Source organism: Bidens hawaiensis, unplaced genomic scaffold (genome assembly GCF_021521415.1).
Source record: "Bidens hawaiensis isolate Kalapana, Puna unplaced genomic scaffold, B.hawaiensis_p1.1 tig00015906_1, whole genome shotgun sequence".
NCBI lineage: Eukaryota > Viridiplantae > Streptophyta > Magnoliopsida > Asterales > Asteraceae > Bidens > Bidens hawaiensis.
This window is the reverse complement of record NW_027492425.1, coordinates 152043-288076: the sequence shown is the minus strand read 5'-3', so window position 1 is coordinate 288076 and position 136034 is coordinate 152043. Positions and strand designations below refer to the sequence as shown.

At 36.7% G+C, this 136034-nt stretch overlaps 4 protein-coding genes, 3 long non-coding RNA genes and 2 pseudogenes across 8 annotated transcripts; 5 read left to right on the top strand and 4 right to left on the bottom strand.

Moving 5' to 3' along the window:
* Positions 1 to 7755: 7755 nt before the first annotated feature.
* On the bottom strand, positions 7756 to 9296 carry LOC143550026 (uncharacterized). Its single transcript, XM_077040765.1, has 2 exons — positions 8531 to 9296; positions 7756 to 8138 (listed from the first exon to the last, which is right to left on the bottom strand). The coding sequence occupies exons 1-2, from the start codon at positions 8913 to 8915 to the stop codon at positions 7756 to 7758; spliced, it is 768 nt and encodes a 255-aa protein (XP_076896880.1). The 5' UTR covers positions 8916 to 9296.
* Positions 9297 to 21278: 11982 nt separating this feature from the next.
* Positions 21279 to 28194, top strand: LOC143550025 (F-box/FBD/LRR-repeat protein At1g13570-like; annotated as a pseudogene).
* A 68-nt stretch (positions 28195 to 28262) lies between these two features.
* Positions 28263 to 29304, top strand: LOC143550014 (uncharacterized). Its single transcript, XR_013138255.1, has 3 exons — positions 28263 to 28358; positions 28441 to 28691; positions 28801 to 29304. It is a non-coding gene; the product is annotated as an uncharacterized LOC143550014 (long non-coding RNA).
* A 5979-nt stretch (positions 29305 to 35283) lies between these two features.
* LOC143550013 (uncharacterized) lies at positions 35284 to 74728 on the top strand. 2 transcript variants are annotated; one of them, XR_013138253.1, is made up of 3 exons: positions 35284 to 35336; positions 73865 to 74115; positions 74225 to 74728. It is a non-coding gene; the product is annotated as an uncharacterized LOC143550013 (long non-coding RNA). The 2 variants fall into 2 exon arrangements; XR_013138254.1 differs by lacking the exon at positions 35284 to 35336 and adding an exon at positions 73687 to 73782.
* Positions 43826 to 45366, bottom strand: LOC143550016 (uncharacterized). The gene is made up of 2 exons (XM_077040758.1): positions 44601 to 45366; positions 43826 to 44208 (listed from the first exon to the last, which is right to left on the bottom strand). The coding sequence occupies exons 1-2, from the start codon at positions 44983 to 44985 to the stop codon at positions 43826 to 43828; spliced, it is 768 nt and encodes a 255-aa protein (XP_076896873.1). The 5' UTR covers positions 44986 to 45366.
* LOC143550015 (F-box/FBD/LRR-repeat protein At1g13570-like) lies at positions 57363 to 73618 on the top strand (annotated as a pseudogene).
* A 14568-nt stretch (positions 74729 to 89296) lies between the features above and the next one.
* Positions 89297 to 90837, bottom strand: LOC143550024 (uncharacterized). The gene is made up of 2 exons (XM_077040764.1): positions 90072 to 90837; positions 89297 to 89679 (listed from the first exon to the last, which is right to left on the bottom strand). The coding sequence occupies exons 1-2, from the start codon at positions 90454 to 90456 to the stop codon at positions 89297 to 89299; spliced, it is 768 nt and encodes a 255-aa protein (XP_076896879.1). The 5' UTR covers positions 90457 to 90837.
* A 20939-nt stretch (positions 90838 to 111776) lies between these two features.
* LOC143550012 (uncharacterized) lies at positions 111777 to 112877 on the top strand. The gene is made up of 3 exons (XR_013138252.1): positions 111777 to 112436; positions 112511 to 112678; positions 112761 to 112877. It is a non-coding gene; the product is annotated as an uncharacterized LOC143550012 (long non-coding RNA).
* A 15412-nt stretch (positions 112878 to 128289) lies between these two features.
* LOC143550023 (uncharacterized) lies at positions 128290 to 129830 on the bottom strand. The gene is made up of 2 exons (XM_077040763.1): positions 129065 to 129830; positions 128290 to 128672 (listed from the first exon to the last, which is right to left on the bottom strand). Exons 1-2 carry the CDS (start codon positions 129447 to 129449, stop codon positions 128290 to 128292), a joined length of 768 nt encoding a protein of 255 aa, XP_076896878.1. The 5' UTR covers positions 129450 to 129830.
* Positions 129831 to 136034: the final 6204 nt, after the last annotated feature.

The following is a 136034-nucleotide window of genomic DNA, read 5'->3' as shown; positions in this document are numbered from 1 at the left end:
TTCATTGAAAAAACCAGTCGAGGTTTTGGATTGGGAAACCAAAAACGCTCAAACACAGCAAAATTCCAATCGTTAAGGTTCGTTGGAACTCGAGACGTGTACCGGAGTTCACGTGGGAACGCGAGGATCAAATGATGAAAAAGTATCCTCACCTTTTTGAAGGGCTAACCAAACACCGAAAACCGCGAAACCCGGCAAACCATCAAACATCACCGGAGGTATGAATTAAATTTCGGGACGAAATTTCTTTCTACTAGGGGATGATATGACAAACTGAAAAATTTTTTTTTACTCTTTCAGACTCTCATCACGACTTGACTCAAATTTTCGGGACGAAAATTCTTTAACATGGGAATGATGTGACAATCGTCAATTTCAGGTTAACTCCGTTAACTCAACTCCGTCAATTCAAACTTTAAGATCATTGAATCTATAACGCACACAGCATTACATTTAAACTAGGTTTTAAATGACGCTTAACACTTACTACATGTGTAGTCTTTCGGGATTTGCACCGAAACGCAAACGAGTTGACGCAAACGATTGATAAATAAACGAAAAACGTCAAAACAATAATTATGTGATAATTATGTGTTAGACTTATGTGTTATGTGATAACATGATTATAAACGTTAACTCAAGACGAAAACAAGCTAGTTAGGCTAGAAAACAACACTTGAAAGTAGAGGGACTAGAGTGTAACTTGTATATCTATAAATATAACCTTAACACTTAACCCTAACTTATTATTATAAACCTACAAGCTCCGATCGGCCCCTCCCTTGCTCCCTCTTGGCTGCCGTCCACAAGCACACACACATACAAGCCCTAATCAAGTGTTTATCCAAGAACTAGGTGCTAGGAAGGTATAATTGATCATCATTTACCTTCTTGTTGTTTAATTTTGATGTTTAATGGGGTTAATTAAGAACCCTAGGCAGCCGATTTTTATATGTATGTATGAGTTAACATGATGGTTGTTGAATTCATGATGATTGATAACTAGTATTGATGTTGTTGCTTGATTGATTGTTGTCTTTGATTTGAGTTTAAAACACAAACCCTAATCTTGTATGTATGGTGTAATTGATATGCATGGATAGTGGTTGTAGTGTCTAGCATGTTATATGATTGATTTATGGTCCATAGATAGTTAAATTGTTGAGTTTTGATGTGAACAGATTCTGGACAGAATGTGTATACGATGTTTAAGTGACTGTAACGAAGTGTAAACGTGAAAATTGGTTGAGATTGTGGGTACTGCAGTAAACTAGGTTGAGTCTAGTTTCTATAAAGTATAAGTTTGTAATTTTTGGACAAGTAGAAGTTTACTTTTATGATTTTACAAAAACGTTGTGCAAAGCTGAGCTGTTAGACCTGCTATTAGGTTATGTTGTAAATGTTATATCTCATGAACTACGAGACCAATTGGGTTGGTTCCACTTCTGGAAGTTGACTCATTGAGTTAGGAACCAAACCCAAGTGGTCTTGCATTTATTGGATTTTTCGTTTAACGGGAATTGCAAATAACATTCTGTTGCGCATGAATCTGACTGATATGAGTTTACTGTAGTGTTTTGATCATTATGAGAAATCTATATGGAATAAAAATAAGATAAAATATGTTCTGGAAACCTAAGACATGTATGTTTCAGTGGTGATTTTTGGTGAATTAATTTAGATGGTATGATCGGTGAAATAGTACAATCTTTCAAGTAGAAATTCTGTCACAGTGAAACTAGCTGCTGAGTTGTGTATAAATGCATGAAATATGATATTTCTTATATAATTGTTATGTTTTGACCAAAATACCCTTGCGGGGAATAGTTGCAAATTGATTGCCATGATTTGACCAAATTGCCCTTTTGGGGAATAATGGCTAGTAATTGTTATTTGTTGACCAAAATGCCCTTACGGGGATAATTGCTAGTAAAGTATGTTATTAATACATGACACAAAAGTAATTGTTCACTCACGTATCGTATCACAATTGTACTTGTTTAAGTCACACACGATTCACAAACGAAACACGAAACATGTTACGTGCATAGGTATTATGTGCCGAGTCTAGAGACTCGTTAAACATACCGATACTTAGAAAATCTCTTTGTTATTTAGAACGCCAGAGAGTTTCTACGACGCGCATCACTTGGTGATCTAATTCGGGATATTCTTCGCAAACAGTGAGTTCACTTACCCCACTCTTAAACTGTTTTCAAACGTTTTTCACTTGGGGGAGATAACATACTCCGATAAACGCATATTTAAGATTTTGTTATAAATTATATATCACTTGTAAAGACTAAGCGGCAAACGTAACATTTGAAGTCCCACACATCGAACCGGTTAATATTTAGAATAGCGAGTCACTGTTGAGTAGTACTACTGGGTTTGACAAACCCCACCCGACGCTAAGCTCAACTGGAGGTTGAGTGGGTGTAATTTTGGCTAACACTTACCATGGTCTGGATTGACCTGGTGACGGGCACTTGATAAACAGTCAGCTTCGGTGTCGAACCACTTAGTAATACTTGTTGTATAGATTAGCTACCTATCGATATATAATTTGACATAACATTATCTGGTAACGCAAAACGCCGTAACGTGGTTACGCAAAACGCAAAACGCCGTAACGTGGTTACGCAAAACGCTTAAACGCCGTAACGAGGTTACGCAAAACACTTAACGTAAACGCTGAATGCAAACGCTAAACGATTTATCTTATATAACTTGTGAACTCACCAACCTTGTGTTGACACCTTTAGTATGTTATTCTCAGGTAGCCGAGGCGGGCGCGCGGTTTAGGAGCATGCATTAAATGAAAACACTTTTATTCTGCAAACTTATTTTTAACAGTTATCTTTGGTTTTAAGTCGTCCTGCGTGACGCAACTTTTGAATTAAGGTTTCTACGCTTCCGCACTTATTTGCATTTAAACGTTTTTATGGTTTGATTATAACTGATGATTCCGATTCTGCCAGTTCACACCCTCTGACGGTAAAACTCCGTGAGTGGATTTTGAGGGTGTGACAGGAAATTACTACAAAATATTCTAGGTTTTTAGTTTTTATTGTTTTGTAGGTTATGGGAAAAGCAAAGCATAATTGATGCAATTATACCAAACATGAGATGGAGAGATCATAAACACAATCAACGAGTTAGAACTACAATCAAGTTATATTAATGGCTACACTAAAATGGTGGTAGTAAGTAGTAACAAAAGGAAATTGTGTGATTAAATACTCATGTGGATATGTGCTATGTATAAATCCATGAAGCATGAACGAGAGTATGTGGAAATTTTAATCAGGGTTATTGGATTTATATACTCGTAATTTTCATTATTTTGCTGAAAACACTCTCAACTAAAGAAATGTTACCTACTACTCTCAACTTTCACCTTCTTTTTTTAGGCACTCCCGAACTTAACAAGCACTAACCCCGTTAGTTAGCTTGCTAATGTGGTATCTTTTAGTTGAGAGTGGTGGGTAACATTTTTTCTTTAGTTGAGAGTGTTCCTGGCTAAAGAATAAAAATACAATCTTTCTAATATCATATGGGCGGGGAATAAATAATCACTCAATTATGTTTCTCATGCCCACATACATCTCAACAAAACGTTAAATACGAACGGATGATTCGCCGTCTAAACGAGATTATGTTTACATTATTAATTCATGCTTCACTCCCTTCCACGTTTTTGGGTTGAATCTCTTCACATGGCTTCTTATGTACATAATGCTCTTCCCACCCCACCTCTCCAAAATCGATTCCCAACATCCGCTCTATATCTTCGTGAACCAACTTATAAACACCTTCATGTGTTCGGTTGTGCTTGCTACCCAAACACTACGCGACCCATACCAACAAACTTGAACCTCGTACCTTCCTATGCATTTTCCTCGGGTACCCAACAAATTATTATGGCTATCAATGCTTAGAAATTGCCACGGGCAAAACAATATATTCTCGGCACGTCACGTTTGATGAAAAAATAGTTTCCATTTACACCCCACCCACCCCCGACATTCATTCATTGATCCATCTCCAACACTCTTCACCCAACCATTATCATTCTCCCAAAGCCCAGCTATAAATCCACAAACCGGCCCACCTAAACCGAATCTTAACAGCCCAAAAATGCAATCTTCTCAAAGCACACACTCTTCTACTTCACCAGCCCAGCTCTCTACCCCTATTCACACTTCTACACTGGCCGAACTCACTACACCAGCCCAGACCAATACCTTTCAGCCAACTTCCAACTCCACTGACAATCGAACAAAACCGCAATACACACCCACATCCGATTCCAATACCTTTCCTACACCCCATCCTCACCTTCGTCACCCCCACCACAACCTCTTCCCACTCACCATATGGTCACACGATCCCAAACTGGCTCCACCAAACCACGTGTCCCACTCAATCTAAATACCAATCACATCTCTCTGTTGCCCAAGTCCCACCTAGCCTCATTAAACGATCCAAACTGGAAAAATGCCATGTCTAACGAAAAAGCTATATTGGAAATTAATACATGGGAATTAATTTCGAGACCTGTCGATGCTCCGATTATCCGATGCATGTGGTTGTTTAAGCATAAATATAAATCAGATGGTACATTGGAGCGATATAAGGCTCGACTAGTTGTGAATGGTAAAAGTCAAACAGTAGGCATCGCTTGTGAGGATACGTTTAGTCTGGTTATCAAGCCCACAACAATTCGGGGGGTTTGCAGTTTGGTCATCTCTCGATCATAATCGATTCACCAATTAGACGTCGAAAACGCACTTCTACATGGAAATTTGAAGGAAACTATTTATATGTTTCAGGCACCAGGTTTTGTAAATGCCACTACGCCAAAATATGTTTGCAAATTGAAAAAATCACTCTACGCCTTGAAGCAAGCTCCAAGAGCATGGTACCACTGTTTTGTTGGTTTCCTTACAAAGTGTGGTTTCAAAAGTAGCGTTTGAGACACATCACTACTCATCTACAAACATGGGAACCAAATGGCGTATTTTTACTTTACGTAGATGACATATCAAGTTGTTATCCTCATAATTCAAGATGCGCGATCTAGGCTCGCTTCACCATTTCCTTGGCATCACTGTTGAAAGGAAGAACCACAATTTATTTTTGTCTCAAACCACATATGTTGTGGATATTTTATCAAGGGCAGACATGTCAAATTGCAAACCCATTACCACCCCTGTTGAAATTGGTTCCAAGCTAAGTGCCACCATTGGCCCCCCGGTCACCGATCCTTCTATGTATCAAAGTCTTGCAGGAGCTTTGCAACACCTCACATTGTAACACCTCACTTTTACTAGACCCGATCGTGCATACGCGGTACAATAAATATGCCTTTTTTATGCATGATCCAAGGGAGCCGCATCTTCAGTTTCTGAAACGTATCCTTCAATACGTTAAAGGTACGTTACACTGTGGCCTTCAAATTTCACCATCCAAGTCCTTGAAACTTACCGCTTATTCCAACACGGATTGGGGTGGTTGTCCCTACTTTAGCCGGTCAACGTCCGGATACTGTGTCTTTCTTGGCAGCAATCTAATTTCCTGGTCTTCCAAATGACAACTGACCATATAGGGGAGTCACAAACACAGTAGCTGAAACAAGTTGGGTCTGAAACCTTCTGCTTGAACTTCATATCCCTGTACGCGATGCCACTATTGTATATTGTGATAACATCTCCGCCGTATACCTCTCTGAGAACCTGATACAACACCAACGAACTAAGCACGTTGAGCTTGACATCCATTTTGTTCGCGACAAAGTTAGAATCAGAGACGTACGTGTGTTACATATTCCCGCTGACTATCAATATCCAGATATTTTTACTAAGGGCCTGCAGAAGCAATTATTCATCCATTTTCGATTATGGTTGTGCCTTAGGTCAACTACGGCTCACAGTGCGGGGGAGTGCTAACCAATAATATTTTGAGATATTATTGGTTTATTATAATTATATTAATTGTATTATCTTGTAGTTTGTATTTATCAGTTTGTTAGGTTTGTTAGGCACGTTTCCTATTTCACCTCTTGACTTTGTGCTATATTAAGGTTTACCAAGTAAATAACGGAGATCGAAATATTCCCTCATCTCACACAGTGGTGGAACACAAACATCAACGTCTTCTTGAAACAACTCATTCACCTATGTTTCGAAGATTCATAGGTGAATGTATACAGACTGCCACATATATCATAAATCGATTACCAATGATTTGGCAATATCTCTCTACATCTTGTTAGCTTAACATTCGTAGCAGATGTTAGGCTAATGTATTCATTACCATAAATGTCATTGAACCGACTGTCTTACAGTCTGCCTTATTGGTCTGGTCCAATGGTTGAATGGGTTTAAAAAGACAAATGACGAATGACGTATAAATAATTTAATAAATTAAAAGTATATGCATAGGTATAAGTGTATAACTAATAACGAACTATACGGATAAGTAGTTTTTTGTTATGTTCCCAATCTCTTACGTTATTTTCTGCATAGGCATACTATAAGTTCATTAGTTATAGCTAGTTCCAGAATGTTGTAACCTTCTCACAATAAAAAAAAAAACAATTTGTATTACAAATTTCAAGTTTGTAAGTCAACGTGTGGTTTTATCTAGATCCTAGTACATAGTGGATGTTCAAGAATAATGGTTAGTTTGTGTTACTCATAAATGTATGATATTTTGATGATATTCCGGCCGTTAATACACATTTAACATTGTGTTACTCGTCTTTGTATTTAATTTTGATCTCTGGTTGCCAATATTGTGTAGAGGAGCAGTCTAACATGTTGGGTAACTTGTCAAACAGGTTTGGCTTGTACATGTAGCCAAGTTGTCTGGAAAACACTTTTTTGTCCAATTCGTAAGATTTTTCATGTGTTCCATTTATGATTACAAAATGAAATCTTAATCTAAATCTGAAACTAATCAGGAGGCTAAAATAGACTTTGAACACTTTCAAATTTAACATAGTTTGACTTTTTCACCTCTAACTAAAGTTTTCAAATTGGCCTGAGAGCTTTATACAATTATAGAAATAGTGATAGGTCATAATTCATAACCAGCATCTAAATAAAACAATTTAGTTCACCAATATGGCGCTAAAAAGATACAAAAATCATAAATGAACGTTGTATAGGTCATAACCCTTCAAGTCATTTTACTTAGAAAAACATTGATCTTTTATTGTAATAATGGATTTTTTGTTCTTGATACCTACAATAATTTTGCATGGGGTCAATACATCCTATTTTGACCTGTAAAAAATCACCGGTTTTAAACTAACCAGCTCATTAACCCTCTCTGAGAATAATTATAAACTGTTATCTGTTGTTAGATTTGATGTTAATAGAACCATTAGACTTCTATCAGTGTAACAGTAAAAGGAAACTGATGCCTGTTTGACCTCAAAAAGTCAAATCAGCCCAGTTAACTAAAGGAAGAGAAATGTTACAATAGTGATCAAAATAGTAACCCACTTCTTACATATCTATTATATTCATCCATTAGTTAGTACACAAAAGGCCAGGACCCTAATAAGCCTCACAACTCACAAGATGAATTGAGGTCACTTGGATGCAACTTCTTACAAGCTAGTTAAGTCATAACTGATTCATTGTTTCTTAGATTTAAAACTAACATTAGCATATATATATATATATATATATATATATATATATATATATATATATATAGTTAGCAACCATATGCAAAAGTTATCTAGCGATACGTCCTGAACGCAAGCCTGTTAACATCAACATGGGGAAGAGTCACCTTATACAACCCATCTTGCATCTCCCTCTTAAAACCCTCTGGCACACGTATCCCCGCGATATAATGCTTGTTCTCCCGTTTTCCTTCAATGATCAAAGTATCATACTCAAAACCCGACTCCACATCCTCTATCTCAAACCCGGGCATGTTCAACGACACACACAAACCTTCCTTATTTACCACATTTTTCTCCACCCCCGGCAGATTCCCTTTTATGTATATGCTTTCCCCCGTATCCTTCTTATACGCAGTGAACGACTTACTCTTCACAACTGAGTGAGCTATTACTTCACACAGTTTCCTTCCTAGATCTGATCGATCAAACGCATCTGAAAGTAACCATTCACAATGTAAGTATATAACTGTATAGTTTCAATTCTAAAAGATCCTAAGATACTTAATAGGAGTGCAAACGAGCCGACCCGCATGGAATCCACTCGAGATTGGATCAATTAAAAGCTCTAAACGAGCCGAGCTCGAGCCTTGTACGTGAAGAATTGAAGTCCGTTCAAGCTCGTTGAGGTTCAACGAGCCTATTTTTAAATTTCAAAAATGTACAGTAACTTCAAAAGACAATTTTTTAAACCATCTCGTTTTAACCCAAACCCGTTGCCTATCGACCTGAACCAAATTAACCCTTTTTTGAGCTGACCCGTTCCAACCCAAACCAGCCCGACCCAATTACCAATTCTACCTAAGATATTATTGGGACAGTAATTACCACAATAAGGCGTAGGGCGAACGATTTTAACAGGTGTGTGAACAAAATCAGTGTTTTTCAGATACGGAAAGGTTAACTTCACCATTCCCTTGGAAATCAACCCATTCATTCTACCGACCGGGTCGACATTCTCGGGTAATTTGACAGCCGCAAGGTAGGTTTCTTTACTGGTTTTATAGGACATGAGCATAGTATCATCTTCAACAACCGTATTATGAGCAACCGCCTGATATTCGCCTTTCGGTACTGGTAAACCCGGCATTTGTAATATCACGCACGGGCCGTCATCAGTCTCCAACTTCTCCATTCCAGGGATGTGTACGGTCAACTCTTCATCGTTGACCAGAGTTAACAGCATTGATGGAACTCCTGACATTATGTCCATTTGATACGCTAGAAATGGTAGATCAAATTCAAATGTGGCTGAAATTGAAAATTAAAGCATTTAAATAACAAGCATTGAAATATTATTGGAGGTTAAGAAGAGAATTAGTACGTTTTGGTGGTGTGTTGTCCGACGGAGATGAAAAGGGTCTTGTTTGACTTGTGTTGACCGAATGCTGACGTGTGGTGTGAATGGTGGGTAGACGTATGGGTGACGGTGGACGGAATGGGATGACGGACCTTGTGAGGCGGAGCAGGGTGGATGCCATGGTCTCCGATTACGCAATTCTGAAAACCAGTGCAAAGTTTCTTGGAGACCAAGGGTTATATGCTTATTGTTGGGTGTAAACGAGCTCAGCCGAGGTCGAGCTCGAGTCTGAGTCGTTTTAATTTATGAGGCTTGAGCTTGAGCTTGAGCTTGAGCTTGAGCTTGAGCTTGAGCTTGACTTGTTTAAAGCTCTTTTTTTGCGCGCGAGTTTTTTTTAATTTAAGTTTGACTCGTTTATTGTTGATTAGTTAATTTATATACATTTAAAATATATATATACATTTTGAGAAAAACTTAGTTGAGCATGATATATAGAAACCCGAAAGAACTAAAATTTAAAAATGCATTAGGTTCATTAAGGCTCGACAAGCCTAAACAAGTTTCTCACACAAGGCTCAAGCTTAGGCTTCAAAGCAAAACATGCTTTATTTGAGGCTCTAACTCGGCTTAAAGTCATTAAAGTTTGGCTTATTTCGATCTTTTTGTCAATCCGAGATCAAGTAGCTCACCTGCAACTCGTTTGTTTGCACACCTTATACAAGAGTATTATAAAAATACATTTTTTTATTATGTTCATTATATTGAATCTTATCCATCTTAAAATGATTTGGGAGTGTTTTTTTAAATACTTGACAATTAGCTAAAGCTTTATGTTAGATCTAATTTTATTAAAATAAGGAAAATTGGTTTTAAACAATCTAAACTATGGCCTATTGGTAAATATACATCCCAACTTTACACTTGCCTGCTGGCAGTACCAACTACTTGTGCATCTGTTTTTAACGGGCCACGACTAACGGATCTTAACTCCGTTAGTCTTTGTCTGACGTGGCCATCCCAGCTGTCAAATATCATATTACGTGGAACGTCTACGTGGCGGCTGACTGTGTATAAGGTGTATGTTATCATCACCATCTTCAACCTAATACTCTTTACAACCCAAACCCAAACGGGTTGGTTCCACTTCTGGAACTTAGTATTATGAGTTTAAAAGATAACCCAATTGGTCTAACATAATTTGGTTTAATGAGTTGATATAACCATTAAACTAGTTTTTGTTGCGCAATCTGTTGAACTCTTAGTACCTATCTGTAATGGTTGAATTATTGTGAGTTTTCTATGCTTGAGAAAAATATAATAAAAATTGTCTGAGAAACCTGATTCATATATCATACTGTGATAAATTTAGTAGAATTTATCCTTAATCTTTTCTTTGTGAATAAAATCAGTTTGTACATGTCAGAATCTGTCTCGTGAACTGAATGATCATAAGTTAAGTTGTATGATGAATATTTGGTTGCTTTGCCATGATATGATGCGTGGATACATGTTAGGACTTTCGGTACTGTTGACATTACTTATTATCACCAATGATTAGTAGGGTCAAGTTTGTGTGTGAGTTCATACGTGGGTCTTAGAGTCATGTGTTGTTGAACATACTCTCATAACTTAAAACACTTGTACTAGGTAACAGTTAACGAGTCAAATGCATTCATTTGGTTTTGAGAAAACTTTGTTACACGTGACACGAGGTTTTGGATTGAAAACACGGACATACTTGCATACTAGTTTTGAAAACACTAAACGTTTGCCTATACTTGTTTTCTGTATTAAAAACACAAAACGTTTTGAAGTATTGGTTATGTAACCTGCTGAAACAGGCAAAAACGAGCTGAACTATTGATTTTTATTGCTGAATTGCTGTAAAATTGGTCAAAACATGCTGAAATTAGCTGTTAAGTGCTGAAACAGACTGAAAAATCGATGAAACGAGCTGTTTAACATGATGTTTGCTGTAAAAACAAGCTGTTACGTGCATAAACGAACTGAAAACTTGCTGAAACAAGCTGTTTAACATGCTGTTTGCTGTTAAGTGCTGAAACGGACTGAAAAATCGCTGAAACGAGCTGTTTAGCATGTTGTTTGCTGTAAAAGCGAGTTGTTAAGTGCTGAAACGGACTGAAAAATCGATGAAACGAGCTGTTTAACATGATGTTTGCTGTAAAAACAAGCTGTTACGTGCAGAAACGAACTGAAACTTGCTGAAACGAGCTATTTAACATGTTAGTTGCTGTTAAAACGAGCTGTTAAGTGCTGAAACGGACTGAAAAATCGCTGAAACGAGCTGTTTAGCATGTTGTTTGCTGTAAAAACGAGCTGTTAAGTGCTGAAACGAGCTGTTAAGTGCTGAAACGGACTGAAAAATCAATGAAACGAGCTGTTTAACATGATGTTTGCTGTAAAAACGAGCTGTTACGTGCTGAAACAAACTGAAAAACTTGTTGAAACGAGCTGTTTAACATGCTGTTTACTGTTAAAACGAGCTGTTAAGTGCTGAAACGGAATGAAAAGTCGCTGAAACGAGCCGTTTAGCATGTTGTTTGCTGTAAAAACGAGCTGTTAATTGCTGAAATAAGCTGTTAAGTGCTGAAACGGACTGAAAAATCACTTAAACGAGCTGTTTAACATGATGTTTGCAGTAAAAACAAGTTGTTACGTGCTGAAACGAACTGAAAACTTGCTGAAACGAGTTATTTAACATGTTGTTTGCTGTTAAAACGAGCTGTTAAGGGCTGAAACAGAATGAAAAATCGCTGAAACGAGCTGTTTAGCATGTTGTTTGCTTTAAAATGAGTTGTTAAGTGCTGAAATGAACTGGACTGGAACATGAATTTTAATGATAAAACTAAACATTTCCTCCGTTGTCCTTGTTCAAAATAAAAAGACTCGAGACCCGTTTTGACCCGTTACGACCTTGACCCATTTTGACCCGGACCCGTTATGACCCGAACCTTTTTACCCTGACCCGTTCCGACCCGAACCATAACAACCTTTTTTTAGTTGACCCGTTCCAACCCTGACACGTTTCGACCCTAACCCGTTCCGACCCATAACCCGTTCCGACCCAACCCAACCCATTTGCCACCCCTATGTTTATTGTATTTCGATGGGTTAGGCGAGTTGTACCTCTTTAGACACAATTTAAAATTATATGTATAATGGGCCATTAGAGATTTCAAGGCCCAATATAGCCCATTAGGACATGTATGACTTGTATTTGTTTATTACGGTCTAATATGACTCCCTATAACACGATATAACCCTTAAATATCTAATGTTACATATCACATGCCATAATAGGCCACTAAGAGATTACAAGCACTAATATGGCCCGTTAGAGCGACTATGACATGAAAAAAACTATAATGGGCCACTAACACCAACAAGGCCCAATAAGACCTATTGATGAAAGTATCACATGTTATCGGCCATTAACATCTAACTATGACTAATGACATTCCTATACAACATTCTTAGAGCAACTATGATGTGATAAAGGCTATAATGGGCCACAAACACCAGTTAAGATCCAATAAGGCCCATTGATGAAAGTATGACATGTTATTGGGCTTTAACTAAACTATGACTCACTAAACTCATATTCAACCCTTTTAGAGCAACTATAAATATCACTTGTATTTATTTTATATGTTTTTATATTTAAAATACAATTTTTTTATATTATATAAGTTTTAATTAGTTGTTTTATATATATATACACACAGACACACTAACAACTCTTTATTTTAATTATTAAAATAAATTAAATTCATATTTAGTTCATATTAATTTCACTTCTCTCAAAATTTCAAATTAAATTCAACCCCTCTTTTCTTCAAAAAATTTTGAATTACCCTCCTATTCTTAAATTTAATTTGACCATATATTTAACCTACCTTTTTTTTCTTTATCTTCATTCCTTCTTATTATTCTTCTTCTTCATCTCTTTACACCCACCATAATCCTCAATAATTAATTCTCTAACTCACTCAATTCTTAACCAAATCCTTTGATTCTGGGCTCTAATCTAATTATTTTTGCAAGAGGAATTCACGTGTGGTGTCGGTTTTCATCAATTCTATCTCGTTTTTTGCCGGATTCGTGTTGAGTGTGAAGAACCCTAAGAACCAAGTTTGGGGATTTTCAATTTTAAGTGTTATTTCTTGTAATTGAAGCTTAGTACATCTTCTTTCATCGCTAAAAAGGTATGTATTTCAATTGTTTGATAACAACAGTTTGCTGACAGATTCGTTTTTGTTTATTTAATGGTATGTAACTTGATGTTAAACGATGATTACTAAACATTTTTTATTCTAGGATATAGCACTATGAGTCTAGTTTCCAGAAAGGTAAAGTTTGTAATTTTTGGACACGTTTTGAATAGTTTTTATGATTTTACAAAAACACTGGTCAAAGCTGATTCGGGGAGTTATATTTTGTCATGTCTTTCCGACACCATAACTCCCTAATGTCAAAACCAAACGGGTTGTTTCCAGTTCTGAAAGTTAGTATTATTAATTTTGAAGACAACTCAATTGGTCTTACACAATTTAGATTAATGAGTCGATAGAACCATTAAACAAGTGTTTGTTGTGCAACCTGTTGAACTGTTGGTACATATCTTTAATGGTTGAATTATTGTGAGTTTTGTATGTATGAAAAAAATATTATAAATTTCTTTTTGAGTAACCTAATTCATATATTCTACTGTGGTAAATTTTGTAGAATTTATACTTAATCTTTTCTTAGTGAATAAAATCAGTTTGTACAAGCTATAATCTGTCTCGTGAACTAAGTGATCATAAGTTAAGTCGTATGATGAATGTTTGGTTGATTTGCCATGATACAATGTGTGAATACATGTTAGGACTTTTTAGTACAGTTGACATTGATTATTATCACCAACAAGTCTTCGATTCAAGTTTTTGTTTGTGTATACATTATGTCTAATGTGATTGTGCGTGATAGTCGTCGTGCTTTGAGGTTTCGCCTCACATTAACCCTTTACTAGTTATGATTCTAATATTTTAACAATTTTAGGTTCAAAAAGTTAGAGCCAAAATGGAAAAAGATGAAAAGAAGTCAAGAAACGAGTTGGAAGAACGAGCGCAACGAATGGAATAAATGGAAAAAGAACTTAAGGAAAACGAAGAAAGGAGTCAAAAACAATTTGATTAGTTTATGAGAAAGTTTGAGGTCGGTAGTAATTAGTAGTAGTTTCAAATATTTTGAATTCATAACTTATTAGTGAAGGTTTGTTAATGTAAACTTGTTTTGAATTTATGTTATTGTGTTTGTTAAACTTATGAAATAGCCACATTTATCTATGTGTGAACAAAAGTATGATAATAGCCACACTTTATATTACAAAAGCATTATGTGTGACAAACGGTAAGACAATGGCCACACCACAAACTACAAAAGAGTGTTTGACTGGCAAGTTCACATTTTTAGCCACATTGACAATAACCTCCAGTGTCTATATGATATGATTAGCCACACAATACCTCACTATGTGTGACGAAAAGTTTGACAATAGCCACACTTTAAATTACAAAAAGCATTATGTGTGACAAACGGTAAGACAATAGCCACACTATAATCTACAAAGGAGTGTTTGGGTGGCAAGCAAACATTTTTAGCCACTTTTAATGTAATTTCTAGTGTCTGTATGATATAATTAGCCACTCTATTTTTTATTTAAGTGGCCATTTCTTTGCTATATCCACACGGTATAGGTCACAATGCAAGCTTAATACAACCCTATTGGCCACATTATTATAAAATTCATGTGGCTGAAACATGAATTCATGTGGTTGTATACGTGCAATGGTCACTCATAGTAAATAGTCATGTGACCATTTTCTACCGTTTAGCCACACTTATTGGAGAGGATTCTTGATGGCCAGCAACTAATGCTTGTACCCTTTAGCCACACTTATTACCACATAAGGCCACTAAAAACTGTGTGTGGCCATATCATACCCACGGTGTCGCGACCTTTGGCCATATATGACTTGAACCAAATGTGTGTGGCCAAAGGCCTACGGCCACACTTTTTTCGTGTGGCCGAAGGTCAATTTTCACGTAGTGTGGTATGGAGTCCTCGGGCTGGATAACACCGCTACACACTCCCGAAAGAAAATAGTCGATGGTCAACTCGACTGGTATGGAGTCCTAGGGCTGGATAACACCGCTACACTTGAGCAAAGTAGTGTTATTAATTGGTATAGAAGGAGCCCTTAACATTTTATTAGAAGCTTTTAGCAAGTTAACAGAAGAAATTTTGCCGCATGTTCCAGGTGTCAGTTTAAGTGTGTGTTTTTAGATGAAATCATCTATAAAAGGGGATTAAAAGTAGATGTATACTCTTTCGGTAATTCGAGTCAATCCTTTATTAATGTAAACATTCATTTGATTATACATTTTCTATCTTTTGTTTGTTTTTCAGTTTTACACTGAAAATAATTGTCATCTTTATTTTCTTCATATACTATGTAACGAATTGGAATGCTGATAGTTTATTTTGAGTTTTTAATCATCACACTTGATTATTTATCTATGCACAAACAAATTCTAGTTTGAACAATATCTAAAAATGGAAAATTAAAAGCCAGCAAGAGTTCAAGCTCCCATGATGTTGATTTTTAACTGTCCGAAAAGATATATTTGTGATGTTCTTGAATGGGTTTTTAAAATCTAATTCGAATCTAACTTCAAAATTAAAATAGCTTGATGATCACGACACCTAATTTTTCTAACTTCACAACGAATTGATACTAAAACAAGCATTAAAGTCCAGAAAACAGTATTTTGTCCGATTTTATATGTGTTCCATTTATGATTACAAAATAAAAATCCTATTCTACATCTCTAAATCGAAACGATTCATGAGGTTAAAATAGACTTTGATAAGACTTTTAACCCAGTTTGAGTTTTTCACCTTTAGCTAAAGTTTTTAAATTGACTTGTTACCAAAAGCCATATTAATCCATTAATGAGTAATTGGTGCTGCATACGCCATAATCAGCAGCTAAATAAAGAAATTTAATCCACCAAAATCACGCTAAAAATGACGTAATAATTACATGAATGTTGTATAAGGCTGCTGGTTTACTTCTTAGAAATCAAGCGGATCAAAACTTACATTAAGATATATATAGCTAGCTTCCGTATCTCTTGATTATATAGCGATACGCACTGAACGCGAGCCTGTTAACATTAGCATGGGGAAGAGTTGCCTTAAACAGTCCATCTTGCATCTCTCTCTTGATCATATCACGCTCCCTCTTAAAACCCTCTGGTACACGTATCCCTGCGATATAATGCTCGTTCTCTCGTTTTCCTTCAATAATGAGCGTGTCATATTCAAAACCCGACTCCACATCCTCTAACTCGAAACCGGGCATGTTTAGCGACACACACAAACCTTCTTTATTTACCACAATCTTCTCCACTCCAGGCATATTCCCTTTTATGTACATGCTTTCATCTGTATCCTTCTTATACAATGTGAACGACTTACTCTTCACCCCCGAGTTAGCTATTATTTCACAAAGTTTCTTTCCTAGAAACGATCGATCAAATGCAACTGAAAGCAACCATTCACAAAATAAGTAAACGGTTGTAGAATTTCAATTTTTCATATCATAAGATACCTAATAATTTATAAGTTTTTTCTCAAATTTATAAATATAACTATAAATGTGTATAAAATAATAAAACAGCTGAACTCAAGCTTGAAAAAACAACTCGTGAGCCTTTGCACCGCTAATAAGATACTGATCATTGGGATAGTAATTACCACAGTAAGGTGTAGGACGATGAATAACAAAGGGGTCAAGGAAATTAGTGTTTTCCAGTCCTAAAAAGGTTATATCCGTCCTTCCATTTGAAAATCCCTGCATTCTAAACATGTGTTGAACGTTCTCCGGGAATTTGATGGCTGCAAGGTGGGTTTCTTTACTGGTTTTGAAGACGAGGAGCAAATTGTCGTCTTCAAAAAAATAGTTAGGAAAAACTTCCTGATCATATTCCCCTAACTTTGGCATTTGTAACGTTACACGCGGGCCCAGATTAGTAGCCATCTTCTCCATTCCGGGGATGCTTACGGTCACCTCTTCATCGTTAACTAGAGTTAATAGCATTGAAGGAACTCCGGACATTATTTGCATTTGAGACGCTAGGAACCATAGATCAAATCTAACTGAAGTTGAAAAAGATATTAAGGCATTCATTCAACTTATAAAATAGATAGGTTGAAAACCATGTTTTATAAACAAGCTGTACCAGGTGGTTCAACCATGTTAACCAGTTAAAACTAAATTCTATAAAATATAATTTCAACTCAAAAAATAATCAGGTACAATATTAAATAAAAATAAAAATAAAGTTTAGCTAAGTTAAAAAAATTGGTAAAAACTAAATGGGGCTTTAAAAAACTGGTATGACGGTCCAAACCGGTTTAACCATTTTTTATCGGGGGTTTTGTTGGGTTTTAACAGGATTATCAAAGTGATAAAATCCCTATTTTACCAAAAACGCAGCGGATATAAAAGTTTTAAATCTTGTTAATATGATATGTATAAAACCAATTTTAAACATGCAAAACCCAAACCCGGATCCAAATACGAATTACACACTATCAAATACATGCATGTCACTATAAGTCCATGCATGTTACTACTACCTTTCAATATGACAAAACCGGGTGAAAGAGATGATGATTGAAAGGTAAGAACTTGAATATGGAAGCTCCTCAAGCTAGCATACCCCAAGCTTCAACAACACACCACTTCTAGCTAGGATTTGCACTTGAAATTTTCTTCTTCTTTTCTTATGTTGGATGAAAATACCCAAGAGAGGAAGAGAGAAAAGTTTACTTGGAAATTATGTGTGTTATGAAAGAATGAAAGAGAAAGACTTGGTTTTATTTAAAGGCATCTTTCTCTCCACCAATAATAACCATTGCATGTCTCCACTCACCTTGCATGTCTCCACTCAAACATATAATAATATTACATTTGAAAGAGTTATTATCTTTTTTCTTTTATAAAACTTTAAACATATATATATATATATATATATATATATATCCATACATATATACTTTTATAAGTTTATAACTTATAACTTATAAAACCTATTATATGTTAAGAGACATGCTTGGTTATTATTATTCACATATTGTTATTTAACCAACTTAAATAACACTATGTAATGTTCTTTCATAAAACATAAATCATCCATATGATTTGTTTATTACACAAGTACATTTTATTTAGAAACCCCTTTCCAAATAACTCAAGTGTTAATATTCATTTGTTATGATCACATCATATATGAACGAATATTATCGGTGTTTGTCTAGCTTGTTATTGGGTATGACCCGACTTGGATCATAACGTACTAGCCACATCAATTTAATATGTCTCTTGGGCAGACCGAGTCCAACAAGTTTAAACTTCAAGTCAAGTCGATAGAACTATTTCTATTTACCTACAGGGAATGGTTGAACCGGCCTGTATTTATCGGTTTTTAAAACACTAGTTAAAAAGCAAACCAGTACGTGGTGGCGCGTCCTCTGACGGTGACGAAAACTGCCTTGTTTGAGTGGTGTTCGTTGAATGCTGACGTATGCTGTGAATGTTGAGTTGACGATGTGCAGAAACAGCTAGGGCCGCTGGACGGAACGGGATGAAGGACCTTGTGAGGCGCAGTAGGGAGGAAGCCATCATCAGCGTAATTTTGGTTTTCTTAAAAAGAAAATAAAAAAAATCTTTTATATAGAAGGTATGGTCTATCAAAGGAAGATTCCAAATAGTTATTTTCAAAACAAATCGACTCATTAATTCTTGAAAATCATTCCTAAAGTCATCTTATGTGAATTTATTGAGTTTGAGGTTTAATTCGAGTTTATCGCTTTTTTGGGTACGACGTTTGGGTAGAGAATAGAGGGAAATTGATGGGAATATATTAGGAGGCGTGGTGTAATTTTTCGTTTTAAGATAACGTAGGGTAATTGGGTGGGTTTGTTGTAACTGGGTGTCTTTTTAAGTCTAGTCACTTGCTAGTCTTATTTTATTAATATACTTAAGAAAAACAATCTCCTCTTTATTTAGTGTTAAACCAGGAGAGTTTCACAAGTACTGTCACAAACCCAAATTAGAAATCAACCTCTCTTGTTGTTACCCTAAGTCAAACAAAGATAACATAGGACCACATTAGGACTTGGAAGGAATTTTGATTGCACACCTTTAATTACCACTTTGCGGTACAAACATAAAGTAAACAAAATACTTGTATTGCAATCAACTAAATTGAACACGCAAATATTAATTGACAAACAAAAACCTTCGATCCCAGGACAAACTAAAAAGTTAATTAACTTACATCATATACCAAAGGCTTATATAGATGTCATTTGGCCTAGTCCTACTCGAAATCAAATACACATTTGATACCAACACAAATAGAATGTATGGTAAGACTAACTCATTAATAAATAAAAAGTAATGATTACTTGAAATCTTCACCAAGCCACCTCCATAAAATTTACAGAACCGCCCTAAATATTGTCTCGTTTAACTTTTATTTCCTTTTTATATTTATGTATTTTGTTTAGAGATAGGTCTGTGTAGTTTTTGATCGGTATTCTACTATTGTCCCTCGAAAAATATAATGATTTATGTACTTGAGTTTGAAGTTTATGGTAGGTAAGTTACAACAGCATGACAAGTGGATTATAGACTCTAGATCAAGCGAGTATATAGTCCACACACTTAACCTACTCGAAAATTACACCGAGTGCACAAATGAAGCACCAGTTATGATTCCTAACTATGTCAATATCTTTTAAAGCTATGGGTGAAAGCATCTTAACAAACTAGACAATAATTACAAACTTATATATACTTGATTTCAATTGTAATTTGCTTTGGTTGGTCGATTAGCAAATGATCCTTAGTGCGTTGAGAGCTTCTTCCCTGATTTTTGTTGTATGTAAGCCTTACATTTAAAGAAGATAACTGGAGTGGGTAAACATGTGAATGGTATGTATCGCATGGGCATGGTAGTCAAAGAAAGAAACGCTAAGATGTCAAAGACAGACGCATAAGTTTGGGCACAAAAGATTGGGTCATGCCTCATACGCTATAAGTTATATCAAATTGATTTTTTAAGAATACATATTTTAACCTTAGAGACAATGTTGATGATGCTTGCAGTAATAAAGCTAAATTTACTCGTTTGTCTTTTCCAAAAAGTTGTATTAAAACTAATGCCAATTTTGATTTAATACAGCCACATGGGAATATATCGCAAACCTATTACCTCAAATGCTAGTTTCTTTTTGACAATTCTTGATGATTTTAGTAGGCGGTGTGGACTTATCTCATTAAACACAAAAGCGATACAAGTGAGTGTTTATTGAATTTCATCATAGGATGGGTGCTAACACAATTTGGGAAGCAAATTAAGAAGATACAACGTGATAACAGTGGAGAATTCACCTCAAACCGAATGATGTTCTTTTTTTTCCTCAAGAGAGAGTTTTGTTGGAAATAATATGTGCACACGATCCCCAACAAAACACAGTGCGCTAACTGATAATATCTTGAGATATTATTGGTTTATTATAATTATATTAATTGTATTATCTTGTAAACTTTATTTATCAGTTTGTTAGGTTTGTTAGACACATTTCCTATTTCACCTCTTGACTTTGTATTATATTAAGGGTTTTACCAAGTGAATAACGGATATTGAAATATTCCCACATCTCTCATGGTATCATCCTTTGCAGTTTGAAACTTTCATTCTGTCGCTATCCCTAATCCTACCATTAGACCTCTCAATTTTCCAGTCATGGCAGACCCAAAATCACAAGCCTTACACCCCATTTACACCATCATTAACATCCAAAATATGGTCCGCGTTCTTGATGGAGTGAAGGTCTCTTACTCCTAGGTAAAACTTTTCCAGCTCCTTTCCAGAGGCTACGATGTGTTGAGTCACATCAACGGTACGCCCCTGCCAAGACACATGCAGACTACCCCTCATGGATGAAGATCGATGTGGTGGTCCTCCAATAGATTTATGGGACCCTCTTTGATGACCTGCTTGTTCGGGTCCTTGACATGAGTCCACTTCTCTGGAGACTTGGAATCATGTCAATGGAATTTTCCTCAACAACAAGGGGTCACGAGCCGCTACTTTGGAACACGAGTTTACGAACTTATCTCTCAAAGCCAAGCCATGCCCTTACTTGAAGTTTACTGCCAAAGTCTCAAGGAACTCGCGGATCAATTTGTTGATGTTGATTCGCTAGTTACTGAACAACGACTAGTTCTTCAACTCGTATGTGGTCTTCCACCGGAGTATGATATTGTGGCCTCGTTTCTTAACCAAACTCTCCCATCATGGGAGAATATGTGTAGCATGTTGCAACCGGAGATGCTACGTTAGCATACTCGTGAGACACAAGTTCCAACACCCATTGTAGCAGCTGCAGTCAGTAACCGCCACCCAGCCATTGTTCCACGGGAAACCAATAACCGTGGGCCTACCCCTCCCCAACGTCGGCCCAATAACAAATCTGGTAAGCGTGAACACCCAAGAACGGGTAAACCCAACAATACACGTGGTTCAGGACCACTAACTCAGTCTCCTACGACCAACCCTATTGTCCAACCACCTCCATATCTGTATTGGCCCATTGCTCCTTATTAGTAGGGATGGTAAAGAAACCCGAACCCAATTGGAAAACCCGAAATCCGGCGTAAAAGGGACGGGTAATACCCGACCCATTAGGGTTTGGGATTAGTTTTAAAAATTTTTCACGGGTTTGGGATTTTTAATATACCCGATTACTTCGACCCGATTACCGATAGAATAAACCCATTTACCCGATTATATACCCGATGTACCCGATATAGATTATTATATTATAAATATACTATATTCCAAATAAATTATTTGTCAAAACTTGGTTATGTTAATTATTTGAGATATTTTATCTTTATGGTAACCATATTTGTAATCGATTAGTTATATTTTGTCAAAACCCGACGGATTTTGGGCCGGGTATACCCGACGGATATTTTATCAAAACCCGATTGAAAATCCGAAACCCGATGGGAAAACCTGAAACCCGGCGGGTTTGGGATGGACTTTAATAACCGGGTATGGGTTTGGGAATACCTAAACACGACCCAAACCCGACCCATTGCCATCCCTACTTATTAGCCCCGCCTTCGTGTTCGTTTCCAACTCAAGGATGGGCCCAACCATGGAAGCCCAAACAAGCTCATCGAAATAGTGGTAAACAGATCCGGCTCCTCTACAACTCAAGTGAACCTGGCCGAGTATGACCCAATGGAGCCCACTCAGAGTGCTGCTGCGTTTCAAACTATGACTATGGAACAACCAAATGACCTATGATCCAAGTAAACTCGATACTTTTTCCTCGTATTCACCAATATCGTCAATATTTGTAGGAAATGGCAACAAAATTACAATACTTGGATCGGGTACCGCCAATATCCAAACCGTATACTTTAAAATTTGTTCTTTTTAAACCCAATTTTAAAGAACCTTATTTATGTCTGACAATCTAATATTAACAATTGGAATCTTTTTAATTTGACCCATTTGGATTTTCTGTGAAGGATTTCAAGGATGGGACGATCCTGAGTCGTCAAAATAGTTCGGGTCACCTCTACCCGTTCACCAACAATAGTTCCATCACTACTGCTTGTTTTGCTTCCGCTTAAGAGTCTCCTTCATGGCACAACCGATTTGAAAACCCAGGTCAACCCGTCATGGGGTTTCTACATTTAAATAAATTTATTGCTTGAAATAAATAGTCATTTCCTTTTGTTTGTCATTCATGTCAATTGTCGAAACATATACAATTACCGTTTTCGGATTCAGTTTCTAATACTTTGGTGCCATTTGCTATTTTACAGAGTTTCTAATACTTTGGTGCCATTTGCTATTTTACAGGACCTCTCCTATTTCAAGTCATGCAGGATATACATATTATATGGTTTTGGTGAATGCTTTCACTTAATAGACATGGGTTTATCCTCTAATAATAAGTCTGAAACACTCACTAAATTTGCCCATTTTCATGCTTTTGTTCAAACCCAATTCAAAATGAAAATACAATCTTTCTAATATCATATGGGCGGGGAATAAATAATCACTCAATTATGTTTCTCATGCCCACGTACATCTCAACAAAACGGCAAATACGAACGGATGATTCACCGTCTAAACGAGATTACGTTTACATTATTAATTCATGCTTCACTCCCTTACACGTTTTGGGTTGAATCTCTTCACATGGCTTCTTATCTACATACTGTTCTTCCCACCCCACCTCTCCAAAATTGATCCCCAACATCCGCTCTATATCTTCGTGAACCAACTTATGAACACCCTCATGTGTTTGGTTGTGCGTGCTACCCAAACACTACGCGACCCATACCAACAAACTTGAACCTCGTACCTTCCTATGCATTTTCATCGGGTACCCAACAAGTTATTGTGGCTATCAATGCTTAGAAATTTCCACAGCAAAAATAATATATTCTCGGCACGTCACGTTTGATGAAAAAAAAGTTTCCATTTACAACCCCCTCCCATCATTCATTCATTGATCCATCTCCAACAGTCTTCACCCAACCATTATCATTCTCCCAAAGTCCAGCTATAAATCCACAAGCCAGCCCACCTAAACGGAACCTTAACAGCCCAAACATGCAATCTTCTCAAACCACACACCCTTCTACTTCACCAGCCCAGCTCTAAGGATGAGCAAAATCGGTACCGGTAACGATTGGTACCGGTACCGGTACCGGTACCGAAATCGGTACCGTCGGTACCAAATCGGTATCAAAATTTTAAGTTTCGGGATCGGTACAGTACCGATACGGTACGGTTCCGGTATTTCCCGATTTTTTATCTTCGGTACCGGTATAATCCCGGTACCGTCCCGGTACCGAACCGAATATTTCGGTACCGGTACCAAAGATTTGAGATTTTCGGGATCGGTATTTTCGGTACCGGTACCGTGCTCATCCCTAGTCAAGTATGTTTATAATGTGATTTCAAATTATATATGCCACCCATGTTAGAAATATTGAACCTATACACTATGGTAAAAAAATGTTTATTTTCATATTTGCTAACGATTAAAAAAAATAACTCCTATTGAATTTATTAGATTTGATGTGTTCGTGTTAACAATGACTCGGTTTGGGTTTAAATGGGGATATATGTAATTGTTGCTCATAAGAAGGGGATATATGTAAAAAGTTCTTTAATTAGTTCATTAAGGGTAAAATAGTCTTTCTATATGCTAATTTTAATGAAATGGGAAGATATGTAATATATGTGGTTTAGGAAGGAGAAATTTGTAATTGATTTTTAAGGGACAAGTAAATATGTAATAAATGAACTTAGGAAAGGGATATATGTAAATGCCAATGACTTTCAAAATGCAAATCCTTAATACATAGTAAACTTTCATGTAGTGCAATGGCTATTGATGTCGCCGCCGTGACCGCAAGTCCAATGAAGAAACGAGTTGTTAACTTAGGATCCAAAAGCTATAACTTTTTGTTGAAACTCCATGAACAAACCTACAAAAATACATATATACCCTTGTTAAGCTAAATTACAAAAATACTTAAAGTCCTTAAGTTCGATTATAATAATTGTATTAATTATGGTGTTGGTTACATATAGCCAATGCGTTACAATTTATACCTGATAAAGGGATCTCAAGTAGTTGATAAAACTTAGAAAACAAGAACCCGTGATCGTGTGGGCCTCACAATTTTCAAGCCCCGGAGGCGAATGCAGGGAACAATCACAATATGGCTTATATGATCATACAAGGTAACAATCATAAAAAGAAACGATCACAAAAGGTATCATCTCCTAAGTTCATGCGAGCCTTTTTACGATCCCATTAGTCTAAATATGCATCTTTACATAGAACTCCATACCCATTTAGGTAAACGGGTCGTGTGCGGGCCATGGTTTGGGTTTTATTGAGACGTTATATTAATTGTATAAAATAATAAATAGAAAGGGTTGTCAAAGCATAAAACAAGTTATGAAAAAATAAGCTATCAAAGTAGTATAAAATAAGATGTTGCTTGCTCTGCACTCATATTAACATTTGTAGCTCATGTTTCCATCATAACATAAATTGTATAAAAATGATGAAAACCAAATTGGGAACAAAAAGCAGTTTTATAATTTATCAAAACTAATACAAAAATAATTGCAATATAAAATATTTAAGAACATTAAAATATACTAAAAATTTTATGGCCTGGTCCAGTTTTAACATGGTTTGAAATTTATGAAGCCGACTGACCGAAAGAGAATACAAAAAACTGACCGCTAAACCAGAACCAACGACCGGTTTAGGTGGTTTCATCGTTTTAAACCGAACCATGAACATCGCGAATATGAATAAACATATAATTTTAAAATCGCTGTCACTGTATTGAAAAACACGTGGACTCATTTTGGTGGTCAACTTGATCAATAGCACAATATGATTTGAGATCATGCAGATTAGTGCAAAGCGAATTTAGCATTTTTATGGGGATTATTTGCAAGGGCAATATGGGCATTTGATATTCAAGTTTGACTAACTGTTGCAAATGGTTTAGTTGAAACTTCAAGTTTCGATGGTTCATTGAGTTTAGTTGAAACTTCAAGTTTGACTAACTGTTAGTTAAATAGTCAAAATTGGACTCTACCTTATCTAATTTGTTTTATACCAGGGGTAGTTTTGGAAATATAAAACATATTTTGGATTACAGAGTAGAACAAAATTGTTCAAGTAAACGGGTCGAAGCTCAAGATAAGAGTTGATTTGAGTTTCAAATTTCTATCATTCTTGGCTCAAAGTGCCATCATGGCTGTTTTCGGATATCGTGACAAAGTGATTTCGGGTAATTCTTGTGAAGAGTAATATTGTATTGGTTATTATGTTTCAAGGGGCAACTAGCTTATGTTTTGTTTGAATGTAATGTAGGCGTGATGGAACTAAAAAAGCTTTTGTGCGGTTGACTTCGGATTATGTGGCGTTGGATGTTGCTAACAAAATTGGAATCATCTAACCTAAAACTGCTTCAGCAAAAGATGTATTTTGATTTTTGACATTTATGTTACTTTTGTTGTCTTGAGTATTTTTCAAACTTTCTTATGTTTGATTAAAAGTTTTTATTGGATTATATTTTTTTATAGTTGTAGCTTTTGTATTGAAATTACATTTGTTTGTTACTTGAAGAGTTATGTTTGCATATTAGTGATATACTTAATAAACAAATAGCCGTACATATTACTTACATGTTGGATATTGATATGATGATTAATAAACAAACAACAATACTTGTTACATGTTTGTGAACTCAACTCTAAACATAATCCCAAATTAAATTTGTGATTATGATATGAACCCAATATTGACAAAATAATAGTTGTTATTTACTCCAAGTCACAAATTGATTTAACCAAAACACTAAAACCATCACTTTACCATTAATACCTAAACATATATCTACATGTTGAGTTCATATTTAAATTACATCAACGAACATTCGTGTCTTAGTTTACTTCGATAATATAACTCAAACGCGTATTAGTGCATTCTAGGAAAACACTTGAATGACCTTGTTAGTTCTAGCTGCAATAGTTAGTTTTTAGACACCCGTCGCAACCGCGGGCTCTCCTACTAGTAAGTATTAAGTACTATGTAATTCTTAGATGATAACAACAAATACAGTTGAAACTACAATAAACCCAAAAGCTACATTTAAACTCCAACTTAACTACAAACCCATGTAAGTTCAAAACAGGCTCGCAACAACAAACTAAATCTCAATCCAAAGAGCTTAACTATAAACTTAAACTCCCAGCCAATTAGTTTTTCTTTCTCGTACTTGGCTTTTAAAATAAAAAAATACCCTAGGTTCAAACTGGCCCCTCTCATTCTCTCACCTTCAGCTTTTGACGGTGTAATTAGTTCTCACCGTAGCCCATTGCCGGATTCTTTTCGCCATGGATTGCTCGCTTCTTCACCGTCGGCCTCGAACCCCTCTCACTTCTACCCCTAATTTTCACCATTCTAACCCTAGTAAGCTCCTGTATATTAATAGTTTATATGTTAATTCAAGTTGTATGTTAAATTGTGAATAGCTTAATGTATGTTAATAGTTACAAATTGTTAATTGAAAAACCTTACTGTATGTTACTAGTTTATATATTACTTTCAAAATTTAGCAATAATCATGTGTTGTGGGAAGACTTGATATGCATATGTAATTAACCGGACAAATAAAGCACCCAAGCTTGCACATGAAGATTTCATTAGCAACATGCCAGATATTCTGAATTGGTTGCCATTACAAGATGCGGTAAGGACTGGTATCTTGTCGAGAAACTGGAGGTTTAAGTGGAATATGCTTAGCCAACTCGTTATTGATGAGAACTTCTTTAAATTTCTTTCAAAAGGAAATACAAATAGTTATGGGAGCGTTATAAGTATGATGCTTCTTCATCTTAATGGTTCCATAACAAAGTGTGTCCTCCACAACAACAAACTGACTGATGAATATATTTGTAACTGGATTTTGTTCTTGTCAAGAAAAGGAATTAAGGACCTCACTCTTGTGCAATACTTGGGTGCAAGACCATTAAATTTGCCTATCCATCTTTTTTCTTGTTTAAAGTTAGAACGTCTTAAACTTCATTTTTGTTGTTTCAATCCTCCACCTAGTTTAGTTTTTATGGTTTTCCAAATCTATTGAGCTTAGAGTTGTCTTTTGGTGGAGAAAAGAGTGAACTTGGGAAGTTTATTAGTATGTGCCCCTTGCTTGAGAATTTGAAATTGAATTATTCCGGCAAAGTAAAACTAGTTGAGATTGCAAACCTTAAAAATCTCAAAATATTATCTTTGTCCTTGCGTGAACGTGACATTACAACGACAATAAGTTCGAACAATATCTTTGAGCTTCTGGGTTCTCTTCCAAAACTTCAAGAGCTTTTTTTGAAACTTGATTTCAAGGTAATTAATGCTAAGCTGTGTCATATAAGTTTAATTTATAGCCTCATTATTTTTTTTCATTCCACGTTTTACAGCTGATAGAAGATGGTGCTAGAAAGAAGTTCTCCACCTCCTTTCTCTCCTTCAAGACTCTTCGATTATTTAGAATAGATTTAGGCAATCGCATAAATTTATCATTTGCTTTTGAGTTGATTTGGAGCTCGCCGAATCTACAAAACCTTGAGATCCATGTAATTCCATGTGTACGTTTCAATCTTACTGTTTGTTGTGTAATCTCATAGTTATATAGTTGCGCATTTGAACACTAGTTGGTTATTCTTGCAGGTTTCTAACACATTACCAATACCAGAGGTGGAATACAACAAAACGGCGCTTCAAAGCGTGGTGCTTGCAGGTTGTTTTGCAGGTTCAGAGAATGAAATGTGTTTGATAAAGTACTTACTCGCATGTTCTCCTTTCTTAAAAAGTATTCTTATTCGTCCCAGCGGGGCTCTAGCACCTTGTGCTCAGTTGATGATTACCATGAAGTTATTGAAGCTCCCTCGAGCCTCCACTGTAGCTCAAATTGATTTCGAGTATTAGTTCTTTTTAACTTATTTATTGTTGTTGCTGTTATGTGACTTTTTTTAGTACTAGTTAGTTTCTGTACTAACCCCCACAATTTTTTTAATATTTTTATTTCAGAGGTATACTTTAATACAATGGGGGCGGTTTGCAGCTTCAAAGTTCGGTGTTTAAAGATTTGAAAGGTTCAATGAATGAAGTATACTTGATTAGGGATTTACATGCATGCTCCTGTTTTCTGAAAAAAAACTTGTTATTCACTCCCTCTCGTCTGCAGAGTCTGACGAGAAGTTTTTGTTTGCTGTGAAGTTGTTGAAGCTCCAACGAACCTACCCGGATGTTGATATCAATCTATATTAGTTTTAGGTCTTTTAAACTTATCTTTTATGAATTTATGAGCTCATTGTGTAAGGAGAAATGAACACGTGTTTGTTAGTCTAGTATGAATTAAGGTGATGTTTGGTTTCTTAGTTTGGACATTTTGCAAATATTGGATTGCTTGTGTGGCACTGGATGTTTTTGATGTTTCGTGTCGTACTCGTGTTTGAAGTAGTCTTGCTGTGTTATTGATGATGTTTTTTTAATGTTGATGAAAGATGTCTGTTCTGCTTATACAGAGCACTAGATTGAGAGTTCGGGTTTAGGGTTTAGGTTTTCGGGTTTAAGGTTTATGTTTTCGGGTTTAGGGTTTGTTTTGTAAAAGATAAAGAGGTAAAATAAGGATATTATAAATATATATACTATTAAAATTAAAGAAAAGATATATTAAATATTTACAAAATTAATACTAAAAAAATAAATTAATATTAATACTTGATAGTTTTTAATTTGATATATGTAGTGGAGATTATTAAGTGAAAAAAATGTTATAGGGACTAATATGTATATAAAGAATGCTATGAGGTAATAGTAATTAATCTAATAACTTTAGGGGGTGTATATTTAGTAAAAATGTTATAAGAGGGGGTACGTTTAGCAACACCCTATCAATATATAACATGTCTTGTTTATTTCCAAAATTATGTTAAATTTTATGTTACAAGTTTTTAATCATTCTCACTTTACTCTAATAAGAAAGTGACGCACCGGACTAGCTGGCATAGCGTTAGCCGATTCTTTTGTGACACTTACAATAATGAAAGGTCACACACAATCTAATCAAACATGAGTTAATACAAAACACTTAATTAACGGTCTTCGTATAGGCTAAAAGAAGAGAAGTTAGCTTAGCTGACATATATACGACCTAGTAATGACTTGTTATATCTTCTAGCACGACTGAAACTGGTTAGTATTACAGCTTTGATCAGAACCACTTTGCTTCACATGTTCTTACTTAAGAACTTCCAACATTCGCTTAAACTCAGATTAAAAGTGTTTGGTATGGTAATATGATGATTTGTAATAAGTACTTGAGTAAGGAATAAATCCTTTTGGAGTTTTCTAGAATGCTAAAGCGAGCACTCTTTTTTTTCTCTTTATTATCCACTTTTGAAAAAAAAAAGAGTGGGTGGGATTGGGTTGGGAGGGGGGATAGGGTGTAAACAATTGGAGTCGAGATTGACTTGCTTTGATTTACGAGAGCTCGTGCTCAGGCTCGGATCGTTTCAAAATATTTTAGAAAACTCAAACTAGGCACTTGAGTTGTTTTTTAAAGCTGGAGCTCGGCCCACCTACTCTTTATTAATTATTGTATATACTTTTTTTATTTTTTTTTATATATTGAGATAAGCCTTAAACGAGCCTAAGATCATGTCGAGCTTAGTTGCAGTACTTTAAACGAGGAAAAGCTTGGCTCAAGCTCGGGAGTGCATTGTTAAATTAATCAACATAATTCCAAAATAAAAAGGCTCGTTAAGGCTTAACGATCCTACATAATATTTTCATACAAGGCTCAAGCTCGGGCTCGATAACTAAATAAGCTTTATTTAAGGAACAAACTGCATAAGCCTCAACTCGTTCAAGTTTTTTGTATCAATCTTATCTCGAGTAGCTCGCGAGTGGGTTTGCATATTCGCACTCCTAGAATACCTTAATTATTTTAGATTAGTTTGCAAGACTTAATCGAATTAACCAAAAAAACATAGAATTGAAATAACCTAGTTAAGGAGTTTTTTTTAACGACCAACAAACATAGAATGTTTAGGTACTCCGTACGAGATGACCCAATGAAAAAAGACAACTGTCAGCTGGTCAGCCAGCCGTACGAAGCCCTTAAGCGCCTCCAGTTGATCTCCAATTCCGGGAAAACCCCACCAGCCCGAAGGCCCACTGGTGGTAGAACCCGAACGCCCTCAGGATCGAACTGGAGATCACAAAGATCCTGATCTTTCTTCGTTAAGCCACCTATGTCCCCCAAAGTGTTGTAAGTGAGAATTGAACTTTGGTCTCCATTGAGAAACCCAAACTTCCTACCATTAAACCACATTGAAAATGACCGTTAAAGACTTAGGTTTTTGAGATTGAGTTTAGAAATGACCTATTAGTTTTTGAAAAAAAACAATAAATAAAGAAAATGGTTGACATTGATAAAAGTGTTTGGTATTTTGGCTTTTAAAAAGGTTAAAAAATTGTTTTTCATAAGCCACAAAAACTTGGCCTTTTAATAGGTTTTGGATTTTTTAGCATAACCCTGTTTACCTCACGTATTACCTTTTTAGTCATTTTACATTAATAACATAAGCCAAACAATTTTAAATAAACGACTTGACTTTTTCATCACATAAACTAATTCGGGTTTTTTTTATTCTGTTTGTTTATATTTGAAGTCTTGTAAAAAGTCAGACCCAGTTAAAATAAACCCATATATAACCCAACAAATTTTATACACAAAACCAAAATCAAACCAACCTGTCGGAACAGGGGATTTCAAATTCACCAAAAAATTCATTCCGCTAGAGCAAGGTTATAATTTCTTTTTTCTTATATCTTATATAGTTATTTACAGTGTGGTTTGGTTTCATAGGTGTGAGACATGTATGATATTTAATATAGGTAATACCTTATCCGATTTACTTAAAACATACATACTTGTATATCCAAACCACACTGTAAATAACTATATATGCATGATATAAGATATAAATTCAGTTAGTTGTTTATCTGTAAATAGAAAATCGTTTTAATGGATAGAAATTATTGTATTACATGATATAATAGAAAATTTGTTAACATGGTGCCTACTTGGACCCCATAGAAAGGGGCCAAGTGGTCATATAAAACTTATTTTAATAGTAGTATAGTAGATTATTTATTTGTTAAATGTACGAATATTACTACAAAACATTTCTATGTTTGTTAGTTTTTTTTATCATATTGTAGGTTGTGGAAAACCAAGCATAACCGATGCAGTTAAACCAAACATTAGATGGAGGGATAAAACATAACCAACGAGTCATAACTTCATGCCACTGTTATGAATTATTAATGTCAACAAGAATCAAGTTATATTCAAATGGTTGCACTAAAATGGTGGTGGCAACAAAAGTAAATTGTGTGTTTAAAATTAATATTCATGTGCTATAAATACATGAGCTATAAATACATGAAGCATGAACGTAGAGTATGTCGGCTAAAATATTAATATTGGTGAAAAACCTAATTGGGCTTCATGGTTTCTATAAAATATAATTATATCTTATATGATGCCTATATAGTTATTTACAGTGTGGTTTGGACATACGGGTATGTATGTTTTAAGTAAATCGAATAAGGTATTAGTTATATCAAATATCATACACACCTCACACCCACGAAACCTATTAAAACAAATCTCATACTCCATACCCCGCCCTATATATGAATATTGATCCATTTTGATATTTTTGATATATTCGTTTGTCATTCTACATTTATGTTTGCATTGGTTCTCTTCTAGATGGAGGTATGAACTTGTTAACTTTGATATTATTAAGGAGAATAAAAATTACAAACGCTACCGCTCTGTTCTCGAGATTAATAAACAAATAAAAAGAGAAGAAAGGAAACAAAGAAGAGAAAAAAAAGAGTAAAACTAAAGGTAAAGTTATTATTTAACTTCGTGTTCCAAGTGTGAAAGATGGGAAACGAAAGTAAAGAATTTAAAGGAAGTTTGGATGATATTTTTTAAAGTTTTCTCCAAATTTGTCTATTTTGGGAAAAAAATTGGAACGGAAAGGTATTAAAAGTTTTCCTTGTTTTTCTTACCATTTTCTTCCATTAGAAAACTCGTTTGATTACGCCCGGTCACACTCGTTTAATAAACGAGCTGTACATGTTTTGGTTAAGTGGTAAATATTTATGGATACTATCTGGTGAAATTCTGATCTTGTGAGTGAACTTATGTGAATTTTTGATTATTCCTTTTGAATTAATATGTAATTGTTTATGTTTGTTTGTTCGTTGGAGTCGTGTATGTTTAGTTGTCCATTAGTGTAATTTTGTCCATTAATGTCTGTTAGTTTTCCTTTATTCATTAGTGACTGGTAGCGGCTGTTTACAATACTAATGAACGGACACGGGCAAACTCAATTCCTTAATGAATGAACACGAACTTTTGTTCGGTAAAGTGTTTGTGAACCGCCCGTTTATCCGACAAAACCTTAATGGACGAACACAGACAAGGTCTCGTCCAGTTCGATTCAGTCCTCATAAAGTCCTAACCATGAGCACAAATTGCTTAAGCCCCGTGGTTAATCATTTAAACCAAATCGAGGGAATATATATTAGAATACTAATCATTACTATAATCATATATCCCACTATAAATAAAATATTATATTTCCTTAAAAACTAACACATGATATTTTGTATACTAAAGTTTTCCCTTATATATTAGGTTTTAACCTCCAAAACAAATATACCTAACCTTTTTTCTATCCTTCGACTGCGTGAAAGTTTTCGTTACTCGTCCGAAACGATTTCAAATTTTAAGGTCAGAAACTTAGAATATGATTACTCTTACTTAATCATTGTGACAGTATATTTTCCTCATCTTAAGGTTTATGAAACTAGGGTTTATGTGCCATATTTATTTGATAATTGGCTTATGTTTATAATATATGTGTCTTCTTGTTAGAATAATGGAACTGGTTAACTGGACAAATAAATCACCCAAGCTTGCACCGGAAGATTTCATTAGGAACATGTCAGATAACGTGATAACTAATATTCTGGATCGGTTGCCATTACAAGATGCTGTGAGGAATGTTATCTTGTCGAGAAACTAGAGGTTTAAGTGGAATATGCTTAGCCAACTCGTTATTGGTGAGAACTTCGTTAAATATTTATCAAAAACAAAAGGCAATACAAGTAGTTGAGTGCAAGTAGTTGGTGAGAGCATTACAAGGAGGCTTTTTCTTCATCTTAATGGTACCATAACAAAGTGTGTCCTTCGATGATGAATATGTTTGTCACTTGATTTTGTTCTTGTCAAGAAAAGGAATTAAGGACCTCACTCTTGTGCAATATTTGAGTGCAAGACCATTTAAGTTGCCCACCCATTTTTTTTCTTGTTTAAAGTTGGAGCATCTTAAACTTTATAATTGTTGTTTCAATCCTCCTCCGCTTACTTTTCATGGTTTTCCAAACCTTTTGAGCTTAGAGATCAGGGCCGGCCCATCCATTTTAGAGGCCCAAAGCGAAGTGAAAATACGGGGCTCTTTCCTATATTTTATTTTATCTTGCATTGGTGTGTATAATATTGTGAATTGAAGAGAACTTTGAATTGGAGTGAGACATAAGTACATAAAGAACTTTTAAAAAATGATAACAGTTAAAGAGTTCACATTCAATATTTCATATATATATTGAATATAATGTCGAGATAGAAATTATTATTATTTAATTCCATAAAAAGTTGGTTTTTGATTAATCTTTTGGGGTGAAAGAAACCATGTTGTAGAAAGAAGTAGAAACAAATGTACAATTGATGAATCAATGGAACAAGCTTAAATAAACCAAATTGTTAAAAAAAAAAACTTGAAAGAAGTAGAAACAAATATACAATTGATGAATCAATGGAACAAGCTTAAATAAACCAAAACGAGTCTCTAACCACCCAACCACAACAATAACATGTTTAAGTCATTAAATGTAATTAATATATACAAACTTTATTTTTTTAAAACAAATTGGGGGCCCAAAGCCCTAGCTTTGGTTACTAAAACTAACGGGCCGGCCCTGTTAGAGATGTCTTTTGGTGGAGTAAAGAGTGAGCTTGGAGAGTTTATTACCATGTGTCCCTTGTTTGAGAATTTGAAATTGAGTTGTCCCGGCAAAGTAAAATTAGTTGAGATTGCAAACCTTAAAAATCTCAAAATGTTATATTTATCCTTGAGTGAACGTGACATTACAACGACAATAAGTTCAAACATTATCTTTGAGCTTTTGGGTTCATTTTCAAAACTTCAAGAGCTTTTTTTGGAACTTGATTTCAAGGTACTTAATGCTAAGTTGTGTCATTTAAGTTTACTTTATAGTCTCATTATTTTTTTTATTCCACTTTTGTATAGTTGACAGAAGGCGGTGCTAAAAGGTTCTCCACCCCCTTTCTCTCCCTCAAGGCTCTTCAATTATTTAGAATAGATTTAGGCAATCGTATAAATTTATCATGTGCTTTTGAGTTGATTTGGAGCTCGCCGAATCTACAAACCCTTGAGATCCATGTAATTCAATGTGTAAGTTTCAATCTTATTGTTTGTTGTGTAATCTCATAGTTATATATATAGTTGCGCATTTGAACACTAGTTGGTTATTCTTGCACGATTCTAACCCATTACCAATACCATAGGTGGAATACAACAAAACGACGCTTCAGAGTGTGGCATTTACAGGTTTTCCGGTTCAGAGAATGAAATGTGTTTGATAAAGTACTTACACGCATGTTCTTCTTTCTTAAAAAATATTCGTATTCGTCCCAGTGGGGTTCTAGCACCTTGTGAGCAGTTGATGATTACCATGAAGTTATTGAAGCTCCCTCGAGCCTCCATTGTAGCTCAAATTGATTTCGAGTATTAGTTCTTTTTAACTTATTTATTGATGTTGCTGTTATGTGACTTTTTTAGTACTAGTTAGTTTATGGACTAACCCCCACAATTTTTTTTATTTATTTATTTTATTCCAGAGGTATACTTTAATACAATGGGGCGGTTTGCAGCTTCGAAGGGCAATGCTTATAGAGTTTAAAGGTTCACAGAATGAAGTATGCTTTAAAAGTCAATTACACATGTAGTCCAATAGTTTGCACAAAAGTAACATAATTTGGTTCCTGAAATTGATGAAAGTTAATTAATATGTTAAACGTTTTAATATTAATGATCATAAACAGTTACTAGCAATGTATTTACGGTTTGGCCTAGACCATGAACAAGCCATCATTTCACAATTGTTTATTTATAACTCGCCTCGATCTTATTTTACTCGAGTTCATTTAATATGTTACAGTCAAAGTAATGAAAAGAGTATAAATTTGGTATGGTCCAAGTTTCTGGTGGGAGTGTTCAAACGTGAGACATCGACGAATGAGGTCGTGGTATGTCGACAAAGGCGGTGCCTAGACTTTTGCTCCGGCTTTTATTGTGGATAGTAATAGAAACTTAATTGTGACCAAAAATGGTTGATTCATAGGGGAAAAGAGAGAGTAGAAAAAAAACCACTTGGCATGATTTTATATTCGTTATCGAAAATATTCATATTCGATATAACTGAAAATATATACCTAGTAGGCCTCGATCCACAGTTTGGACCAAGGCGGTTAGTAGATGGCACAAAACAAGGGTTTGGCCGACCCTAACGTTGTGGGCCCGGTTGTGCGTGCTTCTTATTGATTATCATACTGAGGGTCTAACCTTAATTAAATTTGTATATATAAACTCAACATGTACTACACTCAATAAAATACCAACCCTAGTTTCTGCCCGTGGACTTAGGTCATCGTACATTCGTACTGAAATACGTTAGATATCTGGTGCATGTTCTTTTTATATAGAGAAATCTGCAATTTGCCTCCCAGGGTTATATCGTCGCTGGATGGATTAACCACTGAAAACGAAATTGCGAAGGTTCTGCCACTGTGAAATTTGGGCGGGGCAGTTTGTGCCCTTGCGTCAGTTGACTGACCAAAAAACGTTGAAATGACCATTTAAGCCAATAATTAATTCTAAAACCAAATATCCAATATCGTGTAAAGGATGGGGTTCGAACCCCCGACCCATGGTTTAACAACATACAACACCAACCATTTGGACTGAACTAACATGTGATATATTTATACAATATGAATATATATTCACCATTTGAACTGAACCAAATATTTAACTGAAAGTTTTTTAGTAAATTTTCACCATTTTTTTAAACCATTTTTTTTGTAAAAAACTTTAACGAATTTGTTTTTTAGTAAACTTTTCGCTCAAAAACGACACGACTCGTTTTTTGGTAACTTTTCGTCCGAAAACAACGAAAATGGCCGTTTTTTATTAAAATTTTCGCCCGAAAACGACGAAACGAGCCGTTTTTTATTAAACTTTTCGCCCGAAAACAACTAAACGACTCGTTTTTTAGTAACTTTTCGTCCAAAAACAACGAAACGGGCCGTTTTTTAGTAAAATTTTCGTCCGAGAACAAAGAAAAGTGTCGGTTTTAGTAAACTTTTCGTCCGAAAACAACGAAACGACTCGTTTTTTAGTAAACTTTTCGCTCGAAAACGACGAAAAGTTTCGTTTTTTAGTAAACTTTTCGTCCGAAAACAACGAAATGACTCGTTTTTTAGTAAACTTTTCTCCCGAAAACAACGAAACGGGCCGTTTTTTAGTAAACTTTTCGCCCGAAAACAACGAAAAGTGTCGTTTTTTAGTAAACTTTTCGCCTGAAAACAACGAAACGACTCGTTTTTTAGTAAACTTTTCGCCCGAAAACAATGAAACGGCTCGTTTTTTATTGTAATTTTCGCTCAAAAACAACGAAACGGGTCGTTGTTAGTAAACTTTTTCCCCGAAAACAACGAAACGGCTCGTTTTTTATTGTAATTTTCACTCAAAAAACGAAACGGGTCGTTTTCTAGTAAACTTTACGCCCGAAAACGACAAATCGGGCCGTTTTTTAGTAAACCCCAAACCTGAGCCCGAACACAAACATTCTTTTATATATATTACACAAACACAATACATAAACACATATATCAAAACACCCGAATTATAAACTTCGAGATTTTACATGTTACGTGTCGACCCCGAACACTACGGAAGGAGAAGTGGGTCAAGATTCCACCTTCTACGGAAGGCCAACCGGGCTTCATCGGCGAACGTAACAACCAAACGAACGGAAATTCTCCGAATCTGAATCCGGATTCGGAGACTCAATCCTAGCGTGACTCCGAATAACCAATTGAACCTAATAACCAACACCAAAACCATTGTGAAGTGAAGGTGAAGGTACGGCGGTGGTGGCGTCAGTGATGTTGTCGGATGGCGAAGGTGATGGTGTCGGCGTCGGATGGAGGCGTCGGTGTCGGTGTCGGTGTCGAACGGGGTCGGTGTTGGTGATCGGTGATGGTGTTGTTGTCTAAGGAGGTGGAGGTATATATATATATATATATAAAGTGTGGAGGAAATTAAGATGGGTAAGGAAAGAAGGAAGGATGGGTGGAGAAGGGGGAAAGAGTATGAAGGAAGGAGGAAGAAGATAATACCCGGTGGTTGGACTGTCATTTTTCCCGGCAAGCTGGTTTTTCCAAGCTTTTAAAAAAAATAACAAATAGAATGGCACAGACTGTGACCCGCCGAAATTCTATTTGTAAAAAGTCTAAAACACCCTCCATCTCAACGGTCATTAACAAAAATATTTAACGGAAGGGCACATACTGCCCCGCCCAAATTTCACAGTGACAGAACCTTCGCAATTTCGTTTTCAGTGGTTAATCTATCCAGCGACGATATAACCCTGGGAGGCAAATTGCAGATTTCTCTTTTATTTATTGTGTTCGTTCTTTTTATTTATTGTTTTCTGTCCTCCTGTGAACAGATGACGTTTGCTAGGAAGTTATTGAAGCTGCATCGAGCCTCCCCCACAACTGAAATTGATTTCCACTAATTTCACCTTTCTTGCACTTCTCTTTTAAATCATCTTGTTTAGGTTTCTGGTCTTTTTAAGATCTACGATTGTTGAAGGATCTTGACCTTTATTTGTTTAACTTAAGAGCGTTTGAGTTATGTATCTATACCTTGAACTTATCTCGTTAGTTAATTTACAAATTTGATATTTATGTCTACTCGTTTATTGTTTACTTAGCAATTTTTTTTTATGTAACACGAAATTAACAAACTTAATTTAACTCTGATTTAATGTGTATAATAAGTGGCTTACTGATCACCAGATCACACTGCTACAAAACACAAGATGTGCCTTAGATATAACCCGATTTTTAAAGAAAATGGGGTTTAAAGTTGGATTTGAGTGCTTTCACGAAATAGAATCGTGATCGGTACACTGTATTGCAAATTATATGCTTGTTTAATGTAGGAAATTACTACAAAATATTCTAGGTTTTTAGTTTTTATTGTTTTGTAGGTTATGGGAAAAGCAAAGCATAATTGATGCAATTATACCAAACATGAGATGGAGAGATCATAAACACAATCAACGAGTTAGAACTACAATCAAGTTATATTAATGGCTACACTAAAATGGTGGTAGTAAGTAGTAACAAAAGGAAATTGTGTGATTAAATACTCATGTGGATATGTGCTATGTATAAATCCATGAAGCATGAACGAGAGTATGTGGAAATTTTAATCAGGGTTATTGGATTTATATACTCGTAATTTTCATTATTTTGCTGAAAACACTCTCAACTAAAGAAATGTTACCTACTACTCTCAACTTTCACCTTCTTTTTTTAGGCACTCCCGAACTTAACAAGCACTAACCCCGTTAGTTAGCTTGCTAATGTGGTATCTTTTAGTTGAGAGTGGTGGGTAACATTTTTTCTTTAGTTGAGAGTGTTCCTGGCTAAAGAATAAAAATACAATCTTTCTAATATCATATGGGCGGGGAATAAATAATCACTCAATTATGTTTCTCATGCCCACATACATCTCAACAAAACGTTAAATACGAACGGATGATTCGCCGTCTAAACGAGATTATGTTTACATTATTAATTCATGCTTCACACCCTTCCACGTTTTTGGGTTGAATCTCTTCACATGGCTTCTTATGTACATAATGCTCTTCCCACCCCACCTCTCCAAAATCGATTCCCAACATCCGCTCTATATCTTCGTGAACCAACTTATAAACACCTTCATGTGTTCGGTTGTGCTTGCTACCCAAACACTACGCGACCCATACCAACAAACTTGAACCTCGTACCTTCCTATGCATTTTCCTCGGGTACCAAACAAATTATTATGGCTATCAATGCTTAGAAATTGCCCCGGGCAAAACAATATATTCTCGGCACGTCACGTTTGATGAAAAAATAGTTTCCATTTACACCCCACCCACCCCCGACATTCATTCATTGATCCATCTCCAACACTCTTCACCCAACCATTATCATTCTCCCAAAGCCCAGCTATAAATCCACAAACCGGCCCACCTAAACCGAATCTTAACAGCCCAAAAATGCAATCTTCTCAAACCACACACTCTTCTACTTCACCAGCCCAGCTCTCTACCCCTATTCACACTTCTACACTGGCCGAACTCACTACACCAGCCCAGACCAATACCTTTCAGCCAACTTCCAACTCCACTGACAATCGAACAAAACCGCAATACACACCCACATCCGATTCCAATACCTTTCCTACACCCCATCCTCACCTTCGTCACCCCCACCACAACCTCTTCCCACTCACCATATGGTCACACGATCCCAAACTGGCTCCACCAAACCACGTGTCCCACTCAATCTAAATACCAATCACATCTCTCTGTTGCCCAAGTCCCACCTAGCCTCATTAAACGATCCAAACTGGAAAAATGCCATGTCTAACGAAAAAGCTATATTGGAAATTAATACATGGGAATTAATTTCGAGACCTGTCGATGCTCCGATTATCCAATGCATGTGGTTGTTTAAGCATAAATATAAATCAGATGGTACATTGGAGCGATATAAGGCTCGACTAGTTGTGAATGGTAAAAGTCAAACAGTAGGCATCGCTTGTGAGGATACGTTTAGTCTGGTTATCAAGCCCACAACAATTCGGGGGGTTTGCAGTTTGGTCGTCTCTCGATCATGATCGATTCACCAATTAGACGTCGAAAACGCACTTCTACATGGAAATTTGAAGGAAACTATTTATATGTTTCAGGCACCAGGTTTTGTAAATGCCACTACGCCAAAATATGTTTGCAAATTGAAAAAATCACTCTACGCCTTGAAGCAAGCTCCAAGAGCATGGTACCACTGTTTTGTTGGTTTCCTTACAAAGTGTGGTTTCAAAAGTAGCGTTTGAGACACATCACTACTCATCTACAAACATGGGAACCAAATGGCGTATATTTTACTTTACGTAGATGACATATCAAGTTGTTATCCTCATAATTCAAGATGCGCGATCTAGGCTCGCTTCACCATTTCCTTGGCATCACTGTTGAAAGGAAGAACCACAATTTATTTTTGTCTCAAACCACATATGTTGTGGATATTTTATCAAGGGCAGACATGTCAAATTGCAAACCCATTACCACCCCTGTTGAAATTGGTTCCAAGCTAAGTGCCACCATTGGCCCCCCGGTCACCGATCCTTCTATGTATCAAAGTCTTGCAGGAGCTTTGCAACACCTCACTTTTACTAGACCCGATCGTGCATACGCGGTACAATAAATATGCCTTTTTTATGCATGATCCAAGGGAGCCGCATCTTCAGTTTCTGAAACGTATCCTTCAATACGTTAAAGGTACGTTACACTGTGGCCTTCAAATTTCACCATCCAAGTCCTTTAAACTTACCGCTTATTCCAACACGGATTGGGGTGGTTGTCCCTACTTTAGCCGGTCAACGTCCGGATACTGTGTCTTTCTTGGCAGCAATCTAATTTCCTGGTCTTCCAAATGACAACTGACCATATAGGGGAGTCACAAACACAGTAGCTGAAACAAGTTGGGTCTGAAACCTTCTGCTTGAACTTCATATCCCTGTACGCGATGCCACTATTGTATATTGTGATAACATCTCCGCCGTATACCTCTCTGAGAACCTGATACAACACCAACGAACTAAGCACGTTGAGCTTGACATCCATTTTGTCCACGACAAAGTTAGAATCAGAGACGTACGTGTGTTACATATTCCCGCTGACTATCAATATCCAGATATTTTTACTAAGGGCCTGCAGAAGCAATTATTCATCCATTTTCGATTATGGTTGTGCCTTAGGTCAACTACGGCTCACAGTGCGGGGGAGTGCTAACCAATAATATCTTGAGATATTATTGGTTTATTATAATTATATTAATTGTATTATCTTGTAGTTTGTATTTATCAGTTTGTTAGGTTTGTGCTATATTAAGGTTTACCAAGTAAATAACGGAGATCGAAATATTCCCTCATCTCACACAGTGGTTGAACACAAACATCAACGTCTTCTTGAAACAACTCATTCACCTATGTTTCGAAGATTCATAGGTGAATGTATACAGACTGCCACATATATCATAAATCGATTACCAATGATTTGGCAATATCTCTCTACATCTTGTTAGCTTAACATTCGTAGCAGATGTTAGGCTAATGTATTCATTACCATAAATGTCATTGAACCGACTGTCTTACAGTCTGCCTTATTGGTCTGGTCCAATGGTTGAATGGGTTTAAAAAGACAAATGACGAATGACGTATAAATAATTTAATAAATTAAAAGTATATGCATAGGTATAAGTGTATAACTAATAACGAACTATACGGATAAGTAGTTTTTTGTTATGTTCCCAATCTCTTACGTTATTTTCTGCATAGGCATACTATAAGTTCATTAGTTATAGCTAGTTCCAGAATGTTGTAACCTTCTCACAATAAAAAAAAAACAATTTGTATTACAAATTTCAAGTTTGTAAGTCAACGTGTGGTTTTATCTAGATCCTAGTACATAGTGGATGTTCAAGAATAATGGTTAGTTTGTGTTACTCATAAATGTATGATATTTTGATGATATTCCGGCCGTTAATACACATTTAACATTGTGTTACTCGTCTTTGTATTTAATTTTGATCTCTGGTTGCCAATATTGTGTAGAGGAGCAGTCTAACATGTTGGGTAACTTGTCAAACAGGTTTGGCTTGTACATGTAGCCAAGTTGTCTGGAAAACACTTTTTTGTCCAATTCGTAAGATTTTTCATGTGTTCCATTTATGATTACAAAATGAAATCTTAATCTAAATCTGAAACTAATCAGGAGGCTAAAATAGACTTTGAACACTTTCAAATTTAACATAGTTTGACTTTTTCACCTCTAACTAAAGTTTTCAAATTGGCCTGAGAGCTTTATACAATTATAGAAATAGTGATAGGTCATAATTCATAACCAGCATCTAAATAAAACAATTTAGTTCACCAATATGGCGCTAAAAAGATACAAAAATCATAAATGAACGTTGTATAGGTCATAACCCTTCAAGTCATTTTACTTAGAAAAACATTGATCTTTTATTGTAATAATGGATTTTTTGTTCTTGATACCTACAATAATTTTGCATGGGGTCAATACATCCTATTTTGACCTGTAAAAAATCACCGGTTTTAAACTAACCAGCTCATTAACCCTCTCTGAGAATAATTATAAACTGTTATCTGTTGTTAGATTTGATGTTAATAGAACCATTAGACTTCTATCAGTGTAACAGTAAAAGGAAACTGATGCCTGTTTGACCTCAAAAAGTCAAATCAGCCCAGTTAACTAAAGGAAGAGAAATGTTACAATAGTGATCAAAATAGTAACCCACTTCTTACATATCTATTATATTCATCCATTAGTTAGTACACAAAAGGCCAGGACCCTAATAAGCCTCACAACTCACAAGATGAATTGAGGTCACTTGGATGCAACTTCTTACAAGCTAGTTAAGTCATAACTGATTCATTGTTTCTTAGATTTAAAACTAACATTAGCATATATATATATATATATATATATATAGTCAGCAACCATATGCAAAAGTTATCTAGCGATACGTCCTGAACGCAAGCCTGTTAACATCAACATGGGGAAGAGTCACCTTATACAACCCATCTTGCATCTCCCTCTTAAAACCCTCTGGCACACGTATCCCCGCGATATAATGCTTGTTCTCCCGTTTTCCTTCAATGATCAAAGTATCATACTCAAAACCCGACTCCACATCCTCTATCTCAAACCCGGGCATGTTCAACGACACACACAAACCTTCCTTATTTACCACATTTTTCTCCACCCCCGGCAGATTCCCTTTTATGTATATGCTTTCCCCCGTATCCTTCTTATACGCAGTGAACGACTTACTCTTCACAACCGAGTGAGCTATTACTTCACACAGTTTCCTTCCTAGATCTGATCGATCAAACGCATCTGAAAGTAACCATTCACAATGTAAGTATATAACTGTATAGTTTCAATTCTAAAAGATCCTAAGATACTTAATAGGAGTGCAAACGAGCCGACCCGCATGGAATCCACTCGAGATTGGATCAATTAAAAGCTCTAAACGAGCCGAGCTCGAGCCTTGTACGTGAAGAATTGAAGTCCGTTCAAGCTCGTTGAGGTTCAACGAGCCTATTTTTAAATTTCAAAAATGTACAGTAACTTCAAAAGACAATTTTTTAAACCATCTCGTTTTAACCCAAACCCGTTGCCTATCGACCTGAACCAAATTAACCCTTTTTTGAGCTGACCCGTTCCAACCCAAACCAGCCCGACCCAATTACCAATTCTACCTAAGATATTATTGGGACAGTAATTACCACAATAAGGCGTAGGGCGAACGATTTTAACAGGTGTGTGAACAAAATCAGTGTTTTTCAGATACGGAAAGGTTAACTTCACCATTCCCTTGGAAATCAACCCATTCATTCTACCGACCGGGTCGACATTCTCGGGTAATTTGACAGCCGCAAGGTAGGTTTCTTTACTGGTTTTATAGGACATGAGCATAGTATCATCTTCAACAACCGTATTATGAGCAACCGCCTGATATTCGCCTTTCGGTACTGGTAAACCCGGCATTTGTAATATCACGCACGGGCCGTCATCAGTCTCCAACTTCTCCATTCCAGGGATGTGTACGGTCAACTCTTCATCGTTGACCAGAGTTAACAGCATTGATGGAACTCCTGACATTATGTCCATTTGATACGCTAGAAATGGTAGATCAAATTCAAATGTGGCTGAAATTGAAAATTAAAGCATTTAAATAACAAGCATTGAAATATTATTGGAGGTTAAGAAGAGAATTAGTACGTTTTGGTGGTGTGTTGTCCGACGGAGATGAAAAGGGTCTTGTTTGACTTGTGTTGACCGAATGCTGACGTGTGGTGTGAATGGTGGGTAGACGTATGGGTGACGGTGGACGGAATGGGATGACGGACCTTGTGAGGCGGAGCAGGGTGGATGCCATGGTCTCCGATTACGCAATTCTGAAAACCAGTGCAAAGTTTCTTGGAGACCAAGGGTTATATGCTTATTGTTGGGTGTAAACGAGCTCAGCCGAGGTCGAGCTCGAGTCTGAGTCGTTTTAATTTATGAGGCTTGAGCTTGAGCTTGAGCTTGAGCTTGAGCTTGAGCTTGAGCTTGAGCTTGAGCTTGACTTGTTTAAAGCTCTTTTTTTGCGCGCGAGTTTTTTTAAATTTAAGTTTGACTCGTTTATTGTTGATTAGTTAATTTATATACATTTAAAATATATATATATATTTTGAGAAAAACTTAGTTGAGCATGATATATAGAAACCCGAAAGAACTAAAATTTAAAAATGCATTAGGTTCATTAAGGCTCGACAAGCCTAAACAAGTTTCTCACACAAAGCTCAAGCTTAGGCTTCAAAGCAAAACATGCTTTATTTGAGGCTCTAACTCGGCTTAAAGTCATTAAAGTTTGGCTTATTTCGATATTTTTGTCAATCCGAGATCAAGTAGCTCACCTGCAACTCGTTTGTTTGCACACCTTATACAAGAGTATTATAAAAATACATTTTTTTATTATGTTCATTATATTGAATCTTATCCATCTTAAAATGATTTGGGAGTGTTTTTTTAAATACTTGACAATTAGCTAAAGCTTTATGTTAGATCTAATTTTATTAAAATAAGGAAAATTGGTTTTAAACAATCTAAACTATGGCCTATTGGTAAATATACATCCCAACTTTACACTTGCCTGCTGGCAGTACCAACTACTTGTGCATCTGTTTTTAACGGGCCACGACTAACGGATGTTAACTCCGTTAGTCTTTGTCTGACGTGGCCATCCCAGCTGTCAAATATCATATTACGTGGAACGTCTACGTGGCGGCTGACTGTGTATAAGGTGTATGTTATCATCACCATCTTCAACCTAATACTCTTTACAACCCAAACCCAAACAGGTTGGTTCCACTTCTGGAACTTAGTATTATGAGTTTAAAAGATAACCCAATTGGTCTAACATAATTTGGTTTAATGAGTTGATATAACCATTAAACTAGTTTTTGTTGCGCAATCTGTTGAACTCTTAGTACCTATCTGTAATGGTTGAATTATTGTGAGTTTTCTATACTTGAGAAAAATATAATAAAAATTGTCTGAGAAACCTGATTCATATATCATACTGTGATAAATTTTGTAGAATTTATCCTTAATCTTTTCTTTGTGAATAAAATCAGTTTGTACATGCCAGAATCTGTCTCGTGAACTGAATGATCATAAGTTAAGTTGTATGATGAATATTTGGTTGCTTTGCCATGATATGATGCGTGGATACATGTTAGGACTTTCGGTACTGTTGACATTACTTATTATCACCAATGATTCGTCGGGTCAAGTTTGTGTGTGAGTTCATACGTGGGTCTTAGAGTCATGTGTTGTTGAACATACTCTCATAACTTAAAACACTTGTACTAGGTAACAGTTAACGAGTCAAATGCATTCATTTGGTTTTGAGAAAACTTTGTTACACGTGACACGAGGTTTTGGATTGAAAACACGGACATACTTGCATACTAGTTTTGAAAACACTAAACGTTTGCCTATACTTGTTTTCTGGATTAAAAACACAAAACGTTTTGAAGTATTGGTTATGTAACCTGCTGAAACAGGCAAAAACGAGCTGAACTATTGATTTTTATTGCTGAATTGCTGTAAAATTGGTCAAAACATGCTGAAATGAGCTGTTAAGTGCTGAAACAGACTGAAAAATCGATGAAACGAGCTGTTTAACATGATGTTTGCTGTAAAAACAAGCTGTTACGTGCATAAACGAACTGAAAACTTGCTGAAACAAGCTGTTTAACATGCTGTTTGCTGTTAAGTGCTGAAACGGACTGAAAAATCGCTGAAACGAGCTGTTTAGCATGTTGTTTGCTGTAAAAGCGAGTTGTTAAGTGCTGAAACGGACTGAAAAATCGATGAAACGAGCTGTTTAACATGATGTTTGCTGTAAAAACAAGCTGTTACGTGCAGAAACGAACTGAAACTTGCTGAAACGAGCTATTTAACATGTTAGTTGCTGTTAAAACGAGCTGTTAAGTGCTGAAACGGACTGAAAAATCGCTGAAACGAGCTGTTTAGCATGTTGTTTGCTGTAAAAACGAGCTGTTAAGTGCTGAAACGAGCTGTTAAGTGCTGAAACGGACTGAAAAATCAATGAAACGAGCTGTTTAACATGATGTTTGCTGTAAAAACGAGCTGTTACGTGCTGAAACAAACTGAAAAACTTGTTGAAACGAGCTGTTTAACATGCTGTTTACTGTTAAAACGAGCTGTTAAGTGCTGAAACGGAATGAAAAGTCGCTGAAACGAGCCGTTTAGCATGTTGTTTGCTGTAAAAACGAGCTGTTAATTGCTGAAATAAGCTGTTAAGTGCTGAAACGGACTGAAAAATCACTTAAACGAGCTGTTTAACATGATGTTTGCAGTAAAAACAAGTTGTTACGTGCTGAAACGAACTGAAAACTTGCTGAAACGAGTTATTTAACATGTTGTTTGCTGTTAAAACGAGCTGTTAAGGGCTGAAACAGAATGAAAAATCGCTGAAACGAGCTGTTTAGCATGTTGTTTGCTTTAAAATGAGTTGTTAAGTGCTGAAATGAACTGGACTGGAACATGAATTTTAATGATAAAACTAAACATTTCCTCCGTTGTCCTTGTTCAAAATAAAAAGACTCGAGACCCGTTTTGACCCGTTACGACCTTGACCCATTTTGACCCGGACCCGTTATGACCCGAACCTTTTTACCCTGACCCGTTCCGACCCGAACCATAACAACCTTTTTTTAGTTGACCCGTTCCAACCCTGACACGTTTCGACCCTAACCCGTTCCGACCCATAACCCGTTCCGACCCAACCCAACCCATTTGCCACCCCTATGTTTATTGTATTTCGATGGGTTAGGCGAGTTGTACCTCTTTAGACACAATTTAAAATTATATGCATAATGGGCCATTAGAGATTTCAAGGCCCAATATAGCCCATTAGGACATGTATGACTTGTATTTGTTTATTACGGTCTAATATGACTCCCTATAACACGATATAACCCTTAAATATCTAATGTTACATATCACATGCCATAATAGGCCACTAAGAGATTACAAGCACTAATATGGCCCGTTAGAGCGACTATGACATGAAAAAAACTATAATGGGCCACTAACACCAACAAGGCCCAATAAGACCTATTGATGAAAGTATCACATGTTATCGGCCATTAACATCTAACTATGACTAATGACATTCCTATACAACATTCTTAGAGCAACTATGATGTGATAAAGGCTATAATGGGCCACAAACACCAGTTAAGATCCAATAAGGCCCATTGATGAAAGTATGACATGTTATTGGGCTTTAACTAAACTATGACTCACTAAACTCATATTCAACCCTTTTAGAGCAACTATAAATATCACTTGTATTTATTTTATATGTTTTTATATTTAAAATACAATTTTTTTATATTATATAAGTTTTAATTAGTTGTTTTATATATATATACACACAGACACACTAACAACTCTTTATTTTAATTATTAAAATAAATTAAATTCATATTTAGTTCATATTAATTTCACTTCTCTCAAAATTTCAAATTAAATTCAACCCCTCTTTTCTTCAAAAAATTTTGAATTACCCTCCTATTCTTAAATTTAATTTGACCATATATTTAACCTACCTTTTTTTTCTTTATCTTCATTCCTTCTTATTATTCTTCTTCTTCATCTCTTTACACCCACCATAATCCTCAATAATTAATTCTCTAACTCACTCAATTCTTAACCAAATCCTTTGATTCTGGGCTCTAATCTAATTATTTTTGCAAGAGGAATTCACGTGTGGTGTCGGTTTTCATCAATTATATCTCGTTTTTTGCCGGATTCGTGTTGAGTGTGAAGAACCCTAAGAACCAAGTTTGGGGATTTTCAATTTTAAGTGTTATTTCTTGTAATTGAAGCTTAGTACATCTTCTTTCATCGCTAAAAAGGTATGTATTTCAATTGTTTGATAACAACAGTTTGCTGACAGATTCGTTTTTGTTTATTTAATGGTATGTAACTTGATGTTAAACGATGATTACTAAACATTTTTTATTCTAGGATATAGCACTATGAGTCTAGTTTCCAGAAAGGTAAAGTTTGTAATTTTTGGACACGTTTTGAATAGTTTTTATGATTTTACAAAAACACTGGTCAAAGCTGATTCGGGGAGTTATATTTTGTCATGTCTTTCCGACACCATAACTCCCTAATGTCAAAACCAAACGGGTTGTTTCCAGTTCTGAAAGTTAGTATTATTAATTTTGAAGACAACTCAATTGGTCTTACACAATTTAGATTAATGAGTCGATAGAACCATTAAACAAGTGTTTGTTGTGCAACCTGTTGAACTGTTGGTACATATCTTTAATGGTTGAATTATTGTGAGTTTTGTATGTATGAAAAAAATATTATAAATTTCTTTTTGAGTAACCTAATTCATATATTCTACTGTGGTAAATTTTGTAGAATTTATACTTAATCTTTTCTTAGTGAATAAAATCAGTTTGTACAAGCTATAATCTGTCTCGTGAACTAAGTGATCATAAGTTAAGTCGTATGATGAATGTTTGGTTGATTTGCCATGATACAATGTGTGAATACATGTTAGGACTTTTTAGTACAGTTGACATTGATTATTATCACCAACAAGTCTTCGATTCAAGTTTTTGTTTGTGTATACATTATGTCTAATGTGATTGTGCGTGATAGTCGTCGTGCTTTGAGGTTTCGCCTCACATTAACCCTTTACTAGTTATGATTCTAATATTTTAACAATTTTAGGTTCAAAAAGTTAGAGCCAAAATGGAAAAAGATGAAAAGAAGTCAAGAAACGAGTTGGAAGAACGAGCGCAACGAATGGAATAAATGGAAAAAGAAGTTAAGGAAAACGAAGAAAGGAGTCAAAAACAATTTGATTAGTTTATGAGAAAGTTTGAGGTCGGTAGTAATTAGTAGTAGTTTCAAATATTTTGAATTCATAACTTATTAGTGAAGGTTTGTTAATGTAAACTTGTTTTGAATTTATGTTATTGTGTTTGTTAAACTTATGAAATAGCCACATTTATCTATGTGTGAACAAAAGTATGATAATAGCCACACTTTATATTACAAAAGCATTATGTGTGACAAACGGTAAGACAATGGCCACACCACAAACAACAAAAGAGTGTTTGACTGGCAAGTTCACATTTTTAGCCACATTGACAATAACCTCCAGTGTCTATATGATATGATTAGCCACACAATACCTCATTATGTGTGACGAAAAGTTTGACAATAGCCGCACTTTAAATTACAAAAAGCATTATGTGTGACAAACGGTAAGACAATAGCCACACTATAATCTACAAAGGAGTGTTTGGGTGGCAAGCAAACATTTTTAGCCACTTTTAATGTAATTTCTAGTGTCTGTATGATATAATTAGCCACTCTATTTTTTATTTAAGTGGCCATTTCTTTGCTATATCCACACGGTATAGGTCACAATGCAAGCTTAATACAACCCTATTGGCCACATTATTATAAAATTCATGTGGCTGAAACATGAATTCATGTGGTTGTATACGTGCAATGGTCACTCATAGTAAATAGTCATGTGACCATTTTCTACCGTTTAGCCACACTTATTGGAGAGGATTCTTGATGGCCAGCAACTAATGCTTGTACCCTTTAGCCACACTTATTACCACATAAGGCCACTAAAAACTGTGTGTGGCCATATCATACCCACGGTGTCGCGACCTTTGGCCATATATGACTTGAACCAAATGTGTGTGGCCAAAGGCCTACGGCCACACTTTTTTCGTGTGGCCGAAGGTCAATTTTCACGTAGTGTGGTATGGAGTCCTCGGGCTGGATAACACCGCTACACACTCCCGAAAGAAAATAGTCGATGGTCAACTCGACTGGTATGGAGTCCTAGGGCTGGATAACACCGCTACACTTGAGCAAAGTAGTGTTATTAATTGGTATAGAAGGAGCCCTTAACATTTTATTAGAAGCTTTTAGCAAGTTAACAGAAGAAATTTTGCCGCATGTTCCAGGTGTCAGTTTAAGTGTGTGTTTTTAGATGAAATCATCTATAAAAGGGGATTAAAAGTAGATGTATACTCTTTCGGTAATTCGAGTCAATCCTTTATTAATGTAAACATTCATTTGATTATACATTTTCTATCTTTTGTTTGTTTTTCAGTTTTACACTGAAAATAATTGTCATCTTTATTTTCTTCATATACTATGTAACGAATTGGAATGCTGATAGTTTATTTTGAGTTTTTAATCATCACACTTGATTATTTATCTATGCACAAACAAATTCTAGTTTGAACAATATCTAAAAATGGAAAATTAAAAGCCAGCAAGAGTTCAAGCTCCCATGATGTTGATTTTTAACTGTCCGAAAAGATATATTTGTGATGTTCTTGAATGGGTTTTTAAAATCTAATTCGAATCTAACTTCAAAATTAAAATAGCTTGATGATCACGACACCTGATTTTTCTAACTTCACAACGAATTGATACTAAAACAAGCATTAAAGTCCAGAAAACAGTATTTTGTCCGATTTTATATGTGTTCCATTTATGATTACAAAATAAAAATCCTATTCTACATCTCTAAATCGAAACGATTCATGAGGTTAAAATAGACTTTGATAAGACTTTTAACCCAGTTTGAGTTTTTCACCTTTAGCTAAAGTTTTTAAATTGACTTGTTACCAAAAGCCATATTAATCCATTAATGAGTAATTGGTGCTGCATACGCCATAATCAGCAGCTAAATAAAGAAATTTAATCCACCAAAATCACGCTAAAAATGACGTAATAATTACATGAATGTTGTATAAGGCTGCTGGTTTACTTCTTAGAAATCAAGCGGATCAAAACTTACATTAAGATATATATAGCTAGCTTCCGTATCTCTTGATTATATAGCGATACGCACTGAACGCGAGCCTGTTAACATTAGCATGGGGAAGAGTTGCCTTAAACAGTCCATCTTGCATCTCTCTCTTGATCATATCACGCTCCCTCTTAAAACCCTCTGGTACACGTATCCCTGCGATATAATGCTCGTTCTCTCGTTTTCCTTCAATAATGAGCGTGTCATATTCAAAACCCGACTCCACATCCTCTAACTCGAAACCGGGCATGTTTAGCGACACACACAAACCTTCTTTATTTACCACAATCTTCTCCACTCCAGGCATATTCCCTTTTATGTACATGCTTTCATCTGTATCCTTCTTATACAATGTGAACGACTTACTCTTCACCCCCGAGTTAGCTATTATTTCACAAAGTTTCTTTCCTAGAAACGATCGATCAAATGCAACTGAAAGCAACCATTCACAAAATAAGTAAACGGTTGTAGAATTTCAATTTTTCATATCATAAGATACCTAATAATTTATAAGTTTTTTCTCAAATTTATAAATATAACTATAAATGTGTATAAAATAATAAAACAGCTGAACTCAAGCTTGAAAAAACAACTCGTGAGCCTTTGCACCGCTAATAAGATACTGATCATTGGGATAGTAATTACCACAGTAAGGTGTAGGACGATGAATAACAAAGGGGTCAAGGAAATTAGTGTTTTCCAGTCCTAAAAAGGTTATATCCGTCCTTCCATTTGAAAATCCCTGCATTCTAAACATGTGTTGAACGTTCTCCGGGAATTTGATGGCTGCAAGGTGGGTTTCTTTACTGGTTTTGAAGACGAGGAGCAAATTGTCGTCTTCAAAAAAATAGTTAGGAAAAACTTCCTGATCATATTCCCCTAACTTTGGCATTTGTAACGTTACACGCGGGCCCAGATTAGTAGCCATCTTCTCCATTCCGGGGATGCTTACGGTCACCTCTTCATCGTTAACTAGAGTTAATAGCATTGAAGGAACTCCGGACATTATTTGCATTTGAGACGCTAGGAACCATAGATCAAATCTAACTGAAGTTGAAAAAGATATTAAGGCATTCATTCAACTTATAAAATAGATAGGTTGAAAACCATGTTTTATAAACAAGCTGTACCAGGTGGTTCAACCATGTTAACCAGTTAAAACTAAATTCTATAAAATATAATTTCAACTCAAAAAATAATCAGGTACAATATTAAATAAAAATAAAAATAAAGTTTAGCTAAGTTAAAAAAATTGGTAAAAACTAAATGGGGCTTTAAAAAACTGGTATGACGGTCCAAACCGGTTTAACCATTTTTTATCGGGGGTTTTGTTGGGTTTTAACAGGATTATCAAAGTGATAAAATCCCTATTTTACCAAAAACGCAGCGGATATAAAAGTTTTAAATCTTGTTAATATGATATGTATAAAACCAATTTTAAACATGCAAAACCCAAACCCGGATCCAAATACGAATTACACACTATCAAATACATGCATGTCACTATAAGTCCATGCATGTTACTACTACCTTTCAATATGACAAAACCGGGTGAAAGAGATGATGATTGAAAGGTAAGAACTTGAATATGGAAGCTCCTCAAGCTAGCATACCCCAAGCTTCAACAACACACCACTTCTAGCTAGGATTTGCACTTGAAATTTTCTTCTTCTTTTCTTATGTTGGATGAAAATACCCAAGAGAGGAAGAGAGAAAAGTTTACTTGGAAATTATGTGTGTTATGAAAGAATGAAAGAGAAAGACTTGGTTTTATTTAAAGGCATCTTTCTCTCCACCAATAATAACCATTGCATGTCTCCACTCACCTTGCATGTCTCCACTCAAACATATAATAATATTACATTTGAAAGAGTTATTATCTTTTTTCTTTTATAAAACTTTAAACATATATATATATATATATATATATATATATATCCATACATATATACTTTTATAAGTTTATAACTTATAACTTATAAAACCTATTATATGTTAAGAGACATGCTTGGTTATTATTATTCACATATTGTTATTTAACCAACTTAAATAACACTATGTAATGTTCTTTCATAAAACATAAATCATCCATATGATTTGTTTATTACACAAGTACATTTTATTTAGAAACCCCTTTCCAAATAACTCAAGTGTTAATATTCATTTGTTATGATCACATCATATATGAACGAATATTATCGGTGTTTGTCTAGCTTGTTATTGGGTATGACCCGACTTGGATCATAACGTACTAGCCACATCAATTTAATATGTCTCTTGGGCAGACCGAGTCCAACAAGTTTAAACTTCAAGTCAAGTCGATAGAACTATTTCTATTTACCTACAGGGAATGGTTGAACCGGCCTGTATTTATCGGTTTTTAAAACACTAGTTAAAAAGCAAACCAGTACGTGGTGGCGCGTCCTCTGACGGTGACGAAAACTGCCTTGTTTGAGTGGTGTTCGTTGAATGCTGACGTATGCTGTGAATGTTGAGTTGACGATGTGCAGAAACAGCTAGGGCCGCTGGACGGAACGGGATGAAGGACCTTGTGAGGCGCAGTAGGGAGGAAGCCATCATCAGCGTAATTTTGGTTTTCTTAAAAAGAAAATAAAAAAAATCTTTTATATAGAAGGTATGGTCTATCAAAGGAAGATTCCAAATAGTTATTTTCAAAACAAATCGACTCATTAATTCTTGAAAATCATTCCTAAAGTCATCTTATGTGAATTTATTGAGTTTGAGGTTTAATTCGAGTTTATCGCTTTTTTGGGTACGACGTTTGGGTAGAGAATAGAGGGAAATTGATGGGAATATATTAGGAGGCGTGGTGTAATTTTTCGTTTTAAGATAACGTAGGGTAATTGGGTGGGTTTGTTGTAACTGGGTGTCTTTTTAAGTCTAGTCACTTGCTAGTCTTATTTTATTAATATACTTAAGAAAAACAATCTCCTCTTTATTTAGTGTTAAACCAGGAGAGTTTCACAAGTACTGTCACAAACCCAAATTAGAAATCAACCTCTCTTGTTGTTACCCTAAGTCAAACAAAGATAACATAGGACCACATTAGGACTTGGAAGGAATTTTGATTGCACACCTTTAATTACCACTTTGCGGTACAAACATAAAGTAAACAAAATACTTGTATTGCAATCAACTAAATTGAACACGCAAATATTAATTGACAAACAAAAACCTTCGATCCCAGGACAAACTAAAAAGTTAATTAACTTACATCATATACCAAAGGCTTATATAGATGTCATTTGGCCTAGTCCTACTCGAAATCAAATACACATTTGATACCAACACAAATAGAATGTATGGTAAGACTAACTCATTAATAAATAAAAAGTAATGATTACTTGAAATCTTCACCAAGCCACCTCCATAAAATTTACAGAACCGCCCTAAATATTGTCTCGTTTAACTTTTATTTCCTTTTTATATTTATGTATTTTGTTTAGAGATAGGTCTGTGTAGTTTTTGATCGGTATTCTACTATTGTCCCTCGAAAAATATAATGATTTATGTACTTGAGTTTGAAGTTTATGGTAGGTAAGTTACAACAGCATGACAAGTGGATTATAGACTCTAGATCAAGCGAGTATATAGTCCACACACTTAACCTACTCGAAAATTACACCGAGTGCACAAATGAAGCACCAGTTATGATTCCTAACTATGTCAATATCTTTTAAAGCTATGGGTGAAAGCATCTTAACAAACTAGACAATAATTACAAACTTATATATACTTGATTTCAATTGTAATTTGCTTTGGTTGGTCGATTAGCAAATGATCCTTAGTGCGTTGAGAGCTTCTTCCCTGATTTTTGTTGTATGTAAGCCTTACATTTAAAGAAGATAACTGGAGTGGGTAAACATGTGAATGGTATGTATCGCATGGGCATGGTAGTCAAAGAAAGAAACGCTAAGATGTCAAAGACAGACGCATAAGTTTGGGCACAAAAGATTGGGTCATGCCTCATACGCTATAAGTTATATCAAATTGATTTTTTAAGAATACATATTTTAACCTTAGAGACAATGTTGATGATGCTTGCAGTAATAAAGCTAAATTTACTCGTTTGTCTTTTCCAAAAAGTTGTATTAAAACTAATGCCAATTTTGATTTAATACAGCCACATGGGAATATATCGCAAACCTATTACCTCAAATGCTAGTTTCTTTTTGACAATTCTTGATGATTTTAGTAGGCGGTGTGGACTTATCTCATTAAACACAAAAGCGATACAAGTGAGTGTTTATTGAATTTCATCATAGGATGGGTGCTAACACAATTTGGGAAGCAAATTAAGAAGATACAACGTGATAACAGTGGAGAATTCACCTCAAACCGAATGATGTTCTTTTTTTTCCTCAAGAGAGAGTTTTGTTGGAAATAATATGTGCACACGATCCCCAACAAAACACAGTGCGCTAACTGATAATATCTTGAGATATTATTGGTTTATTATAATTATATTAATTGTATTATCTTGTAAACTTTATTTATCAGTTTGTTAGGTTTGTTAGACACATTTCCTATTTCACCTCTTGACTTTGTATTATATTAAGGGTTTTACCAAGTGAATAACGGATATTGAAATATTCCCACATCTCTCATGGTATCATCCTTTGCAGTTTGAAACTTTCATTCTGTCGCTATCCCTAATCCTACCATTAGACCTCTCAATTTTCCAGTCATGGCAGACCCAAAATCACAAGCCTTACACCCCATTTACACCATCATTAACATCCAAAATATGGTCCGCGTTCTTGATGGAGTGAAGGTCTCTTACTCCTAGGTAAAACTTTTCCAGCTCCTTTCCAGAGGCTACGATGTGTTGAGTCACATCAACGGTACGCCCCTGCCAAGACACATGCAGACTACCCCTCATGGATGAAGATCGATGTGGTGGTCCTCCAATAGATTTATGGGACCCTCTTTGATGACCTGCTTGTTCGGGTCCTTGACATGAGTCCACTTCTCTGGAGACTTGGAATCATGTCAATGGAATTTTCCTCAACAACAAGGGGTCACGAGCCGCTACTTTGGAACACGAGTTTACGAACTTATCTCTCAAAGCCAAGCCATGCCCTTACTTGAAGTTTACTGCCAAAGTCTCAAGGAACTCGCGGATCAATTTGTTGATGTTGATTCGCTAGTTACTGAACAACGACTAGTTCTTCAACTCGTATGTGGTCTTCCACCGGAGTATGATATTGTGGCCTCGTTTCTTAACCAAACTCTCCCATCATGGGAGAATATGTGTAGCATGTTGCAACCGGAGATGCTACGTTAGCATACTCGTGAGACACAAGTTCCAACACCCATTGTAGCAGCTGCAGTCAGTAACCGCCACCCAGCCATTGTTCCACGGGAAACCAATAACCGTGGGCCTACCCCTCCCCAACGTCGGCCCAATAACAAATCTGGTAAGCGTGAACACCCAAGAACGGGTAAACCCAACAATACACGTGGTTCAGGACCACTAACTCAGTCTCCTACGACCAACCCTATTGTCCAACCACCTCCATATCTGTATTGGCCCATTGCTCCTTATTAGTAGGGATGGTAAAGAAACCCGAACCCAATTGGAAAACCCGAAATCCGGCGTAAAAGGGACGGGTAATACCCGACCCATTAGGGTTTGGGATTAGTTTTAAAATTTTTCACGGGTTTGGGATTTTTAATATACCCGATTACTTCGACCCGATTACCGATAGAATAAACCCATTTACCCGATTATATACCCGATGTACCCGATATAGATTATTATATTATAAATATACTATATTCCAAATAAATTATTTGTCAAAACTTGGTTATGTTAATTATTTGAGATATTTTATCTTTATGGTAACCATATTTGTAATCGATTAGTTATATTTTGTCAAAACCCGACGGATTTTGGGCCGGGTATACCCGACGGATATTTTATCAAAACCCGATTGAAAATCCGAAACCCGATGGGAAAACCTGAAACCCGGCGGGTTTGGGATGGACTTTAATAACCGGGTATGGGTTTGGGAATACCTAAACACGACCCAAACCCGACCCATTGCCATCCCTACTTATTAGCCCCGCCTTCGTGTTCGTTTCCAACTCAAGGATGGGCCCAACCATGGAAGCCCAAACAAGCTCATCGAAATAGTGGTAAACAGATCCGGCTCCTCTACAACTCAAGTGAACCTGGCCGAGTATGACCCAATGGAGCCCACTCAGAGTGCTGCTGCGTTTCAAACTATGACTATGGAACAACCAAATGACCTATGATCCAAGTAAACTCGATACTTTTTCCTCGTATTCACCAATATCGTCAATATTTGTAGGAAATGGCAACAAAATTACAATACTTGGATCGGGTACCGCCAATATCCAAACCGTATACTTTAAAATTTGTTCTTTTTAAACCCAATTTTAAAGAACCTTATTTATGTCTGACAATCTAATATTAACAATTGGAATCTTTTTAATTTGACCCATTTGGATTTTCTGTGAAGGATTTCAAGGATGGGACGATCCTGAGTCGTCAAAATAGTTCGGGTCACCTCTACCCGTTCACCAACAATAGTTCCATCACTACTGCTTGTTTTGCTTCCGCTTAAGAGTCTCCTTCATGGCACAACCGATTTGAAAACCCAGGTCAACCCGTCATGGGGTTTCTACATTTAAATAAATTTATTGCTTGAAATAAATAGTCATTTCCTTTTGTTTGTCATTCATGTCAATTGTCGAAACATATACAATTACCGTTTTCGGATTCAGTTTCTAATACTTTGGTGCCATTTGCTATTTTACAGAGTTTCTAATACTTTGGTGCCATTTGCTATTTTACAGGACCTCTCCTATTTCAAGTCATGCAGGATATACATATTATATGGTTTTGGTGAATGCTTTCACTTAATAGACATGGGTTTATCCTCTAATAATAAGTCTGAAACACTCACTAAATTTGCCCATTTTCATGCTTTTGTTCAAACCCAATTCAAAATGAAAATACAATCTTTCTAATATCATATGGGCGGGGAATAAATAATCACTCAATTATGTTTCTCATGCCCACGTACATCTCAACAAAACGGCAAATACGAACGGATGATTCACCGTCTAAACGAGATTACGTTTACATTATTAATTCATGCTTCACTCCCTTACACGTTTTGGGTTGAATCTCTTCACATGGCTTCTTATCTACATACTGTTCTTCCCACCCCACCTCTCCAAAATTGATCCCCAACATCCGCTCTATATCTTCGTGAACCAACTTATGAACACCCTCATGTGTTTGGTTGTGCGTGCTACCCAAACACTACGCGACCCATACCAACAAACTTGAACCTCGTACCTGTAACACCCCGACCGAAGGCGGATTATACATCGGGGCGCCACATATTGTTTCATTACTCGCGACACTATTGGTGTCAATATTTATTAATACACATTTTATCGCGCACGCGCAGCGGGGAAAATAAAGAACGTAAATCAACATAAATCAATATATTTATAAAGCATAATATTCAAATAACATAAACTTGTCTTGCTACATTTTAAATCTAGGTCCAAAACAAAAGTAAACATCCTATGTGTCCTCAAGCTTCAAAGCAGCTACTGCAAACCTGAACATGTGTTAAAATAAACGTCAAACACTTGCGTGTTGGTGAGAAATCAAGTTTAATAGATATCCATAGTTAATCATAGATAATCATAGATAATAACAGTAAATCTGCGCGCAACATATGTTAATCTGGTATCTAACAAGGGTGAAATCAGATTGTGACCAAGCCTTAGATTCATAGCTCATAGTTCAATCCGTACTCCCAATTGAGCACAAAAACAAGAAAACTGTGCAAGTGTAAACAAAAGAGAAAACATAAACGATAGGTTCTCCCGTGTCTACCAATGGATCCATGAGAACTTCGGAATAGGCCGAACAAAGCGGTTAATGATACACACATACAAATAACAGCCAAGTAAATATCCATAACACATGGGATACTGCGCGACTAAAACTTCATAAACAGTTTAGGACTCAGTTTTGTACGAACACATGAACATCCCAAAACATTAAAACAAAAAGGGATTAGATACGAGATTACTCACTTGATAAAGATGCGATGTAAGATAATGCAAGAACCAACTCTTAAACAAGCAAAGTTAACCTATAATTAAAGATTATGTTTCAACGATCGGTTTTAGGTCTAGGTAATAAGTTAGCATCATTAATAAATAAATTATTATATATAATATATTACCGGAAAAGCAGGAAGAACAAGGAGGAAGACGGAGGCAAGAGAGGAGGCGGCAGGAGGACAATGGCAGAGAGCAAGAGGGAGGAAGAGATAATAAGTGTAGTGTGTGAAGTGTTAAGAAAATACTACTATTATTTATAGGCAAACCCTAGGGGACATAAACCCTAGAAAAGATCTCCAAAAGTAAAAGAAAAGATAACAGCCAAAAAGATTCCAAAAGCAAGATCTCAAAAGATAACAAAAGATATCAAAAGCAAAAAGTAAAAGATCTCAAAAGGTATGGCAGCAGGAAAAGAGGAAAAGCAAAAGGGAAAGCTGTCAGGGAACAGTAAAAAGCATGGGCGGAGACAGAAAAAGGTACAGGTTAAGCATGGCAAAAGCAGATCCTAAAAAGATAATGCCAGTCACTTTATCTACCAACCAATGGGGTTGGTACGCATGCAGCGCCGAAAGCAACTATTCAGACAAAGCAGATTAGGTCAACAGCTCAAAAGATAAGACAACACAAAAGCAAACGGCTAGATTTAAACAGAACTCAAGGGGGTCAGCGCGAGAAGGTTGAGTGCGCGAGCGCGAAGGCTGGCACAACAATCCTTAGCGCGCTGCGGGAAGAATCACAAATCCTTAGCGCACTGCGAGAACATAAATTCCTAGCGTGCTGCGGGAACATAAATTCCTAGCGTGCTGCGTGAAGAACTAGAATTCTTAGCGCATCGCGGGAAGAACATACATTCTTAGCGCGCTGCGAGAAGAGTTCTCTTCACGCATTGCAGGAACAAGATGTCTTCACGCAGGCTTCCTTAGCGCGTGGAGCTGCAGACATCCTTAGGCGGGAAAAACCAAAGGACAAGCAAAGGAGAGGGTTCAAGGCTTAAGGGTTAAGCAGGAGGGCGGGATGGCGACGAGACAAAGAGGCGGGACGACAAGAAAGGAAGGCGGGACGGCGGAAAGAAAAGGGGAAGAGAAAGAGGCGGGAATGAACAAATAAAAATAAATATATTTAATTTACTCAGTTAAATTTACAAAGATTAATAATAAACTTTAAATCATAAAAAGAAACGGATCAGAGAAACGGGTACCTGGGTCGGGTCGGATTCGGGCAGTTGTCACAGTCTCCCCTACTTTAAGAAATTTCGTCCCGAAATTTAACTCGTAGTAGGTGGCGCAGAGAAAAGGTACGGGTACTTGATCTTCATCTGATCTTCCCTTTCCCAAGTGAACTCGGCTCCGCGCTTGGACTGCCAACGAACTTTAACAATAGGGATGCGACTGCGCTTGGTCTTCTTCACCTCGCGATCCATAATCTCAACAGGCTTCTCAACAAAATGCATAGATTCATCAACTTGAACTTCATCAAGAGGAATGTGAAGGTTCACGTCAGCTAAACACTTCTTGAGATTGGATACATGGAAAGTTGGATGCACATTACTGAGCGCGAGCGGCAGGTCAAGTTTGTAAGCAACTTTTCCTACACGCGCAAGAATCTTGAATGGCCCAACATAACGAGGCGCAAGTTTACCTTTCTTCCCAAAGCGGACAACACCCTTCCAAGGCGACACTTTGAGGAGAACAAGATCACCAACTAGAAATTCGAGAGGCTTTCGCCTGCGATCAGCATAACTCTTCTGCCGGCTTCTGGCAGTCAGCAGACGATCACGGATCTTGGCGATTTTATCGGTTGTCTCTTGAACTAGTTCGGGTCCTGTGATTTGAACTTCACCCACTTCGTTCCAACAAATCGGTGAACGGCACTTTCGACCGTAAAGTGCTTCAAATGGGGCCATACCGATACTGGAATGATAGCTGTTATTATAAGAAAACTCGATCAGAGGCAGGTGTGAATCCCAATTACCTCCAAAATCAAGAACACAAGATCGGAGCATATCCTCAAGAGTTTGAATGGTTCGCTCAGACTGTCCGTCAGTCTGAGGATGATATGCTGTACTCATGTCCAAACGAGTTCCTAGCGCAGATTGGAGAGATTTCCAAAAGCGAGATATAAAACGGCCATCGCGATCGGATATGATGCTCAAAGGAGTACCATGGCGGCAGACAATTTCCTTGACGTAAAGCTGCGCGAGATGCTCAACACGGTAGGTTTCACGAATGGGCAGAAAATGAGCAGACTTAGTCAAACGATCCACTATTACCCAAATGCTATCATGTTTGCTTGTTGTCAAAGGTAACTTGGTAATAAAGTCCATTGCTATACCTTCCCACTTCCACGTAGGAATTTCTGGTTGTTCGAGCAAACCAGATGGGCGTTGGTGTTCAGCTTTAACTTTAGAACAAGTCAGGCACTTAGCTACGAACACAGCAATATCCTTTTTCATGCCAGGCCACCAATAAGTAATGCGCAAATCCTTGTACATCTTATCAGCGCCAGGATGAATAGAATATCGAGATTTGTGCGCTTCACAAAGGATATCAGCGCGAAGATTCTCATCACAAGGGATCCAGATGCGATTGAGATAGCAGAGAATTCCACTCAGATTAGGCACAAAGAGTGCTTCCGCGCCACACGCTAACTCGGCGCGAAGGTTGCCATTGCTGATGGATGCGCGCTGCGAGTCGCGAATGCGCGATTCAAGATCGTTTAGGATCGGCGCGAAATGAAGCTGGGTGCGCGGCAAGATACAGTTAAGCTGGCTGGGTTTACGGCTGAGCGCATCAGCTACCACATTAGCTTTACCAGGATGATACCGGATCTCACAATCGTAATCGCTGATGAGTTCGTTCCATCGGCGTTGTCTCATGTTAAGTTCCTTTTGATCAAAGATATGCTGAAGGCTTTTATGGTCAGTGTAGAGGATACACTTAGTACCATAAAGGTAGTGTCTCCAGATCTTCAAGGCAAAAACAACTGCACCAAGTTCGAGATCGTGAGTTGTATAATTCTTTTCGTGAATCTTAAGTTGCCTCGATGCGTAAGCGATAACCTTGCCTCGTTGCATAAGAACACAACCGAGACCTTGGTTGGATGCATCGCAATATACGACAAAATCATCATTACCCTCAGGTAGCGCAAGAACAGGAGCTTCACACAACAAACGCTTGAGCGTTAGAAAGGCTTCTTCTTGCTTCGAGCCCCAAATATACGGCTTACCTTTGTGCGTTAGAGCTGTTAAAGGCAAAGCGATCTTTGAAAAGTTCGAAATAAAACGCCGGTAATAACCAGCTAAGCCCAAGAAGGAACGGATTTCAGAAGGAGAGGATGGCGTAATCCAGTTCTTGATTGCTTCAATCTTGGATGGGTCGACATGAATACCCATCTTGTTTACAACATGACCAAGAAACTGTACTTCATCCGACCAGAAATCACACTTGGAGAGTTTGGCAAAGAGTTGCTCGGCTCTAAGCTTTTGCAATACCAATCGGAGATGTTGCTCGTGCTCGGCCTTGGTCTTAGAATACACCAGAACATCATCGATAAACACAATCACGAATTTGTCCAAGAAAGGCCTACACACCCGATTCATAAGATCCATGAAAACGGCGGGTGCGTTGGTTAAACCGAAGGACATGACCAAGAATTCAAAATGGCCATAACGAGTACGAAAAGCAGTCTTGGGAACATCTTCATCACGAACACGCAACTGGTGATAGCCAGAGCGGAGATCGATCTTGGAGAAACAAGAGGCACCTTGGAGTTGATCAAAGAGGTCGTCAATACGCGGTAAGGGATACCGGTTCTTAATGGTGAGTTTGTTCAACTCGCGGTAATCAATACACATGCGAAACGATCCATCTTTCTTTTTAACGAACAACACCGGAGCACCCCAGGGCGAAGAGCTAGGGCGAATGAATCCTTTAGCGGTCAACTCTTGAAGTTGGCTAGCTAATTCTTGCATTTCAGCGGGTGCAAGACGATAAGGAGATTTGGCTACGGGGGAAGCACCAGGGATAAGATCAATACGAAACTCGACTTCCCGAGCGGGAGGGATACCAGGAAGATCATCAGGAAAAACTTCAGGGAAGTCACGCACAACAGGGATATCGCGAAGTTTCTTCTTTTCTCCATCAGGTTTAACCACATGGGCTAAAAATGCAACACATTTCTTCCGCATGAGTTTCCGGGCTTCAGCGCAAGACATAAGCTTAAGACCGCGGGAGGGTTTTTCGCCGTAAATATGAAGATCACCATTTTCTCGAGGAATGCGAATTAACTTCTTGGCGCAAATAACTTCGGCGCGATTATGCGAGAGCCAATCCATACCAATGATAACATCAAAACTTCCAAGAGGCATAGGAATGAGGTCAATTAGAAAATCGTTTTCGTTAAGGTTAAGCGTGCAATTTTTAATCACTGAGTTTATTAAAATAGTTTCACCGTTAGCCAATTCAACTGAAAAATCTTCTTTTAAATCGCTGCGCGGTCGCGCAAGCTTCTGCTCGAAGGCGCGAGAAATAAAACTTCTATCGGCGCCAGTATCAAAAAGTACAGATGCATAGTGACCGTTAAGTAAAAATGTACCATTAACTACGTCATTATTCGCTTGCGCTTGGTGCGCTGTTATGTTAAAGGCTCGGCCTCGCGCCACTTGGTTCGAAATTTGGTTCACCGGATTTGCTTGAGTAATCTGGACTTGTAGCCTCGGGCACGCGTTCCGGAAATGACTGGGATCACCGCAGTTATAGCACGACCTGGGTCGTGGATTCTGGTAAGTTGGTTGTGGGTTATGCGGGTAGGCTGGTGGTGTTTGCACAATTGGGTTGGCTGAAGGGACTCTACAGTACTCAGTAGTGTGACCAGTGCGGCCACATCTGTTACATTGTCGACACGGGGTTTGAGGTGGGTGATGAAGTCTACAGGTTGGGCAGAAGGGTTGGTTTCCTGTGTAAGGTTTCTTAGTTGGCGGGGCAGGAAGTGCTGGAGTGGTTAAGGCATAGTTGTGGACTGCAGGAGGTGCTGGGTAGGTTGACAGTGGGTTAGGCGCATAAACTGGGGATTGATAAATGGGTTGCTGGACAATAGGAGGGTTGGTAAGCGCATAGGCTCTGCGCTTGCGTTTGGGGTTATTATGGTGTGAGGGTTCGGGTTTGGTTTCTGATGGTTCAGGGACAGTCTTGGTGGGTTTGATCTTCTCAGCTCCCCGCAGGAACAGGGTTCCTGCTCTGACATGGTTGTCGCTGAGCACAGCGGCCAACTCGATGGCGTCAGAGAGGGTTGCTGGGTTTCTGGCCCATACGGAGTCTTGAATTTCCATGGGGAGACCCCCAAGGAACTTCTCGATGGCTCGGCGGGTAGGGGTAACAAGGTGAGGGACCAGTAAGCTTAGCTCGTGGAAGCGCGTCGCGTACTCGCGCGCTTCGCCGCTGTACTGTTTCAAGTTCCAGAATTCTTCTTCCAGGCGCTTGACTTCGTTGGGAGGGCAGAATTCTCGCATTAGGAGATCCTTAAATTCTTCCCAAGGTACGCTAGAAGCAGCTTCTGCGCCACGTGCATGAGCTACTCCATTCCACCATGTAAGCGCCCTAGATTCCAGGACACTTGAGGCATAGAGGGTTCGTCTGTCTGAGGGGCATTGGGTATGGAGGAATGTGTTTTCAATCTTCTCCAGCCACTGGAGCATCACGGTGGCTCCTCCAAGACCTGTGAACTTTGGAGGGTTACCCGCATTGAAGGATTTAATGTTGTAACTGGAGGTATTGGCATTGTTTTGGCTCAAGGCTTGGGCTATTGCGGCGGCCATTTCCTGGGAACGTTGCTGTTTACGCCTGCGCGATGCTTCTCTCTGGCGATAGCGAGCTGATAGTGGAGGCATTCTAAAAAATTTTAATTTTAGTTAATATCTTGGTTTTAGCACAAAGTATAACCTCGAAAAGCTTGGTTTCACGGAGTTAGATACTATCAAAAGTTTAAAGTAAAATAAATGACCCTAAATGCAGACTTAATAAAGGTAACAAATTCGAATCAAGAATCGACAATTCATGTATCACCATGACTTTCCGAATTCCCAATTTAAAATATACGAGCAAACGAGTATTGGAGATTGACGATTCATGTATCACCATGACTTTTCAATCTTCAATATAAAATATACAAGAAAATGAGTATTGGAGGTTGACAATTCATGTATCACCATGACTTTTCAAGTCTCCAACCTCAGAACATAATCGTAATTGGAAATTGAAAATCAACTATTCATGTATCACCATGACTTTTCGGATTTTCAATCCCAACAAACGAATATGCAAGAAAAATCAATAAAAATCGAAATTTAGCAAAAATCGAAATATCGTGAAATAAAACATAAATTCATATACTGCACAAGCGCGAGCATATTCATAAATAACGAGTAATTAACAATAAGCGCGCAAACATGAGATTTCTCTCATGCGCGAGAAGGGACTCTTAGGTATTCTAGGCCGTTACGTCTAACCACCTATCCTAAAGTCAACGAGCTCTGATACCAATCTGTAACACCCCGACCGAAGGCGGATTATACATCGGGGCGCCACATATTGTTTCATTACTCGCGACACTATTGGTGTCAATATTTATTAATACACATTTTATCGCGCACGCGCAGCGGGGAAAATAAAGAACGTAAATCAACATAAATCAATATATTTATAAAGCATAATATTCAAATAACATAAACTTGTCTTGCTACATTTTAAATCTAGGTCCAAAACAAAAGTAAACATCCTATGTGTCCTCAAGCTTCAAAGCAGCTACTGCAAACCTGAACATGTGTTAAAATAAACGTCAAACACTTGCGTGTTGGTGAGAAATCAAGTTTAATAGATATCCATAGTTAATCATAGATAATCATAGATAATAACAGTAAATCTGCGCGCAACATATGTTAATCTGGTATCTAACAAGGGTGAAATCAGATTGTGACCAAGCCTTAGATTCATAGCTCATAGTTCAATCCGTACTCCCAATTGAGCACAAAAACAAGAAAACTGTGCAAGTGTAAACAAAAGAGAAAACATAAACGATAGGTTCTCCCGTGTCTACCAATGGATCCATGAGAACTTCGGAATAGGCCGAACAAAGCGGTTAATGATACACACATACAAATAACAGCCAAGTAAATATCCATAACACATGGGATACTGCGCGACTAAAACTTCATAAACAGTTTAGGACTCAGTTTTGTACGAACACATGAACATCCCAAAACATTAAAACAAAAAGGGATTAGATACGAGATTACTCACTTGATAAAGATGCGATGTAAGATAATGCAAGAACCAACTCTTAAACAAGCAAAGTTAACCTATAATTAAAGATTATGTTTCAACGATCGGTTTTAGGTCTAGGTAATAAGTTAGCATCATTAATAAATAAATTATTATATATAATATATTACCGGAAAAGCAGGAAGAACAAGGAGGAAGACGGAGGCAAGAGAGGAGGCGGCAGGAGGACAATGGCAGAGAGCAAGAGGGAGGAAGAGATAATAAGTGTAGTGTGTGAAGTGTTAAGAAAATACTACTATTATTTATAGGCAAACCCTAGGGGACATAAACCCTAGAAAAGATCTCCAAAAGTAAAAGAAAAGATAACAGCCAAAAAGATTCCAAAAGCAAGATCTCAAAAGATAACAAAAGATATCAAAAGCAAAAAGTAAAAGATCTCAAAAGGTATGGCAGCAGGAAAAGAGGAAAAGCAAAAGGGAAAGCTGTCAGGGAACAGTAAAAAGCATGGGCGGAGACAGAAAAAGGTACAGGTTAAGCATGGCAAAAGCAGATCCTAAAAAGATAATGCCAGTCACTTTATCTACCAACCAATGGGGTTGGTACGCATGCAGCGCCGAAAGCAACTATTCAGACAAAGCAGATTAGGTCAACAGCTCAAAAGATAAGACAACACAAAAGCAAACGGCTAGATTTAAACAGAACTCAAGGGGGTCAGCGCGAGAAGGTTGAGTGCGCGAGCGCGAAGGCTGGCACAACAATCCTTAGCGCGCTGCGGGAAGAATCACAAATCCTTAGCGCACTGCGAGAACATAAATTCCTAGCGTGCTGCGGGAACATAAATTCCTAGCGTGCTGCGTGAAGAACTAGAATTCTTAGCGCATCGCGGGAAGAACATACATTCTTAGCGCGCTGCGAGAAGAGTTCTCTTCACGCATTGCAGGAACAAGATGTCTTCACGCAGGCTTCCTTAGCGCGTGGAGCTGCAGACATCCTTAGGCGGGAAAAACCAAAGGACAAGCAAAGGAGAGGGTTCAAGGCTTAAGGGTTAAGCAGGAGGGCGGGATGGCGACGAGACAAAGAGGCGGGACGACAAGAAAGGAAGGCGGGACGGCGGAAAGAAAAGGGGAAGAGAAAGAGGCGGGAATGAACAAATAAAAATAAATATATTTAATTTACTCGGTTAAATTTACAAAGATTAATAATAAACTTTAAATCATAAAAAGAAACGGATCAGAGAAACGGGTACCTGGGTCGGGTCGGATTCGGGCAGTTGTCACAGTACCTTCCTATGCATTTTCATCGGGTACCCAACAAGTTATTGTGGCTATCAATGCTTAGAAATTTCCACAGCAAAAATAATATATTCTCGGCACGTCACGTTTGATGAAAAAAAAGTTTCCATTTACAACCCCCTCCCATCATTCATTCATTGATCCATCTCCAACAGTCTTCACCCAACCATTATCATTCTCCCAAAGTCCAGCTATAAATCCACAAGCCAGCCCACCTAAACGGAACCTTAACAGCCCAAACATGCAATCTTCTCAAACCACACACCCTTCTACTTCACCAGCCCAGCTCTAAGGATGAGCAAAATCGGTACCGGTAACGATTGGTACCGGTACCGGTACCGGTACCGAAATCGGTACCGTCGGTACCAAATCGGTATCAAAATTTTAAGTTTCGGGATCGGTACAGTACCGATACGGTACGGTTCCGGTATTTCCCGATTTTTTATCTTCGGTACCGGTATAATCCCGGTACCGTCCCGGTACCGAACCGAATATTTCGGTACCGGTACCAAAGATTTGAGATTTTCGGGATCGGTATTTTCGGTACCGGTACCGTGCTCATCCCTAGTCAAGTATGTTTATAATGTGATTTCAAATTATATATGCCACCCATGTTAGAAATATTGAACCTATACACTATGGTAAAAAAATGTTTATTTTCATATTTGCTAACGATTAAAAAAAATAACTCCTATTGAATTTATTAGATTTGATGTGTTCGTGTTAACAATGACTCGGTTTGGGTTTAAATGGGGATATATGTAATTGTTGCTCATAAGAAGGGGATATATGTAAAAAGTTCTTTAATTAGTTCATTAAGGGTAAAATAGTCTTTCTATATGCTAATTTTAATGAAATGGGAAGATATGTAATATATGTGGTTTAGGAAGGAGAAATTTGTAATTGATTTTTAAGGGACAAGTAAATATGTAATAAATGAACTTAGGAAAGGGATATATGTAAATGCCAATGACTTTCAAAATGCAAATCCTTAATACATAGTAAACTTTCATGTAGTGCAATGGCTATTGATGTCGCCGCCGTGACCGCAAGTCCAATGAAGAAACGAGTTGTTAACTTAGGATCCAAAAGCTATAACTTTTTGTTGAAACTCCATGAACAAACCTACAAAAATACATATATACCCTTGTTAAGCTAAATTACAAAAATACTTAAAGTCCTTAAGTTCGATTATAATAATTGTATTAATTATGGTGTTGGTTACATATAGCCAATGCGTTACAATTTATACCTGATAAAGGGATCTCAAGTAGTTGATAAAACTTAGAAAACAAGAACCCGTGATCGTGTGGGCCTCACAATTTTCAAGCCCCGGAGGCGAATGCAGGGAACAATCACAATATGGCTTATATGATCATACAAGGTAACAATCATAAAAAGAAACGATCACAAAAGGTATCATCTCCTAAGTTCATGCGAGCCTTTTTACGATCCCATTAGTCTAAATATGCATCTTTACATAGAACTCCATACCCATTTAGGTAAACGGGTCGTGTGCGGGCCATGGTTTGGGTTTTATTGAGACGTTATATTAATTGTATAAAATAATAAATAGAAAGGGTTGTCAAAGCATAAAACAAGTTATGAAAAAATAAGCTATCAAAGTAGTATAAAATAAGATGTTGCTTGCTCTGCACTCATATTAACATTTGTAGCTCATGTTTCCATCATAACATAAATTGTATAAAAATGATGAAAACCAAATTGGGAACAAAAAGCAGTTTTATAATTTATCAAAACTAATACAAAAATAATTGCAATATAAAATATTTAAGAACATTAAAATATACTAAAAATTTTATGGCCTGGTCCAGTTTTAACATGGTTTGAAATTTATGAAGCCGACTGACCGAAAGAGAATACAAAAAACTGACCGCTAAACCAGAACCAACGACCGGTTTAGGTGGTTTCATCGTTTTAAACCGAACCATGAACATCGCGAATATGAATAAACATATAATTTTAAAATCGCTGTCACTGTATTGAAAAACACGTGGACTCATTTTGGTGGTCAACTTGATCAATAGCACAATATGATTTGAGATCATGCAGATTAGTGCAAAGCGAATTTAGCATTTTTATGGGGATTATTTGCAAGGGCAATATGGGCATTTGATATTCAAGTTTGACTAACTGTTGCAAATGGTTTAGTTGAAACTTCAAGTTTCGATGGTTCATTGAGTTTAGTTGAAACTTCAAGTTTGACTAACTGTTAGTTAAATAGTCAAAATTGGACTCTACCTTATCTAATTTGTTTTATACCAGGGGTAGTTTTGGAAATATAAAACATATTTTGGATTACAGAGTAGAACAAAATTGTTCAAGTAAACGGGTCGAAGCTCAAGATAAGAGTTGATTTGAGTTTCAAATTTCTATCATTCTTGGCTCAAAGTGCCATCATGGCTGTTTTCGGATATCGTGACAAAGTGATTTCGGGTAATTCTTGTGAAGAGTAATATTGTATTGGTTATTATGTTTCAAGGGGCAACTAGCTTATGTTTTGTTTGAATGTAATGTAGGCGTGATGGAACTAAAAAAGCTTTTGTGCGGTTGACTTCGGATTATGTGGCGTTGGATGTTGCTAACAAAATTGGAATCATCTAACCTAAAACTGCTTCAGCAAAAGATGTATTTTGATTTTTGACATTTATGTTACTTTTGTTGTCTTGAGTATTTTTCAAACTTTCTTATGTTTGATTAAAAGTTTTTATTGGATTATATTTTTTTATAGTTGTAGCTTTTGTATTGAAATTACATTTGTTTGTTACTTGAAGAGTTATGTTTGCATATTAGTGATATACTTAATAAACAAATAGCCGTACATATTACTTACATGTTGGATATTGATATGATGATTAATAAACAAACAACAATACTTGTTACATGTTTGTGAACTCAACTCTAAACATAATCCCAAATTAAATTTGTGATTATGATATGAACCCAATATTGACAAAATAATAGTTGTTATTTACTCCAAGTCACAAATTGATTTAACCAAAACACTAAAACCATCACTTTACCATTAATACCTAAACATATATCTACATGTTGAGTTCATATTTAAATTACATCAACGAACATTCGTGTCTTAGTTTACTTCGATAATATAACTCAAACGCGTATTAGTGCATTCTAGGAAAACACTTGAATGACCTTGTTAGTTCTAGCTGCAATAGTTAGTTTTTAGACACCCGTCGCAACCGCGGGCTCTCCTACTAGTAAGTATTAAGTACTATGTAATTCTTAGATGATAACAACAAATACAGTTGAAACTACAATAAACCCAAAAGCTACATTTAAACTCCAACTTAACTACAAACCCATGTAAGTTCAAAACAGGCTCGCAACAACAAACTAAATCTCAATCCAAAGAGCTTAACTATAAACTTAAACTCCCAGCCAATTAGTTTTTCTTTCTCGTACTTGGCTTTTAAAATAAAAAAATACCCTAGGTTCAAACTGGCCCCTCTCATTCTCTCACCTTCAGCTTTTGACGGTGTAATTAGTTCTCACCGTAGCCCATTGCCGGATTCTTTTCGCCATGGATTGCTCGCTTCTTCACCGTCGGCCTCGAACCCCTCTCACTTCTACCCCTAATTTTCACCATTCTAACCCTAGTAAGCTCCTGTATATTAATAGTTTATATGTTAATTCAAGTTGTATGTTAAATTGTGAATAGCTTAATGTATGTTAATAGTTACAAATTGTTAATTGAAAAACCTTACTGTATGTTACTAGTTTATATATTACTTTCAAAATTTAGCAATAATCATGTGTTGTGGGAAGACTTGATATGCATATGTAATTAACCGGACAAATAAAGCACCCAAGCTTGCACATGAAGATTTCATTAGCAACATGCCAGATATTCTGAATTGGTTGCCATTACAAGATGCGGTAAGGACTGGTATCTTGTCGAGAAACTGGAGGTTTAAGTGGAATATGCTTAGCCAACTCGTTATTGATGAGAACTTCTTTAAATTTCTTTCAAAAGGAAATACAAATAGTTATGGGAGCGTTATAAGTATGATGCTTCTTCATCTTAATGGTTCCATAACAAAGTGTGTCCTCCACAACAACAAACTGACTGATGAATATATTTGTAACTGGATTTTGTTCTTGTCAAGAAAAGGAATTAAGGACCTCACTCTTGTGCAATACTTGGGTGCAAGACCATTAAATTTGCCTATCCATCTTTTTTCTTGTTTAAAGTTAGAACGTCTTAAACTTCATTTTTGTTGTTTCAATCCTCCACCTAGTTTAGTTTTTATGGTTTTCCAAATCTATTGAGCTTAGAGTTGTCTTTTGGTGGAGAAAAGAGTGAACTTGGGAAGTTTATTAGTATGTGCCCCTTGCTTGAGAATTTGAAATTGAATTATTCCGGCAAAGTAAAACTAGTTGAGATTGCAAACCTTAAAAATCTCAAAATATTATCTTTGTCCTTGCGTGAACGTGACATTACAACGACAATAAGTTCGAACAATATCTTTGAGCTTCTGGGTTCTCTTCCAAAACTTCAAGAGCTTTTTTTGAAACTTGATTTCAAGGTAATTAATGCTAAGCTGTGTCATATAAGTTTAATTTATAGCCTCATTATTTTTTTTCATTCCACGTTTTACAGCTGATAGAAGATGGTGCTAGAAAGAAGTTCTCCACCTCCTTTCTCTCCTTCAAGACTCTTCGATTATTTAGAATAGATTTAGGCAATCGCATAAATTTATCATTTGCTTTTGAGTTGATTTGGAGCTCGCCGAATCTACAAAACCTTGAGATCCATGTAATTCCATGTGTACGTTTCAATCTTACTGTTTGTTGTGTAATCTCATAGTTATATAGTTGCGCATTTGAACACTAGTTGGTTATTCTTGCAGGTTTCTAACACATTACCAATACCAGAGGTGGAATACAACAAAACGGCGCTTCAAAGCGTGGTGCTTGCAGGTTGTTTTGCAGGTTCAGAGAATGAAATGTGTTTGATAAAGTACTTACTCGCATGTTCTCCTTTCTTAAAAAGTATTCTTATTCGTCCCAGCGGGGCTCTAGCACCTTGTGCTCAGTTGATGATTACCATGAAGTTATTGAAGCTCCCTCGAGCCTCCACTGTAGCTCAAATTGATTTCGAGTATTAGTTCTTTTTAACTTATTTATTGTTGTTGCTGTTATGTGGCTTGTTTTAGTACTAGTTAGTTTCTGTACTAACCCCCACAATTTTTTTAATATTTTTATTTCAGAGGTATACTTTAATACAATGGGGGCGGTTTGCAGCTTCAAAGTTCGGTGTTTAAAGATTTGAAAGGTTCAATGAATGAAGTATACTTGATTAGGGATTTACATGCATGCTCCTGTTTTCTGAAAAAAAACTTGTTATTCACTCCCTCTCGTCTGCAGAGTCTGACGAGAAGTTTTTGTTTGCTGTGAAGTTGTTGAAGCTCCAACGAACCTACCCGGATGTTGATATCAATCTATATTAGTTTTAGGTCTTTTAAACTTATCTTTTATGAATTTATGAGCTCATTGTGTAAGGAGAAATGAACACGTGTTTGTTAGTCTAGTATGAATTAAGGTGATGTTTGGTTTCTTAGTTTGGACATTTTGCAAATATTGGATTGCTTGTGTGGCACTGGATGTTTTTGATGTTTCGTGTCGTACTCGTGTTTGAAGTAGTCTTGCTGTGTTATTGATGATGTTTTTTTAATGTTGATGAAAGATGTCTGTTCTGCTTATACAGAGCACTAGATTGAGAGTTCGGGTTTAGGGTTTAGGTTTTCGGGTTTAAGGTTTATGTTTTCGGGTTTAGGGTTTGTTTTGTAAAAGATAAAGAGGTAAAATAAGGATATTATAAATATATATACTATTAAAATTAAAGAAAAGATATATTAAATATTTACAAAATTAATACTAAAAAAATAAATTAATATTAATACTTGATAGTTTTTAATTTGATATATGTAGTGGAGATTATTAAGTGAAAAAAATGTTATAGGGACTAATATGTATATAAAGAATGCTATGAGGTAATAGTAATTAATCTAATAACTTTAGGGGGTGTATATTTAGTAAAAATGTTATAAGAGGGGGTACGTTTAGCAACACCCTATCAATATATAACATGTCTTGTTTATTTCCAAAATTATGTTAAATTTTATGTTACAAGTTTTTAATCATTCTCACTTTACTCTAATAAGAAAGTGACGCACCGGACTAGCTGGCATAGCGTTAGCCGATTCTTTTGTGACACTTACAATAATGAAAGGTCACACACAATCTAATCAAACATGAGTTAATACAAAACACTTAATTAACGGTCTTCGTATAGGCTAAAAGAAGAGAAGTTAGCTTAGCTGACATATATACGACCTAGTAATGACTTGTTATATCTTCTAGCACGACTGAAACTGGTTAGTATTACAGCTTTGATCAGAACCACTTTGCTTCACATGTTCTTACTTAAGAACTTCAAACATTCGCTTAAACTCAGATTAAAAGTGTTTGGTATGGTAATATGATGATTTGTAATAAGTACTTGAGTAAGGAATAAATCCTTTTGGAGTTTTCTAGAATGCTAAAGCGAGCACTCTTTTTTTTCTCTTTATTATCCACTTTTGAAAAAAAAAGAGTGGGTGGGATTGGGTTGGGAGGGGGGATAGGGTGTAAACAATTGGAGTCGAGATTGACTTGCTTTGATTTACGAGAGCTCGTGCTCAGGCTCGGATCGTTTCAAAATATTTTAGAAAACTCAAACTAGGCACTTGAGTTGTTTTTTAAAGCTGGAGCTCGGCCCACCTACTCTTTATTAATTATTGTATATACTTTTTTTATTTTTTTTTATATATTGAGATAAGCCTTAAACGAGCCTAAGATCATGTCGAGCTTAGTTGCAGTACTTTAAACGAGGAAAAGCTTGGCTCAAGCTCGGGAGTGCATTGTTAAATTAATCAACATAATTCCAAAATAAAAAGGCTCGTTAAGGCTTAACGATCCTACATAATATTTTCATACAAGGCTCAAGCTCGGGCTCGATAACTAAATAAGCTTTATTTAAGGAACAAACTGCATAAGCCTCAACTCGTTCAAGTTTTTTGTATCAATCTTATCTCGAGTAGCTCGCGAGTGGGTTTGCATATTCGCACTCCTAGAATACCTTAATTATTTTAGATTAGTTTGCAAGACTTAATCGAATTAACCAAAAAAACATAGAATTGAAATAACCTAGTTAAGGAGTTTTTTTTAACGACCAACAAACATAGAATGTTTAGGTACTCCGTACGAGATGACCCAATGAAAAAAGACAACTGTCAGCTGGTCAGCCAGCCGTACGAAGCCCTTAAGCGCCTCCAGTTGATCTCCAATTCCGGGAAAACCCCACCAGCCCGAAGGCCCACTGGTGGTAGAACCCGAACGCCCTCAGGATCGAACTGGAGATCACAAAGATCCTGATCTTTCTTCGTTAAGCCACCTATGTCCCCCAAAGTGTTGTAAGTGAGAATTGAACTTTGGTCTCCATTGAGAAACCCAAACTTCCTACCATTAAACCACATTGAAAATGACCGTTAAAGACTTAGGTTTTTGAGATTGAGTTTAGAAATGACCTATTAGTTTTTGAAAAAAAACAATAAATAAAGAAAATGGTTGACATTGATAAAAGTGTTTGGTATTTTGGCTTTTAAAAAGGTTAAAAAATTGTTTTTCATAAGCCACAAAAACTTGGCCTTTTAATAGGTTTTGGATTTTTTAGCATAACCCTGTTTACCTCACGTATTACCTTTTTAGTCATTTTACATTAATAACATAAGCCAAACAATTTTAAATAAACGACTTGACTTTTTCATCACATAAACTAATTCGGGTTTTTTTTATTCTGTTTGTTTATATTTGAAGTCTTGTAAAAAGTCAGACCCAGTTAAAATAAACCCATATATAACCCAACAAATTTTATACACAAAACCAAAATCAAACCAACCTGTCGGAACAGGGGATTTCAAATTCACCAAAAAATTCATTCCGCTAGAGCAAGGTTATAATTTCTTTTTTCTTATATCTTATATAGTTATTTACAGTGTGGTTTGGTTTCATAGGTGTGAGACATGTATGATATTTAATATAGGTAATACCTTATCCGATTTACTTAAAACATACATACTTGTATATCCAAACCACACTATAAATAACTATATATGCATGATATAAGATATAAATTCAGTTAGTTGTTTATCTGTAAATAGAAAATCGTTTTAATGGATAGAAATTATTGTATTACATGATATAATAGAAAATTTGTTAACATGGTGCCTACTTGGACCCCATAGAAAGGGGCCAAGTGGTCATATAAAACTTATTTTAATAGTAGTATAGTAGATTATTTATTTGTTAAATGTACGAATATTACTACAAAACATTTCTATGTTTGTTAGTTTTTTTTATCATATTGTAGGTTGTGGAAAACCAAGCATAACCGATGCAGTTAAACCAAACATTAGATGGAGGGATAAAACATAACCAACGAGTCATAACTTCATGCCACTGTTATGAATTATTAATGTCAACAAGAATCAAGTTATATTCAAATGGTTGCACTAAAATGGTGGTGGCAACAAAAGTAAATTGTGTGTTTAAAATTAATATTCATGTGCTATAAATACATGAGCTATAAATACATGAAGCATGAACGTAGAGTATGTCGGCTAAAATATTAATATTGGTGAAAAACCTAATTGGGCTTCATGGTTTCTATAAAATATAATTATATCTTATATGATGCCTATATAGTTATTTACAGTGTGGTTTGGACATACGGGTATGTATGTTTTAAGTAAATCGAATAAGGTATTAGTTATATCAAATATCATACACACCTCACACCCACGAAACCTATTAAAACAAATCTCATACTCCATACCCCGCCCTATATATGAATATTGATCCATTTTGATATTTTTGATATATTCGTTTGTCATTCTACATTTATGTTTGCATTGGTTCTCTTCTAGATGGAGGTATGAACTTGTTAACTTTGATATTATTAAGGAGAATAAAAATTACAAACGCTACCGCTCTGTTCTCGAGATTAATAAACAAATAAAAAGAGAAGAAAGGAAACAAAGAAGAGAAAAAAAAGAGTAAAACTAAAGGTAAAGTTATTATTTAACTTCGTGTTCCAAGTGTGAAAGATGGGAAACGAAAGTAAAGAATTTAAAGGAAGTTTGGATGATATTTTTTAAAGTTTTCTCCAAATTTGTCTATTTTGGGAAAAAAATTGGAACGGAAAGGTATTAAAAGTTTTCCTTGTTTTTCTTACCATTTTCTTCCATTAGAAAACTCGTTTGATTACGCCCGGTCACACTCGTTTAATAAACGAGCTGTACATGTTTTGGTTAAGTGGTAAATATTTATGGATACTATCTGGTGAAATTCTGATCTTGTGAGTGAACTTATGTGAATTTTTGATTATTCCTTTTGAATTAATATGTAATTGTTTATGTTTGTTTGTTCGTTGGAGTCGTGTATGTTTAGTTGTCCATTAGTGTAATTTTGTCCATTAATGTCTGTTAGTTTTCCTTTATTCATTAGTGACTGGTAGCGGCTGTTTACAATACTAATGAACGGACACGGGCAAACTCAATTCCTTAATGAATGAACACGAACTTTTGTTCGGTAAAGTGTTTGTGAACCGCCCGTTTATCCGACAAAACCTTAATGGACGAACACAGACAAGGTCTCGTCCAGTTCGATTCAGTCCTCATAAAGTCCTAACCATGAGCACAAATTGCTTAAGCCCCGTGGTTAATCATTTAAACCAAATCGAGGGAATATATATTAGAATACTAATCATTACTATAATCATATATCCCACTATAAATAAAATATTATATTTCCTTAAAAACTAACACATGATATTTTGTATACTAAAGTTTTCCCTTATATATTAGGTTTTAACCTCCAAAACAAATATACCTAACCTTTTTTCTATCCTTCGACTGCGTGAAAGTTTTCGTTACTCGTCCGAAACGATTTCAAATTTTAAGGTCAGAAACTTAGAATATGATTACTCTTACTTAATCATTGTGACAGTATATTTTCCTCATCTTAAGGTTTATGAAACTAGGGTTTATGTGCCATATTTATTTGATAATTGGCTTATGTTTATAATATATGTGTCTTCTTGTTAGAATAATGGAACTGGTTAACTGGACAAATAAATCACCCAAGCTTGCACCGGAAGATTTCATTAGGAACATGTCAGATAACGTGATAACTAATATTCTGGATCGGTTGCCATTACAAGATGCTGTGAGGAATGTTATCTTGTCGAGAAACTAGAGGTTTAAGTGGAATATGCTTAGCCAACTCGTTATTGGTGAGAACTTCGTTAAATATTTATCAAAAACAAAAGGCAATACAAGTAGTTGAGTGCAAGTAGTTGGTGAGAGCATTACAAGGAGGCTTTTTCTTCATCTTAATGGTACCATAACAAAGTGTGTCCTTCGATGATGAATATGTTTGTCACTTGATTTTGTTCTTGTCAAGAAAAGGAATTAAGGACCTCACTCTTGTGCAATATTTGAGTGCAAGACCATTTAAGTTGCCCACCCATTTTTTTTCTTGTTTAAAGTTGGAGCATCTTAAACTTTATAATTGTTGTTTCAATCCTCCTCCGCTTACTTTTCATGGTTTTCCAAACCTTTTGAGCTTAGAGATCAGGGCCGGCCCATCCATTTTAGAGGCCCAAAGCGAAGTGAAAATACGGGGCTCTTTCCTATATTTTATTTTATCTTGCATTGGTGTGTATAATATTGTGAATTGAAGAGAACTTTGAATTGGAGTGAGACATAAGTACATAAAGAACTTTTAAAAAATGATAACAGTTAAAGAGTTCACATTCAATATTTCATATATATATTGAATATAATGTCGAGATAGAAATTATTATTATTTAATTCCATAAAAAGTTGGTTTTTGATTAATCTTTTGGGGTGAAAGAAACCATGTTGTAGAAAGAAGTAGAAACAAATGTACAATTGATGAATCAATGGAACAAGCTTAAATAAACCAAATTGTTAAAAAAAAAAACTTGAAAGAAGTAGAAACAAATATACAATTGATGAATCAATGGAACAAGCTTAAATAAACCAAAACGAGTCTCTAACCACCCAACCACAACAATAACATGTTTAAGTCATTAAATGTAATTAATATATACAAACTTTATTTTTTTAAAACAAATTGGGGGCCCAAAGCCCTAGCTTTGGTTACTAAAACTAACGGGCCGGCCCTGTTAGAGATGTCTTTTGGTGGAGTAAAGAGTGAGCTTGGAGAGTTTATTACCATGTGTCCCTTGTTTGAGAATTTGAAATTGAGTTGTCCCGGCAAAGTAAAATTAGTTGAGATTGCAAACCTTAAAAATCTCAAAATGTTATATTTATCCTTGAGTGAACGTGACATTACAACGACAATAAGTTCAAACATTATCTTTGAGCTTTTGGGTTCATTTTCAAAACTTCAAGAGCTTTTTTTGGAACTTGATTTCAAGGTACTTAATGCTAAGTTGTGTCATTTAAGTTTACTTTATAGTCTCATTATTTTTTTTATTCCACTTTTGTATAGTTGACAGAAGGCGGTGCTAAAAGGTTCTCCACCCCCTTTCTCTCCCTCAAGGCTCTTCAATTATTTAGAATAGATTTAGGCAATCGTATAAATTTATCATGTGCTTTTGAGTTGATTTGGAGCTCGCCGAATCTACAAACCCTTGAGATCCATGTAATTCAATGTGTAAGTTTCAATCTTATTGTTTGTTGTGTAATCTCATAGTTATATATATAGTTGCGCATTTGAACACTAGTTGGTTATTCTTGCACGATTCTAACCCATTACCAATACCATAGGTGGAATACAACAAAACGACGCTTCAGAGTGTGGCATTTACAGGTTTTCCGGTTCAGAGAATGAAATGTGTTTGATAAAGTACTTACACGCATGTTCTTCTTTCTTAAAAAATATTCGTATTCGTCCCAGTGGGGTTCTAGCACCTTGTGAGCAGTTGATGATTACCATGAAGTTATTGAAGCTCCCTCGAGCCTCCATTGTAGCTCAAATTGATTTCGAGTATTAGTTCTTTTTAACTTATTTATTGATGTTGCTGTTATGTGACTTTTTTAGTACTAGTTAGTTTATGGACTAACCCCCACAATTTTTTTTATTTATTTATTTTATTCCAGAGGTATACTTTAATACAATGGGGCGGTTTGCAGCTTCGAAGGGCAATGCTTATAGAGTTTAAAGGTTCACAGAATGAAGTATGCTTTAAAAGTCAATTACACATGTAGTCCAATAGTTTGCACAAAAGTAACATAATTTGGTTCCTGAAATTGATGAAAGTTAATTAATATGTTAAACGTTTTAATATTAATGATCATAAACAGTTACTAGCAATGTATTTACGGTTTGGCCTAGACCATGAACAAGCCATCATTTCACAATTGTTTATTTATAACTCGCCTCGATCTTATTTTACTCGAGTTCATTTAATATGTTACAGTCAAAGTAATGAAAAGAGTATAAATTTGGTATGGTCCAAGTTTCTGGTGGGAGTGTTCAAACGTGAGACATCGACGAATGAGGTCGTGGTATGTCGACAAAGGCGGTGCCTAGACTTTTGCTCCGGCTTTTATTGTGGATAGTAATAGAAACTTAATTGTGACCAAAAATGGTTGATTCATAGGGGAAAAGAGAGAGTAGAAAAAAAACCACTTGGCATGATTTTATATTCGTTATCGAAAATATTCATATTCGATATAACTGAAAATATATACCTAGTAGGCCTCGATCCACAGTTTGGACCAAGGCGGTTAGTAGATGGCACAAAACAAGGGTTTGGCCGACCCTAACGTTGTGGGCCCGGTTGTGCGTGCTTCTTATTGATTATCATACTGAGGGTCTAACCTTAATTAAATTTGTATATATAAACTCAACATGTACTACACTCAATAAAATACCAACCCTAGTTTCTGCCCGTGGACTTAGGTCATCGTACATTCGTACTGAAATACGTTAGATATCTGGTGCATGTTCTTTTTATATAGAGAAATCTGCAATTTGCCTCCCAGGGTTATATCGTCGCTGGATGGATTAACCACTGAAAACGAAATTGCGAAGGTTCTGCCACTGTGAAATTTGGGCGGGGCAGTTTGTGCCCTTGCGTCAGTTGACTGACCAAAAAACGTTGAAATGACCATTTAAGCCAATAATTAATTCTAAAACCAAATATCCAATATCGTGTAAAGGATGGGGTTCGAACCCCCGACCCATGGTTTAACAACATACAACACCAACCATTTGGACTGAACTAACATGTGATATATTTATACAATATGAATATATATTCACCATTTGAACTGAACCAAATATTTAACTGAAAGTTTTTTAGTAAATTTTCACCATTTTTTTAAACCATTTTTTTTGTAAAAAACTTTAACGAATTTGTTTTTTAGTAAACTTTTCGCTCAAAAACGACACGACTCGTTTTTTGGTAACTTTTCGTCCGAAAACAACGAAAATGGCCGTTTTTTATTAAAATTTTCGCCCGAAAACGACGAAACGAGCCGTTTTTTATTAAACTTTTCGCCCGAAAACAACTAAACGACTCGTTTTTTAGTAACTTTTCGTCCAAAAACAACGAAACGGGCCGTTTTTTAGTAAAATTTTCGTCCGAGAACAAAGAAAAGTGTCGGTTTTAGTAAACTTTTCGTCCGAAAACAACGAAACGACTCGTTTTTTAGTAAACTTTTCGCTCGAAAACGACGAAAAGTTTCGTTTTTTAGTAAACTTTTCGTCCGAAAACAACGAAATGACTCGTTTTTTAGTAAACTTTTCTCCCGAAAACAACGAAACGGGCCGTTTTTTAGTAAACTTTTCGCCCGAAAACAACGAAAAGTGTCGTTTTTTAGTAAACTTTTCGCCTGAAAACAACGAAACGACTCGTTTTTTAGTAAACTTTTCGCCCGAAAACAATGAAACGGCTCGTTTTTTATTGTAATTTTCGCTCAAAAACAACGAAACGGGTCGTTGTTAGTAAACTTTTTCCCCGAAAACAACGAAACGGCTCGTTTTTTATTGTAATTTTCACTCAAAAAACGAAACGGGTCGTTTTCTAGTAAACTTTACGCCCGAAAACGACAAATCGGGCCGTTTTTTAGTAAACCCCAAACCTGAGCCCGAACACAAACATTCTTTTATATATATTACACAAACACAATACATAAACACATATATCAAAACACCCGAATTATAAACTTCGAGATTTTACATGTTACGTGTCGACCCCGAACACTACGGAAGGAGAAGTGGGTCAAGATTCCACCTTCTACGGAAGGCCAACCGGGCTTCATCGGCGAACGTAACAACCAAACGAACGGAAATTCTCCGAATCTGAATCCGGATTCGGAGACTCAATCCTAGCGTGACTCCGAATAACCAATTGAACCTAATAACCAACACCAAAACCATTGTGAAGTGAAGGTGAAGGTACGGCGGTGGTGGCGTCAGTGATGTTGTCGGATGGCGAAGGTGATGGTGTCGGCGTCGGATGGAGGCGTCGGTGTCGGTGTCGGTGTCGAACGGGGTCGGTGTTGGTGATCGGTGATGGTGTTGTTGTCTAAGGAGGTGGAGGTATATATATATATATATATATAAAGTGTGGAGGAAATTAAGATGGGTAAGGAAAGAAGGAAGGATGGGTGGAGAAGGGGGAAAGAGTATGAAGGAAGGAGGAAGAAGATAATACCCGGTGGTTGGACTGTCATTTTTCCCGGCAAGCTGGTTTTTCCAAGCTTTTAAAAAAAATAACAAATAGAATGGCACAGACTGTGACCCGCCGAAATTCTATTTGTAAAAAGTCTAAAACACCCTCCATCTCAACGGTCATTAACAAAAATATTTAACGGAAGGGCACATACTGCCCCGCCCAAATTTCACAGTGACAGAACCTTCGCAATTTCGTTTTCAGTGGTTAATCTATCCAGCGACGATATAACCCTGGGAGGCAAATTGCAGATTTCTCTTTTATTTATTGTGTTCGTTCTTTTTATTTATTGTTTTCTGTCCTCCTGTGAACAGATGACGTTTGCTAGGAAGTTATTGAAGCTGCATCGAGCCTCCCCCACAACTGAAATTGATTTCCACTAATTTCACCTTTCTTGCACTTCTCTTTTAAATCATCTTGTTTAGGTTTCTGGTCTTTTTAAGATCTACGATTGTTGAAGGATCTTGACCTTTATTTGTTTAACTTAAGAGCGTTTGAGTTATGTATCTATACCTTGAACTTATCTCGTTAGTTAATTTACAAATTTGATATTTATGTCTACTCGTTTATTGTTTACTTAGCAATTTTTTTTTATGTAACACGAAATTAACAAACTTAATTTAACTCTGATTTAATGTGTATAATAAGTGGCTTACTGATCACCAGATCACACTGCTACAAAACACAAGATGTGCCTTAGATATAACCCGATTTTTAAAGAAAATGGGGTTTAAAGTTGGATTTGAGTGCTTTCACGAAATAGAATCGTGATCGGTACACTGTATTGCAAATTATATGCTTGTTTAATGTAGGAAATTACTACAAAATATTCTAGGTTTTTAGTTTTTATTGTTTTGTAGGTTATGGGAAAAGCAAAGCATAATTGATGCAATTATACCAAACATGAGATGGAGAGATCATAAACACAATCAACGAGTTAGAACTACAATCAAGTTATATTAATGGCTACACTAAAATGGTGGTAGTAAGTAGTAACAAAAGGAAATTGTGTGATTAAATACTCATGTGGATATGTGCTATGTATAAATCCATGAAGCATGAACGAGAGTATGTGGAAATTTTAATCAGGGTTATTGGATTTATATACTCGTAATTTTCATTATTTTGCTGAAAACACTCTCAACTAAAGAAATGTTACCTACTACTCTCAACTTTCACCTTCTTTTTTTAGGCACTCCCGAACTTAACAAGCACTAACCCCGTTAGTTAGCTTGCTAATGTGGTATCTTTTAGTTGAGAGTGGTGGGTAACATTTTTTCTTTAGTTGAGAGTGTTCCTGGCTAAAGAATAAAAATACAATCTTTCTAATATCATATGGGCGGGGAATAAATAATCACTCAATTATGTTTCTCATGCCCACATACATCTCAACAAAACGTTAAATACGAACGGATGATTCGCCGTCTAAACGAGATTATGTTTACATTATTAATTCATGCTTCACACCCTTCCACGTTTTTGGGTTGAATCTCTTCACATGGCTTCTTATGTACATAATGCTCTTCCCACCCCACCTCTCCAAAATCGATTCCCAACATCCGCTCTATATCTTCGTGAACCAACTTATAAACACCTTCATGTGTTCGGTTGTGCTTGCTACCCAAACACTACGCGACCCATACCAACAAACTTGAACCTCGTACCTTCCTATGCATTTTCCTCGGGTACCAAACAAATTATTATGGCTATCAATGCTTAGAAATTGCCCCGGGCAAAACAATATATTCTCGGCACGTCACGTTTGATGAAAAAATAGTTTCCATTTACACCCCACCCACCCCCGACATTCATTCATTGATCCATCTCCAACACTCTTCACCCAACCATTATCATTCTCCCAAAGCCCAGCTATAAATCCACAAACCGGCCCACCTAAACCGAATCTTAACAGCCCAAAAATGCAATCTTCTCAAACCACACACTCTTCTACTTCACCAGCCCAGCTCTCTACCCCTATTCACACTTCTACACTGGCCGAACTCACTACACCAGCCCAGACCAATACCTTTCAGCCAACTTCCAACTCCACTGACAATCGAACAAAACCGCAATACACACCCACATCCGATTCCAATACCTTTCCTACACCCCATCCTCACCTTCGTCACCCCCACCACAACCTCTTCCCACTCACCATATGGTCACACGATCCCAAACTGGCTCCACCAAACCACGTGTCCCACTCAATCTAAATACCAATCACATCTCTCTGTTGCCCAAGTCCCACCTAGCCTCATTAAACGATCCAAACTGGAAAAATGCCATGTCTAACGAAAAAGCTATATTGGAAATTAATACATGGGAATTAATTTCGAGACCTGTCGATGCTCCGATTATCCAATGCATGTGGTTGTTTAAGCATAAATATAAATCAGATGGTACATTGGAGCAATATAAGGCTCGACTAGTTGTGAATGGTAAAAGTCAAACAGTAGGCATCGCTTGTGAGGATACGTTTAGTCTGGTTATCAAGCCCACAACAATTCGGGGGGTTTGCAGTTTGGTCGTCTCTCGATCATGATCGATTCACCAATTAGACGTCGAAAACGCACTTCTACATGGAAATTTGAAGGAAACTATTTATATGTTTCAGGCACCAGGTTTTGTAAATGCCACTACGCCAAAATATGTTTGCAAATTGATAAAATCACTCTACGCCTTGAAGCAAGCTCCAAGAGCATGGTACCACTGTTTTGTTGGTTTCCTTACAAAGTGTGGTTTCAAAAGTAGCGTTTGAGACACATCACTACTCATCTACAAACATGGGAACCAAATGGCGTATATTTTACTTTACGTAGATGACATATCAAGTTGTTATCCTCATAATTCAAGATGCGCGATCTAGGCTCGCTTCACCATTTCCTTGGCATCACTGTTGAAAGGAAGAACCACAATTTATTTTTGTCTCAAACCACATATGTTGTGGATATTTTATCAAGGGCAGACATGTCAAATTGCAAACCCATTACCACCCCTGTTGAAATTGGTTCCAAGCTAAGTGCCACCATTGCCCCCCCGGTCACCGATCCTTCTATGTATCAAAGTCTTGCAGGAGCTTTGCAACACCTCACTTTTACTAGACCCGATCGTGCATACGCGGTACAATAAATATGCCTTTTTTATGCATGATCCAAGGGAGCCGCATCTTCAGTTTCTGAAACGTATCCTTCAATACGTTAAAGGTACGTTACACTGTGGCCTTCAAATTTCACCATCCAAGTCCTTTAAACTTACCGCTTATTCCAACACGGATTGGGGTGGTTGTCCCTACTTTAGCCGGTCAACGTCCGGATACTGTGTCTTTCTTGGCAGCAATCTAATTTCCTGGTCTTCCAAATGACAACTGACCATATAGGGGAGTCACAAACACAGTAGCTGAAACAAGTTGGGTCTGAAACCTTCTGCTTGAACTTCATATCCCTGTACGCGATGCCACTATTGTATATTGTGATAACATCTCCGCCGTATACCTCTCTGAGAACCTGATACAACACCAACGAACTAAGCACGTTGAGCTTGACATCCATTTTGTCCACGACAAAGTTAGAATCAGAGACGTACGTGTGTTACATATTCCCGCTGACTATCAATATCCAGATATTTTTACTAAGGGCCTGCAGAAGCAATTATTCATCCATTTTCGATTATGGTTGTGCCTTAGGTCAACTACGGCTCACAGTGCGGGGGAGTGCTAACCAATAATATCTTGAGATATTATTGGTTTATTATAATTATATTAATTGTATTATCTTGTAGTTTGTATTTATCAGTTTGTTAGGTTTGTTAGGCACGTTTCCTATTTCACCTCTTGACTTTGTGCTATATTAAGGTTTACCAAGTAAATAACGGAGATCGAAATATTCCCTCATCTCACACAGTGGTGGAACACAAACATCAACGTCTTCTTGAAACAACTCATTCACCTATGTTTCGAAGATTCATAGGTGAATGTATACAGACTGCCACATATATCATAAATCGATTACCAATGATTTGGCAATATCTCTCTACATCTTGTTAGCTTAACATTCGTAGCAGATGTTAGGCTAATGTATTCATTACCATAAATGTCATTGAACCGACTGTCTTACAGTCTGCCTTATTGGTCTGGTCCAATGGTTGAATGGGTTTAAAAAGACAAATGACGAATGACGTATAAATAATTTAATAAATTAAAAGTATATGCATAGGTATAAGTGTATAACTAATAACGAACTATACGGATAAGTAGTTTTTTGTTATGTTCCCAATCTCTTACGTTATTTTCTGCATAGGCATACTATAAGTTCATTAGTTATAGCTAGTTCCAGAATGTTGTAACCTTCTCACAATAAAAAAAAAACAATTTGTATTACAAATTTCAAGTTTGTAAGTCAACGTGTGGTTTTATCTAGATCCTAGTACATAGTGGATGTTCAAGAATAATGGTTAGTTTGTGTTACTCATAAATGTATGATATTTTGATGATATTCCGGCCGTTAATACACATTTAACATTGTGTTACTCGTCTTTGTATTTAATTTTGATCTCTGGTTGCCAATATTGTGTAGAGGAGCAGTCTAACATGTTGGGTAACTTGTCAAACAGGTTTGGCTTGTACATGTAGCCAAGTTGTCTGGAAAACACTTTTTTGTCCAATTCGTAAGATTTTTCATGTGTTCCATTTATGATTACAAAATGAAATCTTAATCTAAATCTGAAACTAATCAGGAGGCTAAAATAGACTTTGAACACTTTCAAATTTAACATAGTTTGACTTTTTCACCTCTAACTAAAGTTTTCAAATTGGCCTGAGAGCTTTATACAATTATAGAAATAGTGATAGGTCATAATTCATAACCAGCATCTAAATAAAACAATTTAGTTCACCAATATGGCGCTAAAAAGATACAAAAATCATAAATGAACGTTGTATAGGTCATAACCCTTCAAGTCATTTTACTTAGAAAAACATTGATCTTTTATTGTAATAATGGATTTTTTGTTCTTGATACCTACAATAATTTTGCATGGGGTCAATACATCCTATTTTGACCTGTAAAAAATCACCGGTTTTAAACTAACCAGCTCATTAACCCTCTCTGAGAATAATTATAAACTGTTATCTGTTGTTAGATTTGATGTTAATAGAACCATTAGACTTCTATCAGTGTAACAGTAAAAGGAAACTGATGCCTGTTTGACCTCAAAAAGTCAAATCAGCCCAGTTAACTAAAGGAAGAGAAATGTTACAATAGTGATCAAAATAGTAACCCACTTCTTACATATCTATTATATTCATCCATTAGTTAGTACACAAAAGGCCAGGACCCTAATAAGCCTCACAACTCACAAGATGAATTGAGGTCACTTGGATGCAACTTCTTACAAGCTAGTTAAGTCATAACTGATTCATTGTTTCTTAGATTTAAAACTAACATTAGCATATATATATATATATATATATATATATATATATATATAGTTAGCAACCATATGCAAAAGTTATCTAGCGATACGTCCTGAACGCAAGCCTGTTAACATCAACATGGGGAAGAGTCACCTTATACAACCCATCTTGCATCTCCCTCTTAAAACCCTCTGGCACACGTATCCCCGCGATATAATGCTTGTTCTCCCGTTTTCCTTCAATGATCAAAGTATCATACTCAAAACCCGACTCCACATCCTCTATCTCAAACCCGGGCATGTTCAACGACACACACAAACCTTCCTTATTTACCACATTTTTCTCCACCCCCGGCAGATTCCCTTTTATGTATATGCTTTCCCCCGTATCCTTCTTATACGCAGTGAACGACTTACTCTTCACAACCGAGTGAGCTATTACTTCACACAGTTTCCTTCCTAGATCTGATCGATCAAACGCATCTGAAAGTAACCATTCACAATGTAAGTATATAACTGTATAGTTTCAATTCTAAAAGATCCTAAGATACTTAATAGGAGTGCAAACGAGCCGACCCGCATGGAATCCACTCGAGATTGGATCAATTAAAAGCTCTAAACGAGCCGAGCTCGAGCCTTGTACGTGAAGAATTGAAGTCCGTTCAAGCTCGTTGAGGTTCAACGAGCCTATTTTTAAATTTCAAAAATGTACAGTAACTTCAAAAGACAATTTTTTAAACCATCTCGTTTTAACCCAAACCCGTTGCCTATCGACCTGAACCAAATTAACCCTTTTTTGAGCTGACCCGTTCCAACCCAAACCAGCCCGACCCAATTACCAATTCTACCTAAGATATTATTGGGACAGTAATTACCACAATAAGGCGTAGGGCGAACGATTTTAACAGGTGTGTGAACAAAATCAGTGTTTTTCAGATACGGAAAGGTTAACTTCACCATTCCCTTGGAAATCAACCCATTCATTCTACCGACCGGGTCGACATTCTCGGGTAATTTGACAGCCGCAAGGTAGGTTTCTTTACTGGTTTTATAGGACATGAGCATAGTATCATCTTCAACAACCGTATTATGAGCAACCGCCTGATATTCGCCTTTCGGTACTGGTAAACCCGGCATTTGTAATATCACGCACGGGCCGTCATCAGTCTCCAACTTCTCCATTCCAGGGATGTGTACGGTCAACTCTTCATCGTTGACCAGAGTTAACAGCATTGATGGAACTCCTGACATTATGTCCATTTGATACGCTAGAAATGGTAGATCAAATTCAAATGTGGCTGAAATTGAAAATTAAAGCATTTAAATAACAAGCATTGAAATATTATTGGAGGTTAAGAAGAGAATTAGTACGTTTTGGTGGTGTGTTGTCCGACGGAGATGAAAAGGGTCTTGTTTGACTTGTGTTGACCGAATGCTGACGTGTGGTGTGAATGGTGGGTAGACGTATGGGTGACGGTGGACGGAATGGGATGACGGACCTTGTGAGGCGGAGCAGGGTGGATGCCATGGTCTCCGATTACGCAATTCTGAAAACCAGTGCAAAGTTTCTTGGAGACCAAGGGTTATATGCTTATTGTTGGGTGTAAACGAGCTCAGCCGAGGTCGAGCTCGAGTCTGAGTCGTTTTAATTTATGAGGCTTGAGCTTGAGCTTGAGCTTGAGCTTGAGCTTGACTTGTTTAAAGCTCTTTTTTTGCGCGCGAGTTTTTTTAAATTTAAGTTTGACTCGTTTATTGTTGATTAGTTAATTTATATACATTTAAAATATATATATATATTTTGAGAAAAACTTAGTTGAGCATGATATATAGAAACCCGAAAGAACTAAAATTTAAAAATGCATTAGGTTCATTAAGGCTCGACAAGCCTAAACAAGTTTCTCACACAAAGCTCAAGCTTAGGCTTCAAAGCAAAACATGCTTTATTTGAGGCTCTAACTCGGCTTAAAGTCATTAAAGTTTGGCTTATTTCGATATTTTTGTCAATCCGAGATCAAGTAGCTCACCTGCAACTCGTTTGTTTGCACACCTTATACAAGAGTATTATAAAAATACATTTTTTTATTATGTTCATTATATTGAATCTTATCCATCTTAAAATGATTTGGGAGTGTTTTTTTAAATACTTGACAATTAGCTAAAGCTTTATGTTAGATCTAATTTTATTAAAATAAGGAAAATTGGTTTTAAACAATCTAAACTATGGCCTATTGGTAAATATACATCCCAACTTTACACTTGCCTGCTGGCAGTACCAACTACTTGTGCATCTGTTTTTAACGGGCCACGACTAACGGATGTTAACTCCGTTAGTCTTTGTCTGACGTGGCCATCCCAGCTGTCAAATATCATATTACGTGGAACGTCTACGTGGCGGCTGACTGTGTATAAGGTGTATGTTATCATCACCATCTTCAACCTAATACTCTTTACAACCCAAACCCAAACAGGTTGGTTCCACTTCTGGAACTTAGTATTATGAGTTTAAAAGATAACCCAATTGGTCTAACATAATTTGGTTTAATGAGTTGATATAACCATTAAACTAGTTTTTGTTGCGCAATCTGTTGAACTCTTAGTACCTATCTGTAATGGTTGAATTATTGTGAGTTTTCTATACTTGAGAAAAATATAATAAAAATTGTCTGAGAAACCTGATTCATATATCATACTGTGATAAATTTTGTAGAATTTATCCTTAATCTTTTCTTTGTGAATAAAATCAGTTTGTACATGCCAGAATCTGTCTCGTGAACTGAATGATCATAAGTTAAGTTGTATGATGAATATTTGGTTGCTTTGCCATGATATGATGCGTGGATACATGTTAGGACTTTCGGTACTGTTGACATTACTTATTATCACCAATGATTCGTCGGGTCAAGTTTGTGTGTGAGTTCATACGTGGGTCTTAGAGTCATGTGTTGTTGAACATACTCTCATAACTTAAAACACTTGTACTAGGTAACAGTTAACGAGTCAAATGCATTCATTTGGTTTTGAGAAAACTTTGTTACACGTGACACGAGGTTTTGGATTGAAAACACGGACATACTTGCATACTAGTTTTGAAAACACTAAACGTTTGCCTATACTTGTTTTCTGGATTAAAAACACAAAACGTTTTGAAGTATTGGTTATGTAACCTGCTGAAACAGGCAAAAACGAGCTGAACTATTGATTTTTATTGCTGAATTGCTGTAAAATTGGTCAAAACATGCTGAAATGAGCTGTTAAGTGCTGAAACAGACTGAAAAATCGATGAAACGAGCTGTTTAACATGATGTTTGCTGTAAAAACAAGCTGTTACGTGCATAAACGAACTGAAAACTTGCTGAAACAAGCTGTTTAACATGTTGTTTGCTGTTAAGTGCTGAAACGGACTGAAAAATCGCTGAAACGAGCTGTTTAGCATGTTGTTTGCTGTAAAAGCGAGTTGTTAAATGCTGAAACGGACTGAAAAATCGATGAAACGAGCTGTTTAACATGATGTTTGCTGTAAAAACAAGCTGTTACGTGCAGAAACGAACTGAAACTTGCTGAAACGAGCTATTTAACATGTTAGTTGCTGTTAAAACGAGCTGTTAAGTGCTGAAACGGACTGAAAAATCGCTGAAACGAGCTGTTTAGCATGTTGTTTGCTGTAAAAACGAGCTGTTAAGTGCTGAAACGAGCTGTTAAGTGCTGAAACGGACTGAAAAATCAATGAAACGAGCTGTTTAACATGATGTTTGCTGTAAAAACGAGCTGTTACGTGCTGAAACAAACTGAAAAACTTGTTGAAAAGAGCTGTTTAACATGCTGTTTACTGTTAAAACGAGCTGTTAAGTGCTGAAACGGAATGAAAAGTCGCTGAAACGAGCCGTTTAGCATGTTGTTTGCTGTAAAAACGAGCTGTTAAGTGCTGAAATAAGCTGTTAAATGCTGAAACGGACTGAAAAATCACTTAAACGAGCTGTTTAACATGATGTTTGCAGTAAAAACAAGTTGTTACGTGCTGAAACGAACTGAAAACTTGCTGAAACGAGTTATTTAACATGTTGTTTGCTGTTAAAACGAGCTGTTAAGGGCTGAAACAGAATGAAAAATCGCTGAAACGAGCTGTTTAGCATGTTGTTTGCTTTAAAATGAGTTGTTAAGTGCTGAAATGAACTGGACTGGAACATGAATTTTAATGATAAAACTAAACATTTCCTCCGTTGTCCTTGTTCAAAAAAAAAAGACTCGAGACCCGTTTTGACCCGTTACGACCTTGACCCATTTTAACCCGGACCCGTTATGACCCGAACCTTTTTACCCTGACCCGTTCCGACCCGAACCATAACAACCTTTTTTTAGTTGACCCGTTCCAACCCTGACACGTTTCGACCCTAACCCGTTCCGACCCATAACCCGTTCCGACCCAACCCAACCCATTTGCCACCCCTATGTTTATTGTATTTCGATGGGTTAGGCGAGTTGTACCTCTTTAGACACAATTTAAAATTATATGCATAATGGGCCATTAGAGATTTCAAGGCCCAATATAGCCCATTAGGACATGTATGACTTGTATTTGTTTATTACGGTCTAATATGACTCCCTATAACACGATATAACCCTTAAATATCTAATGTTACATATCACATGCCATAATAGGCCACTAAGAGATTACAAGCACTAATATGGCCCGTTAGAGCGACTATGACATGAAAAAAACTATAATGGGCCACTAACACCAACAAGGCCCAATAAGACCTATTGATGAAAGTATCACATGTTATCGGCCATTAACATCTAACTATGACTAATGACATTCCTATACAACATTCTTAGAGCAACTATGATGTGATAAAGGCTATAATGGGCCACAAACACCAGTTAAGATCCAATAAGGCCCATTGATGAAAGTATGACATGTTATTGGGCTTTAACTAAACTATGACTCACTAAACTCATATTCAACCCTTTTAGAGCAACTATAAATATCACTTGTATTTATTTTATATGTTTTTATATTTAAAATACAATTTTTTTATATTATATAAGTTTTAATTAGTTGTTTTATATATATATACACACACACACACTAACAACTCTTTATTTTAATTATTAAAATAAATTAAATTCATATTTAGTTCATATTAATTTCACTTCTCTCAGAATTTCAAATTAAATTCAACCCCTCTTTTCTTCAAAAAATTTTTAATTACCCTCCTATTCTTAAATTTAATTTGACCATATATTTAACCTACCTTTTTTTTCTTTCTCTTCATTCCTTCTTATTATTCTTCTTCTTCATCTCTTTACACCCACCATAATCCTCAATAATTAATTCTCTAACTCACTCAATTCTTAACCAAATCCTTTGATTCTGGGCTCTAATCTAATTATTTTTGCAAGAGGAATTCACGTGTGGTGTCGGTTTTCATCAATTCTATCTCGTTTTTTGCCGGATTCGTGTTGAGTGTGAAGAACCCTAAGAACCAAGTTTGGGGATTTTCAATTTTAAGTGTTATTTCTTGTAATTGAAGCTTAGTACATCTTCTTTCATCGCTAAAAAGGTATGTATTTCAATTGTTTGATAACAACAGTTTGCTGACAGATTCGTTTTTGTTTATTTAATGGTATGTAACTTGATGTTAAACGATGATTACTAAACATTTTTTATTCTAGGATATAGCACTATGAGTCTAGTTTCCAGAAAGGTAAAGTTTGTAATTTTTGGACACGTTTTGAATAGTTTTTATGATTTTACAAAAACACTGGTCAAAGCTAATTCGGGGAGTTATATTTTGTCATGTCTTTCCGACACCATAACTCCCTAATGTCAAAACCAAACGGGTTGTTTCCAGTTCTGAAAGTTAGTATTATTAATTTTGAAGACAACTCAATTGGTCTTACACAATTTAGATTAATGAGTCGATAGAACCATTAAACAAGTGTTTGTTGTGCAACCTGTTGAACTGTTGGTACATATCTTTAATGGTTGAATTATTGTGAGTTTTGTATGTATGAAAAAAATATTATAAATTTCTTTTTGAGTAACCTAATTCATATATTCTACTGTGGTAAATTTTGTAGAATTTATACTTAATCTTTTCTTAGTGAATAAAATCAGTTTGTACAAGCTATAATCTGTCTCGTGAACTAAGTGATCATAAGTTAAGTCGTATGATGAATGTTTGGTTGATTTGCCATGATACAATGTGTGAATACATGTTAGGACTTTTTAGTACAGTTGACATTGATTATTATCACCAACAAGTCTTCGATTCAAGTTTTTGTTTGTGTATACATTATGTCTAATGTGATTGTGCGTGATAGTCGTCGTGCTTTGAGGTTTCGCCTCACATTAACCCTTTACTAGTTATGATTCTAATATTTTAACAATTTTAGGTTCAAAAAGTTAGAGCCAAAATGGAAAAAGATGAAAAGAAGTCAAGAAACGAGTTGGAAGAACGAGCGCAACGAATGGAATAAATGGAAAAAGAACTTAAGGAAAACGAAGAAAGGAGTCAAAAACAATTTGATTAGTTTATGAAAAAGTTTGAGGTCGATAGTAATTAGTAGTAGTTTCAAATATTTTGAATTCATAACTTATTAGTGAAGGTTTGTTAATGTAAACTTGTTTTGAATTTATGTTATTGTGTTTGTTAAACTTATGAAATAGCCACATTTATCTATGTGTGAACAAAAGTATGATAATAGCCACACTTTATATTACAAAAGCATTATGTGTGACAAACGGTAAGACAATGGCCACACCACAAACAACAAAAGAGTGTTTGACTGGCAAGTTCACATTTTTAGCCACATTGACAATAACCTCCAGTGTCTATATGATATGATTAGCCACACAATACCTCATTATGTGTGACGAAAAGTTTGACAATAGCCGCACTTTAAATTACAAAAAGCATTATGTGTGACAAACGGTAAGACAATAGCCACACTATAATCTACAAAGGAGTGTTTGGGTGGCAAGCAAACATTTTTAGCCACTTTTAATGTAATTTCTAGTGTCTGTATGATATAATTAGCCACTCTATTTTTTATTTAAGTGGCCATTTCTTTGCTATATCCACACGGTATAGGTCACAATGCAAGCTTAATACAACCCTATTGGCCACATTATTATAAAATTCATGTGGCTGAAACATGAATTCATGTGGTTGTATACGTGCAATGGTCACTCATAGTAAATAGTCATGTGACCATTTTCTACCGTTTAGCCACACTTATTGGAGAGGATTCTTGATGGCCAGCAACTAATGCTTGTACCCTTTAGCCACACTTATTACCACATAAGGCCACTAAAAACTGTGTGTGGCCATATCATACCCACGGTGTCGCGACCTTTGGCCATATATGACTTGAACCAAATGTGTGTGGCCAAAGGCCTACGGCCACACTTTTTTCGTGTGGCCGAAGGTCAATTTTCACGTAGTGTGGTATGGAGTCCTCGGGCTGGATAACACCGCTACACACTCCCGAAAGAAAATAGTCGATGGTCAACTCGACTGGTATGGAGTCCTAGGGCTGGATAACACCGCTACACTTGAGCAAAGTAGTGTTATTAATTGGTATAGAAGGAGCCCTTAACATTTTATTAGAAGCTTTTAGCAAGTTAACAGAAGAAATTTTGCCGCATGTTCCAGGTGTCAGTTTAAGTGTGTGTTTTTAGATGAAATCATCTATAAAAGGGGATTAAACGTAGATGTATACTCTTTCGGTAATTCGAGTCAATCCTTTATTAATGTAAACATTCATTTGATTATACATTTTCTATCTTTTGTTTGTTTTTCAGTTTTACACTGAAAATAATTGTCTTTATTTTCTTCATATACTATGTAACGAATTGGAATGCTGATAGTTTATTTTGAGTTTTTAATCATCACACTTGATTATTTATCTATGCACAAACAAATTCTAGTTTGAACAATATCTAAAAATGGAAAATTAAAAGCCAGCAAGAGTTCAAGCTCCCATGATGTTGATTTTTAACTGTCCGAAAAGATATATTTGTGATGTTCTTGAATGGGTTTTTAAAATCTAATTCGAATCTAACTTCAAAATTAAAATAGCTTGATGATCACGACACCTGATTTTTCTAACTTCACAACGAATTGATACTAAAACAAGCATTAAAGTCCAGAAAACAGTATTTTGTCCGATTTTATATGTGTTCCATTTATGATTACAAAATAAAAATCCTATTCTACATCTCTAAATCGAAACGATTCATGAGGTTAAAATAGACTTTGATAAGACTTTTAACCCAGTTTGAGTTTTTCACCTTTAGCTAAAGTTTTTAAATTGACTTGTTACCAAAAGCCATATTAATCCATTAATGAGTAATTGGTGCTGTATACGCCATAATCAGCAGCTAAATAAAGAAATTTAATCCACCAAAATCACGCTAAAAATGACGTAATAATTACATGAATGTTGTATAAGGCTGCTGGTTTACTTCTTAGAAATCAAGCGGATCAAAACTTACATTAAGATATATATAGCTAGCTTCCGTATCTCTTGATTATATAGCGATACGCACTGAACGCGAGCCTGTTAACATTAGCATGGGGAAGAGTTGCCTTAAACAGTCCATCTTGCATCTCTCTCTTGATCATATCACGCTCCCTCTTAAAACCCTCTGGTACACGTATCCCTGCGATATAATGCTCGTTCTCTCGTTTTCCTTCAATAATGAGCGTGTCATATTCAAAACCCGACTCCACATCCTCTAACTCGAAACCGGGCATGTTTAGCGACACACACAAACCTTCTTTATTTACCACAATCTTCTCCACTCCAGGCATATTCCCTTTTATGTACATGCTTTCATCTGTATCCTTCTTATACAATGTGAACGACTTACTCTTCACCCCCGAGTTAGCTATTATTTCACAAAGTTTCTTTCCTAGAAACGATCGATCAAATGCAACTGAAAGCAACCATTCACAAAATAAGTAAACGGTTGTAGAATTTCAATTTTTCATATCATAAGATACCTAATAATTTATAAGTTTTTTCTCAAATTTATAAATATAACTATAAATGTGTATAAAATAATAAAACAGCTGAACTCAAGCTTGAAAAAACAACTCGTGAGCCTTTGCACCGCTAATAAGATACTGATCATTGGGATAGTAATTACCACAGTAAGGTGTAGGACGATGAATAACAAAGGGGTCAAGGAAATTAGTGTTTTCCAGTCCTAAAAAGGTTATATCCGTCCTTCCATTTGAAAATCCCTGCATTCTAAACATGTGTTGAACGTTCTCCGGGAATTTGATGGCTGCAAGGTGGGTTTCTTTACTGGTTTTGAAGACGAGGAGCAAATTGTCGTCTTCAAAAAAATAGTTAGGAAAAACTTCCTGATCATATTCCCCTAACTTTGGCATTTGTAACGTTACACGCGGGCCCAGATTAGTAGCCATCTTCTCCATTCCGGGGATGCTTACGGTCACCTCTTCATCGTTAACTAGAGTTAATAGCATTGAAGGAACTCCGGACATTATTTGCATTTGAGACGCTAGGAACCATAGATCAAATCTAACTGAAGTTGAAAAAGATACTAAGGCATTCATTCAACTTATAAAATAGATAGGTTGAAAACCATGTTTTATAAACAAGCTGTACCAGGTGGTTCAACCATGTTAACCAGTTAAAACTAAATTCTATAAAATATAATTTCAACTCAAAAAATAATCAGGTACAATATTAAATAAAAATAAAAATAAAGTTTAGCTAAGTTAAAAAAATTGGTAAAAACTAAATGGGGCTTTAAAAAACTGGTATGACGGTCCAAACCGGTTTAACCATTTTTTATCGGGGGTTTTGTTGGGTTTTAACAGGATTATCAAAGTGATAAAATCCCTATTTTACCAAAAACGCAGCGGATATAAAAGTTTTAAATCTTGTTAATATGATATGTATAAAACCAATTTTAAACATGCAAAACCCAAACCCGGATCCAAATACGAATTACACACTATCAAATACATGCATGTCACTATAAGTCCATGCATGTTACTACTACCTTTCAATATGACAAAACCGGGTGAAAGAGATGATGATTGAAAGGTAAGAACTTGAATATGGAAGCTCCTCAAGCTAGCATACCCCAAGCTTCAACAACACACCACTTCTAGCTAGGATTTGCACTTGAAATTTTCTTCTTCTTTTCTTATGTTGGATGAAAATACCCAAGAGAGGAAGAGAGAAAAGTTTACTTGGAAATTATGTGTGTTATGAAAGAATGAAAGAGAAAGACTTGGTTTTATTTAAAGGCATCTTTCTCTCCACCAATAATAACCATTGCATGTCTCCACTCACCTTGCATGTCTCCACTCAAACATATAATAATATTACATTTGAAAGAGTTATTATCTTTTTTCTTTTATAAAACTTTAAACATATATATATATATATATATATATATATATATCCATACATATATACTTTTATAAGTTTATAACTTATAACTTATAAAACCTATTATATGTTAAGAGACATGCTTGGTTATTATTATTCACATATTGTTATTTAACCAACTTAAATAACACTATGTAATGTTCTTTCATAAAACATAAATCATCCATATGATTTGTTTATTACACAAGTACATTTTATTTAGAAACCTCTTTCCAAATAACTCAAGTGTTAATATTCATTTGTTATGATCACATCATATATGAACGAATATTATCGGTGTTTGTCTAGCTTGTTATTGGGTATGACCCGACTTGGATCATATATAGTAATAATGAGTATGACACAAAATACTCACAGTTGCAAATGGTACTTTGATGGTTCATTGAGTTTATGATTATGAACAATTTTTAATTACTCATGGCGGTTTGTGTTTTGCAGGCTCTTTGGGTTGTTGTATTTGCTGAAGGAGTAGCTGTTGACTAGGTTAGAGCTGCAGGGGCTGAGTTGGTAGGTGGTGAAGACCAAATTGAAGGAATGGTAACTCATCATTTTCATGCTATAATGTTATTTTTTTCAATTACTGTTTTCACAATCTTAATTAATAGAAATTGGCGAACTAAATAAACACGCCTGTGAGTATTTTTTTTGGGCTAAATTGAACTATTTTTCAACATAAAATCCAACTAAATTACTTAATTCGTATGGGCATATGGCTACACATACTTGAGTTTTAATGGCTTCAAAGGGAAAATACTGAGTGAGCTTCAATACCTTCATCTGCACCAAAACCGTTTGTATGACCTATTCCACCAAAATTAGGCCCATTGCAATGTCCTGGCCATCTGTATCGTTCATCAAATTAACTACCACATTTTTTCAAGTTTTGAAATCTGAATCTTTCTGATTATTTGCAAGAGAAAATTTGTTTTTAGGGATGTTGATGACAATCATTTGGTTGGAACTATAAAGAGAATTGATAAGTGGCACGACGCATTCAAGAATAAGAACAAGGCATCTTAACAAAATGTTAACGTGGTGACTGCGGCTTCTCAACCGTCGCATATTAACCCGGTTGCGGCGCCACAGATGAAGGTGGTCGGAGACTTCGCTTGTTTTTTAGAATTTCGATGGAAAATCAACTGAGAAGCCTAAAAAGGGTACTTATATGACAAACCATTTTTTTGAATATGTAATGATATCTCCTAATTTTTGTTGATTTCACTAAAGCGAATACATGTAGCTTAAAACTTGCACCGGAAGTGCGGGCTTCTCTGGTATAGTTTAAACCAGTTGTTAAAAATTGAAAGTTTTTTATTAAGGGGCCTAATTAACCCGATAAATCGTTGCTCCTTTTAAAAAAAATATAACCCGGTAACAGGTGTTAAGAAGGTCTGTATTAGTTAATGGATCAAAATAACCCAATAACCATTTCAAATTGTACATGTTAACAAGGTCTTTATTAACGGGTCACTTGGTCTATTGGCCACTCCTAATTGTACGTGTCAGCCCAGTTTCTTTATCAATCTTGAAAAAATTATATTTGTGTATGGGTTATTAAATAAGCATATTAGTATTACAACACAACTGGTGAAAATTTTTTTATCAGAAACTACTATTTCTTTATTTTGACCAAAGGGATATAAAACGAAAGAAAGTTGCAGGGGCAAGATGGTAATTTTTCATCACCCATGTAATGCAAACTTGCGAAAGCAATGGCAGCAATCCCATTACCAAAATCTAACTTTTTTTGTACAGATTGCAGGCCCAAGTTTAGGTGCAGCTACCGAGGCGGAAGCCGGTGTAGCCACCACAACAATAAAATATAGCGGTCTGACGGATGCCGCAAAGCATGTCTTAAAATCCGAAGGCGGCATTAGAGGTCGAGTGTACTTTACAAGTTGGCAATGCACCAGGTTAGTATGTTTTATGCCACTAATCTATTTAATTTTATTACTTAAAGTCCTTAAGTTCGATTATAATAATTGTATTAATTATGGTGTTGGTTACATATAGCCAATGCGTTACAATTTATACCTGATAAAGGGATCTCAAGTAGTTGATAAAACTTAGAAAACAAGAACCCGTGATCGTGTGGGCCTCACAATTTTCAAGCCCCGGAGGCGAATGCGGGGAACAATCACAATATGGCTTATATGATCATACAAGGTAACAATCATAAAAAGAAACGATCACAAAAGGTATCATCTCCTAAGTTCATGCGAGCCTTTTTACGAATCCCATTAGTCTAAATATGCATCTTTACATAGAACTCCATACCCATTTAGGTAAACGGGTCGTGTGCGGGCCATGGTTTGGGTTTTATTGAGACATTATATTAATTGTATAAAATAATAAATAGAAAGGGTTGTCAAAGCATAAAACAAGTTATGAAAAAATAAGCTATCAAAGTAGTATAAAATAAGATGTTGCTTGCTCTGCACTCATATTAACATTTGTAGCTCATGTTTCCATCATAACATAAATTGTATAAAAATGATGAAAACCAAATTGGGAACAAAAGGCAGTTTTATAATTTATCAAAACTAATACAAAAATAATTGCAATATAAAATATTTAAGAACATTAAAATATACTAAAAATTTTATGGCCTGGTCCAGTTTTAACATGGTTTGAAATTTATGAAGCCGACTGACCGAAAGAGAATACAAAAAACTGACCGCTAAACCAGAACCAACGACCGGTTTAGGTGGTTTCATCGTTTTAAACCGAACCATGAACATCGCGAATATGAATAAACATATAATTTTAAAATCGCCGTCACTGTATTGAAAAACACGTGGACTCATTTTGGTGGTCAACTTGATCAATAGCACAATATGATTTGAGATCATGCAGATTAGTGCAAAGCGAATTTAGCATTTTTATGGGGATTATTTGCAAGGGCAATATGGGCATTTGATATTCAAGTTTGACTAACTGTTGCAAATGGTTTAGTTGAAACTTCAAGTTTCGATGGTTCATTGAGTTTAGTTGAAACTTCAAGTTTGACTAACTGTTAGTTAAATAGTCAAAATTGGACTCTACCTTATCTAATTTGTTTTATACCAGGGGTAGTTTTGGAAATATAAAACATATTTTGGATTACACAGTAGAACAAAATTGTTCAAGTAAACGGGTCGAAGCTCAAGATAAGAGTTGATTTGAGTTTCAAATTTTTTATCATTCTTGGCTCAAAGTGCCATCATGGCTGTTTTCGGATATCGTGACAAAGTGATTTCGGGTAATTCTTGTGAAGAGTAATATTGTATTGGTTATTATGTTTCAAGGGTGAAGAAACACTAACCGGACCCCGGGCAGATTACTGGTAACCTGGGGGTTAGATAGATGTTTCCCACGAGGGGTTAGACCCTTGGAAGATGGTTCTTCTGATAACCTGCAAAACAGACACCGTGAGCTCGTCACTGAGAAGGGGGGGTTCCTCCTTGTGACCACCCTCCGGCGTGAGAATCAGACTAGATTGCTCTTTAAATATAAAAATATATTAAGAGATTGCTAGAGCAGATATCAGGTATATTATGATGATAATGTAATAAGATATGATAAGATGAGATGATCATACCATTTGTGGTATTTATAGCCGAAGGTAGGTTTCCAAGGGGTTTAGCCGGCCCAACACGCTACCAACTGTAACCTATGCACGTGCCCTGCCTGTGAGTGGTGGATAGGTAGCGGCTGACACAGAGCAGGCGTGTCGTGCACTCTTCCTCTTCTGCCAACTACAGGCTAGGCACGTGGTATGGCAGGAGTTGGTGGGTAGGCGGCGGCTATTGGTCACAGTGCTGTGGCGTGCTGTCTGCCATGCTGCTGTCAGTGAGCTGTCGCATCTCTGATCAGATCTTTTGCCCATACCTCGTCAGGTACAGTAAAAGATCCTTCAGTATACGGACTGGCTTATTTGGGCGGGAGTATTCCCCCTCCCGCCTCTGTGCGGGATTGCTCCCGGCTTGGCTCATTCCTTCAGGTGACACTGAACGATTGAGAGCTAAGTGCCTTGTGCGTGTAGCCATGCTGCGCGGGTGGCCTTCCCTAATGGCTTGTATCCGAGGCTGCGGGGACAGGCGGAGTCCTTCACCATTGGGAGGCATTTCCTGCGGGACCAGCTTGCGTACTGCGCGTAAGGACGTTACGTCTCTGAGCATGGTTGGTCCTGCGGATCCAGTTGGTCTCTGCGCAGACGTCCCTGTTTAAGGTGAGTCTTGCGGGTCCGACTGGGCTCTGCTGGGACCTACCTCTTCAAGTCCCCCCAGTCCAATGTTCTTCTCATGAGTGTTTAATGAAGTGAGGTGAACTTTTGGACTTGAGCAAAGGGTTTTGAAAAGGGTTTTGTAAGGTTTTCCATGGGGATTCTTTCCGCGGAAGTCCTTGTCACTTGCAGAAATGCCCGAGTTTCCTGCTTGGTCTTTGGGTATGATGCGGGTAGGTCTGTAACCTCCTCGCAAGTCAGGAGCATTGAGTCCCAGTTGTATGTATTTTCCATGAGGTTTTGGTAGTTTTGAACATAGTGATCAATTATGTTAAGACCACCAATTCCATCCTGGAGCTTCAAACAACGTAGTTCTCGATGTTCCCGCTATGCGGGGATGCTATTTCCGTTTCCGCAAGCATTGCCCAGAAGATCCTTCTTGGTTTCAATTCCCAGCGGAGCGCTAGGTATGTGAAGGGTTTTGCCTTAACACTGTACCTGCGCTCGTCTTACGGTTACTTTACTCTCAAGGTATTCCTGGCGTCAATTCCCTGCGGGTGCTAGGTATGTGAAGGGTTTTGCCTTAACACTGTACCCGCATCCGTCTTACGGTTACTTGTTCACCAAGGTTCTTGGCTTCAATTCCCTGCAGGTGTTAGGTATGTGAAGGGTTTTGCCTTAACACTGTACCCGCAGCCGGCTTACGGTTACTTGTTTGCCAAGGTTTATTTGGCTTCAATTCCCTGCGGGTGCTAGGTATGTGAAGGGTTTTGCCTTTACACTGTACCCGCATCCGTCTTACGGTTACTTGCTTGCCAAGGGGTAAGGGGTATTTTCCCGCTTACTTTTTAATACTTTCGAATTTTGAATTTTGAAATTCGAAGAGTTGGTGAAAAGATAAACCTCTGAAACGTCGTGCGACGGTTTCTTCTGACTGTGTCAGGACGTGCAGGAAGTTATGGTGACGTGACAGAACATGGTCATTCCAGTCGCTTTTTCAGGCGCGTGGGAGCGATTTTTCGGGCGCGTGGCCGCGAAATTACTGGCACACGTCCTTTCAACAGCTGTTGCCAGCTTGCTTTTTGCCACGTGTCATAGTTTCATTGCACATTTGATTTCTCTCTCCTCCGCATTAAATTCACCGCATTAATTGCGATTACTATATAAAGGGGGAGAGGGTTATTTGCAATTCACGCTTTCCACTTTCATCTCTTCTTCTCAAGTAATTTCCGGCGAATTTTTCTGTTCAGTAAAGCATTACCCTGAAATCTCTTTTCGTCTTTCTTCCACCATGTCTTCTCATGATGCTGATGACCAGAAGACTGCTGGCGAATGCCAGTGCTCTCTTCCTGTCGATCTGTACCAGTATATCATCAGGAAGTTCATGCTCGAGTCTCTCGAGCCTGAGTTTCCTGAACCCCACCATACTGTGTACGATGCCCCTAGTGGCAAGATCGGGGTTTATGCTGCATTCTTTGTCTACGGGAACCTTAGGTTTCCGTTGACAAAGTTTGTGTACCGTGTCCTAGAGAGGCACGGTGTGCACCTGACAGAGGTGCACCCCATGGCCATTGCCAAGGTCCGGCACTTTGAGTGGGTGTGCCGGATACTGGGCCTTGAGCCCCTCGTTGATCGCCTGATGACCTTCTATACATGGAGGTGCATCCAAGGGTGGTACACTCTTACAACCCGTATCAAGGGTTTAAAGATTTGTACCACCGAGCGGAGTCTTCGCTCATGGAGAAGAGAGTTCTTCTTCATATCCGCTCGCGCCATCCCCATCGCCATGAAGTTCAAGAATGGCCAGGCGCTTCCGAACCTTCCCGCCCTCAACTACGAGGAGGCGGAATGGTTCTCGAAGATTTCCCGGGTCCAGTCCCCGGTTTTCCGTTTTCCGGAGTCGGCGATGGTGATGTTGGGGATGAGCCGGGTGTGGAAGGCGGCGAATGCGGATAAGGTTCCGATCGTCCTTGAATATGGTTCGAACTCTGTCCCTTATGGTACGTCTTGTTTCATTTTGCTGACTTCGATTTTTACTAACTTTCTTGTTGATTTCAGAGGGGAACGATCTTCAGTCGCTCCTGAACCCGCGGGAGGAAGATGGTCCCGCGCGGATGGGTACTCGTGCTCTGGACGAGAACGAGTTGCCCATCTTAGAGCAGACCGCGGGTCGGTTCGTGGAGGTTTACCCGCCAGGCCAAGAGATCCTGAGCCACCGACGGCCAGGTAAGCCTATCTTCTACCCTGAACCTCTCAATGCTGTGCCTGCTGCTGGAGTTCATGACATTTCTTCTTCTGAGGAATCCGCAGAAGGTCCTCCACTGGTGCGGAAGAAAAAGGCTGCCGTCGGGAAGGGCAAGGAGAAGGTGGCCTCTACGGCCGACCCGGTAGTCCTATCTGACTCGGAGTCAGATAATGCAGAGGTGGCGGGGAAGCCCGGTGGTGAGGAGACGCCAAGAAGCTCATGACGCCTTGGCAATGGAAGATGCCAAGAAGCTGCAAGAGATCCTTGACCAGAGGGGGGTGCTTGACCGCACTGAAAGGAAACTCAAAAGCGTCGAAGAGGCTGCCGCCAAGGAAGTTCAACTTGCCAACCTTGATAAAAACGGAGCTGAACGTGCTTACAAAGAAAGTCAAGCTACCCTCCAATGGCTGCTTCGAGAAGCGTTGCCTCAGGTATCTTTATCTTTTTCTTTACGCTTTCCGCTCGTAATTAGAAAATGTTCTAACTTGTATTCTTTTGTAGGTTGCGCGTCGGGTCCTTTCAGAGACCTCTTATGACGATGCGATGAGCGCAGCCCTCAACGCTTCTCATGAGGATGGGGAGAAGACTGGCTTCCTGCTTGGTCTAGGGTTTGCTGAGAGAGGCTTTCCGCCCTCCAACTTCCCTTTATTCAATGTTAATACTGAAGCTGCTTATGACCAAGCTGTGAACCAGTACGCTGCCTTCCCGCATCCAGTGGTGGAGAAGGTGAATGAGGCTGCTGCTGCTGATGATGGGCTAAACATCCTTAAGGCTTTCCTTGGGCAGCCACGCTCAGACGGTGCTGGTCCAAGCGGAGGTGGCCCTGAAGCCTGATCCTGAAGATCTCTTCCCACCGCTAGGATAGACTTAGCTTTGTATAGATTTCTTTTAGGCGGGTAGTTACCCGGCCACTGTTGTAATACATCATTGAAATATTAATCTTTTTGCGTATAAGACTGTTATTTCCTTCTTTGGGTTCCTTGCTTTATAAACTTATGACTTGCATACTTAGTTTAAATTAGCAATTTTCCAAGTGTTCAGAATAAGAACCTTTGAACGTGGTTGATAGTGGGTTAAAGTTTCGCTTCCTCCTTCGTGATTGTGCGGGTAGAACCGTCACTTGCACTTGGTAGGATGGCTAAACTTTAACTTTTATCTAACCTGCGTGCTGGTTTTTCTTACTTTTTTAGGATAAGTTAACCTTTGAACGTGGTTGATAATAGGTGTGAAGTTTTGCTTCCTCTTTCGTGATTGTGCGGGTAGAACCGTCACTTGCACTTAGTAGGATGGCAGAACTTTACCCTTATCTGACCTGCGTGTAGGTTTCTCATCTTTTGAGGATAAGTTAACCTTTGAACGTGGTTGATAATAGGTGTGAAGTTTTGCTTCCTCTTTCGTGATTGTGCGGGTAGAACCGTCACTTGCACTTAGTAGGATGGCAGAACTTTACCCTTATCTGACCTGCGTGTAGGTTTTTCTCATCTTTTGAGGATAAGTTAACCTTTGAACGTGGTTGATAATAGGTGAAGTTTTGCTTCCTCTTTCGTGATTGTGCGGGTAGAACCGTCACTTGCACTTAGTAGGATGGCAGAACTTTACCCTTATCTGACCTGCGTGTAGGTTTTTCTCATCTTTTGAGGATAAGTTAACCTTTGAACGTGGTTGATAATAGGTGAAGTTTTGCTTCCTCTTTCGTGATTGTGCGGGTAGAACCGTCACTTGCACTTAGTAGGATGGCAGAACTTTACCCTTATCTGACCTGCGTGTAGGTTTTTCTCATCTTTTTAAGAATTTTGTTTTGAACCGTTCGACGCGCGGTTGTCGATAGGTTATTATTCAGTTTCCTCAATGGTTCATGCGGATAGACCGGCACTTTCATTTTTGGGTGCTGAACTTTTTCCCCTTCAACTGACCTGCGTGAAGGTTTGTCACGTTATTGGGTTCGTGCGGGTAGGACCGCCTTCCCATGCAATGACTTCACGTAATTATGCGGTGAAAACCGGCATATTAGTGTCCAGAAAAGTATAAATGTAAAATCATCAGCTTCGATATTCTTAAAGAGAATCATTTCCATTAGAAGTGGCTCTTGGCCTTCTCTTTACAAATTGGAATTGATTACATGCAAACTGTGTAATTGAACTCCCTTCCATGTTGGGATGGGAGTGCCATCGAGCCGATACGCACCTGGTTCGGGATCTCGTTCTTTACGCAGCATGTAGTCTCGTTTTTGAAGCTGGAATTGGTTCGTGTTTTCCCCAGCTGGGGTTCTATACGCACTCGCCTGCCTAGCTTTTATTTCGCCACGAGGTGCGCGAGCGTCCCATCTCTGACGAATGTTTCGACCATGTCTTTTACGTCTATGCATTCTTCAGTGTTGTGGCCTTTTGTTCTGTGATAGTCACAGTACTTGCTCCGATCAGCATCGTGACGATGCCGGATTACTGGAGGCTTTGGCCATGGGAGCTCCTCAGTAGCAAATATGTCAGTGACGCTTTTGGTAAGTGGCGTCCATCTGGAGTTCCGGTGCGGCTTTACATTATCCCTTTCACCCAATCGGTGCTGTAAGCCGGATGAGGTGTCAAAGTTTACCCTTGACTGCCAAATGCCTTGCTTCCGTTTTTTGTTCAATCGGGCGGTGAGGACGTTGTCCTCTCTCGTCCTCTGGGTGTAAAGGTTTGTGTTCTGCGGAAGGTCTCTACCCAGTTGCTTCTCCGTTTCCGCATAGCGTTTGGCTGCTGTCATGATGCCATCCCATGTGGATGGCATTCCATCTTTACCCGTTAGGGTGCGGATAAGCTCTGGGTCTTGCGCGCCCTGGATGAAGGCTGCGCGAACAAGATCCTCGCTGATATTGCCCAAACTTAACTTCTTTGAGTTGAAGCGAGTGATGAAGTTTGGCAGAGATTCATCTTCTTCCCGTGTGCATTTGAGGATTGTCCATTGCTCCTCGGTATACTTTCGCTGCTGGCTGAAGTGTTGGCTAAACTTCTGCTGGAAGTCTGCCCAGTCGTAAATGTGGTTAACCGGTAAACGATCAAACCAAGCCCTAGCAGCCCCCACCAGCGTCATTTGGAACATGTAACACCACGTGGGTTCCGTCCAATTGCTAACGGTTGCCCCCGCTATGAACCTGTTCAAATGATCGTCTGGATCAGATAGGCCGTCATATGTGCCTATGTTAGGCATTTGTTTAGCACTTTTCGGGGCAATTGCTTCAGCAATGTCCCTTGCAAATTTGGACGTTCCTGCATTTGTAACGTTTGGTCTGAACGTTTTAGAGAAGTCTCGTGTACTTCTATCTATGCTTTTTGGTTTGAAGGCTTGTCCAAAATGCCTTTTCGCTTGGGTTTCCGTTTCTTTACGCTTCCCTTTTGCTTTATGACGAGGGTTCGCGTCGGAGTCGGATTCCTCCGAGTCATCCTCCCAGTATTCGAATTCGTCGGCCTGTTGCACGGAACGCAAGCGTTCATTTAACTCAGCCTGGAATTCCTTTTGTCGTGCCTCCGCCCATGCCTTGACTTCGTCGAGAGTCTGGCGGGGGAGTCTTCGTTTTTCAAACTGGGTATCGGTGGATCTCAGTAGGCGGTCATTTACTGCACTTGCCCCTGCTTTAGTAAGTGGGGTAGTGTTCGTAAAATTTACTTCACTTGCTCCGGCTTCGGTAGCCGGAGTAGTGTTTGTAAAAACTGTGTTGCCGGTATTCCCCCCAATAGCTGGGGTTGTGGTTACCGGAATTTCTCTAACCATCTTTTGTATAAAGTTTTGAAAAAACTGGAGAAAATTGTAGTTCTAGCTTTATGCACGGATGGCGCCAATGAAGAAACACTAACCGGACCCCGGGCAGATTACTGGTAACCTGGGGGTTAGATAGATGTTTCCCACGAGGGGTTAGACCCTTGGAAGATGGTTCTTCTGATAACCTGCAAAACAGACACCGTGAGCTCGTCACTGAGAAGGGGGGGTTCCTCCTTGTGACCACCCTCCGGCGTGAGAATCAGACTAGATTGCTCTTTAAATATAAAAATATATTAAGAGATTGCTAGAGCAGATATCAGGTATATTATGATGATAATGTAATAAGATATGATCAGATGAGATGATCATACCATTTGTGGTATTTATAGCCGAAGGTAGGTTTCCAAGGGGTTTAGCCGGCCCAACACGCTACCAAATTTTTTATCATTCTTGGCTCAAAGTGCCATCATGGCTGTTTTCGGATATCGTGACAAAGTGATTTCGGGTAATTCTTGTGAAGAGTAATATTGTATTGGTTATTATGTTTCAAGGGGCAACTAGCTTATGTTTTGTTTGAATGTAATGTAGGCGTGATGGAACTAAAAAAGCTTTTGTGCGGTTGACTTCGGATTATGTGGCGTTGGATGTTGCTAACAAAATTGGAATCATCTAACCTAAAACTGCTTCAGCAAAAGATGTATTTTGATTTTTGACATTTATGTTACTTTTGTTGTCTTGAGTATTTTTCAAACTTTCTTATGTTTGATTAAAAGTTTTTATTGGATTATATTTTTTTATAGTTGTAGCTTTTGTATTGAAATTACATTTGTTTTTTACTTGAAGAGTTATGTTTGCATATTAGTGATATACTTAATAAACAAATAGCCGTACATATTACTTACATGTTGGATATTGATATGATGATTAATAAACAAACAACAATACTTGTTACATGTTTGTGAACTCAACTCTAAACATAATCCCAAATTAAATTTGTGATTATGATATGAACCCAATATTGACAAAATAATAGTTGTTATTTACTCCAAGTCACAAATTGATTTAACCAAAACACTAAAACCATCACTTTACCATTAATACCTAAACATATATCTACATGTTGAGTTCATATTTAAATTACATCAACGAACATTCGTGTCTTAGTTTACTTCGATAATATAACTCAAACGCGTATTAGTGCATTCTAGGAAAACACTTGAATGACCTTGTTAGTTCTAGCTGCAATAGTTAGTTTTTAGACACCCGTCGCAACCGCGGGCTCTCCTACTAGTAAGTATTAAGTACTATGTAATTCTTAGATGATAACAACAAATACAGTTGAAACTACAATAAACCCAAAAGCTACATTTAAACTCCAACTTAACTACAAACCCATGTAAGTTCAAAACAGGCTCGCAACAACAAACTAAATCTCAATCCAAAGAGCTTAACTATAAACTTAAACTCCCAGCCAATTAGTTTTTCTTTCTCGTACTTGGCTTTTAAAATAAAAAAATACCCTAGGTTCAAACTGGCCCCTCTCATTCTCTCACCTTCAGCTTTTGACGGTGTAATTAGTTCTCACCGTAGCCCATTGCCGGATTCTTTTCGCCATGGATTGCTCGCTTCTTCACCGTCGGCCTCGAACCCCTCTCACTTCTACCCCTAATTTTCACCATTCTAACCCTAGTAAGCTCCTGTATATTAATAGTTTATATGTTAATTCAAGTTGTATGTTAAATTGTGAATAGCTTAATGTATGTTAATAGTTACAAATTGTTAATTGAAAAACCTTACTGTATGTTACTAGTTTATATATTACTTTCAAAATTTAGCAATAATCATGTGTTGTGGGAAGACTTGATATGCATATGTAATTAACCGGACAAATAAAGCACCCAAGCTTGCACATGAAGATTTCATTAGCAACATGCCAGATATTCTGAATTGGTTGCCATTACAAGATGCGGTAAGGACTGGTATCTTGTCGAGAAACTGGAGGTTTAAGTGGAATATGCTTAGCCAACTCGTTATTGATGAGAACTTCTTTAAATTTCTTTCAAAAGGAAATACAAATAGTTATGGGAGCGTTATAAGTATGATGCTTCTTCATCTTAATGGTTCCATAACAAAGTGTGTCCTCCACAACAACAAACTGACTGATGAATATATTTGTAACTGGATTTTGTTCTTGTCAAGAAAAGGAATTAAGGACCTCACTCTTGTGCAATACTTGGGTGCAAGACCATTAAATTTGCCTATCCATCTTTTTTCTTGTTTAAAGTTAGAACGTCTTAAACTTCATTTTTGTTGTTTCAATCCTCCACCTAGTTTAGTTTTTATGGTTTTCCAAATCTATTGAGCTTAGAGTTGTCTTTTGGTGGAGAAAAGAGTGAACTTGGGAAGTTTATTAGTATGTGCCCCTTGCTTGAGAATTTGAAATTGAATTATTCCGGCAAAGTAAAACTAGTTGAGATTGCAAACCTTAAAAATCTCAAAATATTATCTTTGTCCTTGCGTGAACGTGACATTACAACGACAATAAGTTCGAACAATATCTTTGAGCTTCTGGGTTCTCTTCCAAAACTTCAAGAGCTTTTTTTGAAACTTGATTTCAAGGTAATTAATGCTAAGCTGTGTCATATAAGTTTAATTTATAGCCTCATTATTTTTTTTCATTCCACGTTTTACAGCTGATAGAAGATGGTGCTAGAAAGAAGTTCTCCACCTCCTTTCTCTCCCTCAAGACTCTTCGATTATTTAGAATAGATTTAGGCAATCGCATAAATTTATCATTTGCTTTTGAGTTGATTTGGAGCTCGCCGAATCTACAAAACCTTGAGATCCATGTAATTCCATGTGTACGTTTCAATCTTACTGTTTGTTGTGTAATCTCATAGTTATATAGTTGCGCATTTGAACACTAGTTGGTTATTCTTGCAGGTTTCTAACACATTACCAATACCAGAGGTGGAATACAACAAAACGGCGCTTCAAAGCGTGGTGCTTGCAGGTTGTTTTGCAGGTTCAGAGAATGAAATGTGTTTGATAAAGTACTTACTCGCATGTTCTCTTTTCTTAAAAAGTATTCTTATTCGTCCCAGCGGGGCTCTAGCACCTTGTGCTCAGTTGATGATTACCATGAAGTTATTGAAGCTCCCTCGAGCCTCCACTGTAGCTCAAATTGATTTCGAGTATTAGTTCTTTTTAACTTATTTATTGTTGTTGCTGTTATGTGACTTTTTTTAGTACTAGTTAGTTTCTGTACTAACCCCCACAATTTTTTTAATATTTTTATTTCAGAGGTATACTTTAATACAATGGGGGCGGTTTGCAGCTTCAAAGTTCGGTGTTTAAAGATTTGAAAGGTTCAATGAATGAAGTATACTTGATTAGGGATTTACATGCATGCTCCTGTTTTCTGAAAAAAAACTTGTTATTCACTCCCTCTCGTCTGCAGAGTCTGACGAGAAGTTTTTGTTTGCTGTGAAGTTGTTGAAGCTCCAACGAACCTACCCGGATGTTGATATCAATCTATATTAGTTTTAGGTCTTTTAAACTTATCTTTTATGAATTTATGAGCTCATTGTGTAAGGAGAAATGAACACGTGTTTGTTAGTCTAGTATGAATTAAGGTGATGTTTGGTTTCTTAGTTTGGACATTTTGCAAATATTGGATTGCTTGTGTGGCACTGGATGTTTTTGATGTTTCGTGTCGTACTCGTGTTTGAAGTAGTCTTGCTGTGTTATTGATGATGTTTTTTTAATGTTGATGAAAGATGTCTGTTCTGCTTATACGAGCACTAGATTGAGAGTTCGGGTTTAGGGTTTAGGTTTTCGGGTTTAAGGTTTATGTTTTCGGGTTTAGGGTTTGTTTTGTAAAAGATAAAGAGGTAAAATAAGGATATTATAAATATATATACTATTAAAATTAAAGAAAAGATATATTAAATATTTACAAAATTAATACTAAAAAAATAAATTAATATTAATACTTGATAGTTTTTAATTTGATATATGTAGTGGAGATTATTAAGTGAAAAAAATGTTATAGGGACTAATATGTATATAAAGAATGCTATGAGGTAATAGTAATTAATCTAATAACTTTAGGGGGTGTATATTTAGTAAAAATGTTATAAGAGGGGGTACGTTTAGCAACACCCTACCAATATATAACATGTCTTGTTTATTTCCAAAATTATGTTAAATTTTATGTTACAAGTTTTTAATCATTCTCACTTTACTCTAATAAGAAAGTGACGCACCGGACTAGCTGGCATAGCGTTAGCCGATTCTTTTGTGACACTTACAATAATGAAAGGTCACACACAATCTAATCAAACATGAGTTAATACAAAACACTTAATTAACGGTCTTCGTATAGGCTAAAAGAAGAGAAGTTAGCTTAGCTGACATATATATGACCTAGTAATGACTTGTTATATCTTCTAGCACGACTGAAACTGGTTAGTATTACAGCTTTGATCAGAACCACTTTGCTTCACATGTTCTTACTTAAGAACTTCAAACATTCGCTTAAACTCAGATTAAAAGTGTTTGGTATGGTAATATGATGATTTGTAATAAGTACTTGAGTAAGGAATAAATTCTTTTGGAGTTTTCTAGAATGCTAAAGGAGCACTCTTTTTTTTCTCTTTATTATCCACTTTTGAAAAAAAAAGAGTGGGTGGGATTGGGTTGGGAGGGGGGATAGGGTGTAAACAATCGGAGTCGAGATTGACTTGCTTTGATTTACGAGAGCTCGTGCTCAGGCTCGGATCGTTTCAAAATATTTTAGAAAACTCAAACTAGGCACTTGAGTTGTTTTTCAAAGCTGGAGCTCGGCCCACCTACTCTTTATTAATTATTGTATATACTTTTTTTATTTTTTTTATATATTGAGATAAGCCTTAAACGAGCCTAAGATCATGTCGAGCTTAGTTGCAGTACTTTAAACGAGGAAAAGCTTGGCTCAAGCTCGGGAGTGCATTGTTAAATTAATCAACATAATTCCAAAATAAAAAGGCTCGTTAAGGCTTAACGATCCTAAATAATATTTGCATACAAGGCTCAAGCTCGGGCTCGATAACTAAATAAGCTTTATTTAAGGAACAAACTGCATAAGCCTCAACTCGTTCAAGTTTTTTGTATCAATCTTATCTCGAGTAGCTCGCGAGTGGCTTTGCATATTCGCACTCCTAGAATACCTTAATTATTTTAGATTAGTTTGCAAGACTTAATCGAATTAACCAAAAAAACATAGAATTGAAATAACCTAGTTAAGGAGTTTTTTTTAACGACCAACAAACATAGAATGTTTAGGTACTCCGTACGAGATGACCCAATGAAAAAAGACAACTGTCAGCTGGTCAGCCAGCCATACGAAGCCCTTAAGCGCCTCCAGTTGATCTCCAATTCCGGGAAAACCCCACCAACCCGAAGGCCCACTGGTGGTAGAACCCGAACGCCCTCAGGATCGAACTGGAGATCACAAAGATCCTGATCTTTCTTCGTTAAGCCACCTATGTCCCCCAAAGTGTTGTAAGTGATAATTGAACTTTGGTCTCCATTGAGAAACCCAAACTTCCTACCATTAAACCACATTGAAAATGACCGTTAAAGAGTTAGGTTTTTGAGATTGAGTTTAGAAATGACCTATTAGTTTTTGAAAAAAAACAATAAATAAAGAAAATGGTTGACATTGATAAAAGTGTTTGGTATTTTGGCTTTTAAAAAGGTTAAAAAATTGTTTTTCATAAGCCACAAAAACTTGGCCTTTTAATAGGTTTTGGATTTTTTAGCATAACCCTGGCTACCTCACGTATTACCTTTTTAGTCATTTTACATTAATAACATAAGCCAAACAATTTTAAATAAACGACTTATTAAACTATTGGCTTTTTCATCACATAAACTAATTCGGGTTTTTTTTATTCTGTTTGTTTATATTTGAAGTCTTGTAAAAAGTCAGACCCAGTTAAAATAAACCCATATATAACCCAACAAATTTTATACACAAAACCAAAATCAAACCAACCTGTCGGAACAGGGGATTTCAAATTCACCAAAAAATTCATTCCGCTAGAGCAAGGTTAGAATTTCTTTTTTCTTATATCTTATATAGTTATTTACAGTGTGGTTTGGTTTCATAGGTGTGAGACATGTATGATATTTAATATAGGTAATACCTTATCCGATTTACTTAAAACATACATACCTTTATATCCAAACCACACTGTAAATAACTATATATGCATGATATAAGATATAAATTCAGTTAGTTGTTTATCTGTAAATAGAAAATCGTTTTAATGGATAGAAATTATTGTATTACATGATATAATAGAAAATTTGTTAACATGGTGCCTACTTGGACCCCATAGAAAGGGGCCAAGTGGTCATATAAAACTTATTTTAATAGTAGTATAGTAGATTATTTATTTGTTAAATGTACGAATATTACTACAAAACATTTCTATGTTTGTTAGTTTTTTTTATCATATTGTAGGTTGTGGAAAACCAAGCATAACCGATGCAGTTAAACCAAACATTAGATGGAGGGATAAAACATAACCAACGAGTCATAACTTCATGCCACTGTTATGAATTATTAATGTCAACAAGAATCAAGTTATATTCAAATGGTTGCACTAAAATGGTGGTGGCAACAAAAGTAAATTGTGTGTTTAAAATTAATATTCATGTGCTATAAATACATGAAGCATGAACGTAGAGTATGTCGGCTAAAATATTAATATTGGTGAAAAACCTAATTGGGCTTCATGGTTTCTATAAAATATAATTATATCTTATATGATGCCTATATAGTTATTTACAGTGTGGTTTGGACATACGGGTATGTATGTTTTAAGTAAATCGAATAAGGTATTAGTTATATCAAATATCATACACGTCTCACACCCACGAAACCTATTAAAACAAATCTCATACTCCATACCCCGCCCTATATATGAATATTGATCCATTTTGATATTTTTGATATATTCGTTTGTCATTCTACATTTATGTTTGCATTGGTTCTCTTCTAGATGGAGGTATGAACTTGTTAACTTTGATATTATTAAGGAGAGTAAAAATTACAAACGCTACCGCTCTGTTCTCGAGATTAATAAACAAATAAAAAGAGAAGAAAGGAAACAAAGAAGAGAAAAAAAAGAGTAAAACTAAAGGTAAAATTATTTAACTTCGTGTTCCAAGTGTGAAAGATGGGAAACGAAAGTAAAGAATTTAAAGGAAGTTTGGATGATATTTTTTAAAGTTTTCTCCAAATTTGTCTATTTTGGGAAAAAAATTGGAACGGAAAGGTATTAAAAGTTTTCCTTGTTTTTCTTACCATTTTCTTCCATTAGAAAACTCGTTTGATTACGCCCGGTCACACTCGTTTAATAAATTAGCTGTACATGTTTTGGTTAAGTGGTAAATATTTATGGATACTATCTGGTGAAATTCTGATCTTGTGAGTGAACTTATGTGAATTTTTGATTATTCCTTTTGAATTAATATGTAATTGTTTATGTTTGTTTGTTCGTTGGAGTCGTGTATGTTTAGTTGTCCATTAGTGTAATTTTGTCCATTAATGTCTGTTAGTTTTCCTTTATTCATTAGTGACTGGTAGCGGCTGTTTACAATACTAATGAACGGACACGGGCAAACTCAATTCCTTAATGAATGGACACGAACTTTTGTTCGGTAAAGTGTTTGTGAACCGCCCGTTTATCCGACAAAACCTTAATGGATGAACACGGACAAGGTCTCGTCCGGTTCGATTCAGTCCTCATAAAGTCCTAACCATGAGCACAAATTGCTTAAGCCCCGTGGTTAATCATTTAAACCAAATCGAGGGAATATATATTAGAATACTAATCATTACTATAATCATATATCCCACTATAAATAAAATATTATATTTCCTTAAAAACTAACACATGATATTTTGTATACTAAAGTTTTCCCTTATATATTAGGTTTTAACCTCCAAAACAAATATACCTAACCTTTTTTCTATCCTTCGACTGCGTGAAAGTTTTCGTTACTCGTCCGAAACGATTTCAAATTTTAAGGTCAGAAACTTAGAATATGATTACTCTTACTTAATCATTGTGACAGTATATTTTCCTCATCTTAAGGTTTATGAAACTAGGGTTTATGTGCCATATTTATTTGATAATTGGCTTATGTTTATAATATATGTCTTCTTGTTAGAATAATGGAACTGGTTAACTGGACAAATAAATCACCCAAGCTTGCACCGGAAGATTTCATTAGGAACATGTCAGATAACGTGATAACTAATATTCTGGATCGGTTGCCATTACAAGATGCGGTGAGGAATGGTATCTTGTCGAGAAACTAGAGGTTTAAGTGGAATATGCTTAGCCAACTCGTTATTGGTGAGAACTTCGTTAAATATTTATCAAAAACAAAAGGCAATACAAGTAGTTGAGTGCAGGTAGTTGGTGAGAGCATTACAAGGAGGCTTTTTCTTCATCTTAATGGTACCATAACAAAGTGTGTCCTTCGATGATGAATATGTTTGTCACTTGATTTTGTTCTTGTCAAGAAAAGGAATTAAGGACCTCACTCTTGTGCAATATTTGAGTGCAAGACCATTTAAGTTGCCCACCCATTTTTTTTCTTGTTTAAAGTTGGAGCATCTTAAACTTTATAATTGTTGTTTCAATCCTCCTCCGCTTACTTTTCATGGTTTTCCAAACCTTTTGAGCTTAGAGATCAGGGCCGGCCCATCCATTTTAGAGGCCCAAAGCGAAGTGAAAATACGGGGCTCTTTCCTATATTTTATTTTATCTTGCATTGGTGTGTATAATATTGTGAATTGAGGAGAACTTTGAATTGGAATGAGACATAAGTACATAAAGAACTTTTAAAAAATGATAACAGTTAAAGAGTTCACATTCAATATTTCATATATATATTGAATATAATGTCGAGATAGAAATTATTATTATTTAATTCCATAAAAAGTTGGTTTTTGATTAATCTTTTGGGGTGAAAGAAACCATATTGTAGAAAGAAGTAGAAACAAATGTACAATTGATGAACCAATGGAACAAGCTTAAATAAACCAAATTGTTAAAAAAAAACTTGAAAGAAGTAGAAACAAATGTACAATTGATGAATCAATGGAACAAGCTTAAATAAACCAAATTGTTAAAAAAAAAACTTGAATTGATAGACAATTTAGGAAGAATCGAACTTGAAACCCTTGGGAAGCAAAACGAGTCTCTAACCACCCAACCACAACAATAACATGTTTAAGTCATTAAATGTAATTAATATATACAAACTTTATTTTTTTAAAACAAATTGGGGGCCCAAAGCCCTAGCTTTGGTTACTAAAGCTAACGGGCCGGCCCTGTTAGAGATGTCTTTTGGTGGAGTAAAGAGTGAGCTTGGAAAGTTTATTACCATGTGTCCCTTGTTTGAGAATTTGAAATTGAGTTGTCCCGGCAAAGTAAAATTAGTTGAGATTGCAAACCTTAAAAATCTCAAAATGTTATATTTATCCTTGAGTGAACGTGACATTACAACGACAATAAGTTCAAACATTATCTTTGAGCTTTTGGGTTCATTTTCAAAACTTCAAGAGCTTTTTTTGGAACTTGATTTCAAGGTACTTAATGCTAAGTTGTGTCATTTAAGTTTACTTTATAGTCTCATTATTTTTTTTATTCCACTTTTGTATAGTTGACAGAAGGCGGTGCTAAAAGGTTCTCCACCCCCTTTCTCTCCCTCAAGGCTCTTCAATTATTTAGAATAGATTTAGGCAATCGTATAAATTTATCATGTGCTTTTGAGTTGATTTGGAGCTCGCCGAATCTACAAACCCTTGAGATCCATGTAATTCAATGTGTAAGTTTCAATCTTATTGTTTGTTGTGTAATCTCATAGTTATATATATAGTTGCGCATTTGAACACTAGTTGGTTATTCTTGCACGATTCTAACCCATTACCAATACCATAGGTGGAATACAACAAAACGACGCTTCAGAGTGTGGCATTTACAGGTTTTGCGGTTCAGAGAATGAAATGTGTTTGATAAAGTACTTACACGCATGTTCTTCTTTCTTAAAAAATATTCGTATTCGTCCCAGTGGGGTTCTAGCACCTTGTGAGCAGTTGATGATTACCATGAAGTTATTGAAGCTCCCTCGAGCCTCCATTGTAGCTCAAATTGATTTCGAGTATTAGTTCTTTTTAACTTATTTATTGATGTTGCTGTTATGTGACTTTTTTAGTACTAGTTAGTTTATGGACTAACCCCCACAATTTTTTTTATTTATTTTTTTTATTCCAGAGGTATACTTTAATACAATGGGGCGGTTTGCAGCTTCGAAGGGCAATGCTTATAGAGTTTAAAGGTTCACAGAATGAAGTATGCTTTAAAAGTCAATTACACATGTAGTCCAATAGTTTGCACAAAAGTAACATAATTTGGTTCCTGAAATTGATGAAAGTTAATTAATATGTTAAACGTTTTAATATTAATGATCATAAACAGTTACTAGCAATGTATTTACGGTTTGGCCTAGACCATGAACAAGCCATCATTTCACAATTGTTTATTTATAACTCGCCTCGATCTTATTTTACTCGAGTTCATTTAATATGTTACAGTCAAAGTAATGAAAAGAGTATAAATTTGGTATGGTCCAAGTTTCTGGTGGGAGTGTTCAAACGTGAGACATCGACGAATGAGGTCGTGGTATGTCGACAAAGGCGGTGCCTAGACTTTTGCTCCGGCTTTTATTGTGGATAGTAATAGAAACTTAATTGTGACCAAAAATGGTTGATTCATAGGGGAAAAGAGAGAGTAGAAAAAAAACCACTTGGCATGATTTTATATTCGTTATCGAAAATATTCATATTCGATATAACTGAAAATATATACCTAGTAGGCCTCGATCCACAGTTTGGACCAAGGCGGTTAGTAGATGGCACAAAACAAGGGTTTGGCCGACCCTGACGTTGTGGGCCCGGTTGTGCGTGCTTCTTATTGATTATCATACTGAGGGTCTAACCTTAATTAAATTTGTATATATAAACTCAACATGTACTACACTCAATAAAATACCAACCCTAGTTTCTGCCCGTGGACTTAGGTCATCGTACATTCGTACTGAAATACGTTAGATATCTGGTGCATGTTCTTTTTATATAGAGAAATCTGCAATTTGCCTCCCAGGGTTATATCGTCGCTGGATGGATTAACCACTGAAAACGAAATTGCGAAGGTTCTGCCACTGTGAAATTTGGGCGGGGCAGTTTGTGCCCTTGCCGTCAGTTGACTGACCAAAAAACGTTGAAATGACCATTTAAGCCAATAATTAATTCTAAAACCAAATATCCAATATCGTGTAAAGGATGGGGTTCGAACCCCCGACCCATGGTTTAACAACATACAACACCAACCATTTGGACTGAACTAACATGTGATATATTTATACAATATGAATATATATTCATCATTTGAACTGAACCAAATATTTAACTGAAAGTTTTTTAGTAAATTTTCACCATTTTTTTAAACCATTTTTTTTGTAAAAAACTTTAACGAATTCGTTTTTTAGTAAACTTTTCGCTCAAAAACGACACGACTCGTTTTTTAGTAACTTTTCGTCCGAAAACAACGAAAATGGCCGTTTTTTATTAAAATTTTCGCCCGAAAACGACGAAACGAGCCGTTTTTTATTAAACTTTTCGCCCGAAAACAACTAAACGACTCGTTTTTTAGTAACTTTTCGTCCAAAAACAACGAAACGGGCCGTTTTTTAGTAAAATTTTCGTCCGAGAACAAAGAAAAGTGTCAGTTTTAGTAAACTGTTCGTCCGAAAACAACGAAACGACTCGTTTTTTAGTAAACTTTTCGCTCGAAAACGACGAAAAGTTTCGTTTTTTAGTAAACTTTTCGTCCGAAAACAACGAAATGACTCGTTTTTTAGTAAACTTTTCTCCCGAAAACAACGAAACGGGCCGTTTTTTAGTAAACTTTTCGTCCGAAAACAACGAAATGACTCGTTTTTTAGTAAACTTTTCTCCCGAAAACAACGAAACGGGCCGTTTTTTAGTAAACTTTTCGCCCGAAAACAACGAAAAGTGTCGTTTTTTAGTAAACTTTTCGCCTGAAAACAACGAAACGACTCGTTTTTTAGTAAACTTTTCGCCCGAAAACAATGAAACGGCTCGTTTTTTATTGTAATTTTCGCTCAAAAACAACGAAACGGGTCGTTGTTAGTAAACTTTTCCCCCGAAAACAACGAAACAGCTCGTTTTTTATTGTAATTTTCACTCAAAAAACGAAACGGGTCGTTTTCTAGTAAACTTTACGCCCGAAAACGACAAATCGGGCCGTTTTTTAGTAAACCCCAAACCTGAGCCCGAACACAAACATTCTTTTATATATATTACACAAACACAATACATAAACACATATATCAAAACACCCGAATTATAAACTTCGGGATTTTACATGTTACGTGTCGACCCCGAACACTACGGAAGGAGAAGCGGGTCAAGATTCCACCTTCTACGGAAGGCCAACCGGGCTTCATCGGCGAACGTAACAACCAAACGAACGGAAATTCTCCGAATCTGAATCCGGATTCGGAGACTCAATCCTAGCGTGACTCCGAATAACCAATTGAACCTAATAACCAACACCAAAACCATTGTGAAGTGAAGGTGAAGGTACGGCGGTGGTGGCGTCAGTGATGTTGTCGGATGGCGAAGGTGATGGTGTCGGCGTCGGATGGAGGCGTCGGTGTCGGTGTCGAACGGGGTCGGTGTTGGTGATCGGTGATGGTGTTGTTGTCTAAGGAGGTGGAGGTATATATATATATATATAAAGTGTGGAGGAAATTAAGATGGGTAAGGAAAGAAGGAAGGATGGGTGGAGAAGGGGGAAAGAGTATGAAGGAAGGAGGAAGAAGATAATACCCGGTGGTTGGACTGTCATTTTTCCCGGCAAGCTGGTTTTTCCAAGCTTTTAAAAAAAATAACAAATAGAATGGCACAGACTGTGACCCGCCGAAATTCTATTTGTAAAAAGTCTAAAACACCCTCCATCTCAACGGTCATTAACAAAAATATTTAACGGAAGGGCACATACTGCCCCGCCCAAATTTCACAGTGACAGAACCTTCGCAATTTCGTTTTCAGTGGTTAATCTATCCAGCGACGATATAACCCTGGGAGGCAAATTGCAGATTTCTCTTTTATTTATTGTGTTCGTTCTTTTTATTTATTGTTTTCTGTCCTCCTGTGAACAGATGACGTTTGCTAGGAAGTTATTGAAGCTGCATCGAGCCTCCCCCACAACTGAAATTGATTTCCACTAATTTCACCTTTCTTGCACTTCTCTTTTAAATCATCTTGTTTAGGTTTCTGGTCTTTTTAAGATCTACGATTGTTGAAGGATCTTGACCTTTATTTGTTTAACTTAAGAGCGTTTGAGTTATGTATCTATACCTTGAACTTATCTCGTTAGTTAATTTACAAATTTGATATTTATGTCTACTCGTTTATTGTTTACTTAGCAATTTTTTTTTATGTAACACGAAATTAACAAACTTAATTTAACTCTGATTTAATGTGTATAATAAGTGGCTTACTGATCACCAGATCACACTGCTACAAAACACAAGATGTGCCTTAGATATAACCCGATTTTTAAAGAAAATGGGGTTTAAAGTTGGATTTGAGTGCTTTCACGAAATAGAATCGTGATCGGTACACTGTATTGCAAATTATATGCTTGTTTAATGTAGGAAATTACTACAAAATATTCTAGGTTTTTAGTTTTTATTGTTTTGTAGGTTATGGGAAAAGCAAAGCATAATTGATGCAATTATACCAAACATGAGATGGAGAGATCATAAACACAATCAACGAGTTAGAACTACAATCAAGTTATATTAATGGCTACACTAAAATGGTGGTAGTAAGTAGTAACAAAAGGAAATTGTGTGATTAAATACTCATGTGGATATGTGCTATGTATAAATCCATGAAGCATGAACGAGAGTATGTGGAAATTTTAATCAGGGTTATTGGATTTATATACTCGTAATTTTCATTATTTTGCTGAAAACACTCTCAACTAAAGAAATGTTACCTACTACTCTCAACTTTCACCTTCTTTTTTTAGGCACTCCCGAACTTAACAAGCACTAACCCCGTTAGTTAGCTTGCTAATGTGGTATCTTTTAGTTGAGAGTGGTGGGTAACATTTTTTCTTTAGTTGAGAGTGTTCCTGGCTAAAGAATAAAAATACAATCTTTCTAATATCATATGGGCGGGGAATAAATAATCACTCAATTATGTTTCTCATGCCCACATACATCTCAAGAAAACGTTAAATACGAACGGATGATTCGCCGTCTAAACGAGATTATGTTTACATTATTAATTCATGCTTCACTCCCTTCCACGTTTTTGGGTTGAATCTCTTCACATGGCTTCTTATGTACATAATGCTCTTCCCACCCCACCTCTCCAAAATCGATTCCCAACATCCGCTCTATATCTTCGTGAACCAACTTATAAACACCTTCATGTGTTCGGTTGTGCTTGCTACCCAAACACTACGCGACCCATACCAACAAACTTGAACCTCGTACCTTCCTATGCATTTTCCTCGGGTACCAAACAAATTATTATGGCTATCAATGCTTAGAAATTGCCACGGGCAAAACAATATATTCTCGGCACGTCACGTTTGATGAAAAAATAGTTTCCATTTACACCCCACCCACCCCCGACATTCATTCATTGATCCATCTCCAACACTCTTCACCCAACCATTATCATTCTCCCAAAGCCCAGCTATAAATCCACAAACCGGCCCACCTAAACCGAATCTTAACAGCCCAAAAATGCAATCTTCTCAAACCACACACTCTTCTACTTCACCAGCCCAGCTCTCTACCCCTATTCACACTTCTACACTGGCCGAACTCACTACACCAGCCCAGACCAATACCTTTCAGCCAACTTCCAACTCCACTGACAATCGAACAAAACCGCAATACACACCCACATCCGATTCCAATACCTTTCCTACACCCCATCCTCACCTTCGTCACCCCCACCACAACCTCTTCCCACTCACCATATGGTCACACGATCCCAAACTGGCTCCACCAAACCACGTGTCCCACTCAATCTAAATACCAATCACATCTCTCTGTTGCCCAAGTCCCACCTAGCCTCATTAAACGATCCAAACTGGAAAAATGCCATGTCTAACGAAAAAGCTATATTGGAAATTAATACATGGGAATTAATTTCGAGACCTGTCGATGCTCCGATTATCCAATGCATGTGGTTGTTTAAGCATAAATATAAATCAGATGGTACATTGGAGCGATATAAGGCTCGACTAGTTGTGAATGGTAAAAGTCAAACAGTAGGCATCGCTTGTGAGGATACGTTTAGTCTGGTTATCAAGCCCACAACAATTCGGGGGGTTTGCAGTTTGGTCGTCTCTCGATCATGATCGATTCACCAATTAGACGTCGAAAACGCACTTCTACATGGAAATTTGAAGGAAACTATTTATATGTTTCAGGCACCAGGTTTTGTAAATGCCACTACGCCAAAATATGTTTGCAAATTGAAAAAATCACTCTACGCCTTGAAGCAAGCTCCAAGAGCATGGTACCACTGTTTTGTTGGTTTCCTTACAAAGTGTGGTTTCAAAAGTAGCGTTTGAGACACATCACTACTCATCTACAAACATGGGAACCAAATGGCGTATATTTTACTTTACGTAGATGACATATCAAGTTGTTATCCTCATAATTCAAGATGCGCGATCTAGGCTCGCTTCACCATTTCCTTGGCATCACTGTTGAAAGGAAGAACCACAATTTATTTTTGTCTCAAACCACATATGTTGTGGATATTTTATCAAGGGCAGACATGTCAAATTGCAAACCCATTACCACCCCTGTTGAAATTGGTTCCAAGCTAAGTGCCACCATTGGCCCCCCGGTCACCGATCCTTCTATGTATCAAAGTCTTGCAGGAGCTTTGCAACACCTCACTTTTACTAGACCCGATCGTGCATACGCGGTACAATAAATATGCCTTTTTTATGCATGATCCAAGGGAGCCGCATCTTCAGTTTCTGAAACGTATCCTTCAATACGTTAAAGGTACGTTACACTGTGGCCTTCAAATTTCACCATCCAAGTCCTTTAAACTTACCGCTTATTCCAACACGGATTGGGGTGGTTGTCCCTACTTTAGCCGGTCAACGTCCGGATACTGTGTCTTTCTTGGCAGCAATCTAATTTCCTGGTCTTCCAAATGACAACTGACCATATAGGGGAGTCACAAACACAGTAGCTGAAACAAGTTGGGTCTGAAACCTTCTGCTTGAACTTCATATCCCTGTACGCGATGCCACTATTGTATATTGTGATAACATCTCCGCCGTATACCTCTCTGAGAACCTGATACAACACCAACGAACTAAGCACGTTGAGCTTGACATCCATTTTGTCCACGACAAAGTTAGAATCAGAGACGTACGTGTGTTACATATTCCCGCTGACTATCAATATCCAGATATTTTTACTAAGGGCCTGCAGAAGCAATTATTCATCCATTTTCGATTATGGTTGTGCCTTAGGTCAACTACGGCTCACAGTGCGGGGGAGTGCTAACCAATAATATCTTGAGATATTATTGGTTTATTATAATTATATTAATTGTATTATCTTGTAGTTTGTATTTATCAGTTTGTTAGGTTTGTGCTATATTAAGGTTTACCAAGTAAATAACGGAGATCGAAATATTCCCTCATCTCACACAGTGGTTGAACACAAACATCAACGTCTTCTTGAAACAACTCATTCACCTATGTTTCGAAGATTCATAGGTGAATGTATACAGACTGCCACATATATCATAAATCGATTACCAATGATTTGGCAATATCTCTCTACATCTTGTTAGCTTAACATTCGTAGCAGATGTTAGGCTAATGTATTCATTACCATAAATGTCATTGAACCGACTGTCTTACAGTCTGCCTTATTGGTCTGGTCCAATGGTTGAATGGGTTTAAAAAGACAAATGACGAATGACGTATAAATAATTTAATAAATTAAAAGTATATGCATAGGTATAAGTGTATAACTAATAACGAACTATACGGATAAGTAGTTTTTTGTTATGTTCCCAATCTCTTACGTTATTTTCTGCATAGGCATACTATAAGTTCATTAGTTATAGCTAGTTCCAGAATGTTGTAACCTTCTCACAATAAAAAAAAAACAATTTGTATTACAAATTTCAAGTTTGTAAGTCAACGTGTGGTTTTATCTAGATCCTAGTACATAGTGGATGTTCAAGAATAATGGTTAGTTTGTGTTACTCATAAATGTATGATATTTTGATGATATTCCGGCCGTTAATACACATTTAACATTGTGTTACTCGTCTTTGTATTTAATTTTGATCTCTGGTTGCCAATATTGTGTAGAGGAGCAGTCTAACATGTTGGGTAACTTGTCAAACAGGTTTGGCTTGTACATGTAGCCAAGTTGTCTGGAAAACACTTTTTTGTCCAATTCGTAAGATTTTTCATGTGTTCCATTTATGATTACAAAATGAAATCTTAATCTAAATCTGAAACTAATCAGGAGGCTAAAATAGACTTTGAACACTTTCAAATTTAACATAGTTTGACTTTTTCACCTCTAACTAAAGTTTTCAAATTGGCCTGAGAGCTTTATACAATTATAGAAATAGTGATAGGTCATAATTCATAACCAGCATCTAAATAAAACAATTTAGTTCACCAATATGGCGCTAAAAAGATACAAAAATCATAAATGAACGTTGTATAGGTCATAACCCTTCAAGTCATTTTACTTAGAAAAACATTGATCTTTTATTGTAATAATGGATTTTTTGTTCTTGATACCTACAATAATTTTGCATGGGGTCAATACATCCTATTTTGACCTGTAAAAAATCACCGGTTTTAAACTAACCAGCTCATTAACCCTCTCTGAGAATAATTATAAACTGTTATCTGTTGTTAGATTTGATGTTAATAGAACCATTAGACTTCTATCAGTGTAACAGTAAAAGGAAACTGATGCCTGTTTGACCTCAAAAAGTCAAATCAGCCCAGTTAACTAAAGGAAGAGAAATGTTACAATAGTGATCAAAATAGTAACCCACTTCTTACATATCTATTATATTCATCCATTAGTTAGTACACAAAAGGCCAGGACCCTAATAAGCCTCACAACTCACAAGATGAATTGAGGTCACTTGGATGCAACTTCTTACAAGCTAGTTAAGTCATAACTGATTCATTGTTTCTTAGATTTAAAACTAACATTAGCATATATATATATATATATATATATATATATATATATATAGTTAGCAACCATATGCAAAAGTTATCTAGCGATACGTCCTGAACGCAAGCCTGTTAACATCAACATGGGGAAGAGTCACCTTATACAACCCATCTTGCATCTCCCTCTTAAAACCCTCTGGCACACGTATCCCCGCGATATAATGCTTGTTCTCCCGTTTTCCTTCAATGATCAAAGTATCATACTCAAAACCCGACTCCACATCCTCTATCTCAAACCCGGGCATGTTCAACGACACACACAAACCTTCCTTATTTACCACATTTTTCTCCACCCCCGGCAGATTCCCTTTTATGTATATGCTTTCCCCCGTATCCTTCTTATACGCAGTGAACGACTTACTCTTCACAACCGAGTGAGCTATTACTTCACACAGTTTCCTTCCTAGATCTGATCGATCAAACGCATCTGAAAGTAACCATTCACAATGTAAGTATATAACTGTATAGTTTCAATTCTAAAAGATCCTAAGATACTTAATAGGAGTGCAAACGAGCCGACCCGCATGGAATCCACTCGAGATTGGATCAATTAAAAGCTCTAAACGAGCCGAGCTCGAGCCTTGTACGTGAAGAATTGAAGTCCGTTCAAGCTCGTTGAGGTTCAACGAGCCTATTTTTAAATTTCAAAAATGTACAGTAACTTCAAAAGACAATTTTTTAAACCATCTCGTTTTAACCCAAACCCGTTGCCTATCGACCTGAACCAAATTAACCCTTTTTTGAGCTGACCCGTTCCAACCCAAACCAGCCCGACCCAATTACCAATTCTACCTAAGATATTATTGGGACAGTAATTACCACAATAAGGCGTAGGGCGAACGATTTTAACAGGTGTGTGAACAAAATCAGTGTTTTTCAGATACGGAAAGGTTAACTTCACCATTCCCTTGGAAATCAACCCATTCATTCTACCGACCGGGTCGACATTCTCGGGTAATTTGACAGCCGCAAGGTAGGTTTCTTTACTGGTTTTATAGGACATGAGCATAGTATCATCTTCAACAACCGTATTATGAGCAACCGCCTGATATTCGCCTTTCGGTACTGGTAAACCCGGCATTTGTAATATCACGCACGGGCCGTCATCAGTCTCCAACTTCTCCATTCCAGGGATGTGTACGGTCAACTCTTCATCGTTGACCAGAGTTAACAGCATTGATGGAACTCCTGACATTATGTCCATTTGATACGCTAGAAATGGTAGATCAAATTCAAATGTGGCTGAAATTGAAAATTAAAGCATTTAAATAACAAGCATTGAAATATTATTGGAGGTTAAGAAGAGAATTAGTACGTTTTGGTGGTGTGTTGTCCGACGGAGATGAAAAGGGTCTTGTTTGACTTGTGTTGACCGAATGCTGACGTGTGGTGTGAATGGTGGGTAGACGTATGGGTGACGGTGGACGGAATGGGATGACGGACCTTGTGAGGCGGAGCAGGGTGGATGCCATGGTCTCCGATTACGCAATTCTGAAAACCAGTGCAAAGTTTCTTGGAGACCAAGGGTTATATGCTTATTGTTGGGTGTAAACGAGCTCAGCCGAGGTCGAGCTCGAGTCTGAGTCGTTTTAATTTATGAGGCTTCAGCTTGAGCTTGAGCTTGAGCTTGAGCTTGAGCTTGACTTGTTTAAAGCTCTTTTTTTGCGCGCGAGTTTTTTTAAATTTAAGTTTGACTCGTTTATTGTTGATTAGTTAATTTATATACATTTAAAATATATATATATATTTTGAGAAAAACTTAGTTGAGCATGATATATAGAAACCCGAAAGAACTAAAATTTAAAAATGCATTAGGTTCATTAAGGCTCGACAAGCCTAAACAAGTTTCTCACACAAGGCTCAAGCTTAGGCTTCAAAGCAAAACATGCTTTATTTGAGGCTCTAACTCGGCTTAAAGTCATTAAAGTTTGGCTTATTTCGATCTTTTTGTCAATCCGAGATCAAGTAGCTCACCTGCAACTCGTTTGTTTGCACACCTTATACAAGAGTATTATAAAAATACATTTTTTTATTATGTTCATTATATTGAATCTTATCCATCTTAAAATGATTTGGGAGTGTTTTTTTAAATACTTGACAATTAGCTAAAGCTTTATGTTAGATCTAATTTTATTAAAATAAGGAAAATTGGTTTTAAATAATCTAAACTATGGCCTATTGGTAAATATACATCCCAACTTTGCACTTGCCTGCTGGCAGTACCAACTACTTGTGCATCTGTTTTTAACGGGCCACGACTAACGGATGTTAACTCCGTTAGTCTTTGTCTGACGTGGCCATCCCAGCTGTCAAATATCATATTACGTGGAACGTCTACGTGGCGGCTGACTGTGTATAAGGTGTATGTTATCATCACCATCTTCAACCTAATACTCTTTACAACCCAAACCCAAACGGGTTGGTTCCACTTCTGGAACTTAGTATTATGAGTTTAAAAGATAACCCAATTGGTCTAACATAATTTGGTTTAATGAGTTGATATAACCATTAAACTAGTTTTTGTTGCGCAATCTGTTGAACTCTTAGTACCTATCTGTAATGGTTGAATTATTGTGAGTTTTCTATGCTTGAGAAAAATATAATAAAAATTGTCTGAGAAACCTGATTCATATATCATACTGTGATAAATTTTGTAGAATTTATCCTTAATCTTTTCTTTGTGAATAAAATCAGTTTGTACATGTCAGAATCTGTCTCGTGAACTGAATGATCATAAGTTAAGTTGTATGATGAATATTTGGTTGCTTTGCCATGATATGATGCGTGGATACATGTTAGGACTTTCGGTACTGTTGACATTACTTATTATCACCAATGATTCGTCGGGTCAAGTTTGTGTGTGAGTTCATACGTGGGTCTTAGAGTCATGTGTTGTTGAACATACTCTCATAACTTAAAACACTTGTACTAGGTAACAGTTAACGAGTCAAATGCATTCATTTGGTTTTGAGAAAACTTTGTTACACGTGACACGAGGTTTTGGATTGAAAACACGGACATACTTGCATACTAGTTTTGAAAACACTAAACGTTTGCCTATACTTGTTTTCTGGATTAAAAACACAAAACGTTTTGAAGTATTGGTTATGTAACCTGCTGAAACAGGCAAAAACGAGCTGAACTATTGATTTTTATTGCTGAATTGCTGTAAAATTGGTCAAAACATGCTGAAATGAGCAGTTAAGTGCTGAAACAGACTGAAAAATCGATGAAACGAGCTGTTTAACATGATGTTTGTTGTAAAAACAAGCTGTTACGTGCATAAACGAACTGAAAACTTGCTGAAACAAGCTGTTTAACATGCTGTTTGCTGTTAAGTGCTGAAACGGACTGAAAAATCGCTGAAACGAGCTGTTTAGCATGTTGTTTGCTGTAAAAGCGAGTTGTTAAGTGCTGAAACGGACTGAAAAATCGATGAAACGAGCTGTTTAACATGATGTTTGCTGTAAAAACAAGCTGTTACGTGCAGAAACGAACTGAAACTTGCTGAAACGAGCTATTTAACATGTTAGTTGCTGTTAAAACGAGCTGTTAAGTGCTGAAACGGACTGAAAAATCGCTGAAACGAGCTGTTTAGCATGTTGTTTGCTGTAAAAACGAGCTGTTAAGTGCTGAAAGGGACTGAAAAATCAATGAAACGAGCTGTTTAACATGATGTTTGTTGTAAAAACGAGCTGTTACGTGCTGAAACAAACTGAAAAACTTGTTGAAACGAGCTGTTTAACATGCTGTTTACTGTTAAAACGAGCTGTTAAGTGCTGAAACGGAATGAAAAGTCGCTGAAACGAGCCGTTTAGCATGTTGTTTGCTGTAAAAACGAGCTGTTAAGTGCTGAAATAAGCTGTTAAGTGCTGAAACGGACTGAAAAATCACTTAAACGAGCTGTTTAACATGATGTTTGCAGTAAAAACAAGTTGTTACGTGCTGAAACGAACTGAAAACTTGCTGAAACGAGTTATTTAACATGTTGTTTGCTGTTAAAACGAGCTGTTAAGGGCTGAAACAGAATGAAAAATCGCTGAAACGAGCTGTTTAGCATGTTGTTTGCTTTAAAATGAGTTGTTAAGTGCTGAAATGAACTGGACTGGAACATGAATTTTAATGATAAAACTAAACATTTCCTCCGTTGTCCTTGTTCAAAAAAAAAAGACTCGAGACCCGTTTTGACCCGTTACGACCTTGACCCATTTTGACCCGGACCCGTTATGACCCGAACCTTTTTACCCTGACCCGTTCCGACCCGAACCATAACAACCTTTTTTTAGTTGACCCGTTCCAACCCTGACACGTTTCGACCCTAACCCGTTCCGACCCATAACCCGTTCCGACCCAACCCAACCCATTTGCCACCCCTATGTTTATTGTATTTCGATGGGTTAGGCGAGTTGTACCTCTTTAGACACAATTTAAAATTATATGCATAATGGGCCATTAGAGATTTCAAGGCCCAATATAGCCCATTAGGACATGTATGACTTGTATTTGTTTATTACGGTCTAATATGACTCCCTATAACACGATATAACCCTTAAATATCTAATGTTACATATCACATGCCATAATAGGCCATTAAGAGATTACAAGCACTAATATGGCCCGTTAGAGCGACTATGACATGAAAAAAACTATAATGGGCCACTAACACCAACAAGGCCCAATAAGACCTATTGATGAAAGTATCACATGTTATCGGCCATTAACATCTAACTATGACTAATGACATTCCTATACAACATTCTTAGAGCAACTATGATGTGATAAAGGCTATAATGGGCCACAAACACCAGTTAAGATCCAATAAGGCCCATTGATGAAAGTATGACATGTTATTGGGCTTTAACTAAACTATGACTCACTAAACTCATATTCAACCCTTTTAGAGCAACTATAAATATCACTTGTATTTATTTTATATGTTTTTATATTTAAAATACAATTTTTTTATATTATATAAGTTTTAATTAGTTGTTTTATATATATATACACACACACACACTAACAACTCTTTATTTTAATTATTAAAATAAATTAAATTCATATTTAGTTCATATTAATTTCACTTCTCTCAAAATTTCAAATTAAATTCAACCCCTCTTTTCTTCAAAAAATTTTGAATTACCCTCCTATTCTTAAATTTAATTTGACCATATATTTAACCTACCTTTTTTTTCTTTCTCTTCATTCCTTCTTATTATTCTTCTTCTTCATCTCTTTACACCCACCATAATCCTCAATAATTAATTCTCTAACTCACTCAATTCTTAACCAAATCCTTTGATTCTGGGCTCTAATCTAATTATTTTTGCAAGAGGAATTCACGTGTGGTGTCGGTTTTCATCAATTCTATCTCGTTTTTTGCCGGATTCGTGTTGAGTGTGAAAAACCCTAAGAACCAAGTTTGGGGATTTTCAATTTTAAGTGTTATTTCTTGTAATTGAAGCTTAGTACATCTTCTTTCATCGCTAAAAAGGTATGTATTTCAATTGTTTGATAACAACAGTTTGCTGACAGATTCGTTTTTGTTTATTTAATGGTATGTAACTTGATGTTAAACGATGATTACTAAACATTTTTTATTCTAGGATATAGCACTATGAGTCTAGTTTCCAGAAAGGTAAAGTTTGTAATTTTTGGACACGTTTTGAATAGTTTTTATGATTTTACAAAAACACTGGTCAAAGCTGATTCGGGGAGTTATATTTTGTCATGTCTTTCCGACACCATAACTCCCTAATGTCAAAACCAAACGGGTTGTTTCCAGTTCTGAAAGTTAGTATTATTAATTTTGAAGACAACTCAATTGGTCTTACACAATTTAGATTAATGAGTCGATAGAACCATTAAACAAGTGTTTGTTGTGCAACCTGTTGAACTGTTGGTACATATCTTTAATGGTTGAATTATTGTGAGTTTTGTATGTATGAAAAAAATATTATAAATTTCTTTTTGAGTAACCTAATTCATATATTCTACTGTGGTAAATTTTGTAGAATTTATACTTAATCTTTTCTTAGTGAATAAAATCAGTTTGTACAAGCTATAATCTGTCTCGTGAACTAAGTGATCATAAGTTAAGTCGTATGATGAATGTTTGGTTGATTTGCCATGATACAATGTGTGAATACATGTTAGGACTTTTTAGTACAGTTGACATTGATTATTATCACCAACAAGTCTTCGATTCAAGTTTTTGTTTGTGTATACATTATGTCTAATGTGATTGTGCGTGATAGTCGTCGTGCTTTGAGGTTTCGCCTCACATTAACCCTTTACTAGTTATGATTCTAATATTTTAACAATTTTAGGTTCAAAAAGTTAGAGCCAAAATGGAAAAAGATGAAAAGAAGTCAAGAAATGAGTTGGAAGAACGAGCGCAACGAATGGAATAAATGGAAAAAGAACTTAAGGAAAACGAAGAAAGGAGTCAAAAACAATTTGATTAGTTTATGAGAAAGTTTGAGGTCGGTAGTAATTAGTAGTAGTTTCAAATATTTTGAATTCATAACTTATTAGTGAAGGTTTGTTAATGTAAACTTGTTTTGAATTTATGTTATTGTGTTTGTTAAACTTATGAAATAGCCACATTTATCTATGTGTGAACAAAAGTATGATAATAGCCCCACTTTATATTACAAAAGCATTATGTGTGACAAACGGTAAGACAATGGCCACACCACAAACTACAAAAGAGTGTTTGACTGGCAAGTTCACATTTTTAGCCACATTGACAATAACCTCCAGTGTCTATATGATATGATTAGCCACACAATACCTCACTATGTGTGACGAAAAGTTTGACAATAGCCACACTTTAAATTACAAAAAACATTATGTGTGACAAACGGTAAGACAATAACCTCACTATAATCTACAAAGGAGTGTTTGGGTGGCAAGCAAACATTTTTAGCCACTTTTAATGTAATTTCTAGTGTCTGTATGATATAATTAGCCACTCTATTTTTTATTTAAGTGGCCATTTCTTTGCTATATCCACACGGTATAGGTCACAATGCAAGCTTAATACAACCCTATTGGCCACATTATTATAAAATTCATGTGGCTGAAACATGAATTCATGTGGTTGTATACGTGCAATGGTCACTCATAGTAAATAGTCATGTGACCATTTTCTACCGTTTAGCCACACTTATTGGAGAGGATTCTTGATGGCCAGCAACTAATGCTTGTACCCTTTAGCCACACTTATTACCACATAAGGCCACTAAAAACTGTGTGTGGCCATATCATACCCACGGTGTCGCGACCTTTGGCCATATATGACTTGAACCAAATGTGTGTGGCCAAAGGCCTACGGCCACACTTTTTTCGTGTGGCCGAAGGTCAATTTTCACGTAGTGTGGTATGGAGTCCTCGGGCTGGATAACACCGCTACACACTCCCGAAAGAAAATAGTCGATGGTCAACTCGACTGGTATGGAGTCCTAGGGCTGGATAACACCGCTACACTTGAGCAAAGTAGTGTTATTAATTGGTATAGAAGGAGCCCTTAACATTTTATTAGAAGCTTTTAGCAAGTTAACAGAAGAAATTTTGCCGCATGTTCCAGGTGTCAGTTTAAGTGTGTGTTTTTAGATGAAATCATCTATAAAAGGGGATTAAACGTAGATGTATACTCTTTCGGTAATTCGAGTCAATCCTTTATTAATGTAAACATTCATTTGATTATACATTTTCTATCTTTTGTTTGTTTTTCAGTTTTACACTGAAAATAATTGTCATCTTTATTTTCTTCATATACTATGTAACG

Bases quoted from the DNA above. Each gene is read 5' to 3' on its own strand.
- LOC143550026 (XM_077040765.1), bottom strand. From the start codon at position 8,915: ATGGACATAATGTCAGGAGTTCCATCAATGCTGTTAACTCTGGTCAAC. The intron at 8,139-8,530 runs GTAATTACTGTC...GGTTACTTTCAG, and splicing joins TCGCCCTACGCCTTATTGTG to ATGCGTTTGATCGATCAGAT.
- LOC143550016 (XM_077040758.1), bottom strand. From the start codon at position 44,985: ATGGACATAATGTCAGGAGTTCCATCAATGCTGTTAACTCTGGTCAAC. The intron at 44,209-44,600 runs GTAATTACTGTC...GGTTACTTTCAG, and splicing joins TCGCCCTACGCCTTATTGTG to ATGCGTTTGATCGATCAGAT.
- LOC143550024 (XM_077040764.1), bottom strand. From the start codon at position 90,456: ATGGACATAATGTCAGGAGTTCCATCAATGCTGTTAACTCTGGTCAAC. The intron at 89,680-90,071 runs GTAATTACTGTC...GGTTACTTTCAG, and splicing joins TCGCCCTACGCCTTATTGTG to ATGCGTTTGATCGATCAGAT.
- LOC143550023 (XM_077040763.1), bottom strand. From the start codon at position 129,449: ATGGACATAATGTCAGGAGTTCCATCAATGCTGTTAACTCTGGTCAAC. The intron at 128,673-129,064 runs GTAATTACTGTC...GGTTACTTTCAG, and splicing joins TCGCCCTACGCCTTATTGTG to ATGCGTTTGATCGATCAGAT.